This window comes from Hyperoodon ampullatus (assembly GCF_949752795.1).
Source record: "Hyperoodon ampullatus genome assembly, chromosome: 2".
Taxonomy (NCBI): domain Eukaryota; kingdom Metazoa; phylum Chordata; class Mammalia; order Artiodactyla; family Ziphiidae; genus Hyperoodon; species Hyperoodon ampullatus.
Window position 1 is genome coordinate 148,499,598 of NC_136915.1, and position 117,079 is coordinate 148,616,676.

Below are 117,079 nucleotides of genomic sequence, written 5' to 3' on the forward strand. Positions count from 1 at the left end.
GCACCTCACGGTCAGCTAGCTATCTCTTAGCAAGTTGCAGCCTAGAGTTCTAAAACCTCCCTTGAATATGAATAAACTAAGGACGAAAGACATGGGTAATTTCTCAGGCTTCTCCACTGAGGGGCGTCCCTCCGGAGGGTAATGAGTTAACAAAGGAAACCAATAATAATAAACCCATTTTGTGACACCACCGGCGCCACGAATCTTTTCATTTAACCTCGGTAACCATACTAGATGACATCCCTCTTTTATCTAGATTTAAGTAGGATCCGGAATTTAAGCTGAGGTATGTCTGACTCCCCTGCAATGGGATGCCACGGATGGTAGGGCTGAGAGCCATTTTAAGGATGAGGAAAGTGAGGCCAGAGGAGATCTGTGGTTGGCAAAGCCTGAACTAAATGTCTCCAAATTCCCAGCCTTCGTCCTGCTGCACCAGACCCCCTGGAAAGAAGGCTCTTCCTGTCTTCTTCCTTGGAATGGGTGGGGGTTTTCCCTTTACTTTTCTGAAAAGTTAAGATGCCTCGGCAACACCAAGGGTAAGCGGATTTGGATAGTTGGAACGAAAGTGAAAGGGAAGGAGGTTAAAACAGAAGAACACAAGTGTTGTTTTCTTGAGTGTAACGGCCAGTCGGATTATCTAAACCTACAAAACTCGAGGCAGGCTGTCTGACCCTTGAGGAGAGAACTAAACGTTATGGAAATGCCGAACACGGGCGCCACCTGGTGGGGCTTGGGGACTCCTTGCCCCAAGCCTGCAGAGCATAGTCCAGAAACCTGAACATTTGCATCCAAGGCTCATTTCCGTGAGACTAAAAGTCAGAGTCCCTGTTCTCATGTCTTTAGTAAAAACGCCCTTAAAATCCAAAGGCTCTTCACTTTATAAATTACTAATGTGTCAGTTTGGGGAACTTTACAATCAATGTTTTCTTTAGCCTATGATAAAAATATAAATTCAAAGATTTTCTTCCATGATGATTTAAAATTTTTTTCTAATCTTATGAATAAGCTTTTTTTTCCTAACCTCGCCCAGCCCCTCCCCCACCCTTCCCCAACCAGAACAATCCTGCTTTCATGTGGGTTTGTATTTAGACTCCTATGGAAGATTTTGTTTGAAGGAAGAGTTCCATGGCAGCGAAAGGTTTGGACTAGATTGTTGCTGAGGTCCTTTCCAGCTCTAAGGTTGCAAAATTGTATGAAATAATCATTGTTCTTAGTACTTATGTGGACCCCTCAGACCACTTTACTGCACTAAACGTTTCGATAGGACTTGCCCCCCCAAGTTTTCTTACCTCCTTCTGAATCACTGCTCTCTCCAAGTCTGCTTTAAGACATAGCTATGTAAGCCACCTTGAAGCATTCTGCTCCCCTTCCTGCCCCTGAGATAGGAAGCACAGAGGCCTCCTTTGTCTTTAGGCTATTGATCCCAAGGTCACGGGAGGGAGGATTACACGAGGATGCTGGCACTTCATGAGTCTCCGACCTTAGTGACCCAAGTAATTTCTTCAAAGAGCCCCTGTTTCCTAACAGTGTGGCTGGATTAAAGCCCAATGAGGGATCTAGCAGGAGCCCCCACACCCCAGCTGAACCGCTGCCCTGTGCGCTCCAGCTCCTGAGCAGCTTCTACATCATTTACGCCCTTTCTTCCCTTCCCGTTACCAAAAAACTGGGTTTGCCTCTTGGTGGGTGTTGAGCCAAAAGATGCAATGAAATCAAAGAGCGAGAGAAGGAAGGATTTATTACTTGCAGCAAGTAAGGAGAACCCTGAGGATCTTGCCCAAAACAGTGTCTCCCAGAACTGTCAAACTGGAGAAGTTTTAAGCATAGTCATGATTGACAGAGCTCAAGCTTCAGTTGATTGAAGTCATGAAGTTCATAAAACGTCAACATCATTATCCCTTAGGTTCCAGTTGATCTGGTAGCTGAGCACTTGAGGCTAATCTTTGCCATTGAAAGAGAACTGGGACTCTTTAGAACTTCTCTTGCCTAATAACAGGTAATGTTTCTGCATTCTTTTCTTCCCTTAAGATCATTAATTACTGAGACCTGTGCAAGGGCAAGCATTGTGGCCAGGCTTAGATAACAAAATGGCTTCTGTCAAGAAAGCCATGCCTGGTTCTTTTTCTCCAAGGCTCCCCTACCCTATCTGCTTATGCTCCCTAGCCCCACTCAAGAGTAGTTCAAAATTTCCATTGTCTCTCTCAGTGCAGCTAAAGCCAGATTTACCTATCGTGGATTAGCCAAATATCCTGTAAGATACCTGCTTGCTTGTTGAAGCCAGTTCTAATAGATCTGCAAAATAAGGAACCCCTAAAAAATAAACAAGAAAAGTGGAACTATTCCAGCCTCTTCAAAAATCATCAGAACATTCAGAATGTGATTATAACAGTTTCAAATGTAAAGGTGAAGAAAATATTCCTATGGCCACATGCACCTGGAATTTTGTGATGAAACACCTGTTGGTGGGTTAAGTTTCAATTCTTTTCAATAACTATAAATTATTCTCTGCAGCATGATGTGCCATAATGCATAGTATACCATATTAATCACAAAATTGGAATGCACTTTAAAAAATCATTTATAGAGAACCTATGAAACTCACCATTTTCCCCAAGCTATGTCGACCTCAAGTTCACCTGAGCTCCAGAAACATGTATAGCTATTTTCAGAAACAGAGATTTAACTCACTGAAACACTAAAACCAGGTCATTTTTCTGAGGTTTCAGAAAGCTGTCTCTCTTCTGAACCTCATGGACTTCTGTTACCAAACTCAGGTTCAGCTGTTCACCACTCAAAAACCCATAGTTGAGAGGCAAGTGTTGCTTGGAAAGGAAAGGTTGCTTTATTCAGGAGGCTGGCAACCTGGGGAGAAGGCAGACTTGTGTCCAAAAACCAACTCCAGAGATTCTGCTGGACCATGAAAGTTTTCAAAAGGAGAATCATTTGGGGAGGGGGTCAGAGTCTTCATTATCTTCTACCTTGTACAGACTTCTGATTGGTTGGTGGTGAGGTAAGAGGGTGGTGTTCCCAGAATCTAGTGCTTAGCCTGAAGTTACCATCCTCCACCTGGGAGGGGGCCTTAGTTCCTGCAGAAGAACTCAAACATATATTGCTATGTATATTCCTTGAAGAGGAACCAGGAACCTGCCCCATGCTGCACTACTGTTTCTTGATTGCTCCTCCTTTCTTTCTGCAATCCCTCCCTTCCCTGATAAGCAACTGTTTGAATCTGCCCTTTGGAACTCAGGAAAGGTCAAGGAGGCTGAATGAAGACTATTTCCTACAGAGAAGAAACAGGGGACATGGAAAGCATTTATACCTTGGAGGGCCCCACAGGGTCCTGCAAGGTTTCACTTCCTGTACTTCTTCCCTCTCTCTCTCTTCCCCAAGCTTTGAAAGTTGCCCCATTAATGCTTCAGAATCTTGAAAACAACAACAACAGCAACAAATATTATCCCTATGCTTCTTCCAACACTGTAGCCACTTGGTTCTGTGTCTCCTAAATCGGGAAGTTTGACCTTATTAATCCCTAACCCCAGAAAGAGTTATCTTTTCCCAAAATATCTGTCACCTCTTCTCACTCTTCCCAAGTCAACATGACCAGTTCCACCGACAGACCTGAGGGGCCATGTGAAACTATGTTTCTGAAGTTTGAAAACCTAACCAGGACTCTTTCTAATAGAATTACCGTTTTTAAAAAATATATCCATTTATTTATTTTGGCCGCACTGGGTCTTAGCTGCGGCACGCAGGATCTTCATTGAGGCATGTGGGATCTTTAGTTACGGCATGCAGACTTTTAGTTGCAGCATGCATGCAGGGTCTAGTTCCCTGACCAGGGATAGAAGCCGGCCCCCTGCATTTGGAGCGCAGAGTCTTACCCACTGGACCACTAGGGAAATCCCTAATTACCATTTATTAAGTCTATTATGTTCCAGGTACCATCAGAAGTGCTTTACATATATTTTCTCATTTAAAACTTATAACAGTCCTGTGAGATAGGTATTATCCCTATTTTACAATTCAGAAAACATTCTCAAAGATTACCAACTTGTCCAAGTTCACCCAGCTGGTGTGTGGTTCCAACTAAAAATGGTCACTTGCCATCTGGCACTACAAAAATGAAGTCTCAAGCCACTGCAGTTGTTGACCTTCAACACACCCTGAAAGGAGTTTAGGGTAGAGATCAGGAATGAGGCCTTCTGTGCTCTGGGAAACATTGGCAGAACAGACCTTCAGATAGTTGGATATTTTCAGAAAGTTTTATGAGCCCAGTTTCTTGCATCTTCTCATATCTAGAGAATCACTAAAATCATAAATGGAGACATCTGCTCCTCATGAGTAGCAACAAGCTTCTGCCAAAATGTGTGCTTGACTGCATGTATCCCTCTTCACCAAAATCACATATATACTGACTTCCGCCCTTACCTCTTCAGAGCAGTTTATCAGAGTTATCTGAGAGGCTGTCTTCTGGGCTATAGTCCTCATTCGCCCCAAATAAAACTTAACTCACAACTCTCATGTTGTGCATATTTTTCCAGTCGACAGTTTTGGCGACCATGAAGGGATGCAGAGCAGACTTGTCTCCTTTACCCGAACTCTGGGAGAAACTGGAACATTGATACCAGCAGAGACCTCTTGTGCCCATCCACCTCCTTGGAGAGTCCAGACGAATTTGGGTGAATCTCTCCTGGTTCTTGGATCTCCTGTATTGGTTGATGATCCTGAGTTTTATTTGGCAGTGTATAACAGGTACCTGGCCCCCGGTTGAAAGATTCCGGGGTGTGCGGGGGTGGGCTGGCTGACAATCAATGGGGTTTGCTCAGTTTAAAGACACTGAGCGGTCTGGGCTGAGTAGTTTGGTAAGAAGCTGATCTGACTCTTTTCCTCAGTTTGGCTGCCTTCATAGAATTTGTCAGGATAAAAGTGAAGATGTTACATGAGAGCTTTGCTCCAAAGAAGAGGGACAAGACTCCTCCTGGTCAGTTAGAGCTTTCTCAGGCAACTGAGATATGTATGGGCGTGGTGGAGGCAGAGTCCTCATACCATGCAATGGTCCCACAGGGCAATCCACACATTAATTAAAAGACTTGCTCATCCAGGAATCATGTATAAGAATTGGCCATTCAGTGATCCGAGCACTCACAGTGGTCTTAGACCACTGAAGGGTGAAACTGAGCCACATAAGAGGGCTGAAACGACTCTAGGGTGATGCCTGGAGGAGTTAAGCTCACAAGCCGCACACTGGCCCATCACACAATTTCATTAGTAAGTTTTACCCCTGACAAATTCAACTTGAAAATGGGAAATAGAGCCTCTCAAACAGAGGAATGAGGAGCATCAGAAAGCCAGCCTCTGACTAACACCCCTGCCAGGTTTATGTATTTACAAAACTTATATTTACAAGTACTAACTTATTTGGAATTAAAGGGAAACTTTGCCCTGAAAATAGCCAATATGGGCTCTTTTATTTTGTATGCAGTTGTTAGAGAAAGCTGGCTTAATAAAACATCTTTTCAGAATTCTGACCCTTGAGGGAACAGGTCCTTCTAAGAGAACACGCTTTTCTCTCCCTGTGCCTTGAGACCAGGGCTCTCAGCAACAGTTATCTAGACCATCTCTAATTCCAGAGACTGAGGAGAAAAACAGGGAGGAAAGAGGCCTTTTGAAATTTGACTTATTCTCACTGTTACAAAGTAGTGAGTTTTATATTGTAACACCTGATTCATGACTAAGTTTTAAAATAAAACTATGAGATCTCTGATTGTGTCGGTCTATATGTCCATGTGTGCACATATGTCTTTACCTTTGGATGGTATTATCAAAATTAATTTGTAAATGAGCTCTACTTAATTGGCTTAAAGTAAATTAAGCATTTATAAAAATTCTCAGAAATAAAAAAGGAAACTATCCAGAATGAATTTCAAGTTCATGTCAACTGGGAAATATTCAGCATTAAATTAATACCTGGTATTAAGGTTTGTCTGTAGATTTAATTAATACAGACATGTCTTAGAGTCATCAACATTAAGTATACTTTTATTGTACCTAGGTTTAATAAAAGTCAAATAAGATCTTATTATATCTGTTGCAAATTTGTCCACAAGAAAAATAACTTGGTATAATGAAATTTTTTATTAGTAAATTAAATGTAAATGAGAAAAGAGGTTTTGGGTGAACTCTTTAGGAAAATTGTTTTAGGAATATCTACTTAAAAATATTCTCTCCAGATACTTGGCAACTTTAAAATTTAGAGTTGTACTAAATTAAGCTAAATGATGGAAGTTTATTGAATGACTAGGTCATTCCCAAATAAAATAAGATAATGAAACCTTAGGTACTGAACACTGGCCTCCTTTTACAGGGAAACAAAAGGCATTAAGTACTATTAATAAACATGCCTGGGGCCACACTGAGATATTTTCTATTAAAAAACAAGTTTTTTAGAAATTATTACTGCTATTTATGTTTGCCAATCTACAGAATGAAAATGTAAACAACAGTTCATAATTGCATACTTCTTAGTCTTCACTAGAAAGTAAGGTTTTAAGAGTTGTGAATTCTAATTTAAATATGTAATTAAAGCTACTAGAAATAATAAAGGAAACATTTCAGCATATAGTAGCAAAGTAGGATGTGTGTCTTCAGTAAAAGAAGGTATGAGGAATGGAATTGCATTTCGTTAAGGGAAAAAAAGTAATTTTGTTCTAGAGCTGGTTGTTTATGGATGGTAAGAAATAAGGGACAAACTAGTATGGATACAGAAAGTTACAGAAGGTTTATGGAAAAGGAATCCTGAGAAAAGAGTTCTGTGCATGGTCAGGATTGGCAAAGTATAGAATAAATTTAATTGAGTAAATGAATTTTAGAAATAAGCTGGTGCAAAACCTGAATTTGGTTTTTCTCTCTGTTAAGATGACACAGTTTTCTTAGAATATTGATCCACTTTTGATAACAGATTATAAAGTTTCTTTTCCCTTTAACTGGTAACATGTTATAACTGTGTGTAATTGCCTTTGAAATCTTTTTGTCACTTTGGTTAAGTGGATAAGCATTGTTTCACAGTGACCTATGATCCTATTTGACCAAGAGTTTTAAAAACTTTTCGATGTTTTTTGACAAAGTTCCCAAATCAAATTCTAAAGAAGTTCCTTTGACCTCTAGCTAACTTTGACCTCTAGCTAGCTTCAAAGGGCTCCCTGAAACATCCCAAAGAGAGGTATTAAACTAATTAGGTTCATTTGGTATGTTAAATTACATGGGAACTATTGTCAAATGGGTAATAAATCTTCCTAGGTTGTATTGCATGGGTAAATATCATTAATATACATAGCCTAGAAATTATCTAAAATTCCTAAATATCTGGTATGTCCTGGTAAAATTTATCCGTCATAATTCTGGTTATTATCCTAAAATGTCACAGCAGTAACCAAGTTTCTTTGTCAATAACATTGTAATCAGGTCTTTAACTGTGCCTTCTTAAGTCTTTTGTCATTCATAGACAGTTATTGTCTTACACTTATGCCTTTGCAAAAATGCTTCCTCTTCAAGAAGATTCATAGCAAGGACTTTTGGACAAGTACAGATTTCTGATAACTTTTAGATCATTTTTCTGAACTGGGTAAGAAATTTAAAAATTCTAGTGGAAAACCGGATGGCTTCATGAAACTATTAACAGAAACGATTAGTTACATAGGACTGAGTGAACTGATGAATGTGGTTATAATTTTTATGGTTTCTGTCTAAAACATTACTGGCTTTTAATCTGTGTTTTCCAGACATAAGCAGACCCTTCCCTCAAGCTAGTTATGACTTACAGCAATTTGGTAAGTTATACCTCTGTAAACAGAATTGAAACATTTATCTTTTCTGTCTACCTGATTCCTTCAGAAATTGGAAACTCATAGGTTCCCAGTAGCCTTATCAGGTAAATAAGGAAGGCAACCTCCTGGCTGGTGATATTGTGGGGATGTTGAAAAGGGAGTAATTCACCCAAATCTGTAAGGCAAAATCTGTGACAAGCCGTTGGCATTGCTTTCCTTGACCTTGAGGCCTTTTTTTTTTTTTTAATATTCATTTACTTTATTTTATTTATTCATTTTCTTCATTTTTTTGGCTGTGCTGGGTCTTCGTTGCAGCACGCAGGCTTCTCTCTAGTTGTGGTGCGTGGGCTTTCTCTCTCTAGTTGTGGCGCTCAGGCTCAGTAGTTGTGGTGCACAGGCTTAGTTGCCCTGTGGCATGTGGGATCTTAGTTCCCCAACCAGGGATCAAACCCGTGTCCCCTGCATTGGAAGGCAGATTTCGTACCACTGCACCACCAGGGAAGTCCCTGAGAGGGCTTTTTTAAAGAAAACTGCAGTCCGAGACTCCTAATGAAAAGTTCCCCACGGCCAATATAAAAGAGCCTATATGATCAATTACACTTACCTAAGGAATCAGGCCAAGGTTATTGAAATTAGACTTAATATGCAAGCAAATTAATCTTAATTTGTCTATATTTGGTAAAAATGAGGGTACTTTTAGGGAGAAAAATGTATGTTTTAGTGGATATCAAATTCTAGTTTTGTTAATTGAGGTCTGTATTTACTGCTTAAGCCTCACTTCTGATTCAGCTCCTTGCTATTATGTTATATTATTGTAAAGTTTAATTGAATTATTAAAAGGACACTCTAATTTGTTTCTGAAGATTATCTCAGTAATCTATCTTTGGATGAAGATCAGATGCCTCATGACCTGTAGCCAGGGATTATGCATACTGGAAAAAACATCATTTAAAGGACTATCTCCAAGCTAGATGGAAAGACCCTTATCAGGTACTCTTAACTAGCTCATGCACAGCGAAACTGAAAGGAATTGACTCTTGGATTAATGTTTCCAAAAGGGTCCCTGCACTGGACTGGCCTAGAGAGAGGATTGCTGACCTTAAAATCACCTTAAAACAAGACTCAAACAGAGGAGAAACTTCCAGACTAGGATGAGAAGATGACATCTGAAATAGACATCTGACCCAAGATGCTGGACCAGGCCTGTCTACCAACTACTTTGATAATTGCTCACAACTTTGCTTATGAACCGAATGTATTTCACAATCTTATACTGCGTTTAAAGTTAATCCAATTGTTGGCATTATGGCTATTTACCTATATCCAGTTCTTCTGGACTACTTTGGTGGAGTTCTCCACTCCAAGGCTCTAATTGGATAGCCCTTAGGAAATTTATTCTAGAAGAAAGAAATTATAGTTCTCTTTAGGCCACTATTGATATTACTAGGTGATATCCCTCACCTGGCCAATTAATAATACCTGCTCCGACTCTGACCATAAATATGAATTTTCTTTTAGGGTCACTCAAGCTCAATCAGAGCACCAAGCTGAATCTCAGTCAAAAACCATAACCTCCTGTTTATGACAAGGAAACCTCACACAGTTCTGGTATGTATCTATGTGGCTAACACCAGGCTATGCTCAAGTTTAAAGGCTCCTTTAGTATATTAAATCATACGAAGGATAACCAGCTAATAACAGTAGGAAATTGGGTCGGGTGCCTTATAAACAATACCAATATATAATTTCCTTTAAAGATAAGAACTGGTATAGAACAGGCTAAGTCAGATGACCTGGGGATATACTGGGCTGCACCTAATAGAAGTTCTAGGCTTCAATTCTTATTTATAACCTTACTAATACTACTAGCTATATCATTTGTATTTTGCCTGTTTTACAAAATCTTTTTTTTAATAAATTTATTTATTTTTGGCTGTGTTGGGTCTTCGTCACTGCTCGCACGTTTTCTCTAGTTGCGGCGAGCGGGCGCTACTCTTCGTTGCGGTGCACAGGCTTCTCATTGCAGTGGCTTCTCTTGTTGAGGTGCACAGGCTTTAGTAGCTGTGGCACGTGGGCTCAGTAGTTGTGGCTAGCGGGCTCTAGAGTGCAGGCTCAGTAGTTGTGGTGCACAGGCTTAGGTGCTCCGTGGCATGGGGGATCTTCCCAGACCCGGGCTCAAACCCATGTCCCCTGCATTGGCAGGCGGATTCTTAACCACTGTGCCACTAGGGAAGACCTAAAATTGTTGTTTTTTGCATTATCAAATGTGTGACTGAGACTTTGATAAAATGATGACTAGGTGAACTTGAAACAGTTGACCAGATACATAGTTCTATATCACATCAATGACCATAATAGTGTAACTCTAGATATGGGAAAAGGCAACAAGAGGGAATCATTTCCTGTACCATAACAGACTAGTGAGACCGTCTTGTGGTCCAGAGACTTTGGCTACTGTTAATAGGGCCTAGTCCAGTAACAGCACATTGAGTTGCCTATCGAGGAAATCCTCACCTGGCGCAGGAATGTCTTAGCACTCTGGGACAAAATGGTCATGAGGTGCCTCCCAAACCATGGTCGAATTTATGACCATGATCGGGCACTGCCAACTAAAAATTGTCACTTGCCATCTGGCACCACAAGAATGAAGTCACTGGCCACTGCAGTGGCTGACCTTCAACACACCCTGAAAGGAGTTCGGGGCAGAGATCAGGGATGAGGCATTCTGTGCTCTGGGAAAAACTGGCAGAACAGGCCTTCAGAAAGATCTGTTTGGGGTAAGATTTTACGAGCCCCATTTCTTGCATCTTCTCCTATCTAGAAAAACACTAAAATCATTAATGGAGACATTTGTTCCTTGTGACTAGCAGCAACCCTCTACCAAAATGTATGCTTGATTGCACATATCCTCCTTCACCAAAATCACATATATACTGACCTCCCCCCTTACTTCTTCAGAGCAGTTCCTCAGAGTTATCTCAGAGGCTGTCTCTTGGGATATAGTCTTCATTTTGCCCCAAATAAAACTTAATCACAACTCTCACGTTGTGTACTTTTCTTCAGTTGACAGTGGTGAACTGGAATTCAAACCTTGGTCTGCTTGAATCTAAAGCCCAGTCCTGGGGCTTCCCTGGTGGTCCAGTGGTTAAGACTCCATGCTCCCAATGCAGGGGCCTGGGTTCAATCCCTGGTCAGGGAACTAGATCCCACATGCTGCAACTAAAAGATCCTGCACACCACAATGAAGATCCTGCATGCGGCAACGAAGATCCCACGTGTCACAACAAGGACCTGGTGCAGCCAAATAAACAAATAAATATTAAAAAAAAAAAATAGAGCCCAGTCCTTTGACTGCCTGTATGCTGCCTGAGCATGCAGAGCCTGTCAGGGTAACCCAGACTAGATCACCGGATCCTTTGAATTATGTGACAGTTTCCCTTGATCTAAGATTCCCAAATGTGGTAACAGAATAATCATCCTCCAAAGATGTCCGTGTCCTAATCTCCAGAACCTGTCAGTATGTCACCTTAAATGGCGAAAGGGACTTTGCAGTGTGATTAAGGATCTTAAATTTGGGAGATTATCTTAAATTATCAGGATGGGCCCAGTGTAACCATAAGCGTCTTTATAAAATGGAAGAGGGAGGCAGGAGGGTCAGAGAAGAAGATGTGACAATGGAAGCAGAAGTCGGGGAGGTGGGGAGATCTGATGCTTGGTTTTGGTCTTAAAGCTTGAGGAGGGGGCTGCAAAACAAGGAATGAAGGTGGCTTCTAGAAGCTGAAAAAAGTAAGGAAACAGATTCTCCCCTAGCGCCTCCAGAAAGAACACAGCTCTGCCAACAAATTGATTTTAGGACTTCTGACTTCCAGAATTGTAAGATATTAAATCTGTGTTGTTTTAATCCATTAAGTTTGTGGTATTTGTTACATTAAAGCTTAAGAAGCTTGGGTACTATGGTAGATTAGACACGGCCACATATTCTTTGCAGCTACTCCTATTAGGTGGTGGAGATTAGTTTCCCAGTTCCTGACTTTGGCTAGCCATGTGACTTGCTTTGACCAATAGAATGGGATGGAATAGGTCTTGTGTGATCATGAGTTTAGGCGTCAGAGACCTTACAGTTTCTCTCTCTCTCTCTCTTATCTGCTGCCACCATATGGACAAGTTGCAGCTAGATTGGTGGAGAATCCTCAGCCAACATCAACTGCTAGCACTTGAGACAGGAGATGAGTTGCCACATGACAGCAGCCACATGAGGATCCCAAGCAAATCTAACAGAAGAACCAAGTCAGCAGCCCCTTGAGAACTGTGAGCAAATAGGTATTGTTATTTTAAGCCATTAAGTTTTGGGGTGCTGCAATAGATAAATGATATGGGTGCTTTTGAAAAATATCAATTTCTGCCTATCCTCCATTTCACCAGATATAGTGATCAAGAATTTCTTGGTAAGGAGCTCCACTGATATTTTTGTTGTGTCTGTTGGTCATCAATAAGGTTTGGAACTCACTAGTGTGGACCTTGGAGACTAAGTTCTACTGGGTCACCTGTACTTTGGAAGCCTACTAAGTCTGCTCTACTCATGGCACGTGGGCCAAGGAAACCAATTCTCTATCACCTAGTGTACAGGTCAGGACTTTTTCTATTGCAAGTATCAAAAAACCCAACTAAAACTGCTTAAAGAAGATGTATTATAAACTTTTTTCTTTTTTTTTACAATTTTAAAAAGCAGTAGGGCTTAATTCAGGTATGGTGTATGTTCTGTTCTCTCCCCATTGCTTGTCTCACACTGGCTTCACTCTCAGGCTTCTTCTGTGCAAACAAGATGCGTACCAGCGGTTCCAGGATCAACTCCGTGGAAAAGCTCTCTCAGTGGTTTCCACAAAGTCTCGCTATATATTGTGGGCTTTGATTGGGTCCATCCTTGAAACACATCTCTGGCCAGGAAAATGCAGTACTCTGATTGGTCAGGCTAGAGCCACCTGGAGCAAAAAGCAGTGTCATCTGAAGTACATTAGACAAGGAGTTAGGGAGACAGCAATTCTCCAGAGAAAAATTGCTATAGTAGATTCCAGAAAAGGGATGAATGGATGTTGGGCAGCAAAACTCGCTGATATTTACTAGCTGGACGTTGGAGATTAGCTTTACTGGTGTCACTTAAATCCTGATAATCCACATTGAGTCACCTGGCTACTGGAAATCTTCACCTTCCCAATCTCAAATGCCTGGACACCAGGCTTTGAAATGCATCTCACCTGTCACCTGAATGAGGGAAGCAGGTTGCCCTCTCCATCAAAAATGCCCCCTATGCTCTGTAAAACAACTCGTGAAGTACTTCTCATGTGAGATAATTTAATCCCAACTCTAAGGGCCCTACCAATATGTCTCAATGTTCATAACCCTCTAATTTCATGTACCTCTTTGTATTACAGTAAAAGCTGCATTAAGGGATATTGTAGTCAAACATTTTCCCAGGGAGTTAGTCCATTAGGAGGGTTAAAATTAACCAGAAATGTACAAAGATGGAGAATATTGTTTTTATCTGGATTTCTCTTATGGAGACAACCATACGTGCCTGGAAGAGATTCTTGGATAAGTGTCTTGTGGGGACAGTTGGGGGACAAAGGTAGGACTCCCAAGAGACCTTCAGAAAAACATGATGTCGAAACTGCCTTCTGTGGAGGGTGGGTTCAGTTGTCTGCAGGGATTTTAGGTCTGAAAGCTGTTCTTCTCTGCCCTTTTCCCTGACCAGCTCAGTCCCTCTCTCCTCTAAACAAATAAGCACATATGTGGGTTTGAGGAAATTCCGGGTATTTCCACTGGCCCCGATTATAATGATGTGTGCATGGGTCTGTCTCACTCCCTGAGACGGGAACTTTGTTTTATTGATAATCTTCATATTCCCCACATCAAGTACAGTGCCTGGCATATAGCAGGCTCTCAGCAAAGATGTCAATGTCACCAGAATTTTAGAAACCACTCCCTGAAAGATGGAAATCTGTCTTAATATCCACTACTCCCTTCAAAATAGTACTTGCTGGTCACCCTGATGCTGGGGAGTCTTCACTTTTGTTTGTTTGCTTGCTTTTTTAAAAAAATTTATTTATTTATTTTTGGCTGTGTTGGGTCTTCGAATCTGTGCAAGGGCTTTCTCAAGTTGCAGCAGGCGGGGGCCACTCTTCATCGCGGTGCGCAGGCCTCTCACTGTCGCGGTCTGTCTTGTTGCGGAGCACAGGCTCCAGACGCACAGGCTCAGTAGTTGTGGCTCACGGGACCAGTTGTACCACGACATGTGGGATCTTCACAGACCAGGGCTCAAACCCGTGTCCCCTGCATCAGCAGGCAGTCTCTCAACCACTGCGCCACCAGGGAAGCCCCTGTGTTCAGATCTTTTTGTGAGCTTATGCTTTTACTCCTCTTGTATTAGTTTCACAGGGCTTGTGTTAGTTTCTCTTGTATTTGTTTGCCGTTAACAAATTACCACAAATTGGGTGGCTGAAAACAACAGAAATTTATTCTCTCACAGTTCAGGAGGCCAGAAGTGTAAAATCAAAGTGTCAGCAGGGTTGGTTCCTTCTGGAGGCTCTGAGGGAGGCTATGTTCCATGTCTCTCTCCTAGCTTCTGGTGGCTGCTGGCAACCCTTGACATTCCTTGGCTGGTGGCTGCATTCCTCCAGTCTCTGCCTCCATTGTCACACGGTGTTCTTCCCTGTCATTAATCCTGTGTAGCCTGAGGGACAGTGGAGTTGGTAGATAAGCAGGGCAATGGGGCATTGTGACTAGTTGTAACGGATACTTTTGGGTCAAATCCTGTCCCCACCCTTAATTTACAGGCTCTCTGAAGGCTGGACCTGAACCCTAGGCTGGGCTGACATCACTGACCCGAGCAAAGATGTTCATCTGCTTCTTTCCAAAGCAAAGGAAGCAGACATCAGCGCTTGCAGACGTGAAGCCCATGTTCCTGCCCTTCTTCCCCAGAGTTTCCCCTCTCTGGATATCCACCCCTAAACATCCAGCCTTCCCATACTCCAGAAGTGTTGCCCAATCCCAGATTCTAGAAATTCTCTTGCCTTCAAGTCCTCTAGAAATGAAATGATAGACAAAACCCAGCCTGTCTGGGCTTGGCTTTGCTGTGGACAGCACAAAACCAGAGGAACTGTGACATTCAGCAATATACCTGCAGCACTTGTCCCCTGAGCCTCTTTCATCTACAGCCTCTGCTGTGTGATCTGGGCAGTTCTAGCTCTAGGTTTGATCACAGGATCCAGAAGTACATTAGGCATCGGTTACAAAGGAACATTTCTCTAAGGGTCTGGTACTATGTGAAATCCTGACTTTGAAGTTAAGGAAGCATCTTGACTCAGCCCCAGGGCTTTGCATCTAGACTTTGCCTGTGCCCTGCCTGGTCTTCCCTCCTACAGCCACAATAAGAAGCCCACAGCTGGCTGCAGGGCTTGCATTCCTCCTCAGTCACCCCATGCCCTTGGCTTTTCCTTCCTCCTCACCACAGACATCCAGCTCCGAGCTCAAAGGTCCCTGGGAATGCAGGTCATCTGTGGTGTTTTCCCAGAGTCTATTAGGTTCTGAGAGTTTCCAACGACAGGTTTCTGCAACAGAAACCTTAGATCAGTCCCTTCCAGATCTATCCCAGGCAAGGAAATAACTGTAACTTTCTGAGATGTAAAAGATTTTACTTCTGAACAGCTATACAACTCTTGTTTTTGCCCAATTGCCAGTGTCTGAGGGTTCCTACAGGCCTCACCTGGGATCGCGCAGGTTCATTAGCTTTTGGGTGTGTGAGTTTGGGGGAGGCAATGAAGAGGAAAGGGGATTTTCAAAAGCCCAGCTGAATATCTAGTTTGAGCAGTCCCAAGCAAAGAGCAAGGACAGGTGGGCATCAAACTCACAAAGAAAGTCCTCACCCTGCTGAAGCAGGGGGCAGCTCAGGACTCCCAGGGCATGTGTGGCAGGCTGGCTGGGAAGTGGATGCAGCTGTTCTCAGACTGGGTGCTCTGGTCTTGGCTGGCACCCACCTATCCTGAATACCAGGCAACATATCAGTGCTGAGCTGGGCATAGTGGAACTCTGCCTTCTTCAAATTTGCCTTGTGGTTTTATTTTGCAAGTGCAAGCATCCGATGCGCGTACCTTTGCCTCCTGTGTCCCCCTTTTATATTGTGAGTTCAACATCTTAGGCTTTTAGGTTTTCAATTTCCACATCGTAAGCAAAAGAGCCAGTGGAGGATGATTTCCTGGGAGAACAGCTGGACTGTACACAGTTGTGGCCTCAATCACAGTGACATGGACCAACTGGCTATCTCAGGATGCACTGGGAGTGAGAAATGCTTGGGTTCCTGTATTAGTTATCCAGTGCATCATAACAAACCATCCCCAAGCTTCATAACTTAAAACAATAATTATTTACCACCTCGTGACTTCTGTGGATCAGGACTTGAGACAGGGCATAGTGGAATGGCTAGTCTCTGATCCCTGGTGGCTGGGGCCTCAGCTGGGAGGCTTGAAAGCATGTGGGATGGGACGACTTGCCCAGGGCTGGAGGCTGTGCTTCCAAGGTGGCTCAATCACATGGCTGGCAAGTTGGTGCTAGGAGATGGGTTCCTGTCCACACGGACCTTTTGACAGGGCTTCCTGAGTGTCCTTTCAAGATGGTGGGGGGTTTCCCCCAGAGCAAGAAATCTAGGAGACCAAGGTAGAAATGGCAATGACTTAGCCATAAGGAGTCACACAATATCACTTTGGCCATATGCTAATGGTCACAGAAGTCAGCCCTGGTCTCATGTGGGAGGGGACCACATAAGCACATGAAGACCACTGAGAGCCCTCTTGGAGTCTGGCTACCAACATCTACCCTCTGCCCTTCAATGACACATGTGCCTCTGAAATGCAAAACATATTAACTTCTTCCCCAGGTCCCCTCAAATTTCACTCCTTTATCTGTTCAAAATTAAGGATCTCATCATCTAAATCAGGCCCAGCTGTGGATAATGAGCCTCAGGTGTATTTCCTTGAGTATAGCTGCTTGAGTACAGTTCTTGATCTGAAGATCTGTGGACAAAAGACACAAGCTTTCTGCCCCAAACAAATTCGACATACAGTGTTGGGACAGGCATATTATAACCACCTATAACCATTGTAGACACTCCTCAAAGGGGAGAAAAATGGGAGGCACACAGGAGTCACTGATTATAGCTAATACGAAATGCATCAAGGCATGTGTTGCCAGTTCCTTGATTATGGCTGAAGTCTTGTGAATGACAGTTCTTGGCTCTACCCTCTGGACTCTTAACTTCTACCTTTCCTTTTATACAAATCATAAATCAAAGAGAGCCTGTGTTTGCAGCTTACCCAAGAGTGGGCAGCAGGTTGGTAGCCCTGTGGGGCTGTACTGGAGCCACAAAGGGAAAGTTAAAGAATCTAGGCTTGCTGGACTCAGGGTTCAGCCAGCTTGCCTAGCAACAGGGCCACCGGCAGGGAGCACACAGGTCCCTGATGCAGGCAGAGAAGTTGGGATGGCACCCTCCTGGGGAAAGGGAGATCTTGCTCTGCCAATAGGGAGGCAGGATGCTGTGTACAGAATCCCCTTGGGTCTTGGCTCCTACTTGTCAACCATGAATTAGTTTTTAGGCTGCTAATCTGTGCCTTCTTAGCCAGGACATATGGTGTGTACAATAGTTTTCACAGCTTGAAATTTCTAGTATGCCCTTGAATAACCTTCCTCGGCTCCTTGGTCAGAGACTGCTTCCATGGCTGTACTGCAATAGGCCTGGTCAACAGCACAGAGTCTGGCATCACACCCCCCCGAGTGTGGCTGGGTGGGGGCCCAAGCGGAGAAGGATCTGTGGCACTCTCCTCCTCTGGGCTCCTCTGACGTTGGCTTTATGGCTGGGATGGTTCAGAATAAAGGCATGGTGGGTCAGAAGTGCAGGAGGAGATGGAGCTGTGGCTGACCCCAGATTAAGGGCAGAGATGGTGGTGGACAGAGACTGTGCAAGGCCTCATCTTTGTTATAGCCCAGATGGACTTCTCCTGTGTGTGACTGTATCACCAAATTAAAGCAATTAGGATTTTTTTTCTTGGTGGATGGACACTCTGCTCTGAAATTTTCATTAGCAAAATTAAGTTTAGTAGGGGCCAGGACCCCAGGTGATTAAATCCTTGTCTCCAGGGTACACAGCAGTCCCTTTCAGGGAAACCCAATCCCTCACCCCTGCCTGAGACTGTTTTTTGTTTGTTTGTTTTGGACTAATATCTACCATTTATGGGAAAATTTCAAAGCACCCTGCAATATATCACATGCGTTATCTCAGTGGTTTCTCACAGAAGCCCAGTGAAGTAGGTATTACCTCCACATCTTACAGAGAATGTAAGAGTTTCAGAAAGGATAAGCCATTGGCCCAAGATCAAACTGCTAGGGAGAAGCCAAACCATAATTTGATTTTACTATGCCTCAAAATTATTTTTTTATAAGCACTCTGAGTTTTTAAAATTGCTTTGGAAACAAAATCCCCCCAAATAATGCCTGCATGCAAAAGGTACCTAAAAAGGTCCAAAAATGTGGGGGTTTTTAACCAAAAATGTTCTAGGGCTTCCCTGGTGGCGCAGTGGTTCAGCGTCTGCTTGCCGATGCAGAGGACACAGGTTCGCGCCCCGGTCCGGGGAGATCCCACATGCCGCGGAGCGGCTGGGCCGCTGAGCCTGAGTCATGGCCCCGGCGCCTGCACGTCCGTAGCCTGTGCTCCGCAACGGGAGAGGCCACAGCAGTGAGAGGCCCGCATACCGCAAAAACAAAACAAAAAAAAAAAGTTTTAAATAACAGATTTGAAGATCATTTGTATAGTTTTTTCCTCTTAACAGGAGGTCAAACCTCGGACTAAAGTGGATTCCCTGTTATTGTTATTATCACCTCATGTAAATTAAAAAACAGGAAGGAGAAAATCTCGGAAAGAATTCTAGCTGAGGCCCCAAGTGTGCAATAAAATGTAAAGATCTTAATAAACAAAAGCCCTGAAGAAAAGCATTCAAGAGGCCTGCAAGTTTAATAAAACACGAGTTCAATTAATTTTGTGCAGCTGAACTAAACTGAATGGAATGAGAGCTGGCAGAGCTCCTACTCAACACACTAGAACGCTGATGGAGTAAAAATGAACGGAATCGCTGTTGGCCCCAGAGATACTACAGACGCGCACGCTCAAGCCACTCGCCTAGGCGCAGAGCCGGGCAGAAGGGGTGAGGCGAAAGGGTGCACCGCTCCGCGCAGGGATCCGCCCCGCCTTCTCCGGCCCCGCCTTCTCCGGCCCCGCCCCCCATGCTTCAGTTCCCAGCCTTGCCACTAGGGCCGGCCGCGAAGCTGCGCGGCCCCGGTTTCCAGCCGCGCCCTTTTCCCAGCCGGGCCCAAGCATGGCTGCCTCCAGTACTGCGGGTTGGGAAGCTGCCGTGCTCGCGCTTTCCTGACAGTCCCTGGCTGCTGTGGTCTCCTTCTCTTCCCCAGGCCACTCCAGCAGACATGTTTGCCAAGGCCTTTCGGGTCAAGTCCAACACGGCCATCAAGGGGTCGGACAGGTGAGGGAAAGAAGAGCCTGCTCTGCCCACCAGGGCACCCAGACATCTCTGAAGCTCGGCTGGCTCACAGCCTTTTCTGGGCTGGGTCATCCGACTTGGGGTGGAGGCCGAGGGGTACAGCCGGAGAAGGGACCCCGGGGGGCGGGCAAGGGTGAGTTAGACGTGTTTTGAGAGTGAAGATGGAGAGGAGGCCTGATTTATCTCCCAGGCTGTCTTTTGGATATTTTAGTGAGTTTACGAGAAAGCGTATAATTCAATCAGCGCGTATTGACTGCAGTCTGTTTAAGGTGTCGTGGAGGATGCCAAAATGAAGGAAAACGGGGTCCCTGCCCTACCAAGAGCTTTGAGTCCCTTGGGAGAGATTAGATGGGGCACAGAGAACTACAAGTATACGAGAAGAAGTGTGTAGTGATTACCACTGGCAGGAGAGACAGGTGGAGGGTGAGGTGAGAGAGGATAAGGCATATGTGGTAAGAACTGTATCTGTTCAGTTTTGCAAATGAAGGTGTCACCTTGGGAATTTTGGAGGCAGTGTTGTATAGTTGTCATTCTTGGTGCCCTAGCAGAGCTGTTTAATCATAAGTTGACAGATTTGGCAAGCATAGATGAGAAAGGAGTGGGTCCAGGAGCTCTGTGTAGAGTCAGGAAGGCAGGGCTTAGTTTCTAGTGGTAGGCTAACTTGGGTTGCTTACCGGATCTCAGTTTTTTCCTCTCTTTGTAAAATGGAAAGACATGCCCCAGGAACATGTGAAAATAGATGAGACATTGGATGAGAAAGAGAATGGGATGTTTTGGAAGAGTGAGAATAAGGCATCATCAACCAGTCTTTTTCTTGGGCCTCGTGATTTTATAGTAAGTCTTGAGTCCTCAATATTTATTAAAATCCATCGAGGCAGCATACATACCAGGTATGTGTGCTCTCTGCAGGAGAAAGCTTCGGGCCGATGTGACAGCTGTTTTCCCCACTCTTGGAACGGATCAGACCTCTGAGTTAGTACCTGGAAAGGAAGAACTCAACATTGTGAAGTTGTATGCTCACAGAGGGGATGCAGTGACTGTGTACGTGAGTGGTGGTAACCCCATCCTATTTGAACTGGAGAAAAATCTATATCCGACAGGTATGGCAATGGGATGGAGATGGCCATTACTATGGTCCTTGCCTAACATCTGTTTCCTCCATTAATCTGTCTTCCTTAAAACCAATAAATGCAAAATCTCCCTAAGAATCTTTTTGGATTTAGTGTCCCTAGAATTGGGCCTTTCAAGATCAGAAACTGTTATAGAAGTGAGGGAAAACAAGGGTTAACACAAAAAGAGGGTGGTTGCCAAGGGAAATTCTGAGGTGCAGAAACACTGGTTTCTAGTGGGTTAAGTAGGGATTGGAGCCGAGGTCGTGAAAAGGGTGGAGTTTCAGGGCATGTAAAAAATGCTTCTTAAAACTTTCACTAGTGGAATTTTCTTAAGATACTGAAGAGATACTGTGATGGGAAAGAAGCTGGGTTAGTTAAACTCCATACCCAGCTGTCTTAGTGGTGGACTTTGGTTGAGATGTCTCACAGGGATTCTTTCTTAGGCTCTTGTCTGGCTCTCAGGATACTTTGCTTGCTTTCTTTGTCACAGATCTCAGGGAGGCAGTGTCCTTTTCTCTTTTCCATGGCTGCCGACACCTACTTTGTCATTTGGGGGCTTTTCTTCCTCCCAGCTTGGCTGCAGCAGTGCAGTGCAGTCTCCTACCCCAGGCCACCCCTACCCCCACCCTGCTTTGCTGCTGTACACATACAAGCCCTTTTTGATCTAAGGGTTTTACTGCTAATCCCTGTGGAAACAGAGAGAATAAAAATAATACACATGGGACAGTTTCAGAATTTCTTACAGGCCGGTGCCCTGGTTTCGAATTACTTGCTTCTGAGGACATAAAAGGAATCCTCTTTGGGGCTCTGTCCCTACTTTTATCCACTGTGGCCATTTTTGGCTGCTGCAGTGCAGGTGGAACAATAGGTGCCTCCAAGTCTCAAGTGACACCCAGTTTCTTAAGTCTCCGCCTTCTTCAAGACTGCAGCCTCTTTGAGAAGGGAGTCAGCCTGATGTAAACTATATGGAATGTGTTTCCCACAGGAAAAGGGGCACTCAGTTCCCAGAGAGGGGAAAAGGGATACTGGACAGGAAGAGCAGATGTTCACTTCATCACTAGTTTTAGCCTTACAGATAAATATCCAACTTTGGCAACTAAACAGACTCTTAGAGCTGTAGCTCACTTCATGTGTCTTCCGACCAGTAAAAGTGATAACTTCTCAAGATCATAGATTGAGAGAAACTACTGCAAAGAGCTCAGTATAAATATGTAAAGAATGCAGGTCTCTAAGGCTAAAGGAAGCAAGGATTCTCATGTAAATAGCATATAACATATAAACCGCTTCACAAACTTGGGGTAACCTAATAGAAAAAAAAAGAATGCAACTTCTTTGGGCATCCCCTTACAACCTTCTCTCTAGCTTTGACTTGAGTTTCTTTTCTACATCCTGATTAATGTGGCCTTAGTGTTTGGCTTTGCCATTCCCCAGGGGGTTGACTTTTGGGCAGTAAGTGTTTTCTGGCTCTCTTCTTGGACAGTGTACACCCTGTGGTCTTATCCTGATCTTCTAGCAACATTTACAACATGGCCCCTGGTGCTTGAAAAACTGGTGGGGGGAGCAGGTAAGAGTATTTTCCTATATTCTGGATAGTGGCTGAAACCTACTTAGTAAAGGCCAACTACTTTAATAAATGTACCCATTTTGTGCATTCATATGATTGAAAAATAGAATTTTTCCCTCATGTCTGTTGCATCTCTTACTTGGCTGCTTCCATAAGCTCTCTGACCCTGCTGTAAGGCTTAAATAAGATAAGTGACATGAAAGTGCTTTGTGAACTGCCATATGCTATACTTTAGATTAATAAACTGAATTTAGGAAACCAGAACAAGATAGATCATGGAACTGGACCCTCAGCTTGGTGCTTCAGTTTGACCACTAGTCTCCCAGAAGGAAAAGGTCTGATCCTCAGTTTGCCACTTTTTATTTTCATTATGAATAATGTAGTTGATGCTTAACAAATGTATGTTTGTTGAGCAAATGAATAAATGATGAAGTAAACTGTGGAGTTAGTTGCCATGCTTTTGTTTCCTACAGATTTGATGCTGCCAGGGCTAGTGGTGCCCCCTGCTGGTCTGCCTCAGGTACAGAAGGGTGACCTCTGTGCCATTGCCTTGGTGGGGAACAGGTACTGTGCCAGTCAGCTGTGCCTATGGGGAAAAAACTTAGGGAAAACTTGGGAGGGGTGGGAATGACAACTTCACAGCATATGGATAAAGGATTAAAAGAAAAAACATATTCTTCCTGAGCAATCAGAGAGTGGGGAATGGCAGTGAGCCTGTGGGGTGTCCATACATCTGGGCCAAGTGTATTTGCTCCTGCTGCTGCTTCTTCTTTTTTAAATTTTATTTGTTTTTTTCTCCTTTAACAATTTTTTTCTTAGATTTACAGAAGAGTTGCAAGTATAGTACAGAGTCCTGAAATACTTCTTACCCAGCTTCCTGTAATATAACATCTTGTATAACCACAGTACAGTTATCAACACTAAGGAATTAACATTGGTACAGTCCTTTTGACACTATTACAGACTTTATGCATATTTCCCCAGTTTTCCCACGATGTCTTTTTTTTCTTTTTTTGTGTTCAAGAATCCAGTCCAGGGTACCACATTGCATTTAGTTGTCGTGTCTTCTTAGTCTCCTGTCTGTGACATTTTCTTGGTCTTTCCTGCCTTGCATGACTTCAACATTATTTTTGTCGAACATCCACATCATCATCCTCATCTTTTAATTATTTTTAATAGATTTATTGAGATATAGTTTTCATACTATAAAATTCACCTGTTTCAAATGTACGATTCAGTGATTTTTTTAAGTATATTTACAGGGTTGTTCAGCCATCACCACAGTGTCTCTTTTTTAAAATAAATTAGGAAGTAATGGTATGAACAGTTCTGAAAAATCAAAACCCTCTCACCCCATAATCCTTTTGTCCTAGAAGTAACCATTATCATTCTGATGCATGTCCTTGTCAGCCTTCTTCAATGCATATATAAACGTGCATATAAAATGTATGGTTTGGGGTGTGTAGGTTTAAAAATACAAATAAACAAACTTTATCCCTATTACTTTTTCACTTCAGGTAGTGGGGACATTTTCCATGTCAGCAAGCACAGATAAGCTGAATCTTTTTACCCACTGTGGGGTGATGGGAAAAGTCCTCTTCTAGTGGACATTGTGGTTGCCTCTACTTCGTCTCTCTCACAAACAAGATCTTCCTGATGCCTCTAGGGACACTAGTGCCAATATTTTTCTAAAGTAGATACTAGGAAGCAGAACTGTTTGGCTGAAGATCGTGCATATTTTCTGTTGCCCTATAAAAATGCTGTGTCAGTTTTCCCTCCTACCTACAGGGTATATGGAGCCTGTTTCCTTACATGCTCACCGACACTGGATATGATGGGTCATTTTCATTTGTATCATCCTGAATGAAAAATGACATCTTATTATTTTACTCATTGGTTCTTTGCGAGGGAAACATGGTAGGCATGGGAGGGGTCAGTGTTTAAAGATCTTATTTTTGTTGCTCATATTCTCCCATTTTCCTTGAACCTTTGGGAACCAAGCACCTAGAAATGTTTCCTTCCTTGTTTACCTGTAGCAAAACTTGAAGTTGAAAAGAATGGTGAAATTATTGTTTTTTCCCCCCAGTATTCTATGCAAGATAGGAGAAAACTACATAAATGTGTATTTGGCCTCTCAGTTTGGCATTTAGAATGTATGTGGGAATGAATCCTAGGTGGTTTATGGAAGGAGGTGAGGGTACAAGGGAGTTTACTAAAACTACAAGACAGGTTCGAGACCGAAGTTCTTGAGCCATTGACGATTCCAAGGGTGGAAGACAAAGACCTGTCTTTTAGGAACTGGGAAAGAAGCCAAATTCAAAGATTCTGTGGCAGGAACTGACCCATGGGCACAGGAAGTGGAGCCACCAGATTAGCAAACGTTCTTTTTGAAGTTCAGGTGTTGGGAAATCTGCCCTTGAATCGTCTCCCTTGGGTCCAGGCAACGTTGCCAGGCTTGTATATTCCCCTCCTGTTAGCCAGCTGACACCGATCCTTACAGGCAATGTGTGAGCATTGCTGAGTAACAGTGGGCTGACAGAGATTTCCCATTTGGGCTTTGGAAGTTTTTTGTAGTTATTGTAAATGTGGTTGTTTCTGATATTTTGGACACATCCATTTCTTAGATAGATGTTATACAGAGCAAGCCCTGTTATAAAGAACCAACTCAGAAGGAACCTTTCGTTGGTACCACTGTATCTCTCTTCTCTCTTCCCTCTGGCATCCCTCAGCCTAATTTATGGCATATGAATGGCCTCCCTTCTGAATTTCCATATAGGATGGCTATGCCTTTTTTAAGATAGGGGAGATAATTTATGTTTTGAAATTAAAGAAAGGGAACTTTAAATATCCTTCTGAGTCCTGCCTGGGTTTGGTTCCTAATAAGAATATAACAATGATAACATCAGTAGAGGAGTTACTTACACAGAAGGGAATATTTGGTCCAGGAATTTTTGAAAGTCGTATGTGTAGGTAATTTGAATAAGATTGAGACTGCACCGAGTTTTAGCTCTGTGATACAAGTGGATGCTTCAGATTTGCAACCGTGGTGCTTTGAACACACGTGTGGAAACCTGGTCCTGACATGTGCCCTCCTGGAAGACTTTCCCTGACCCTCGTCTCTGACCTCCTCCTTCTCAGAGCCCCCGTTGCCATCGGAGTTGCTGCCATGTCCACAGCCGAGATGCTGACCTCAGGTCTGAAGGGAAGGGGCTTCTCTGTGCTCCACACCTACCAGGACCACTTGTGGTGGGTTCCATGCTTTTTCTGTTTTATAGGGAGCTGGGCGGAGGGAGCCCAGGGCCTGGATTGAGAAGCGAGAGTTTTGATCCCTGCTGTGTCCTTAGTCAAGTTGCTGACCCTAGACATTAATTTCCTTGCAAAATGTGGAGAAAAGATTTTTTTTTGGCCTGTTAAGAAAAGAAATTACAGAGAACTTTATTTCCTAGGTGAATTATATAATCCTAGGGCTGGAAGAAGGCCTTGGGGATCGTCTTCTCTGCCTCTCAGTACAGTGATGTTCTTTATTTTTATGGCACTGGTCGATCTGGCCTTTTCTGCCGTGTACATTTAGGCATTTTCTGACCCCATGATGAGTGCTCGGGAATTCTCACCTCTGAATCCAAATCAAAGCAGAGTAGATCCTCAGGCACCAGGGTGACAACCTGATGACTTTCATGTTCAAGTTCCACATTTCGGATCTCCTCCTCATTACGGAACTGGCACTTTCTCACTGTGACGGTTGCTCTCTGGAGCTGTATGTGAGTTTATTTTCTAGTTATTTTCGTGTCATTTAACCAAAATAGTAAGTAGTGCTTTTCTCGAAAGCAGTATACCTGGTCTTCTGGCCAAGTGTTGTGTGGCCTGTTGGTATAGATTTACCCTTACGTTTTTAGTCAGTCTTGGAGTTACTTATTTTACAAGTATTGGCCAAGCCCTGCTTTGCTGGAGGTACAGCCTCATCAGTGTGGATTTCAGCAGGCATTTGAGGGCTGCTTACTCACGTACTCCCAGCACCTTGTTGTCTGACTGTTAGTCTGGGCAGTTAAGGTCCTGTTGTCTAAATTGTTTTATCAGTGGCTGCCTCAGTCTCCCCTCCTCCCGCCCTTTGAAAACACTTATGGTATTTACCTGATCAGAATAGCCTAAACATACGCTCTGGCCTCACTAGTAGCCATACTTAATAAGCCTTGCTGCGGCTGTTAGTAAAACTTTGTTGGACTTGCATAATGTTAGTTAACATAAAGCTTTTTGTTTTTCCCGCTCTGCTATGTGGCATCCCTTTTTTTCCTGTCTTCATAAGGCTTAGTGGCATAAAGCCATTGTAATCTCTACTCTGCAGGTTAGATTGCATTCTTTTTTTTCAGTTGAGGTATAGTTGATGTACAATGTTGTGTTAGTTTCAGGTGAACAGCCAAGTGATTCTAGTGACCATTACTATATCTAGTGATTCTAGATATAGATATATACATATATGTTCTTTCTCGGATTCTTTTCCATTAAAGGTTATTACAAGGTATTGAATATAGTTCCCTGTGCTATACAGTTGGTCCTTGTCATTTATCTATTTTAGATTGCATTCTGATTTAACACAGAAGCAGTCTTGAGCAGTCTTGAGCAGTCCAGGTGTTTGTAATTTGTTCCATACGCTCAACCTTGGGTTTGTATTTCACCAAACTGGCACTACAGATGCGTTTGCAATCTTCATTTGGTTATTTAATTCAAAATGGTTTTATTTTTAATTTATATGAAGGGAATATTTTGGAAGGGGAGCTCCACTTTAACTATATTGTCTTTAATTTTTCTCTGTCCCTGAATTTCTGTTTGAGTTAAGGAGGAGGCAAGAATTACTCTCCCCATTTCAAAGATGAGGAAACTGAGGCATGGGACTTCTCTGGGCCCAGAATTGGAAACAGAGTTGAGAGGCACACCCAGGTTCTCTGGCCTCTCCTGGACACCCCTGCCTGTGGGTCTTACTCTCTCTGGACCCCTGCTGACCCCCTGACCGGGGCTGGAGAGTGTTGTGGCTGCTGCTCAGTGTTTCTGACATGAGGTTTTTGCAGGCGATCTGGAGACAAGTCCTCTCCACCATCCATTGCTCCACTGGCCCTGGATCCCCCAGATCTCAGTGAAGAGAAGGGGTCTGTCCAGGCAGACACCACCTTGCAGGGAGACATGAGGCGCCTGACCCTGGAGGGAGAGGAGGAGGAGGAGGGGGAGGTTCAGCAGAGGTGTGGGGAGAAGTCCCCGTCGGAAGCTACGGAAGACCCCAGTGTCGGGGACCTGAGCCCAGGCCCCACGGACAGCTAGACCCTTCAAGGTACAGCTCTGGCAGGAGCAGGGCGCTCGCCTCTCAGTGTAGGGACTGAAGCGCTCTGCTCTGCTTCCGACCAGAGCGGCGCCAGGGCTCCGGGAGGGGCGGGGAAAGGCCTTAGTTTTGGTGAGGGTGGTGCCACAGCCCTTTGCCATCTTACCTGGGAGTCTTGCGCATATGTCGCGTTTCCCTGGATACCCGTTGACTCTGCTATTTGGACTGTTCCCAGCTACACGGCCCTCTTAGTTTTCTTCTGGCTCTGACTTCTCTATCAGAGAAGCATCTGCGCCTGGCTGGGCGGGACTTTGTGGCCTGACCCCTTCTGTGGGGTCAGACCTCGGTGAAGGCTCAGTGTTCTAGAGAGTCTGGGAGCTTTGGTGCCTGGGAATGGGCTCCTTCAGAGCTGAGGGGTGAGGTACGGATGTCACCGTGCGGGGAGTTATCTTGTGCTGCGCGGGCCTTCTGCGGCCTTCAGGAAGGATGTGGTTCTTGTCTTCTCCTTGCAGAGCAAATGGATGAACTGTTGCAGAGATGCTTCTTGCGTGCTTTGAAGTACCGCGTCAAAAAGGCTGACCTCCCTTTACTCACCAGCACTCTCCTGGGCAGCCGCATGTTCTCCTGCTGGTATGGAAGGCATGGTGTGGGCTGGGGGCCGGGCGGTGGGTCTGTTTCCTGCTCTTTGGTGGTAGGATGGGACAAGGCTGATGGGGGAATTGTTTTAGGGACATGATGTGGAAAGAGCGAAGTGGAGGGTTGATCTAGCAAATACTGAGTTTTAAAGACTTAAGTTTTAGCCAGTGAAAGGATGTCGAGGAAATGAAGGTTAAAATGCGCAAGGCGCTTTGAGCACTACCTCTGCTGTGGTGATTCTGGGCTCTTTTACGGATTGGGCAGCATGTCCGGCCCCGGAAGGGCCCTGGGGCAGCCTGTTTGTTCTGGAGGCTTCAGTCCCCTCACACCTTTCTGAAGAGTAGGTGGGCCAGATTAGGTTGTGTCAGCAGGAAGAATCGGTGTGAACCCCCCCACCCGACCCGCACACACAGCCACCAGCAGAGGGAGTGTTACATGTGGGTTGAACCTGGACTTTGAAGACTGAGCCATCTGGGCTCAAAAGCCAGCTCCCCAGGGTGTTGGAGCAAAGGTGTATTTGAGCCCATTACCAGGCTTCTCTGAGCCCTGATTTCTAACACTTGTAAGATTGCTGTCAAGATCGAATAACCTGACATTTAATAAGCACCCAGTAAATATTATCATGTCAGGAGATTTGCTTATTGATTTTCACCTCAAGTCTGAACTTCTTTCTTTTTGAGAATTTTGCTCTGTTGTTTAAAAAAGTGGTTTTAATGTAATTCTCTTCCTCTACATGTGAGCTTCTTTAAGGCATTCTATACACATGTGGGGTCTGGAGTGCGCGGCAGATCTAGTTTTCAGTCTCATCTATAACTACGGCCATGTCCCAAACTAAGCCTCTGGAACAGATGCCGAGGGAGACTAGAAGTGAATGTTCAGGATATACTTTGTGGTATATTGTCTACCTTGAGAGAAAAGGATTTAAACCCACAGAATAATACACAGGTTGGTGAACACCTGACAATAATAACAAAAGATGCACTGACTTATAAAAAGTCTTTTACTGTGTATCCCAGGATGGCCAATACAAGCTGGTTAGGTAATTAGCCCTTCAAGAGTTCTTTTACAGTCATATAAAAATGCTTTGCCTTGTTAAAAAAAGATATCTAGTCTACCAAAAACATATCCATGAATGGGCTTGGTGTTGTTTCTTTTTTTCCATTTTCAGGTTTGCAAGATAATTAAAAATACCTACATATCATCTCTGAGCACACCAGCTGTCCATTAGTTAATCAGTTTTGGCAATACAGTGCACAGAGGTATACCACCACTGGTTTCTGACGTTAAGTTAGCTTTAAGCTTATTGGCTATTCGTACAATTGGAGGCAGCTTGCAACCCAGGCCCTGGAAAGCATTTGCAGGGTTTACTACCCTTTTGCCTGACACCTTTTCAATGGTGAGAGGTCTGGGCACAGACTTGCTAATCCAAGGGTGTCTTAGTGCTTGAGCTGCGGTCAGGCGGGCAGAGGGGTCCCAGGTAAGACACCTTTTCAAAAAGTCTATGAAGAGGTAATCATCACACCCCTTCAGTGCTGTCCGCCAGTCTTTGCTGCCTGGGGGACCCCGCTTCTTACCCCTCCGTGAACGACCTCCCACAAACACAACCCTCCCATCTGCCTGACTGGTCGCAAAACAGTAGCGAGGTAGGCCCCTGGAGTTAATAAAGTACTTGGCACGTTTGGATTGCTCCAGGAGTTTTGGTGGTGGCATCCCTAGAAGCTCCATCATACAGGCCAGCTGGTCTCCTTCATCCTCTCCAGGGAAGAGAGGATGTCCTGTTAAAAGTTCTGCAAGGATGCAGCCAAAACTCCACATGTCAATGGACGTGCTGTAGCGGCTTCCTAAGATGATCTCTGGAGCTCTGTAGAACCGAGACTGGATATAGGTGTAAAGCTTCCGGTACTCAAAACAGCTGGACCCAAAGTCAATGACCTTAGTCGCACTGTGCCCATAGTGTTTCAGGAGAATGTTTTCTGGCTTCAGGTCACAGTGAATGATCTTGTTTCTGTGGAGAGCATCCAAGGATTGCAAGATGGATTGAGCAAACTTGCGAACCAACTGGATACTAAAACCCTGGAACTTGTTTTTTTTCATGAGCTCATAAAGGTCTACGCTCAGTAACTCAAAGGCCATGCAAACATGGTTCCGGAACGTGAAACTTTCCAGCATATGAATAACGTTCATGCTACCGGTTTTATCCAGCTTTTTAAGATGCTCCAAAATCCGGATCTCCTTGGCTGCTTGGCGATGGAAGTGCTTTTCATTGCGTACCATCTTCAGGGCCACGTACTGTCGAAGTTTGTGATCATAGACCCGGGCTACCTGCCCAAAACTGCCCTTGCCAATAATTTTCAGCACCTCATATCGATAAGCTAGATGGTCTCGAGGCACATAAATGTAGGCCCCATCTGCATCATCATAACCCCCATTATTGGGACCACCGATAACTCCATGTCTTTTTTTGGCATTTGGACCCACAAAGTAAATTTCTGGATAATTGATGATTTCCAGCTTCTCATAAGCAGTGAGGTGGTGTTTATACTGCTTCAGTGCTTGTTCTGGGGTCAGAGGCAACACTTTGGATGCTTTGGATGAACTGCTGGATTTTACTGTATTCAAACGATCTGAACTTTTACCCTGAGAAACTGTAGGAGAGCATTTTTCAGAGTCGTTGATGCCATCTGACTGAAAAGTATCAGATCTCCTGTTGCCAGATTCTTGAAATAGTTGTTCTACCTTCATCTCACCTCCATTCAGGAAGCACTGAGTAGGATCTCTTGTTAAATGCTCAGTGGTGATCTACGGCAAAGAGAAGTGAATCTATGTTAAAGTCACTAAAAACGGTGGAAGAATGAAAGAATCGTCCCCCTGACTGAACAAAACAACAAAACATGCCAGTTGTGTAGTTAAACGGCCCAAAAGTGAGATAAGAAAAGCAGGAGTCTCTAGAAACTCGTGTTATGTTAAACCTTGGGTTCCCTGACTGCTGTGGCCACCCCAGCCCCACTACATAGGCCTCCCTTTGTTCAAACCAAGACGGTCATCTTACCATACCCGAAACATGCTAGATTCCTTCTAACTGGTATGTCTTCCTACCGAGAAGCTTTTCACCCCATCCACTCAAATCCTACGCTCTTTCAAAGCCCAATGCTAGTCCTCCCTCTTCCACTTAGAAGTACTCCAAGCCCATACTAACTATGGCTCCACTCACATCTTAAGTGCAGCTTTTCGAGTCTACCACGTAATCTGGCCCTTGTTATATATATACTGTCCTATATTGTTCACAAACTGTTTCAAGTATCTTCCCAAATCTTAAGGGCATGTACCAGGAGCAAATGAATACACATTAAAGTGTTCTGTAAATGATAAAGGGACAGAGGCAGGATGTGATCCCCAGGTCTTCTGAATCTTGGTCCAGAACATTAACATAACCTGGTACCAGCTTCTCCTAGTGCCTGTACTATTCTCCAGTAGGGCTGAATGTTGACCTTGGCCTGGAATCAACCAAGGCCTCATCATCTACTCCTGGGTCCCCAAATAAATGATCACATCTTTCTATCTCTGTTCATTGAATCACAAAATTTCTAATCCAGAGAGAACTCTTGAGATCACCAAGGCCAATTCTTTATGTATCTGATGAATAGCAGTGAGAATCTAAGGCCCCAGGGTGCTTCTTGTAAAACTCTCCTAAAGACAAAGAATCTCCTTTCTCTCTCCTTCCCTTGCTCATAGACACATACACTAGTCTCCCTCAGCAAACGCCTACGTGATAAAGGCATACAACTCTTTTGACTTGATTTGGCATCACCTTTTCCTGCAAGGAACAATAACCTACAGAAGAAAACTCTACTTATTAAATACCTCTGAAATGAAATAAGATTCTTTGAAACTCGATGGAGGGAAAGACAATGAAAAAGCCAAACGCTAAAAAAAATACTAAGAAGAATATAAGAATGTGCTAGAAGGAAAGAAGAAAAAAAGTGCTAAATCTGTTGTTTAAAAAAAAAGTTTGGGATACTTCAAAGAACAACTATTTTTCTTAACAGACCCTGAAGAACTTTACCCCCGATCTGTATGATTGAGAGCCTCTATGATCAGGGGTAGATAATTCCAGAGAAGCTCTGAGCTATATTTGTGATCTCTTAAAATATAACGCAAATTATAAGGTAATGATCCAAAGTGGCCAACCATTTAAAAAAGAGAATTTTAATATAACCTAAGCAAACAACACCTGACCCATCACCTATATAAATAAAAATATAAAAGATGTAAATATAAAAAACAAAAAAGGGATGAAAAAAAAATTAAGTGTTGGCATACTTTAGACAGCCCCTAATTTAGTTATAAAAGCACATTAGTTCCTGCCTGCTTCTTTTAGGTCATTTAATCAATTTAAACATTTATATAGTACTACAGTTACAAAAATGAGGCACTGCACCATCTTACATATAAGCAAAGCAGCCAGTACAACGGTAGCCATACTTTGGCATTGAGTTTCTACATAAAGAGGCAAGATACGGACCAGGAGAGATCTCTGATACCAAAATAGAGAACTATCACTAGTCAAGAAAATAAAACAGGCTGGCAGACAGAACCTAAATACCTTGCTAAGATGTACATATAATGCAACATTTTGTTTATCAGCAATTAAGTCAAATAACCATTCCTGTTTTTAGGGATGGAAAAAAAAGGTCTCATCCATCCATCTAACATTCACATGAGCACTAATTGTTCACAATTATAAAAGTGCCAAAAACCAGGTTACCTCAAGGCACTACAATCTATTAGGAGATAGGTTTGGCTGAACTAGGGAATTATAATTATTTGGTTTTAGGTAGATTTACATAACAAAACCAAATATTTGCATGCATCTAAACCAGTTTTCCTTAAATTTTTACTACCTAACCTAAATGCATCTAAATATTTACTGCTAAAATCTTGGGGACACATTCTGAAGAAATGTGAAGTCAGAAGGCCTAGGTTGGGGTCCTGGCTACACTGCTCAAAAACTGTAGGTCCCAGGGTAGGCTTAACCTTTAGCCCAGTTTCTTAGCCTCAATTTCTTTATCTTTAAAATGTGGATAATAATACCTCCTTGCAGGATGTTGTGTGAATCAAATTATAATTAATAATATATGTGAAAGACCCTCAGAAACTATAAAACATGTTAAAAACACTGGTAACAATTAGGCAAAATTCTCAATATATTGTTTAAACTCCAATACACCCTCCCTTTCCCCTTTCAGCTTATCTTTTCTCTCTGTGGTGCCTTCCTCTGCAGTTCCAGACTCCCTCCACCAGACATCTGGCATTAACTATGTCTTCTGCTCCGTGAAGGCCTGCACAATCAGCCTTCCCTTAGGATGCATGGAAACACCTCACCCACTTTCTCCCCCACATAAGACCTCCTTTCAACTTGCCATGCAATTTAATGGGTTATCTCTCCAGACATATTTGACCTTTAAAAAGATCAATGCTTTATCCCAAGGGAATGACTCTCTAGGACCCGCGGTCATCAATGACAAGCTGGTAGGAAAGGTATTTGTGGTCCAGGGTCCACCCCTGGGCATTTCACCTACTCTACCTACATGTAAGGCTGTGCTGGCTCTGGAGGTATTCATTTCTGTTTGTGGTAAAGAGAGGGTCTCAGGTACAGAATGTTAATAAGAACAGAAATTTAACTTCCACAGAACTATTACAATAAGATTAAGGATGTCATTTGGATTTCCTGACTCATGGTTTTTCCTTAAAGTGAGCCTAAATCTCTCTCTCTGCAAATTAAGTCTTATTTTGCCCTCCGGAACTACACAGGAGTGTCCAAATTTCCATGTTAAAGCCCTTCAGATACCTAAAAGGGGCTGTCCTGCCTTCACCATTTTTTCTCGAGGCTCATCATCCCCATCACATCCTCCACCTCACACAGCCTGGGTCAGGCTGCCTTACTATATCCTATTCACGTTCTCAACACGTTATGGGCTGCACGGTATATCTCTCTGCAAGTGTGGCTTCCAGAACAGAACAAGACACTTCAGGTCTAGTCCCCTGTGGACTGTCAAGGTTTGAACCTCCAATGAATCTGAAGAATTCCAGAAAGAAATTTTTCCACACAGGGAGGGGTTCTCGCCTTAGCTTTCTTTCCTTTCCTGTAATAACTCAAATACTGGTCTGAATCAATTATGTATCAAGTCTGCTGTGCTATAAATAAAACCTTCCTTCCGTTGTTCTAGGAGAATCTAGAATTTTCACACATGTTAAAGTAGTTACAAAACACTATATATTTCTAGTCTAGGGTTATAATCACAATAACTGACCAATGTCTGCTATCGACTTCAAATATTTTAACTATGTAATTATATCCAGAGAGACAAATAATGCCAGATTAATCATGTTTTATTTAAGAATGCTTCATGTACATTGTTAATTTGGAGCGCTCTTTTTTTTTTTAACACCCCTGTATTGGAGTACAATTGCTTTACAATGGCGTGTTAGTTTCTGCTTTATAACAAAGCGAATCAGCCATACATATACATATGTCCCCATATCTCCTCCCTCTTGCGTCTCCCATCCTCCCTATCCCACCCCTCTAGGTGGTCACAAAGCACCGAGCTGATCAATTTGGAGCACTCTTGACATTTCAAATAGAATCTTCAACTGCGTTAATCAAGTCTTAAAGATCTTGTTGAGAAATTCAGAAAAGGAATATCCTTCTCGTCCAGATATAAAACACCACCCCCTCCCTCGTTCTCGACCCTAAATCTCTGCAACACAAAGCTAACCCAATAAAAGCCTATGAGCAGATGATTTATAGTTTACAACAAGAATGTAAGGGCATCTTGGATAAACAATGAAGCCAAAGCACTCTGTGAAATGAGCAATAGCGTCTCGCAATGGAGTCATGGCATAATGAACTATAAGTGTTACTAAGAGGTCAAAAGCACTTTTTTCAGCAAAATTTGCAAAGACAGCATTGTTTTAGAATCTAAAATCTTGTGTTTTGCAAGCTGTGTTACTCTGAATACCACACAGTAAAAAAATTCATTTTGATCCTGAAACATACAATTTAATTGCCCTACTATATGGTGATTAGCACTGGCCAACTCTGAAGTAAAGTTAAAATGGACTTTAAGTCACATGATGACGGACTGTAAAAGTTTCCCAGAGAGATGTGCTAATTGTCAGCAAGTAACCACGAAATCTGATAGTCAACACACGAGTATATAGGTGGTTCTGGAGCTCTTAGAGGTTTTTACATATTAAAAACTATAAGCTTGTGGAGAATGGAAACTTACTGCACTTTAGAAAGGAGATTAAAAATAGGGTGACCAGCCTTCCAAATATATGTAGCCCGTATTTTGTAATATTATTAGCCTTGAAAGTAGTGAAGGGGTTGATTTTTAATGGCAAAAGCTGACAAACCGTTGGGAAGGACTATGAAAAATGCAAGCAGTGTTTTACATAGAAATAATTTTAGGTCTTAAACAGAAATATGAAGGAGAATTATTGATAAATTAGTCTACTCAGTTATTCAGTTTGTTCGTTGATGATATATGCAGCAAATTTTAAAGTCACAGGATAGATTCTCCCTGTCATGGAACTTGTCCAAAACCCTGCTCTCCCTACCACTCTGTGAGTGCCGAGGGAATGGGAATTAATTTATTCTCTTAAACATAAAACGGTGTCAAAAGCTAAATGTCTGCAAGCTCCAAAATGATTAAATGCATCGAAACCAAAATGTATTGCTAAGTTTCATTTATGATCTATAAAATGGTTCTCTTAAGCATACTAATAAGCTAGGACTGCATTTCTACCATGCAGGAAAAATCTGCAGATCTGTAAGTTCAGAGGTATTTTCTGTTTCTTGTTCTTGTTAAAATGAGCCATCATAATATACTGTACATACCATTCTATCAAAAAAAAAAATAACCACTATCTAGGGCTTCCCTGGTGGCGCAGTGGTTGAGAGTCCGCCTGCCGATGCAGGGGACACTGGTTCGTGTCCCGGTCCGGGAAGATCCCACATGCCGCGGAGTGGCTGGGCCCGTCAGCCATGGCCACTGAGCCTGTGCGTCTGGAGCCTGTGCTCCGCAACGGGAGAGGCCACAACGGTGAGAGGCCCGCGTACCGCAAAAAAACAAACAAATAAACACTATCTAGATAAAAGTAGCATGTCGTTTTTTTCCCTATTTACCCCAGTGATTGAAAGGAAGAGGTGGGCTCCAAATCAAAATCATTCTGAAAAGCTGAACTTGGACCACAGAAATTGTTATTTCAAAGTCAAGAGAAACCAAAAGTGAATAAAAAAGAGCCTGGGTTACCAGTGACATGTAACTGTACCTTGACCATTTAAAGTAGCACTTCCTCCTTTCCAGGCCCATTAGAGCTCAAAGAATTACTTCATTTACTTACATTTAGTCTTCTGGGTAGAGGTGGTTCAGAAGGATTGCGGAGTGCATTTGAACAGGGTGAGCCTTTGGTTTCATCTCTTATCACGACGGTATCATTGACAAAATCATCCAATCTAGTTGAAAGGATTACAGATAAAATCTGTCAGTAACTGAAGTATATAAATTTGTATTTCCAAAACACCCTTTAACTGCTTCATATCTGCTACAAAGAATAATTAATACAAACAAATGTCCACACTGCATTTTGGCACTGAATACACACCACAGGGGTATTTGGCAGAGGAAGGGAGGAAACCCAACTTTTCCTCCTTTTTTTATTTTTAAAGAAAGGACAGCATTTCTAGGTTTATAGTTTGAAATTGTTAAAATAAGTCGTACTTTCTGAATGTTGTTAACAATAGGGACCATCAAAAGAATCTCATTTAACTTACTACTTGAAAACGAAGGCTAGTTGAAATCTGAAGCCTAAAAGCTAACCAGAACAAACAAACAAGACAGAGAACTGTATTTTCAAGTCGGAGACTTGGATTCTAATCTCAGCTCTACCACTGGCTACTCTACCTTCCTCTCTGAGCCGTTGGCCACATGTTGTAAAGGGAAGAATAGTTCCAGTCTACGCACTTCTGGGTCTCACAAGCAAGAAATAAAAGGCCTTCTTAGGGCTTTCTCTTTATTTATTTATTTACTTTCCTACTTAACATCTATCTAACTTGTAGAAAAATACAGTGAATTCTACAGCAAATACTATGGGGATTCTCTAAATTACAAAACGTACTGGATTTCACATCTTTACCCACTTAATTTTCGGGTGGATGGTGGAAGCTAAATGCCAAATGATAATTTCTCTGCTCTTTAACACTGTGCCTCCCTCCACCGCTGTAAGGGAACACAAAAGACGGAGAGGATTTATTTAATCCACAGGATGGCGCTGAATAATGTATTTCATCTGCCACCAAGAACATGGATTTCCCAGTAACACACATCAGCATTTCATTGTATCATTTTTACATGATATACTATGAATACAATGATAATGAGCCAGCTGCAAGGGAAGAATTTTTTTTAATCTTTAAAACTATGCTGGAATATTTTAGTGGCTTATGAAAACTGTTTTGTAAAATTCTAGAGCTTTCTTAATCGATGTGTTATAGGAATACAAAGAGAAAAAAAACCGAAAAACAAAAACCAAACAGAAAACCCACTACAAATTATTTTTGGAATGTTCTCTTTTTAAAAAACATGCTTACATTCTGATAAAATTATACCTTTAACGGGAACTGCTTCATTGACAAGAACCAAAAATTCTGGATGTGACTGATTCTTTGCCAACAGTACGAATAAAACAAACAAAATGGGACAGACGTCCACATTTACAAAGAAAAAGACAGACTGAGGACCTACAAGATTTCCTAGAAATAGCCAAAGGAAATTACCCAAAGGTAGTCTCCATACAAATGAAGTGGGCAGGTGGTCCCTACTCTCCATTAAGGTGTAAAATCCTATGAAAGGTGGAGAATCTCTCAAAACACGATCCACAAAAAGTCCTACTCGGCAGAGCCCCTCACCTACACCCCTCACGGCAAAGCCCTTGGTTATCTGCTCTGAGCAACAGGGCTTATTTGAAAAGGTATTGCTCCCTGTCTCCCCCAGCTTGCTAAAAAGCCCCACCAAAAAAATCCCAGCTTCTCAGAGTTCCTACCATATACCCGCGATGTAGGACTTCAGAAATAATCCCCAGGGTGGGAATTCTTCTTTCCCTAACTCCTTTCTAGCCCACTCCCGCGCTGGGCTGGGGGCAGGGGAGCTGATGGAGAGGAAGAGGGTGGGCCAGTCCCGGAGAGGGAGTCAGACCCCTTCCCTCGTCCTTACTGCTTGGGGGCTCGCTCAACCTCCAGCCCAGTCCATCCACGCCCCCCGGCCTCGCCTGCCAGCTGCAGCGGCTCCTTCGGGAGCCCCAGCGCGTTATCCCCCGGCGCCGTTACCTCCGCGGCTGGGTCGGCAGTCCGTCTCCTGGCGGCCCCGCATCTTTCCGCCCGGACCCGCGAGCTGTGCCTCCCATCCGTTAGCTCCGGACCCCCCGGAGGGAGGGGCGGCGTTTGGACGGTCAGGCGAGCAGCGTCCACCTGAGCTGGGGCGGCTGCCTCCCGGGCCGCGACGTTTCCTCGGTAACTCTCTTCCACACAGTGCAGCTCCCAGCGCGTCCGCTCGGGACTGGCTGGGGTCGACAACTGCCAGAGGAGCAGCAGGGGCGGGAAGGGGAGTGGTGTGGTCGCCTAGCAACCGCGGCACGCCCCTTGAAACGCCTCGGCGCAACAATGTGGCCACGCACAGGGGCGGGGCCGCGGCCACTCCCCACTGAGCGGCGCGTGTCTCGGAAGCTCTCGCTGGCCCCGGAAGGTGGGAGGCGGGAGGCTGGGAACCCGCCGCCTGAGGTTGTCTGGTCGCTGGCTGAGGCCTGAGGGCCGCGGCTGGGGAGGTAGAAGGGCCCTGACGGAGGGTTTGTGAAATAGCAGCCCCCGATTTCTGCCTCAGAAGTGGCAGCCGGCACCTCACGGTCAGCTAGCTATCTCTTAGCAAGTTGCAGCCTAGAGTTCTAAAACCTCCCTTGAATATGAATAAACTAAGGACGAAAGACATGGGTAATTTCTCAGGCTTCTCCACTGAGGGGCGTCCCTCCGGAGGGTAATGAGTTAACAAAGGAAACCAATAATAATAAACCCATTTTGTGACACCACCGGCGCCACGAATCTTTTCATTTAACCTCGGTAACCATACTAGATGACATCCCTCTTTTATCTAGATTTAAGTAGGATCCGGAATTTAAGCTGAGGTATGTCTGACTCCCCTGCAATGGGATGCCACGGATGGTAGGGCTGAGAGCCATTTTAAGGATGAGGAAAGTGAGGCCAGAGGAGATCTGTGGTTGGCAAAGCCTGAACTAAATGTCTCCAAATTCCCAGCCTTCGTCCTGCTGCACCAGACCCCCTGGAAAGAAGGCTCTTCCTGTCTTCTTCCTTGGAATGGGTGGGGGTTTTCCCTTTACTTTTCTGAAAAGTTAAGATGCCTCGGCAACACCAAGGGTAAGCGGATTTGGATAGTTGGAACGAAAGTGAAAGGGAAGGAGGTTAAAACAGAAGAACACAAGTGTTGTTTTCTTGAGCGTAACGGCCAGTCGGATTATCTAAACCTACAAAACTCGAGGCAGGCTGTCTGACCCTTGAGGAGAGAACTAAACGTTATGGAAATGCCGAACACGGGCGCCACCTGGTGGGGCTTGGGGACTCCTTGCCCCAAGCCTGCAGAGCATAGTCCAGAAACCTGAACATTTGCATCCAAGGCTCATTTCCGTGAGACTAAAAGTCAGAGTCCCTGTTCTCATGTCTTTAGTAAAAACGCCCTTAAAATCCAAAGGCTCTTCACTTTATAAATTACTAATGTGTCAGTTTGGGGAACTTTACAATCAATGTTTTCTTTAGCCTATGATAAAAATATAAATTCAAAGATTTTCTTCCATGATGATTTAAAATTTTTTTCTAATCTTATGAATAAGCTTTTTTTTCCTAACCTCGCCCAGCCCCTCCCCCACCCTTCCCCAACCAGAACAATCCTGCTTTCATGTGGGTTTGTATTTAGACTCCTATGGAAGATTTTGTTTGAAGGAAGAGTTCCATGGCAGCGAAAGGTTTGGACTAGATTGTTGCTGAGGTCCTTTCCAGCTCTAAGGTTGCAAAATTGTATGAAATAATCATTGTTCTTAGTACTTATGTGGACCCCTCAGACCACTTTACTGCACTAAACGTTTCGATAGGACTTGCCCCCCCAAGTTTTCTTACCTCCTTCTGAATCACTGCTCTCTCCAAGTCTGCTTTAAGACATAGCTATGTAAGCCACCTTGAAGCATTCTGCTCCCCTTCCTGCCCCTGAGATAGGAAGCACAGAGGCCTCCTTTGTCTTTAGGCTATTGATCCCAAGGTCACGGGAGGGAGGATTACACGAGGATGCTGGCACTTCATGAGTCTCCGACCTTAGTGACCCAAGTAATTTGTTCAATGAGCCCCTGTTTCCTAACAGTGTGGCTGGATTAAAGCCCAATGAGGGATCTAGCAGGAGCCCCCACACCCCAGCTGAACCGCTGCCCTGTGCGCTCCAGCTCCTGAGCAGCTTCTACATCATTTACGCCCTTTCTTCCCTTCCCGTTACCAAAAAACTGGGTTTGCCTCTTGGTGGGTGTTGAGCCAAAAGATGCAATGAAATCAAAGAGTGAGAGAAGGAAGGATTTATTACTTGCAGCAAGTAAGGAGAACCCTGAGGATCTTGCCCAAAACAGTGTCTCCCAGAACTGTCAAACTGGAGAAGTTTTAAGCATAGTCATGATTGACAGAGCTCAAGCTTCAGTTGATTGAAGTCATGAAGTTCATAAAACGTCAACATCATTATCCCTTAGGTTCCAGTTGATCTGGTAGCTGAGCACTTGAGGCTAATCTTTGCCATTGAAAGAGAACTGGGACTCTTTAGAACTTCTCTTGCCTAATAACAGGTAATGTTTCTGCATTCTTTTCTTCCCTTAAGATCATTAATTACTGAGACCTGTGCAAGGGCAAGCATTGTGGCCAGGCTTAGATAACAAAATGGCTTCTGTCAAGAAAGCCATGCCTGGTTCTTTTTCTCCAAGGCTCCCCTACCCTATCTGCTTATGCTCCCTAGCCCCACTCAAGAGTAGTTCAAAATTTCCATTGTCTCTCTCAGTGCAGCTAAAGCCAGATTTACCTATCGTGGATTAGCCAAATATCCTGTAAGATACCTGCTTGCTTGTTGAAGCCAGTTCTAATAGATCTGCAAAATAAGGAACCCCTAAAAAATAAACAAGAAAAGTGGAACTATTCCAGCCTCTTCAAAAATCATCAGAACATTCAGAATGTGATTATAACAGTTTCAAATGTAAAGGTGAAGAAAATATTCCTATGGCCACATGCACCTGGAATTTTGTGATGAAACACCTGTTGGTGGGTTAAGTTTCAATTCTTTTCAATAACTATAAATTATTCTCTGCAGCATGATGTGCCATAATGCATAGTATACCATATTAATCACAAAATTGGAATGCACTTTAAAAAATCATTTATAGAGAACCTATGAAACTCACCATTTTCCCCAAGCTATGTCGACCTCAAGTTCACCTGAGCTCCAGAAACATGTATAGCTATTTTCAGAAACAGAGATTTAACTCACTGAAACACTAAAACCAGGTCATTTTTCTGAGGTTTCAGAAAGCTGTCTCTCTTCTGAACCTCATGGACTTCTGTTACCAAACTCAGGTTCAGCTGTTCACCACTCAAAAACCCATAGTTGAGAGGCAAGTGTTGCTTGGAAAGGAAAGGTTGCTTTATTCAGGAGGCTGGCAACCTGGGGAGAAGGCAGACTTGTGTCCAAAAACCAACTCCAGAGATTCTGCTGGACCATGAAAGTTTTCAAAAGGAGAATCATTTGGGGAGGGGGTCAGAGTCTTCATTATCTTCTACCTTGTACAGACTTCTGATTGGTTGGTGGTGAGGTAAGAGGGTGGTGTTCCCAGAATCTAGTGCTTAGCCTGAAGTTACCATCCTCCACCTGGGAGGGGGCCTTAGTTCCTGCAGAAGAACTCAAACATATATTGCTATGTATATTCCTTGAAGAGGAACCAGGAACCTGCCCCATGCTGCACTACTGTTTCTTGATTGCTCCTCCTTTCTTTCTGCAATCCCTCCCTTCCCTGATAAGCAACTGTTTGAATCTGCCCTTTGGAACTCAGGAAAGGTCAAGGAGGCTGAATGAAGACTATTTCCTACAGAGAAGAAACAGGGGACATGGAAAGCATTTATACCTTGGAGGGCCCCACAGGGTCCTGCAAGGTTTCACTTCCTGTACTTCTTCCCTCTCTCTCTCTTCCCCAAGCTTTGAAAGTTGCCCCATTAATGCTTCAGAATCTTGAAAACAACAACAACAGCAACAAATATTATCCCTATGCTTCTTCCAACACTGTAGCCACTTGGTTCTGTGTCTCCTAAATCGGGAAGTTTGACCTTATTAATCCCTAACCCCAGAAAGAGTTATCTTTTCCCAAAATATCTGTCACCTCTTCTCACTCTTCCCAAGTCAACATGACCAGTTCCACCGACAGACCTGAGGGGCCATGTGAAACTATGTTTCTGAAGTTTGAAAACCTAACCAGGACTCTTTCTAATAGAATTACCGTTTATAAAAAATATATCCATTTATTTATTTTGGCCGCACTGGGTCTTAGCTGCGGCACGCAGGATCTTCATTGAGGCATGTGGGATCTTTAGTTACGGCATGCAGACTTTTAGTTGCAGCATGCATGCAGGGTCTAGTTCCCTGACCAGGGATAGAAGCCGGCCCCCTGCATTTGGAGCGCAGAGTCTTACCCACTGGACCACTAGGGAAATCCCTAATTACCATTTATTAAGTCTATTATGTTCCAGGTACCATCAGAAGTGCTTTACATATATTTTCTCATTTAAAACTTATAACAGTCCTGTGAGATAGGTATTATCCCTATTTTACAATTCAGAAAACATTCTCAAAGATTACCAACTTGTCCAAGTTCACCCAGCTGGTGTGTGGTTCCAACTAAAAATGGTCACTTGCCATCTGGCACTACAAAAATGAAGTCTCAAGCCACTGCAGTTGTTGACCTTCAACACACCCTGAAAGGAGTTTAGGGTAGAGATCAGGAATGAGGCCTTCTGTGCTCTGGGAAACATTGGCAGAACAGACCTTCAGATAGTTGGATATTTTCAGAAAGTTTTATGAGCCCAGTTTCTTGCATCTTCTCATATCTAGAGAATCACTAAAATCATAAATGGAGACATCTGCTCCTCATGAGTAGCAACAAACTTCTGCCAAAATGTGTGCATGACTGCATGTATCCCTCTTCACCAAAATCACATATATACTGACTTCCGCCCTTACCTCTTCAGAGCAGTTTATCAGAGTTATCTGAGAGGCTGTCTTCTGGGCTATAGTCCTCATTCGCCCCAAATAAAACTTAACTCACAACTCTCATGTTGTGCATATTTTTCCAGTCGACAGTTTTGGCGACCATGAAGGGATGCAGAGCAGACTTGTCTCCTTTACCCGAACTCTGGGAGAAACTGGAACATTGATACCAGCAGAGACCTCTTGTGCCCATCCACCTCCTTGGAGAGTCCAGACGAATTTGGGTGAATCTCTCCTGGTTCTTGGATCTCCTGTATTGGTTGATGATCCTGAGTTTTATTTGGCAGTGTATAACAGGTACCTGGCCCCCGGTTGAAAGATTCCGGGGTGTGCGGGGGTGGGCTGGCTGACAATCAATGGGGTTTGCTCAGTTTAAAGACACTGAGCGGTCTGGGCTGAGTAGTTTGGTAAGAAGCTGATCTGACTCTTTTCCTCAGTTTGGCTGCCTTCATAGAATTTGTCAGGATAAAAGTGAAGATGTTACATGAGAGCTTTGCTCCAAAGAAGAGGGACAAGACTCCTCCTGGTCAGTTAGAGCTTTCTCAGGCAACTGAGATATGTATGGGCGTGGTGGAGGCAGAGTCCTCATACCATGCAATGGTCCCACAGGGCAATCCACACATTAATTAAAAGACTTGCTCATCCAGGAATCATGTATAAGAATTGGCCATTCAGTGATCCGAGCACTCACAGTGGTCTTAGACCACTGAAGGGTGAAACTGAGCCACATAAGAGGGCTGAAACGACTCTAGGGTGATGCCTGGAGGAGTTAAGCTCACAAGCCGCACACTGGCCCATCACACAATTTCATTAGTAAGTTTTACCCCTGACAAATTCAACTTGAAAATGGGAAATAGAGCCTCTCAAACAGAGGAATGAGGAGCATCAGAAAGCCAGCCTCTGACTAACACCCCTGCCAGGTTTATGTATTTACAAAACTTATATTTACAAGTACTAACTTATTTGGAATTAAAGGGAATCTTTGCCCTGAAAATAGCCAATATGGGCTCTTTTATTTTGTATGCAGTTGTTAGAGAAAGCTGGCTTAATAAAACATCTTTTCAGAATTCTGACCCTTGAGGGAACAGGTCCTTCTAAGAGAACACGCTTTTCTCTCCCTGTGCCTTGAGACCAGGGCTCTCAGCAACAGTTATCTAGACCATCTCTAATTCCAGAGACTGAGGAGAAAAACAGGGAGGAAAGAGGCCTTTTGAAATTTGACTTATTCTCACTGTTACAAAGTAGTGAGTTTTATATTGTAACACCTGATTCATGACTAAGTTTTAAAATAAAACTATGAGATCTCTGATTGTGTCGGTCTATATGTCCATGTGTGCACATATGTCTTTACCTTTGGATGGTATTATCAAAATTAATTTGTAAATGAGCTCTACTTAATTGGCTTAAAGTAAATTAAGCATTTATAAAAATTCTCAGAAATAAAAAAGGAAACTATCCAGAATGAATTTCAAGTTCATGTCAACTGGGAAATATTCAGCATTAAATTAATACCTGGTATTAAGGTTTGTCTGTAGATTTAATTAATACAGACATGTCTTAGAGTCATCAACATTAAGTATACTTTTATTGTACCTAGGTTTAATAAAAGTCAAATAAGATCTTATTATATCTGTTGCAAATTTGTCCACAAGAAAAATAACTTGGTATAATGAAATTTTTTATTAGTAAATTAAATGTAAATGAGAAAAGAGGTTTTGGGTGAACTCTTTAGGAAAATTGTTTTAGGAATATCTACTTAAAAATATTCTCTCCAGATACTTGGCAACTTTAAAATTTAGAGTTGTACTAAATTAAGCTAAATGATGGAAGTTTATTGAATGACTAGGTCATTCCCAAATAAAATAAGATAATGAAACCTTAGGTACTGAACACTGGCCTCCTTTTACAGGGAAACAAAAGGCATTAAGTACTATTAATAAACATGTCTGGGGCCACACTGAGATATTTTCTATAAAAAAACAAGTTTTTTAGAAATTATTACTGGTATTTATGTTTGCCAATCTACAGAATGAAAATGTAAACAACAGTTCATAATTGCATACTTCTTAGTCTTCACTAGAAAGTAAGGTTTTAAGAGTTGTGAATTCTAATTTAAATATGTAATTAAAGCTACTAGAAATAATAAAGGAAACATTTCAGCATATAGTAGCAAAGTAGGATGTGTGTCTTCAGTAAAAGAAGGTATGAGGAATGGAATTGCATTTCGTTAAGGGAAAAAAAGTAATTTTGTTCTAGAGCTGGTTGTTTATGGATGGTAAGAAATAAGGGACAAACTAGTATGGATACAGAAAGTTACAGAAGGTTTATGGAAAAGGAATCCTGAGAAAAGAGTTCTGTGCATGGTCAGGATTGGCAAAGTATAGAATAAATTTAATTGAGTAAATGAATTTTAGAAATAAGCTGGTGCAAAACCTGAATTTGGTTTTTCTCTCTGTTAAGATGACACAGTTTTCTTAGAATATTGATCCACTTTTGATAACAGATTATAAAGTTTCTTTTCCCTTTAACTGGTAACATGTTATAACTGTGTGTAATTGCCTTTGAAATCTTTTTGTCACTTTGGTTAAGTGGATAAGCATTGTTTCACAGTGACCTATGATCCTATTTGACCAAGAGTTTTAAAAACTTTTCGATATTTTTTGACAAAGTTCCCAAATCAAATTCTAAAGAAGTTCCTTTGACCTCTAGCTAACTTTGACCTCTAGCTAGCTTCAAAGGGCTCCCTGAAACATCCCAAAGAGAGGTATTAAACTAATTAGGTTCATTTGGTATGTTAAATTACATGGGAACTATTGTCAAATGGGTAATAAATCTTCCTAGGTTGTATTGCATGGGTAAATATCATTAATATACATAGCCTAGAAATTATCTAAAATTCCTAAATATCTGGTATGTCCTGGTAAAATTTATCCGTCATAATTCTGGTTATTATCCTAAAATGTCACAGCAGTAACCAAGTTTCTTTGTCAATAACATTGTAATCAGGTCTTTAACTGTGCCTTCTTAAGTCTTTTGTCATTCATAGACAGTTATTGTCTTACACTTATGCCTTTGCAAAAATGCTTCCTCTTCAAGAAGATTCATAGCAAGGACTTTTGGACAAGTACAGATTTCTGATAACTTTTAGATCATTTTTCTGAACTGGGTAAGAAATTTAAAAATTCTAGAGGAAAACCGGATGGCTTCATGAAACTATTAACAGAAACGATTAGTTACATAGGACTGAGTGAACTGATGAATGTGGTTATAATTTTTATGGTTTCTGTCTAAAACATTACTGGCTTTTAATCTGTGTTTTCCAGACATAAGCAGACCCTTCCCTCAAGCTAGTTATGACTTACAGCAATTTGGTAAGTTATACCTCTGTAAACAGAATTGAAACATTTATCTTTTCTGTCTACCTGATTCCTTCAGAAATTGGAAACTCATAGGTTCCCAGTAGCCTTATCAGGTAAATAAGGAAGGCAACCTCCTGGCTGGTGATATTGTGGGGATGTTGAAAAGGGAGTAATTCACCCAAATCTGTAAGGCAAAATCTGTGACAAGCCGTTGGCATTGCTTTCCTTGACCTTGAGGCCTTTTTTTTTTTTTTAATATTCATTTACTTTATTTTATTTATTCATTTTCTTCATTTTTTTGGCTGTGCTGGGTCTTCGTTGCAGCACGCAGGCTTCTCTCTAGTTGTGGTGCGTGGGCTTTCTCTCTCTAGTTGTGGCGCTCAGGCTCAGTAGTTGTGGTGCACAGGCTTAGTTGCCCTGTGGCATGTGGGATCTTAGTTCCCCAACCAGGGATCAAACCCGTGTCCCCTGCATTGGAAGGCAGATTTCGTACCACTGCACCACCAGGGAAGTCCCTGAGAGGGCTTTTTTAAAGAAAACTGCAGTCCGAGACTCCTAATGAAAAGTTCCCCACGGCCAATATAAAAGAGCCTATATGATCAATTACACTTACCTAAGGAATCAGGCCAAGGTTATTGAAATTAGACTTAATATGCAAGCAAATTAATCTTAATTTGTCTATATTTGGTAAAAATGAGGGTACTTTTAGGGAGAAAAATGTATGTTTTAGTGGATATCAAATTCTAGTTTTGTTAATTGAGGTCTGTATTTACTGCTTAAGCCTCACTTCTGATTCAGCTCCTTGCTATTATGTTATATTATTGTAAAGTTTAATTGAATTATTAAAAGGACACTCTAATTTGTTTCTGAAGATTATCTCAGTAATCTATCTTTGGATGAAGATCAGATGCCTCATGACCTGTAGCCAGGGATTATGCATACTGGAAAAAACATCATTTAAAGGACTATCTCCAAGCTAGATGGAAAGACCCTTATCAGGTACTCTTAACTAGCTCATGCACAGCGAAACTGAAAGGAATTGACTCTTGGATTAATGTTTCCAAAAGGGTCCCTGCACTGGACTGGCCTAGAGAGAGGATTGCTGACCTTAAAATCACCTTAAAACAAGACTCAAACAGAGGAGAAACTTCCAGACTAGGATGAGAAGATGACATCTGAAATAGACATCTGACCCAAGATGCTGGACCAGGCCTGTCTACCAACTACTTTGATAATTGCTCACAACTTTGCTTATGAACCGAATGTATTTCACAATCTTATACTGCGTTTAAAGTTAATCCAATTGTTGGCATTATGGCTATTTACCTATATCCAGTTCTTCTGGACTACTTTGGTGGAGTTCTCCACTCCAAGGCTCTAATTGGATAGCCCTTAGGAAATTTATTCTAGAAGAAAGAAATTATAGTTCTCTTTAGGCCACTATTGATATTACTAGGTGATATCCCTCACCTGGCCAATTAATAATACCTGCTCCGACTCTGACCATAAATATGAATTTTCTTTTAGGGTCACTCAAGCTCAATCAGAGCACCAAGCTGAATCTCAGTCAAAAACCATAACCTCCTGTTTATGACAAGGAAACCTCACACAGTTCTGGTATGTATCTATGTGGCTAACACCAGGCTATGCTCAAGTTTAAAGGCTCCTTTAGTATATTAAATCATACGAAGGATAACCAGCTAATAACAGTAGGAAATTGGGTCGGGTGCCTTATAAACAATACCAATATATAATTTCCTTTAAAGATAAGAACTGGTATAGAACAGGCTAAGTCAGATGACCTGGGGATATACTGGGCTGCACCTAATAGAAGTTCTAGGCTTCAATTCTTATTTATAACCTTACTAATACTACTAGCTATATCATTTGTATTTTGCCTGTTTTACAAAATCTTTTTTTTAATAAATTTATTTATTTTTGGCTGTGTTGGGTCTTCGTCACTGCTCGCACGTTTTCTCTAGTTGCGGCGAGCGGGCGCTACTCTTCGTTGCGGTGCACAGGCTTCTCATTGCAGTGGCTTCTCTTGTTGAGGTGCACAGGCTTTAGTAGCTGTGGCACGTGGGCTCAGTAGTTGTGGCTAGCGGGCTCTAGAGTGCAGGCTCAGTAGTTGTGGTGCACAGGCTTAGGTGCTCCGTGGCATGGGGGATCTTCCCAGACCCGGGCTCAAACCCATGTCCCCTGCATTGGCAGGCGGATTCTTAACCACTGTGCCACTAGGGAAGACCTAAAATTGTTGTTTTTTGCATTATCAAATGTGTGACTGAGACTTTGATAAAATGATGACTAGGTGAACTTGAAACAGTTGACCAGATACATAGTTCTATATCACATCAATGACCATAATAGTGTAACTCTAGATATGGGAAAAGGCAACAAGAGGGAATCATTTCCTGTACCATAACAGACTAGTGAGACCGTCTTGTGGTCCAGAGACTTTGGCTACTGTTAATAGGGCCTAGTCCAGTAACAGCACATTGAGTTGCCTATCGAGGAAATCCTCACCTGGCGCAGGAATGTCTTAGCACTCTGGGACAAAATGGTCATGAGGTGCCTCCCAAACCATGGTCGAATTTATGACCATGATCGGGCACTGCCAACTAAAAATTGTCACTTGCCATCTGGCACCACAAGAATGAAGTCACTGGCCACTGCAGTGGCTGACCTTCAACACACCCTGAAAGGAGTTCGGGGCAGAGATCAGGGATGAGGCATTCTGTGCTCTGGGAAAAACTGGCAGAACAGGCCTTCAGAAAGATCTGTTTGGGGTAAGATTTTACGAGCCCCATTTCTTGCATCTTCTCCTATCTAGAAAAACACTAAAATCATTAATGGAGACATTTGTTCCTTGTGACTAGCAGCAACCCTCTACCAAAATGTATGCTTGATTGCACATATCCTCCTTCACCAAAATCACATATATACTGACCTCCCCCCTTACTTCTTCAGAGCAGTTCCTCAGAGTTATCTCAGAGGCTGTCTCTTGGGATATAGTCTTCATTTTGCCCCAAATAAAACTTAATCACAACTCTCACGTTGTGTACTTTTCTTCAGTTGACAGTGGTGAACTGGAATTCAAACCTTGGTCTGCTTGAATCTAAAGCCCAGTCCTGGGGCTTCCCTGGTGGTCCAGTGGTTAAGACTCCATGCTCCCAATGCAGGGGCCTGGGTTCAATCCCTGGTCAGGGAACTAGATCCCACATGCTGCAACTAAAAGATCCTGCACACCACAATGAAGATCCTGCATGCGGCAACGAAGATCCCACGTGTCACAACAAGGACCTGGTGCAGCCAAATAAACAAATAAATATTAAAAAAAAAAAATAGAGCCCAGTCCTTTGACTGCCTGTATGCTGCCTGAGCATGCAGAGCCTGTCAGGGTAACCCAGACTAGATCACCGGATCCTTTGAATTATGTGACAGTTTCCCTTGATCTAAGATTCCCAAATGTGGTAACAGAATAATCATCCTCCAAAGATGTCCGTGTCCTAATCTCCAGAACCTGTCAGTATGTCACCTTAAATGGCGAAAGGGACTTTGCAGTGTGATTAAGGATCTTAAATTTGGGAGATTATCTTAAATTATCAGGATGGGCCCAGTGTAACCATAAGCGTCTTTATAAAATGGAAGAGGGAGGCAGGAGGGTCAGAGAAGAAGATGTGACAATGGAAGCAGAAGTCGGGGAGGTGGGGAGATCTGATGCTTGGTTTTGGTCTTAAAGCTTGAGGAGGGGGCTGCAAAACAAGGAATGAAGGTGGCTTCTAGAAGCTGAAAAAAGTAAGGAAACAGATTCTCCCCTAGCGCCTCCAGAAAGAACACAGCTCTGCCAACAAATTGATTTTAGGACTTCTGACTTCCAGAATTGTAAGATATTAAATCTGTGTTGTTTTAATCCATTAAGTTTGTGGTATTTGTTACATTAAAGCTTAAGAAGCTTGGGTACTATGGTAGATTAGACACGGCCACATATTCTTTGCAGCTACTCCTATTAGGTGGTGGAGATTAGTTTCCCAGTTCCTGACTTTGGCTAGCCATGTGACTTGCTTTGACCAATAGAATGGGATGGAATAGGTCTTGTGTGATCATGAGTTTAGGCGTCAGAGACCTTACAGTTTCTCTCTCTCTCTCTCTTATCTGCTGCCACCATATGGACAAGTTGCAGCTAGATTGGTGGAGAATCCTCAGCCAACATCAACTGCTAGCACTTGAGACAGGAGATGAGTTGCCACATGACAGCAGCCACATGAGGATCCCAAGCAAATCTAACAGAAGAACCAAGTCAGCAGCCCCTTGAGAACTGTGAGCAAATAGGTATTGTTATTTTAAGCCATTAAGTTTTGGGGTGCTGCAATAGATAAATGATATGGGTGCTTTTGAAAAATATCAATTTCTGCCTATCCTCCATTTCACCAGATATAGTGATCAAGAATTTCTTGGTAAGGAGCTCCACTGATATTTTTGTTGTGTCTGTTGGTCATCAATAAGGTTTGGAACTCACTAGTGTGGACCTTGGAGACTAAGTTCTACTGGGTCACCTGTACTTTGGAAGCCTACTAAGTCTGCTCTACTCATGGCACGTGGGCCAAGGAAACCAATTCTCTATCACCTAGTGTACAGGTCAGGACTTTTTCTATTGCAAGTATCAAAAAACCCAACTAAAACTGCTTAAAGAAGATGTATTATAAACTTTTTTCTTTTTTTTTACAATTTTAAAAAGCAGTAGGGCTTAATTCAGGTATGGTGTATGTTCTGTTCTCTCCCCATTGCTTGTCTCACACTGGCTTCACTCTCAGGCTTCTTCTGTGCAAACAAGATGCGTACCAGCGGTTCCAGGATCAACTCCGTGGAAAAGCTCTCTCAGTGGTTTCCACAAAGTCTCGCTATATATTGTGGGCTTTGATTGGGTCCATCCTTGAAACACATCTCTGGCCAGGAAAATGCAGTACTCTGATTGGTCAGGCTAGAGCCACCTGGAGCAAAAAGCAGTGTCATCTGAAGTACATTAGACAAGGAGTTAGGGAGACAGCAATTCTCCAGAGAAAAATTGCTATAGTAGATTCCAGAAAAGGGATGAATGGATGTTGGGCAGCAAAACTCGCTGATATTTACTAGCTGGACGTTGGAGATTAGCTTTACTGGTGTCACTTAAATCCTGATAATCCATATTGAGTCACCTGGCTACTGGAAATCTTCACCTTCCCAATCTCAAATGCCTGGACACCAGGCTTTGAAATGCATCTCACCTGTCACCTGAATGAGGGAAGCAGGTTGCCCTCTCCATCAAAAATGCCCCCTATGCTCTGTAAAACAACTCGTGAAGTACTTCTCATGTGAGATAATTTAATCCCAACTCTAAGGGCCCTACCAATATGTCTCAATGTTCATAACCCTCTAATTTCATGTACCTCTTTGTATTACAGTAAAAGCTGCATTAAGGGATATTGTAGTCAAACATTTTCCCAGGGAGTTAGTCCATTAGGAGGGTTAAAATTAACCAGAAATGTACAAAGATGGAGAATATTGTTTTTATCTGGATTTCTCTTATGGAGACAACCATACGTGCCTGGAAGAGATTCTTGGATAAGTGTCTTGTGGGGACAGTTGGGGGACAAAGGTAGGACTCCCAAGAGACCTTCAGAAAAACATGATGTCGAAACTGCCTTCTGTGGAGGGTGGGTTCAGTTGTCTGCAGGGATTTTAGGTCTGAAAGCTGTTCTTCTCTGCCCTTTTCCCTGACCAGCTCAGTCCCTCTCTCCTCTAAACAAATAAGCACATATGTGGGTTTGAGGAAATTCCGGGTATTTCCACTGGCCCCGATTATAATGATGTGTGCATGGGTCTGTCTCACTCCCTGAGACGGGAACTTTGTTTTATTGATAATCTTCATATTCCCCACATCAAGTACAGTGCCTGGCATATAGCAGGCTCTCAGCAAAGATGTCAATGTCACCAGAATTTTAGAAACCACTCCCTGAAAGATGGAAATCTGTCTTAATATCCACTACTCCCTTCAAAATAGTACTTGCTGGTCACCCTGATGCTGGGGAGTCTTCACTTTTGTTTGTTTGCTTGCTTTTTTTAAAAAATTTATTTATTTATTTTTGGCTGTGTTGGGTCTTCGAATCTGTGCAAGGGCTTTCTCAAGTTGCAGCAGGCGGGGGCCACTCTTCATCGCGGTGCGCAGGCCTCTCACTGTCGCGGTCTGTCTTGTTGCGGAGCACAGGCTCCAGACGCACAGGCTCAGTAGTTGTGGCTCACGGGACCAGTTGTACCACGACATGTGGGATCTTCACAGACCAGGGCTCAAACCCGTGTCCCCTGCATCAGCAGGCAGTCTCTCAACCACTGCGCCACCAGGGAAGCCCCTGTGTTCGGATCTTTTTGTGAGCTTATGCTTTTACTCCTCTTGTATTAGTTTCACAGGGCTTGTATTAGTTTCTCTTGTATTTGTTTGCCGTTAACAAATTACCACAAATTGGGTGGCTGAAAACAACAGAAATTTATTCTCTCACAGTTCAGGAGGCCAGAAGTGTAAAATCAAAGTGTCAGCAGGGTTGGTTCCTTCTGGAGGCTCTGAGGGAGGCTATGTTCCATGTCTCTCTCCTAGCTTCTGGTGGCTGCTGGCAACCCTTGACATTCCTTGGCTGGTGGCTGCATTCCTCCAGTCTCTGCCTCCATTGTCACACGGTGTTCTTCCCTGTCATTAATCCTGTGTAGCCTGAGGGACAGTGGAGTTGGTAGATAAGCAGGGCAATGGGGCATTGTGACTAGTTGTAACGGATACTTTTGGGTCAAATCCTGTCCCCACCCTTAATTTACAGGCTCTCTGAAGGCTGGACCTGAACCCTAGGCTGGGCTGACATCACTGACCCGAGCAAAGATGTTCATCTGCTTCTTTCCAAAGCAAAGGAAGCAGACATCAGCGCTTGCAGACGTGAAGCCCATGTTCCTGCCCTTCTTCCCCAGAGTTTCCCCTCTCTGGATATCCACCCCTAAACATCCAGCCTTCCCATACTCCAGAAGTGTTGCCCAATCCCAGATTCTAGAAATTCTCTTGCCTTCAAGTCCTCTAGAAATGAAATGATAGACAAAACCCAGCCTGTCTGGGCTTGGCTTTGCTGTGGACAGCACAAAACCAGAGGAACTGTGACATTCAGCAATATACCTGCAGCACTTGTCCCCTGAGCCTCTTTCATCTACAGCCTCTGCTGTGTGATCTGGGCAGTTCTAGCTCTAGGTTTGATCACAGGATCCAGAAGTACATTAGGCATCGGTTACAAAGGAACATTTCTCTAAGGGTCTGGTACTATGTGAAATCCTGACTTTGAAGTTAAGGAAGCATCTTGACTCAGCCCCAGGGCTTTGCATCTAGACTTTGCCTGTGCCCTGCCTGGTCTTCCCTCCTACAGCCACAATAAGAAGCCCACAGCTGGCTGCAGGGCTTGCATTCCTCCTCAGTCACCCCATGCCCTTGGCTTTTCCTTCCTCCTCACCACAGACATCCAGCTCCGAGCTCAAAGGTCCCTGGGAATGCAGGTCATCTGTGGTGTTTTCCCAGAGTCTATTAGGTTCTGAGAGTTTCCAACGACAGGTTTCTGCAACAGAAACCTTAGATCAGTCCCTTCCAGATCTATCCCAGGCAAGGAAATAACTGTAACTTTCTGAGATGTAAAAGATTTTACTTCTGAACAGCTATACAACTCTTGTTTTTGCCCAATTGCCAGTGTCTGAGGGTTCCTACAGGCCTCACCTGGGATCGCGCAGGTTCATTAGCTTTTGGGTGTGTGAGTTTGGGGGAGGCAATGAAGAGGAAAGGGGATTTTCAAAAGCCCAGCTGAATATCTAGTTTGAGCAGTCCCAAGCAAAGAGCAAGGACAGGTGGGCATCAAACTCACAAAGAAAGTCCTCACCCTGCTGAAGCAGGGGGCAGCTCAGGACTCCCAGGGCATGTGTGGCAGGCTGGCTGGGAAGTGGATGCAGCTGTTCTCAGACTGGGTGCTCTGGTCTTGGCTGGCACCCACCTATCCTGAATACCAGGCAACATATCAGTGCTGAGCTGGGCATAGTGGAACTCTGCCTTCTTCAAATTTGCCTTGTGGTTTTATTTTGCAAGTGCAAGCATCCGATGCGCGTACCTTTGCCTCCTGTGTCCCCCTTTTATATTGTGAGTTCAACATCTTAGGCTTTTAGGTTTTCAATTTCCACATCGTAAGCAAAAGAGCCAGTGGAGGATGATTTCCTGGGAGAACAGCTGGACTGTACACAGTTGTGGCTTCAATCACAGTGACATGGACCAACTGGCTATCTCAGGATGCACTGGGAGTGAGAAATGCTTGGGTTCCTGTATTAGTTATCCAGTGCATCATAACAAACCATCCCCAAGCTTAATAACTTAAAACAATAATTATTTACCACCTCGTGACTTCTGTGGATCAGGACTTGAGACAGGGCATAGTGGAATGGCTAGTCTCTGATCCCTGGTGGCTGGGGCCTCAGCTGGGAGGCTTGAAAGCATGTGGGATGGGACGACTTGCCCAGGGCTGGAGGCTGTGCTTCCAAGGTGGCTCAATCACATGGCTGGCAAGTTGGTGCTAGGAGATGGGTTCCTGTCCACACGGACCTTTTGACAGGGCTTCCTGAGTGTCCTTTCAAGATGGTGGGGGGTTTCCCCCAGAGCAAGAAATCTAGGAGACCAAGGTAGAAATGGCAATGACTTAGCCATAAGGAGTCACACAATATCACTTTGGCCATATGCTAATGGTCACAGAAGTCAGCCCTGGTCTCATGTGGGAGGGGACCACATAAGCACATGAAGACCACTGAGAGCCCTCTTGGAGTCTGGCTACCAACATCTACCCTCTGCCCTTCAATGACACATGTGCCTCTGAAATGCAAAACATATTAACTTCTTCCCCAGGTCCCCTCAAATTTCACTCCTTTATCTGTTCAAAATTAAGGATCTCATCATCTAAATCAGGCCCAGCTGTGGATAATGAGCCTCAGGTGTATTTCCTTGAGTATAGCTGCTTGAGTACAGTTCTTGATCTGAAGATCTGTGGACAAAAGACACAAGCTTTCTGCCCCAAACAAATTCGACATACAGTGTTGGGACAGGCATATTATAACCACCTATAACCATTGTAGACACTCCTCAAAGGGGAGAAAAATGGGAGGCACACAGGAGTCACTGATTATAGCTAATACGAAATGCATCAAGGCATGTGTTGCCAGTTCCTTGATTGTGGCTGAAGTCTTGTGAATGACAGTTCTTGGCGCTACCCTCTGGACTCTAACTTCTACCTTTCCTTTTATACAAATCATAAATCAAAGAGAGCCTGTGTTTGCAGCTTACCCAAGAGTGGGCAGCAGGTTGGTAGCCCTGTGGGGCTGTACTGGAGCCACAAAGGGAAAGTTAAAGAATCTAGGCTTGCTGGACTCAGGGTTCAGCCAGCTTGCCTAGCAACAGGGCCACCGGCAGGGAGCACACAGGTCCCTGATGCAGGCAGAGAAGTTGGGATGGCACCCTCCTGGGGAAAGGGAGATCTTGCTCTGCCAATAGGGAGGCAGGATGCTGTGTACAGAATCCCCTTGGGTCTTGGCTCCTACTTGTCAACCATGAATTAATTTTTAGGCTGCTAATCTGTGCCTTCTTAGCCAGGACATATGGTGTGTACAATAGTTTTCACAGCTTGAAATTTCTAGTATGCCCTTGAATAACCTTCCTCGGCTCCTTGGTCAGAGACTGCTTCCATGGCTGTACTGCAATAGGCCTGGTCAACAGCACAGAGTCTGGCATCACACCCCCCCCGAGTGTGGCTGGGTGGGGGCCCAAGCGGACAAGGATCTGTGGCACTCTCCTCCTCTGGGCTCCTCTGACGTTGGCTTTATGGCTGGGGTGGTTCAGAATAAAGGCATGGTGGGTCAGAAGTGCAGGAGGAGATGGAGCTGTGGCTGACCCCAGATTAAGGGCAGAGATGGTTGTGGACAGAGACTGTGCAAGGCCTCATCTTTGTTATAGCCCAGATGGACTTCTCCTCTGTGTGACTGTATCACCCAATTAAAGCAATTAGGATTTTTTTTTTCTGGGTGGATGGACAGTCTGCTCTGAAATTTTCATTAGCAAAATTAAGTTTAGTAGGGGCCAGGACCCCAGGTGATTAAATCCTTGTCTCCAGGTTACACAGCAGTCCCTTTCAGGGAAACCCAATCCCTCACCCCTGCCTGAGACTGTTTTTTGTTTGTTTGTTTGTTTTGGACTAATATCTACCATTTATGGGAAAATTTCAAAGCACCCTGCAATATATCACATGCGTTATCTCAGTGGTTTCTCACAGAAGCCCAGTGAAGTAGGTATTACCTCCACATCTTACAGAGAATGTAAGAGTTTCAGAAAGGATAAGCCATTGGCCCAAGATCAAACTGCTAGGGAGAAGCCAAACCATAATTTGATTTTACTATGCCTCAAAATTATTTTTTTATAAGCGCTCTGAGTTTTTAAAATTGCTTTGGAAACAAAATCCCCCCAAATAATGCCTGAATGCAAAAGGTACCTAAAAAGGTCCAAAAATGTGGGGTTTTTTAACCAAAAGTGTTTGAGGGCTTCCCTGGTGGCGCAGTGGTTGAGCGTCTGCTTGCCGATGCAGAGGACACAGGTTCGCGCCCCGGTCCGGGGAGATCCCACATGCCGCGGAGCGGCTGGGCCGCTGAGCCTGAGTCATGGCCCCTGAGCCTGCACGTCCGGAGCCTGTGGTCCGCAACGGGAGAGGCCACAGCAGTGAGAGGCCCGCATACCGGAAAAAAAAAAAAAAAAAAAAAAAAAAAAAGTTTTAAATAACAGATTTGAAGATCATTTGTATAGTTTTTTCCTCTTAACAGGAGGTCAAAACTCGGACTAAAGTGGATTCCCTGTTATTGTTATTATCACCTCATGTAAATTAAAAAACAGGAAGGAGAAAATCTCGGAAAGAATTCTAGCTGAGGCCCCAAGTGTGCAATAAAATGTAAAGATCTTAATAAACAAAAGCCCTGAAGAAAAGCATTCAAGAGGCCTGCAAGTTTAATAAAACACGAGTTCAATTAATTTTGTGCAGCTGAACTAAACTGAATGGAATGAGAGCTGGCAGAGCTCCTACTCAACACACTAGAACGCTGATGGAGTAAAAATGAACGGAATCGCTGTTGGCCCCAGAGATACTACAGACACGCCCGCTCAAGCCACTCGCCTAGGCGCAGAGCCGGGCAGAAGGGGTGAGGCGAAAGGGTGCACCGCTCCGCGCAGGGATCCGCCCCGCCTTCTCCGGCCCCGCCTTCTCCGGCCCCGCCCCCCATGCTTCAGTTCCCAGCCTTGCCACTAGGGCCGGCCGCGAAGCTGCGCGGCCCCGGTTTCCAGCCGGGCCCTTTTCCCAGCCGGGCCCAAGCATGGCTGCCCCCAGGACTGCGGGTTGGGAAGCTGCCGTGCTCGCGCTTTCCTGACAGTCCCTGGCTGCTGTGGTCTCCTTCTCTTCCCCAGGCCACTCCAGCAGACATGTTTGCCAAGGCCTTTCGGGTCAAGTCCAACACGGCCATCAAGGGGTCGGACAGGTGAGGGAAAGAAGAGCCTGCTCTGCCCACCAGGGCACCCAGACATCTCTGAAGCTCGGCTGGCTCACAGCCTTTTCTGGGCTGGGTCATCCGACTTGGGGTGGAGGCCGAGGGGTACAGCCGGAGAAGGGACCCCGGGGGGCGGGCAAGGGTGAGTTAGACGTGTTTTGAGAGTGAAGATGGAGAGGAGGCCTGATTTATCTCCCAGGCTGTCTTTTGGATATTTTAGTGAGTTTACGAGAAAGCGTATAATTCAATCAGCGCGTATTGACTGCAGTCTGTTTAAGGTGTCGTGGAGGATGCCAAAATGAAGGAAAACGGGGTCCCTGCCCTACCAAGAGCTTTGAGTCCCTTGGGAGAGATTAGATGGGGCACAGAGAACTACAAGTATACGAGAAGAAGTGTCTAGTGATTACCACTGGCAGGAGAGAAAGGTGGAGGGTGAGGCGAGAGAGGATAAGGCATATGTGGTAAGAACTGTATCTGTTCAGTTTTGCAAATGAAGGTGTCACCTTGGGAATTTTGGAGGCAGTGTTGTATAGTTGTCATTCTTGGTGCCCTAGCAGAGCTGTTTAATCATAAGTTGACAGATTTGGCAAGCATAGATGAGAAAGGAGTGGGTCCAGGAGCTCTGTGTGGAGTCAGGAAGGCAGGGCTTAGTTTCTAGTGGTAGGCTAACTTGGGTTGCTTACCGGATCTCAGTTTTTTCCTCTCTTTGTAAAATGGAAAGACATGCCCCAGGAACATGTGAAAATAGATGAGACATTGGATGAGAAAGAGAATGGGATGTTTTGGAAGAGTGAGAATAAGGCATCATCAACCAGTCTTTTTCTTGGGCCTCGTGATTTTATAGTAAGTCTTGAGTCCTCAATATTTATTAAAATCCATCGAGGCAGCATACATACCAGGTATGTGTGCTCTCTGCAGGAGAAAGCTTCGGGCCGATGTGACAGCTGTTTTCCCCACTCTTGGAACGGATCAGATCTCTGAGTTAGTACCTGGAAAGGAAGAACTCAACATTGTGAAGTTGTATGCTCACAGAGGGGATGCAGTGACTGTGTACGTGAGTGGTGGTAACCCCATCCTATTTGAACTAGAGAAAAATCTATATCCGACAGGTATGGCAATGGGATGGAGATGGCCATTACTATGGTCCTTGCCTAACATCTGTTTCTTCCATTAATCTGTCTTCCTTAAAACCAATAAATGCAAAATCTCCCTAAGAATCTTTTTGGATTTAGTGTCCCTAGAATTGGGCCTTTCAAGATCAGAAACTGCTATAGAAGTGAGGGAAAACAAGGGTTAACACAAAAAGAGGGTGGTTGCCAAGGGAAATTCTGAGGTGCAGAAACACTGGTTTCTAGTGGGTTAAGTAGGGATTGGAGCCGAGGTCGTGAAAAGGGTGGAGTTTCAGGGCATGTAAAAAATGCTTCTTAAAACTTTCACTAGTGGAATTTTCTTAAGATACTGAAGAGATACTGTGATGGGAAAGAAGCTGGGTTAGTTAAACTCCATACCCAGCTGTCTTAGTGGTGGACTTTGGTTGAGATGTCTCACAGGGATTTTTTCTTAGGCTCTTGTCTGGCTCTCAGGATACTTTGCTTGCTTTCTTTGTCACAGATCTCAGAGAGGCAGTGTCCTTTTCTCTTTTCCATGGCTGCTGACACCTACTTTGTCATTTGGGGGCTTTTCTTCCAGCTTGGCTGCAGCAGTGCAGTGCAGTCTCCTACCCCAGGCCACCCCTACCCCCACCCTGCTTTGCTGCTGTACACATACAAGCCCTTTTTGATCTAAGGGTTTTACTGCTAATCCCTGTGGAAACAGAGAGAATAAAAATAATAAACATGGGAAAGTTTCAGAATTTCTTACAGGCTGGTGCCCTGGTTTCGGATTACTTGCTTCTGAGGACATAAAAGGAATCCTCGTTGGGGCTCTGTCCCTACTTTTATCCACTGTGGCCATTTTTGGCTGCTGCAGTGCAGGTGGAACAATAGGTGCCTCCAAGTCTCAAGTGACACCCAGTTTCTTAAGTCTCCGCCTTCTTCAAGACTGCAGCCTCTTTGAGAAGGGAGTCAGCCTGATGTAAACTATATGGAATGTGTTTCCCACAGGAAAAGGGGCACTCAGTTCCCAGAGAGGGGAAAAGGGATACTGGACAGGAAGAGCAGATGTTCACTTCATCACTAGTTTTAGCCTTACAGATAAATATCCAACTTTGGCAACTAAACAGACTCTTAGAGCTGTAGCTCACTTCATGTGTCTTCCGACCAGTAAAAGTGATAACTTCTCAAGATCATAGATTGAGAGAAACTACTGCAAAGAGCTCAGTATAAATATGTAAAGAATGCAGGTCTCTAAGGCTAAAGGAAGCAAGGATTCTCATGTAAATAGCATATAACATATAAACCGCTTCACAAACTTGGGGTAACCTAATAAAAAAAAAAAGAATGCAACTTCTTTGGGCATCCCCTTACAACCTTCTCTCTAGCTTTGACTTGAGTTTCTTTTCTACATCCTGATTAATGTGGCCTTAGTGTTTGGCTTTGCCATTCCCCAGGGGGTTGACTTTTGGGCAGTAAGTGTTTTCTGGCTCTCTTCTTGGACAGTGTACACCCTGTGGTCTTATCCTGATCTTCTAGCAACATTTACAACATGGCCCCTGGTGCTTGAAAAACTGGTGGGGGGAGCAGGTAAGAGTATTTTCCTATATTCTGGATAGTGGCTGAAACCTACTTAGTAAAGGCCAACTACTTTAATAAATGTACCCATTTTGTGCATTCATATGATTGAAAAATAGAATTTTTCCCTCATGTCTGTTGCATCTCTTACTTGGCTGCTTCCATAAGCTCTCTGACCCTGCTGTAAGGCTTAAATAAGATAAGTGACATGAAAGTGCTTTGTGAACTGCCATATGCTATACTTTAGATTAATAAACTGAATTTAGGAAACCAGAACAAGATAGATCATGGAACTGGACCCTCAGCTTGGTGCTTCAGTTTGACCACTAGTCTCCCAGAAGGAAAAGGTCTGATCCTCAGTTTGCCACTTTTTATTTTCATTATGAATAATGTAGTTGATGCTTAACAAATGTATGTTTGTTGAGCAAATGAATAAATGATGAAGTAAACTGTGGAGTTAGTTGCCATGCTTTTGTTTCCTACAGATTTGATGCTGCCAGGGCTAGTGGTGCCCCCTGCTGGTCTGCCTCAGGTACAGAAGGGTGACCTCTGTGCCATTGCCTTGGTGGGGAACAGGTACTGTGCCAGTCAGCTGTGCCTATGGGGAAAAAACTTAGGGAAAACTTGGGAGGGGTGGGAATGACAACTTCACAGCATATGGATAAAGGATTAAAAGAAAAAACATATTCTTCCTGAGCAATCAGAGAGTGGGGAATGGCAGTGAGCCTGTGGGGTGTCCATACATCTGGGCCAAGTGTATTTGCTCCTGCTGCTGCTTCTTCTTTTTTAAATTTTATTTGTTTTTTTCTCCTTTAACAATTTTTTTCTTAGATTTACAGAAGAGTTGCAAGTATAGTACAGAGTCCTGAAATACTTCTTACCCAGCTTCCTGTAATATAACATCTTGTATAACCACAGTACAGTTATCAACACTAAGGAATTAACATTGGTACAGTCCTTTTGACACTATTACAGACTTTATGCATATTTCCCCAGTTTTCCCACGATGTCTTTTTTTTCTTTTTTTGTGTTCAAGAATCCAGTCCAGGGTACCACATTGCATTTAGTTGTCGTGTCTTCTTAGTCTCCTGTCTGTGACATTTTCTTGGTCTTTCCTGCCTTGCATGACTTCAACATTATTTTTGTCGAACATCCACATCATCATCCTCATCTTTTAATTATTTTTAATAGATTTATTGAGATATAGTTTTCATACTATAAAATTCACCTGTTTCAAATGTACGATTCAGTGATTTTTTTAAGTATATTTACAGGGTTGTTCAGCCATCACCACAGTGTCTCTTTTTTAAAATAAATTAGGAAGTAATGGTATGAACAGTTCTGAAAAATCAAAACCCTCTCACCCCATAATCCTTTTGTCCTAGAAGTAACCATTATCATTCTGATGCATGTCCTTGTCAGCCTTCTTCAATGCATATATAAACGTGCATATAAAATGTATGGTTTGGGGTGTGTAGGTTTAAAAATACAAATAAACAAACTTTATCCCTATTACTTTTTCACTTCAGGTAGTGGGGACATTTTCCATGTCAGCAAGCACAGATAAGCTGAATCTTTTTACCCACTGTGGGGTGATGGGAAAAGTCCTCTTCTAGTGGACATTGTGGTTGCCTCTACTTCGTCTCTCTCACAAACAAGATCTTCCTGATGCCTCTAGGGACACTAGTGCCAATATTTTTCTAAAGTAGATACTAGGAAGCAGAACTGTTTGGCTGAAGATCGTGCATATTTTCTGTTGCCCTATAAAAATGCTGTGTCAGTTTTCCCTCCTACCTACAGGGTATATGGAGCCTGTTTCCTTACATGCTCACCGACACTGGATATGATGGGTCATTTTCATTTGTATCATCCTGAATGAAAAATGACATCTTATTATTTTACTCATTGGTTCTTTGCGAGGGAAACATGGTAGGCATGGGAGGGGTCAGTGTTTAAAGATCTTATTTTTGTTGCTCATATTCTCCCATTTTCCTTGAACCTTTGGGAACCAAGCACCTAGAAATGTTTCCTTCCTTGTTTACCTGTAGCAAAACTTGAAGTTGAAAAGAATGGTGAAATTATTGTTTTTTCCCCCCAGTATTCTATCCAAGATAGGAGAAAACTACATAAATGTGTATTTGGCCTCTCAGTTTGGCATTTAGAATGTATGTGGGAATGAATCCTAGGTGGTTTATGGAAGGGGGTGAGGGTACAAGGGAGTTTACTAAAACTACAAGACAGGTTCGAGACCGAAGTTCTTGAGCCATTGACGATTCCAAGGGTGGAAGACAAAGATCTGTCTTTTAGGAACTGGGAAAGAAGCCAAATTCAAAGATTCTGTGGCAGGAACTGACCCATGGGCACAGGAAGTGGAGCCACCAGATTAGCAAACGTTCTTTTTGAAGTTCAGGTGTTGGGAAATCTGCCCTTGAATCGTCTCCCTTGGGTCCAGGCAACGTTGCCAGGCTTGTATATTCCCCTCCTGTTAGCCAGCTGGACACCGATCCTTACAGGCAATGTGTGAGCATTGCTGAGTAACAGTGGGCTGACAGAGATTTCCCATTTGGGCTTTGGAAGTTTTTTGTAGTTATTGTAAATGTGGTTGTTTCTGATATTTTGGACACATCCATTTCTTAGATAGATGTTATACAGAGCAAGCCCTGTTATAAAGAACCAACTCAGAAGGAACCTTTCGTTGGTACCACTGTATCTCTCTTCTCTCTTCCCTCTGGCATCCCTCAGCCTAATTTATGGCATATGAATGGCCTCCCTTCTGAATTTCCATATAGGATGGCTATGCCTTTTTTAAGATAGGGGAGATAATTTATTTTTTGAAATTAAAGAAAGGGAACTTTAAATATCCTTCTGAGTCCTGCCTGGGTTTGGTTCCTAATAAGAATATAACAATGATAACATCAGTAGAGGAGTTACTTACACAGAAGGGAATATTTGGTCCAGGAATTTTTGAAAGTCGTATGTGTAGGTAATTTGAATAAGATTGAGACTGCACCGAGTTTTAGCTCTGTGATACAAGTGGATGCTTCAGATTTGCAACCGTGGTGCTTTGAACACACGTGTGGAAACCTGGTCCTGACATGTGCCCTCCTGGAAGACTTTCCCTGACCCTCGTCTCTGACCTCCTCCTTCTCAGAGCCCCCGTTGCCATCGGAGTTGCTGCCATGTCCACAGCCGAGATGCTGACCTCAGGTCTGAAGGGAAGGGGCTTCTCTGTGCTCCACACCTACCAGGACCACTTGTGGTGGGTTCCATGCTTTTTCTGTTTTATAGGGAGCTGGGTGGGCGGAGGGAGCCCAGGGCCTGGATTGAGAAGCGAGAGTTTTGATCCCTGCTGTGTCCTTAGTCAAGTTGCTGACCCTAGACATTAATTTCCTTGCAAAATGTGGAGAAAAGATTTTTTTTTGGCCTGTTAAGAAAAGAAATTACAGAGAACTTTATTTCCTAGGTGAATTATAGAATCCTAGGGCTGGAAGAAGGCCTTGGGGATCGTCTTCTCTGCCTCTCAGTACAGTGATGTTCTTTATTTTTATGGCACTGGTCGATCTGGCCTTTTCTGCCGTGTACATTTAGGCATTTTCTGACCCCATGATGAGTGCTCGGGAATTCTCACCTCTGAATCCAAATCAAAGCAGAGTAGATCCTCAGGCACCAGGGTGACAACCTGATGACTTTCATGTTCAAGTTCCACATTTCGGATCTCCTCCTCATTACGGAACTGGCACTTTCTCACTGTGACGGTTGCTCTCTGGAGCTGTATGTGAGTTTATTTTCTAGTTATTTTCGTGTCATTTAACCAAAATAGTAAGTAGTGCTTTTCTCGAAAGCAGTATACCTGGTCTTCTGGCCAAGTGTTGTGTGGCCTGTTGGTATAGATTTACCCTTACGTTTTTAGTCAGTCTTGGAGTTACTTATTTTACAAGTATTGGCCAAGCCCTGCTTTGCTGGAGGTACAGCCTCATCAGTGTGGATTTCAGCAGGCATTTGAGGGCTGCTTACTCACGTACTCCCAGCACCTTGTTGTCTGACTGTTAGTCTGGGCAGTTAAGGTCCTGTTGTCTAAATTGTTTTATCAGTGGCTGCCTCAGTCTCCCCTCCTCCCGCCCTTTGAAAACACTTATGGTATTTACCTGATCAGAATAGCCTAAACATACGCTCTGGCCTCACTAGTAGCCATACTTAATAAGCCTTGCTGCGGCTGTTAGTAAAACTTTGTTGGACTTGCATAATGTTAGTTAACATAAAGCTTTTTGTTTTTCCCGCTCTGCTATGTGGCATCCCTTTTTTTCCTGTCTTCATAAGGCTTAGTGGCATAAAGCCATTGTAATCTCTACTCTGCAGGTTAGATTGCATTCTTTTTTTTCAGTTGAGGTATAGTTGATGTACAATGTTGTGTTAGTTTCAGGTGAACAGCCAAGTGATTCTAGTGACCATTACTATATCTAGTGATTCTAGATATAGATATATACATATATGTTCTTTCTCGGATTCTTTTCCATTAAAGGTTATTACAAGGTATTGAATATAGTTCCCTGTGCTATACAGTTGGTCCTTGTCATTTATCTATTTTAGATTGCATTCTGATTTAACACAGAAGCAGTCTTGAGCAGTCCAGGTGTTTGTAATTTGTTCCATACGCTCAACCTTGGGTTTGTATTTCACCAAACTGGCACTACAGATGCGTTTGCAATCTTCATTTGGTTATTTAATTCAAAATGGTTTTGTTTTTAATTTATATGAAGGGAATGCTTTGGAAGGGGAGCTCCACTTTAACTGTGTTGTCTTTAATTTTTCTCTGTCCCTGAATTTCTGTTAATAATATTATTATTCCTTCGGTTAAGGAGGAGGCAAGAATTACTCTCCCCATTTCAAAGATGAGGAAACTGAGGCATGGGACTTCTCTGGGCCCAGAATTGGAAACAGAGTTGAGAGGCACACCCAGGTTCTCTGGCCTCTCCTGGACACCCCTGCCTGTGGGTCTTACTCTCTCTGGACCCCTGCTGACCCCCTGACCGGGGCTGGAGAATGTTGTGGCTGCTGTTCAGTATTTCTGACATGAGGTTTTTGCAGGCGATCTGGAGACAAGTCCTCTCCACCATCCATTGCTCCACTGGCCCTGGATCCCCCAGATCTCAGTGAAGAGAAGGGGTCTGTCCAGGCAGACACCACCTTGCAGGGAGACATGAGGCGCCTGACCCTGGAGGGAGAGGAGGAGGAGGAGGGGGAGGTTCAGCAGAGGTGTGGGGAGAAGTCCCCGTCGGAAGCTACGGAAGACCCCAGTGTCGGGGACCTGAGCCCAGGCCCCACGGACAGCTAGACCCTTCAAGGTACAGCTCTGGCAGGAGCAGGGCGCTCGCCTCTCAGTGTAGGGACTGAAGCGCTCTGCTCTGCTTCCGACCAGAGCGGCGCCAGGGCTCCGGGAGGGGCGGGGAAAGGCCTTAGTTTTGGTGAGGGTGGTGCCACAGCCCTTTGCCATCTTACCTGGGAGTCTTGCGCATATGTCGCGTTTCCCTGGATACCCGTTGACTCTGCTATTTGGACTGTTCCCAGCTACACGGCCCTCTTAGTTTTCTTCTGGCTCTGACTTCTCTATCAGAGAAGCATCTGCGCCTGGCTGGGCGGGACTTTGTGGCCTGACCCCTTCTGTGGGGTCAGACCTCGGTGAAGGCTCAGTGTTCTAGAGAGTCTGGGAGCTTTGGTGCCTGGGAATGGGCTCCTTCAGAGCTGAGGGGTGAGGTACGGATGTCACCGTGCGGGGAGTTATCTTGTGCTGCGCGGGCCTTCTGCGGCCTTCAGGAAGGATGTGGTTCTTGTCTTCTCCTTGCAGAGCAAATGGACGAACTGTTGCAGAGATGCTTCTTGCGTGCTTTGAAGTACCGCGTCAAAAAGGCTGACCTCCCTTTACTCACCAGCACTCTCCTGGGCAGCCGCATGTTCTCCTGCTGGTATGGAAGGCATGGTGTGGGCTGGGGGCCGGGCGGTGGGTCTGTTTCCTGCTCTTTGGTGGTAGGATGGGACAAGGCTGATGGGGGAATTGTTTTAGGGACATGATGTGGAAAGAGCGAAGTGGAGGGTTGATCTAGCAAATACTGAGTTTTAAAGACTTAAGTTTTAGCCAGTGAAAGGATGTCGAGGAAATGAAGGTTAAAATGCGCAAGGCGCTTTGAGCACTACCTCTGCTGTGGTGATTCTGGGCTCTTTTACGGATTGGGCAGCATGTCCGGCCCCGGAAGGGCCCTGGGGCAGCCTGTTTGTTCTGGAGGCTTCAGTCCCCTCACACCTTTCTGAAGAGTAGGTGGGCCAGATTAGGTTGTGTCAGCAGGAAGAATCGGTGTGAACCCCCCCACCCGACCCGCACACACAGCCACCAGCAGAGGGAGTGTTACATGTGGGTTGAACCTGGACTTTGAAGACAGCCATCTGGGCTCAAAAGCCAGCTCCCCAGGGTGTTGGAGCAAAGGTGTATTTGAGCCCATTACCAGGCTTCTCTGAGCCCTGATTTCTAACACTTGTAAGATTGCTGTCAAGATCGAATAACCTGACATTTAATAAGCACCCAGTAAATATTATCATGTCAGGAGATTTGCTTATTGATTTTCACCTCAAGTCTGAACTTCTTTCTTTTTGAGAATTTTGCTCTGTTGTTTAAAAAAGTGGTTTTAATGTAATTCTCTTCCTCTACATGTGAGCTTCTTTAAGGCATTCTATACACATGTGGGGTCTGGAGTGCGCGGCAGATCTAGTTTTCAGTCTCATCTATAACTACGGCCATGTCCCAAATTAAGCCTCTGGAACAGATGCCAAGGGAGACTAGAAGTGAATGTTCAGGATATACTTTCTGGTATATCGTCTACCTTGAGAGAAAAGGATTTAAACCCACAGAATAATACACAGGTTGGTGAACACCTGACAATAATAACAAAAGATGCACTGACTTATAAAAAGTCTTTTACTATGTATCCCAGGATGGCCAATACAAGCTGGTTAGGTAATTAGCCCTTCAAGAGTTCTTTTACAGTCATATAAAAATGCTTTGCCTTGTTAAAAAAAGATATCTAGTCTACCAAAAACATATCCATGAATGGGCTTGGTGTTGTTTCTTTTTTTCCATTTTCAGGTTTGCAAGATAATTAAAAATACCTACATATCATCTCTGAGCACACCAGCTGTCCATTAGTTAATCAGTTTTGGCAATACAGTGCACAGAGGTATACCACCACTGGTTTCTGACGTTAAGTTAGCTTTAAGCTTATTGGCTATTCGTACAATTGGAGGCAGCTTGCAACCCAGGCCCTGGAAAGCATTTGCAGGATTTACTGCCCTTTTGCCTGACACCTTTTCAATGGTGAGAGGTCTGGCCACAGACTTGCTAATCCAAGGGTGTCTTAGTGCTTGAGCTGCGGTCAGGCGGGCAGAGGGGTCCCAGGTAAGACACCTTTTCAAAAAGTCTATGAAGAGGTAATCATCACACCCCTTCAGTGCTGTCCGCCAGTCTTTGCTGCCTGGGGCACCCCGCTTCTTACCCCTCCGTGAACGACCTCCCACAAACACAACCCTCCCATCTGCCTGACTGGTCGCAAAACAGTAGCGAGGTAGGCCCCTGGAGTTAATAAAGTACTTGGCACGTTTGGATTGCTCCAGGAGTTTTGGTGGTGGCATCCCTAGAAGCTCCATCATACAGGCCAGCTGGTCTCCTTCATCCTCTCCAGGGAAGAGAGGATGTCCTGTTAAAAGTTCTGCAAGGATGCAGCCAAAACTCCACATGTCAATGGACGTGCTGTAGCGGCTTCCTAAGATGATCTCTGGAGCTCTGTAGAACCGAGACTGGATATAGGTGTAAAGCTTCCGGTACTCAAAACAGCTGGACCCAAAGTCAATGACCTTAGTCGCACTGTGCCCATAGTGTTTCAGGAGAATGTTTTCTGGCTTCAGGTCACAGTGAATGATCTTGTTTCTGTGGAGAGCATCCAAGGATTGCAAGATGGATTGAGCAAACTTGCGAACCAACTGGATACTAAAACCCTGGAACTTGTTTTTTTTCATGAGCTCATAAAGGTCTACGCTCAGTAACTCAAAGGCCATGCAAACATGGTTCCGGAACGTGAAACTTTCCAGCATATGAATAACGTTCATGCTACCGGTTTTATCCAGCTTTTTAAGATGCTCCAAAATCCGGATCTCCTTGGCTGCTTGGCGATGGAAGTGCTTTTCATTGCGTACCATCTTCAGGGCCACGTACTGTCGAAGTTTGTGATCATAGACCCGGGCTACCTGCCCAAAACTGCCCTTGCCAATAATTTTCAGCACCTCATATCGATAAGCTAGATGGTCTCGAGGCACATAAATGTAGGCCCCATCTGCATCATCATAACCCCCATTATTGGGACCACCGATAACTCCATGTCTTTTTTTGGCATTTGGACCCACAAAGTAAATTTCTGGATAATTGATGATTTCCAGCTTCTCATAAGCAGTGAGGTGGTGTTTATACTGCTTCAGTGCTTGTTCTGGGGTCAGAGGCAACACTTTGGATGCTTTGGATGAACTGCTGGATTTTACTGTATTCAAACGATCTGAACTTTTACCCTGAGAAACTGTAGGAGAGCATTTTTCAGAGTCGTTGATGCCATCTGACTGAAAAGTATCAGATCTCCTGTTGCCAGATTCTTGAAATAGTTGTTCTACCTTCATCTCACCTCCATTCAGGAAGCACTGAGTAGGATCTCTTGTTAAATGCTCAGTGGTGATCTACGGCAAAGAGAAGTGAATCTATGTTAAAGTCACTAAAAACGGTGGAAGAATGAAAGAATCGTCCCCCTGACTGAACAAAACAACAAAACATGCCAGTTGTGTAGTTAAACGGCCCAAAAGTGAGATAAGAAAAGCAGGAGTCTCTAGAAACTCGTGTTATGTTAAACCTTGGGTTCCCTGACTGCTGTGGCCACCCCAGCCCCACATCTTACCATACCCGAAACATGCTAGATTCCTTCTAACTGGTATGTCTTCCTACCGAGAATCGTTTCACTCCATCCACTCAAATCCTACGCTCTTTCAAAGCCCAATGCTAGTCCTCCCTCTTCCACTTCGAACTACTCCAAGCCCATACTAACTATGGCTCCACTCACATCTTAACTGCAGCTTTTCGAGTCTACCACGTAATCTGGCCCTTGTTATATATATACTGTCCTATATTGTTCACAAACTGTTTCAAGTATCTTCCCAAATCTTAAGGGCATGTACCAGGAGCAAATGAATAGACATTAAAGTGTTCTGTAAATGATAAAGGGACAGAGGCAGGATGTGATCCCCAGGTCTTCTGAATCTTGGTCCAGAACATTAACATAACCTGGTACCAGCTTCTCCTAGTGCCTGTACTATTCTCCAGTAGGGCTGAATGTTGACCTTGGCCTGGAATCAACCAAGGCCTCATCATCTACTCCTGGGTCCCCAAATAAATGATCGCATCTTTCTATCTCAGTTCATTGAATCACAAAATTTCTAATCCAGAGAGAACTCTTGAGATCACCAAGGCCAATTCTTTATGTATCTGATGAATAGCAGTGAGAATCTAAGGCCCCAGGGTGCTTTTTGTAAAACTCTCCTGAAGACAAAGAGTCTCCTTTCTCTCTCCTTCCCTTGCTCATAGACACATACACTAGTCTCCCTCAGCAAACGCCTACGTGACAAAGGCATACAACTCTTTTGACTTGATTTGGCATCACCTTTTCCTGCAAGGAACAATAACCTACAGAAGAAAACTCTACTTATTAAATACCTCTGAAATGAAATAAGATTCTTTGAAACTCGATGGAGGGAAAGACAATGAAAAAGCCAAACGCTAAAAAAAATACTAAGAAGAATATAAGAATGTGCTAGAAGGAAAGAAGAAAAAAAGTGCTAAATCTGTTGTTTAAAAAAAAAGTTTGGGATACTTCAAAGAACAACTATTTTTCTTAACAGACCCTGAAGAACTTTACCCCCGATCTGTATGATTGAGAGCCTCTATGATCAGGGGTAGATAATTCCAGAGAAGCTCTGAGCTATATTTGTGATCTCTTAAAATATAACGCAAATTATAAGGTAATGATCCAAAGTGGCCAACCATTTAAAAAAGAGAATTTTAATATAACCTAAGCAAACAACACCTGACCCATCACCTATATAAATAAAAATATAAAAGATGTAAATATAAAAAACAAAAAAGGGATGACAAAAAAATTAAGTGTTGGCATACTTTAGACAGCCCCTAATTTAGTTATAAAAGCACGACATTAGTTCCTGCCTGCTTCTTTTAGGTCATTTAATCAATTTAAACATTTATATAGTACTACAGTTACAAAAATGAGGCACTGCACCATCTTACATATAAGCAAAGCAGCCAGTACAACGGTAGCCATACTTTGGCATTGGGTTTCTACATAAAGAGGCAAGATACGGACCAGGAGAGATCTCTGATACCAAAATAGAGAACTATCACTAGTCAAGAAAATAAAACAGGCTGGCAGACAGAACCTAAATACCTTGCTAAGATGTAAATATAATGCAACATTTTGTTTATCAGCAATTAAGTCAAATAACCATTCCTGTTTTTAGGGATGGAAAAAAAAGGTCTCATCCATCCATCTAACATTCACATGAGCACTAATTGTTCACAATTATAAAAGTGCCAAAAACCAGGTTACCTCAAGGCACTACAATCTATTAGGAGATAGGTTTGGCTGAACTAGGGAATTATAATTATTTGGTTTTAGGTAGATTTACATAACAAAACCAAATATTTGCATGCATCTAAACCAGTTTTCCTTAAATTTTTACTACCTAACCTAAATGCATCTAAATATTTACTGCTAAAATCTTGGGGACACATTCTGAAGAAATGTGAAGTCAGAAGGCCTAGGTTGGGGTCCTGGCTACACTGCTCAAAAACTGTAGGTCCCAGGGTAGGCTTAACCTTTAGCCCAGTTTCTTAGCCTCAATTTCTTTATCTTTAAAATGTGGATAATAATACCTCCTTGCAGGATGTTGTGTGAATCAAATTATAATTAATAATATATGTGAAAGACCCTCAGAAACTATAAAACATGTTAAAAACACTGGTAACAATTAGGCAAAATTCTCAATATATTGTTTAAACTCCAATACACCCTCCCTTTCCCCTTTCAGCTTATCTTTTCTCTCTGTGGTGCCTTCCTCTGCAGTTCCAGACTCCCTCCACCAGACATCTGGCATTAACTATGTCTTCTGCTCCGTGAAGGCCTGCACAATCAGCCTTCCCTTAGGATGCATGGAAACACCTCACCCACTTTCTCCCCCCATAAGACCTCCTTTCAACTTGCCATGCAATTTAATGGGTTATCTCTCCAGACATATTTGACCTTTAAAAAGATCAATGCTTTAACCCAAGGGAATGACTCTCTAGGACCCGCGGTCATCAATGACAAGCTGGTAGGAAAAGTATTTGTGGTCCAGGGTCCACCCCTGGGCATTTCACCTACTCTACCTACATGTAAGGCTGTGCTGGCTCTGGAGGTATTCATTTCTGTTTGTGGTAAAGAGAGGGTCTCAGGTACAGAATGTTAATAAGAACAGAAATTTAACTTCCACAGAACTATTACAATAAGATTAAGGATGTCATTTGGATTTCCTGACTCATGGTTTTTCCTTAAAGTGAGCCTAAATCTCTCTCTGCAAATTAAGTCTTATTTTGCCCTCCGGAACTACACAGGAGTGTCCAAATTTCCATGTTAAAGCCCTTCAGATACCTAAAAGGGGCTGTCCTGCCTTCACCATTTTTTCTCGAGGCTCATCATCCCCATCACATCCTCCACCTCACACAGCCTGGGTCAGGCTGCCTTACTATATCCTATTCACGTTCTCAACACATTATGGGCTGCATGGTATATCTCTCTGCAAGTGTGGCTTCCAGAACAGAACAAGACACTTCAGGTCTAGTCCCCTGTGGACTGTCAAGGTTTGAACCTCCAATGAATCTGAAGAATTCCAGAAAGAAATTTTTCCACACAGGGAGGGGTTCTCGCCTTAGCTTTCTTTCCTTTCCTGTAATAACTCAAATACTGGTCTGAATCAATTATGTATCAAGTCTGCTGTGCTATAAATAAAACCTTCCTTCCGTTGTTCTAGGAGAATCTAGAATTTTCACACATGTTAAAGTAGTTACAAAACACTATATATTTCTAGTCTAGGGTTATAATCACAATAACTGACCAATGTCTGCTATCGACTTCAAATATTTTAACTATGTAATTATATCCAGAGAGACAAATAATGCCAGATTAATCATGTTTTATTTAAGAATGCTTCATGTACATTGTTAATTTGGAGCGCTCTTTTTTTTTTAACACCCCTGTATTGGAGTACAATTGCTTTACAATGGCGTGTTAGTTTCTGCTTTATAACAAAGCGAATCAGCCATACATATACATATGTCCCCATATCTCCTCCCTCTTGCGTCTCCCATCCTCCCTATCCCACCCCTCTAGGTGGTCACAAAGCACCGAGCTGATCAATTTGGAGCACTCTTGACATTTCAAATAGAATCTTCAACTGCGTTAATCAAGTCTTAAAGATCTTGTTGAGAAATTCAGAAAAGGAATATCCTTCTCGTCCAGATATAAAACACCACCCCCTCCCTCGTTCTCGACCCTAAATCTCTGCAACACAAAGCTAACCCAATAAAAGCCTATGAGCAGATGATTTATAGTTTACAACAAGAATGTAAGGGCATCTTGGATAAACAGTGAAGCCAAAGCACTTTGTGAAATGAGCAATAGCGTCTCGCAATGGAGTCATGGCATAATGAACTATAAGTGTTACTAAGAGGTCAAAAGCACTTTTTTCAGCAAAATTTGCAAAGACAGCATTGTTTTAGAATCTAAAATCTTGTGTTTTGCAAGCTGTGTTACTCTGAATACCACACAGTAAAAAAATTCATTTTGATCCTGAAACATACAATTTAATTGCCCTACTATATGGTGATTAGCACTGGCCAACTCTGAAGTAAAGTTAAAATGGACTTTAAGTCACATGATGACGGACTGTAAAAGTTTCCCAGAGAGATGTGCTAATTGTCAGCAAGTAACCACGGAATCTGATAGTCAACACACGAGTATATAGGTGGTTCTGGAGCTCTTAGAGGTTGTTACATATTAAAAACTATAAGCTTGTGGAGAATGGAAACTTACTGCACTTTAGAAAGGAGATTAAAAATAGGGTGACCAGCCTTCCAAATATATGTAGCCCGTATTTTGTAATATTATTAGCCTTGAAAGTAGTGAAGGGGTTGATTTTTAATGGCAAAAGCTGACAAACCGTTGGGAAGGACTATGAAAAATGCAAGCAGTGTTTTACATAGAAATAATTTTAGGTCTTAAACAGAAATATGAAGGAGAATTATTGATAAATTAGTCTACTCAATTATTCAGTTTGTTCGTTGATGATATATGCAGCAAATTTTAAAGTCACAGGATAGATTCTCCCTGTCATGGAACTTGTCCAAAACCCTGCTCTCCCTACCACTCTATGAGTGCCGAGGGAATGGGAATTAATTTATTCTCTTAAACATAAACCGGTGTCAAAAGCTAAATATCTGCAAGCTCCAAAATGATTAAATGCATCGAAACCAAAATGTATTGCTAAGTTTCATTTATGATCTATAAAATGGTTCTCTTAAGCATACTAATAAGCTAGGACTGCATTTCTACCGTGCAGGAAAAATCTGCAGATCTGTAAGTTCAGAGGTATTTTCTGTTTCTTGTTCTTGTTAAAATGAGCCATCATAATATACTGTACATACCATTCTATCAAAAAAAAAAATAACCACTATCTAGGGCTTCCCTGGTGGCGCAGTGGTTGAGAGTCCGCCTGCCGATGCAGGGGACACTGGTTCGTGTCCCGGTCCGGGAAGATCCCACATGCCGCGGAGTGGCTGGGCCCGTCAGCCATGGCCACTGAGCCTGTGCGTCTGGAGCCTGTGCTCCGCAACGGGAGAGGCCACAACGGTGAGAGGCCCGCGTACCGCAAAAAAACAAACAAATAAACACTATCTAGATAAAAGTAGCATGTCGTTTTTTTCCCTATTTACCCCAGTGATTGAAAGGAAGAGGTGGGCTCCAAATCAAAATCATTCTGAAAAGCTGAACTTGGACCACAGAAATTGTTATTTCAAAGTCAAGAGAAACCAAAAGTGAATAAAAAAGAGCCTGGGTTACCAGTGACATGTAACTGTACCTTGACCATTTAAAGTAGCACTTCCTCCTTTCCAGGCCCATTAGAGCTCAAAGAATTACTTCATCTACTTACATTTAGTCTTCTGGGTAGAGGTGGTTCAGAAGGATTGCGGAGTGCATTTGAACAGGGTGAGCCTTTGGTTTCATCTCTTATCACGACGGTATCATTGACAAAATCATCCAATCTAGTTGAAAGGATTACAGATAAAATCTGTCAGTAACTGAAGTATATAAATTTGTATTTCCAAAACACCCTTTAACTGCTTCATATCTGCTACAAAGAATAATTAATACAAACAAATGTCCACACTGCATTTTGGCACTGAATACACACCACAGGGGTATTTGGCAGAGGAAGGGAGGAAACCCAACTTTTCCTCCGTTTTTTATTTTTAAAGAAAGGACAGCATTTCTAGGTTTATAGTTTGAAATTGTTAAAATAAGTCGTACTTTCTGAATGTTGTTAACAATAGGGACCATCAAAAGAATCTCATTTAACTTACTACTTGAAAACGAAGGCTAGTTGAAATCTGAAGCCTAAAAGCTAACCAGAACAAACAAACAAGACAGAGAACTGTATTTTCAAGTCGGAGACTTGGATTCTAATCTCAGCTCTACCACTGGCTACTCTACCTTCCTCTCTGAGCCGTTGGCCACATGTTGTAAAGGGAAGAATAGTTCCAGTCTACGCACTTCTGGGTCTCACAAGCAAGAAATAAAAGGCCTTCTTAGGGCTTTCTCTTTATTTATTTATTTACTTTCCTACTTAACATCTATCTAACTTGTAGAAAAATACAGTGAATTCTACAGCAAATACTATGGGGATTCTCTAAATTACAAAACGTACTGGATTTCACATCTTTACCCACTTAATTTTCGGGTGGATGGTGGAAGCTAAATGCCAAATGATAATTTCTCTGCTCTTTAACACTGTGCCTCCCTCCACCGCTGTAAGGGAACACAAAAGACGGAGAGGATTTATTTAATCCACAGGATGGCGCTGAATAATGTATTTCATCTGCCACCAAGAACATGGATTTCCCAGTAACACACATCAGCATTTCATTGTATCATTTTTACATGATATACTATGAATACAATGATAATGAGCCAGCTGCAAGGGAAGAATTTTTTTTAATCTTTAAAACTATGCTGGAATATTTTAGTGGCTTATGAAAACTGTTTTGTAAAATTCTAGAGCTTTCTTAATCGATGTGTTATAGGAATACAAAGAGAAAAAAAACCGAAAAACAAAAACCAAACAGAAAACCCACTACAAATTATTTTTGGAATGTTCTCTTTTTAAAAAACATGCTTACATTCTGATAAAATTATACCTTTAACGGGAACTGCTTCATTGACAAGAACCAAAAATTCTGGATGTGACTGATTCTTTGCCAACAGCACGAATAAAACAAACAAAATGGGACAGACGTCCACATTTACAAAGAAAAAGACAGACTGAGGACCTACAAGATTTCCTAGAAATAGCCAAAGGAAATTACCCAAAGGTAGTCTCCATACAAATGAAGTGGGCAGGTGGTCCCTACTCTCCATTAAGGTGTAAAATCCTATGAAAGGTGGAGAATCTCTCAAAACACGATCCACAAAAAGTCCTACTCGGCAGAGCCCCTCACCTACACCCCTCACGGCAAAGCCCTTGGTTATCTGCTCTGAGCAACAGGGCTTATTTGAAAAGGTATTGCTCCCTGTCTCCCCCAGCTTGCTAAAAAGCCCCACCAAAAAAATCCCAGCTTCTCAGAGTTCCTACCATATACCCGCGATGTAGGACTTCAGAAATAATCCCCAGGGTGGGAATTCTTCTTTCCCTAACTCCTTTCTAGCCCACTCCCGCGCTGGGCTGGGGGCAGGGGAGCTGATGGAGAGGAAGAGGGTGGGCCAGTCCCGGAGAGGGAGTCAGACCCCTTCCCTCGTCCTTACTGCTTGGGGGCTCGCTCAACCTCCAGCCCAGTCCATCCACGCCCCCCGACCTCGCCTGCCAGCTGCAGCGGCTCCTTCGGGAGCCCCAGCGCGTTATCCCCCGGCGCCGTTACCTCCGCGGCTGGGGCGGCAGTCCGTCTCCTGGCGGCCCCGCATCTTTCCGCCCGGACCCGCGAGCTGTGCCTCCCATCCGTTAGCTCCGGACCCCCCGGAGGGAGGGGCGGCGTTTGGACGGTCAGGCGAGCAGCGTCCACCTGAGCTGGGGCGGCTGCCTCCCGGGCCGCGACGTTTCCTCGGTAACTCTCTTCCACACAGTGCAGCTCCCAGCGCGTCCGCTCGGGACTGGCTGGGGTCGACAACTGCCAGAGGAGCAGCAGGGGCGGGAAGGGGAGTGGTGTGGTCGCCTAGCAACCGCGGCACGCCCCTTGAAACGCCTCGGCGCAACAATGTGGCCACGCACAGGGGCGGGGCCGCGGCCACTCCCCACTGAGCGGCGCGTGTCTCGGAAGCTCTCGCTGGCCCCGGAAGGTGGGAGGCGGGAGGCTGGGAACCCGCCGCCTGAGGTTGTCTGGTCGCTGGCTGAGGCCTGAGGGCCGCGGCTGGGGAGGTAGAAGGGCCCTGACGGAGGGTTTGTGAAATAGCAGCCCCCGATTTCTGCCTCAGAAGTGGCAGCCGGCACCTCACGGTCAGCTAGCTATCTCTTAGCAAGTTGCAGCCTAGAGTTCTAAAACCTCCCTTGAATATGAATAAACTAAGGACGAAAGACATGGGTAATTTCTCAGGCTTCTCCACTGAGGGGCGTCCCTCCGGAGGGTAATGAGTTAACAAAGGAAACCAATAATAATAAACCCATTTTGTGACACCACCGGCGCCACGAATCTTTTCATTTAACCTCGGTAACCATACTAGATGACATCCCTCTTTTATCTAGATTTAAGTAGGATCCGGAATTTAAGCTGAGGTATGTCTGACTCCCCTGCAATGGGATGCCACGGATGGTAGGGCTGAGAGCCATTTTAAGGATGAGGAAAGTGAGGCCAGAGGAGATCTGTGGTTGGCAAAGCCTGAACTAAATGTCTCCAAATTCCCAGCCTTCGTCCTGCTGCACCAGACCCCCTGGAAAGAAGGCTCTTCCTGTCTTCTTCCTTGGAATGGGTGGGGGTTTTCCCTTTACTTTTCTGAAAAGTTAAGATGCCTCGGCAACACCAAGGGTAAGCGGATTTGGATAGTTGGAACGAAAGTGAAAGGGAAGGAGGTTAAAACAGAAGAACACAAGTGTTGTTTTCTTGAGCGTAACGGCCAGTCGGATTATCTAAACCTACAAAACTCGAGGCAGGCTGTCTGACCCTTGAGGAGAGAACTAAACGTTATGGAAATGCCGAACACGGGCGCCACCTGGTGGGGCTTGGGGACTCCTTGCCCCAAGCCTGCAGAGCATAGTCCAGAAACCTGAACATTTGCATCCAAGGCTCATTTCCGTGAGACTAAAAGTCAGAGTCCCTGTTCTCATGTCTTTAGTAAAAACGCCCTTAAAATCCAAAGGCTCTTCACTTTATAAATTACTAATGTGTCAGTTTGGGGAACTTTACAATCAATGTTTTCTTTAGCCTATGATAAAAATATAAATTCAAAGATTTTCTCCCATGATGATTTAAAATTTTTTTGTAATCTTATGAATAAGCTTTTTTTTCCTAACCTCGCCCAGCCCCTCCCCCACCCTTCCCCAACCAGAACAATCCTGCTTTCATGTGGGTTTGTATTTAGACTCCTATGGAAGATTTTGTTTGAAGGAAGAGTTCCATGGCAGCGAAAGGTTTGGACTAGATTGTTGCTGAGGTCCTTTCCAGCTCTAAGGTTGCAAAATTGTATGAAATAATCATTGTTCTTAGTACTTATGTGGACCCCTCAGACCACTTTACTGTACTAAACGTTTCGACAGGACTTGCCCCCACAAGTTTTCTTACCTCCTTCTGAATCACTGCTCTCTCCAAGTCTGCTTTAAGACATAGCTATGTAAGCCACCTTGAAGCATTCTGCTCCCCTTCCTGCCCCTGAGATAGGAAGCACAGAGGCCTCCTTTGTCTTTAGGCTATTGATCCCAAGGTCACGGGAGGGAGGATTACACGAGGATGCTGGCACTTCATGAGTCTCCGACCTTAGTGACCCAAGTAATTTGTTCAATGAGCCCCTGTTTCCTAACAGTGTGGCTGGATTAAAGCCCAATGAGGGATCTAGCAGGAGCCCCCACACCCCAGCTGAACTGCTGCCCTGTGCGCTCCAGCTCCTGAGCAGCTTCTACATCATTTACGCCCTTTCTTCCCTTCCCGTTACCAAAAAACTGGGTTTGCCTCTTGGTGGGTGTTGAGCCAAAAGATGCAATGAAATCAAAGAGTGAGAGAAGGAAGGATTTATTACTTGCAGCAAGTAAGGAGAACCCTGAGGATCTTGCCCAAAACAGTGTCTCCCAGAACTGTCAAACTGGAGAAGTTTTAAGCATAGTCATGATTGACAGAGCTCAAGCTTCAGTTGATTGAAGTCATGAAGTTCATAAAACGTCAACATCATTATCCCTTAGGTTCCAGTTGATCTGGTAGCTGAGCACTTGAGGCTAATCTTTGCCATTGAAAGAGAACTGGGACTCTTTAGAACTTCTCTTGCCTAATAACAGGTAATGTTTCTGCATTCTTTTCTTCCCTTAAGATCATTAATTACTGAGACCTGTGCAAGGGCAAGCATTGTGGCCAGGCTTAGATAACAAAATGGCTTCTGTCAAGGAAGCCATGCCTGGTTCTTTTTCTCCAAGGCTCCCCTACCCTATCTGCTCATGCTCCCTAGCCCCACTCAAGAGTAGTTCAAAATTTCCATTGTCTCTCTCAGTGCAGCTAAAGCCAGATTTACCTATCGTGGATTAGCCAAATATCCTGTAAGATACCTGCTTGCTTGTTGAAGCCAGTTCTAATAGATCTGCAAAATAAGGAACCCCTAAAAAATAAACAAGAAAAATGGAACTATTCCAGCCTCTTCAAAAATCATCAGAACATTCAGAATGTGATTATAACAGTTTCAAATGTAAAGATGAAGAAAATATTCCTATGGCCACATGCACCTGGAATTTTGTGATGAAACACCTGTTGGTGGGTTAAGTTTCAATTCTTTTCAATAACTATAAATTATTCTTTGCAGCATGATGTGCCATAATGCATAGTATACCATATTAATCACAAAATTGGAATGCACTTTAAAAAATCATTTATAGAGAACCTATGAAACTCACCATTTTCCCCAAGCTATGTCGACCTCAAGTTCACCTGAGCTCCAGAAACATGTATAGCTATTTTCAGAAACAGAGATTTAACTCACTGAAACACTAAAACCAGGTCATTTTTCTGAAGTTTCAGAAAGCTGTCTCTCTTCTGAACCTCATGGACTTCTGTTACCAAACTCAGGTTCAGCTGTTCACCACTCAAAAACCCATAGTTGAGAGGCAAGTGTTGCTTGGAAAGGAAAGGTTGCTTTATTCAGGAGGCTGGCAACCTGGGGAGAAGGCAGACTTGTGTCCAAAAACCAACTCCAGAGATTCTGCTGGACCATGAAAGTTTTCAAAAGGAGAATCATTTGGGGAGGGAGTCAGAGTCTTCATTATCTTCTACCTTGTACAGACTTCTGATTGGTTGGTGGTGAGGTAAGAGGGTGGTGTTCCCAGAATCTAGTGCTTAGCCTGAAGTTACCATCCTCCACCTGGGAGTGGGCCTTAGTTCCTGCAGAAGAACTCAAACATATATTGCTATGTATATTCCTTGAAGAGGAACCAGGAACCTGCCCCATGCTGCACTACTGTTTCTTGATTGCTCCTCCTTTCTTTCTGCAATCCCTCCCTTCCCTGATAAGCAACTGTTTGAATCTGCCCTTTGGAACTCAGGAAAGGTCAAGGAGGCTGAATGAAGACCATTTCCTACAGAGAAGAAACAGGGGACATGGAAAGCATTTATACCTTGGAGGGCCCCACAGGGTCCTGCAAGGTTTCACTTCCTGTACTTCTTCCCTCTCTCTCTCTTCCCCAAGCTTTGAAAGTTGCCCCATTAATGCTTCAGAATCTTGAAAACAACAACAACAGCAACAAATAAAATCCCTATGCTTCTTCCAATACTGTAGACACTTGGTTCTATGTCTCCTAAATCGGGAAGTTTGACCTTATTAATCCCTAACCCCAGAAAGATTTATCTTTTCCCAAAATATCTGTCACCTCTTCTCACTCTTCCCAAGTCAACATGACCAGTTCCACCGACAGACCTGAGGGGCCATGTGAAACTATGTTTCTGAAGTTTGAAAACCTAACCAGGACTCTTTCTAATAGAATTACCGTTTTTAAAAAATATATCCATTTATTTATTTTGGCCGCACTGGGTCTTAGCTGCGGCACGCAGGATCTTCGTTGAGGCATGTGGGATCTTTAGTTACGGCATGCAGACTTTTAGTTGCAGCATGCATGCAGGGTCTAGTTCCCTGACCAGGGATAGAAGCCGGCCCCCTGAATTGGGAGCACAGAGTCTTACCCACTGGACCACTAGGGAAATTCCTAATTACCATTTATTAAGTCTATTATGTTCCAGGTACCATCAGAAGTGCTTTACATATATTTTCTCATTTAAAACTTATAACAGTCCTGTGAGATAGGTATTATCCCTATTTTACAATTCAGAAAACATTCTCAAAGATTACCAACTTGTCCAACTTCTCCCAGCTGGTGTGTGGTTCCAACTAAAAATGGTCACTTGCCATCTGGCACGACAAAAATGAAGTCTCAAGCCACTGCAGTTGCTGACCTTCAACACACCCTGAAAGGAGTTTAGGGTAGAGATCAGGAATGAGGCCTTCTGTGCTCTGGGAAACATTGGCAGAACAGGCCTTCAGATAGTTGGATATTTTCAGAAGGTTTTATGAGCCCAGTTTCTTGCATCTTCTCATATCTAGAGAATCACTAAAATCATAAATGGAGACATCTGCTCCTCATGAGTAGCAACAAGCTTCTGCCAAAATGTGTGCTTGACTGCATGTATCCCTCTTCACCAAAATCACATATATACTGACTTCCGCCCTTACCTCTTCAGAGCAGTTTATCAGAGTTATCTGAGAGGCTGTCTTCTGGGCTATAGTCCTCATTCGCCCCAAATAAAACTTAACTCACAACTCTCATGTTGTGCATATTTTTCCAGTCGACAGTTTTGGCGACCATGAAGGGACGCAGAGCAGACTTCTCTCCTTTACCCAAACTCTAGGAGAAACTGGAACATTGATATCAGCAGAGACCTCTTGTGCCCATCCACCTCCTTGGAGAGTCCAGACGAATTTGGGTGAATCTCTCCTGGTTCTTGGATCTCCTGTATTGGTTGATGATCCTGAGTTTTATTTGGCAGTGTATAACAGGTACCTGGCCCCCAGTTGAAACATTCCTGGGTGTGCAGGGGTGGGCTGGCTGAAAATCAATGGGGTTTGCTCAGTTTAAAGACACTGAGCGGTCTGGGCTGAGTAGTTTGGTAAGAAGCTGCTCTGACTCTTTTCCTCAATTTGGCTGCCTTCATAGAATTTGTCAGGATAAAAGTGAAGATGTTACATGAGAGCTTTGCTCCAAAGAAGAGGGACAAGACTCCTCCTGGTCAGTTAGAGCTTTCTCAGGCAACTGAGATATGTATGGGAGTGGTGGAGGCAGAGTCCTCATACCGTGCAATGGTCCCACAGGGCAATCCACACATTAATTAAAAGACTTGCTCATCCAGGAATCATGTATAAGAATTGGCCATTCAGTGATCCGAGCACTCACAGTGGTCTTAGACCACTGAAGGGTGAAACTGAGCCACATAAGAGGGCTGAAACGACTCTAGGGTGATGCCTGGAGGAGTTAAGCTCACAAGCCGCACACTGGCCCATCACACAATTTCATTAGTAAGTTTTACCCCTGACAAATTCAACTTTAAAATGGGAAATAGAGCCTCTCAAACAGAGGAATGAGGAGCATCAGAAAGCCAGCCTCTGACTAACACCCCTGCCAGGTTTATGTATGTACAAAACTTATATTTACAAGTACTTACTTATTTGGAATTAAAGGGAAACTTTGCCCTGAAAATAGCCAATATGGGCTCTTTTATTTTGTATGCAGTTGTTAGAGAAAGCTGGCTTAATAAAACATCTTTTCAGAATTCTGACCCTTGAGGGAACAGGTCCTTCTAAGAGAACACGCTTTTCTCTCCCTGTGCCTTGAGACCAGGGCTCTCAGCAACAGTTATCTAGACCATCTCTAATTCCAGAGACTGAGGAGAAAAACAGGGAGGAAAGAGGCCTTTTGAAATTTGACTTATTCTCACTGTTACAAAGTAGTGAGTTTTATATTGTAACACCTGATTCATGACTAAGTTTTAAAATAAAACTATGAGATCTCTGATTGTGTCTGTCTATATGTCCATGTGTGCACATATGTCTTTACCTTTGGATGGTATTATCAAAATTAATTTGTAAATGAGCTCTACTTAATTGGCTTAAAGTAAATTAAGCATTTATAAAAATTCTCAGAAATAAAAAAGGAAACTATCCAGAATGAATTTCAAGTTCATGTCAACTGGGAAATATTCAGCATTAAATTAATACCTGGTATTAAGGTTTGTCTGTAGATTTAATTAATACAGACATGTCTTAGAGTCATCAACATTAAGTATACTTTTATTGTACCTAGGTTTAATAAAAGTCAAATAAGATCTTATTATATCTGTTGCAAATTTGTCCACAAGAAAAATAACTTGGTATAATGAAATTTTTTATTAGTAAATTAAATGTAAATGAGAAAAGAGGTTTTGGGTGAACTCTTTAGGAAAATTGTTTTAGGAATATCTACTTAAAAATATTCTCTCCAGATACTTGGCAACTTTAAAATTTAGAGTTGTACTAAATTAAGCTAAATGATGGAAGTTTATTGAATGACTAGGTCATTCCCAAATAAAATAAGATAATGAAACCTTAGGTACTGAACACTGGCCTCCTTTTACAGGGAAACAAAAGGCATTAAGTACTATTAATAAACATGTCTGGGGCCACACTGAGATATTTTCTATAAAAAAACAAGTTTTTTAGAAATTATTACTGGTATTTATGTTTGCCAATCTACAGAATGAAAATGTAAACAACAGTTCATAATTGCATACTTCTTAGTCTTCACTAGAAAGTAAGGTTTTAAGAGTTGTGAATTCTAATTTAAATATGTAATTAAAGCTACTAGAAATAATAAAGGAAACATTTCAGCATATAGTAGCAAAGTAGGATGTGTGTCTTCAGTAAAAGAAGGTATGAGGAATGGAATTGCATTTCGTTAAGGGAAAAAAAGTAATTTTGTTCTAGAGCTGGTTGTTTATGGATGGTAAGAAATAAGGGACAAACTAGTATGGATACAGAAAGTTACAGAAGGTTTATGGAAAAGGAATCCTGAGAAAAGAGTTCTGTGCATGGTCAGGATTGGCAAAGTATAGAATAAATTTAATTGAGTAAATGAATTTTAGAAATAAGCTGGTGCAAAACCTGAATTTGGTTTTTCTCTCTGTTAAGATGACACAGTTTTCTTAGAATATTGATCCACCTTTAATAACAGATTATAAAGTTTCTTTTCCCTTTACCTGGTAACATGTTATAACTGTGTGTAATTGCCTTTGAAATCTTTTTGTCACTTTGGTTAAGTGGATAAGCATTGTTTCACAGTGACCTATGATCCTATTTGACCAAGAGTTTTAAAAACTTTTCGATATTTTTTGACAAAGTTCCCAAATCAAATTCTAAAGAAGTTCCTTTGACCTCTAGCTAACTTTGACCTCTAGCTAGCTTCAAAGGGCTCCCTGAAACATCCCAAAGAGAGGTATTAAACTAATTAGGTTCATTTGGTATGTTAAATTACATGGGAACTATTGTCAAATGGGTAATAAATCTTCCTAGGTTGTATTGCATGGGTAAATATCATTAATATACATAGCCTAGAAATTATCTAAAATTCCTAAATACCTGGTATGTCCTGGTAAAATTTATCCGTCATAATTCTGGTTATTATCCTAAAATGTCACAGCAGTAACCAAGTTTCTTTGTCAATAACATTGTAATCAGGTCTTTAACTGTGCCTTCTTAAGTCTTTTGTCATTCATAGACAGTTATTGTCTTACACTTATGCCTTTGCAAAAATGCTTCCTCTTCAAGAAGATTCATAGCAAGGACTTTTGGACAAGTACAGATTTCTGATAACTTTTAGATCATTTTTCTGAACTGGGTAAGAAATTTAAAAATTCTAGAGGAAAACCGGATGGCTTCATGAAACTATTAACAGAAACGATTAGTTACATAGGACTGAGTGAACTGATGAATGTGGTTATAATTTTTATGGTTTCTGTCTAAAACATTACTGGCTTTTAATCTGTGTTTTCCAGACATAAGCAGACCCTTCCCTCAAGCTAGTTATGACTTACAGCAATTTGGTAAGTTATACCTCTGTAAACAGAATTGAAACATTTATCTTTTCTGTCTACCTGATTCCTTCAGAAATTGGAAACTCATAGGTTCCCAGTAGCCTTATCAGGTAAATAAGGAAGGCAACCTCCTGGCTGGTGATATTGTGGGGATGTTGAAAAGGGAGTAATTCACCCAAGTCTGTAAGGCAAAATCTGTGACAAGCCTTTGGCATTGCTTTCCTTGACCTTGAGGCCCTTTTTTTTTAAAATATTCATTTACTTTATTTTATTTACTTATTTTCTTCATTTTTTTGGCTGTGCTGGGTCTTCGTTGCAGCACGCAGGCTTCTCTCTAGTTGTGGTGCGTGGGCTTTCTCTCTCTAGTTGTGGCGCTCAGGCTCAGTAGTTGTGGTGCACAGGCTTAGTTGCCCTGTGGCATGTGGGATCTTAGTTCCCCAACCAGGGATCAAACCCGTGTCCCCTGCATTGGAAGGCAGATTTCGTACCACTGCACCACCAGGGAAGTCCCTGAGAGGGCTTTTTTAAAGAAAACTGCAGTCCGAGACTCCTAATGAAAAGTTCCCCACGGCCAATATAAAAGAGCCTATATGATCAATTACACTTACCTAAGGAATCAGGCCAAGGTTATTGAAATGCAAACAAATTAATCTTAATTTGTCTATATTTGGTAAAAATGAGGGTAATTTTAGAGAGAAAAATGTATGTTTTAGTGGATATCAAATTCTAGTTTTGTTAATTGAGGTCTGTATTTACTGCTTAAGCCTCACTTCCGATTCAGCTCCTTCCTATTATGTTATATTATTGTAAACTTTAACTGAATTATTAAAAGGACACTCTAATTTGTTTCTGAAGATTATCTCATTAATCTATCTTTGGATGAAGATCAGATGCCTCATGACCTGTAGCCAGGGATTATGCATACTGGAAAAAACATCATTTAAAGGACTATCTCCAAGCTAGATGGAAAGACCCTTATCAGGTACTCTTAACTAGCTCATGCACAGCGAAACTGAAAGGAATTGACTCTTGGATTAATGTTTCCAAAAGGGTCCCTGCACTGGACTGGCCTAGAGAGAGGATTGCTGACCTTAAAATCACCTTAAAACAAGACTCAAACAGAGGAGAAACTTCCAGACTAGGATGAGAAGATGACATCTGAAATAGACATCTGACCCAAGATGCTGGACCAGGCCTGTCTACCAATTACTTTGATAATTGCTCACAACTTTGCTTATGAACCGAATGTATTTCACAATCTTATACTGCGTTTAAAGTTAATCCAATTGTTGGCATTATGGCTATTTACCTATATCCAGTTCTTCTGGACTACTTTGGTGGAGTTCTCCACTCCAAGGCTCTAATTGGATAGCCCTTAGGAAATTTATTCTAGAAGAAAGAAATTATAGTTCTCTTTAGGCCACTATTGATATTACTAGGTGATATCCCTCACCTGGCCAATTAATAATACCTGCTCCGACTCTGACCATAAATATGAATTTTCTTTTAGGGTCACTCAAGCTCAATCAGAGCACCAAGCTGAATCTCAGTCAAAAACCATAACCTCCTGTTTATGACAAGGAAACCTCACACAGTTCTGGTATGTATCTATGTGGCTAACACCAGGCTATGCTCAAGTTTAAAGGCTCCTTTAGTATATTAAATCATACGAAGGATAACCAGCTAATAACAGTAGGAAATTGGGTCGGGTGCCTTATAAACAATACCAATATATAATTTCCTTTAAAGATAAGAACTGGTATAGAACAGGCTAAGTCAGATGACCTGGGGATATACTGGGCTGCACCTAATAGAAGTTCTAGGCTTCAATTCTTATTTATAACCTTACTAATACTACTAGCTATATCATTTGTATTTTGCCTGTTTTACAAAATCTTTTTTTTAATAAATTTATTTATTTTTGGCTGTGTTGGGTCTTCGTCACTGCTCGCACGTTTTCTCTAGTTGCGGCGAGCGGGCGCTACTCTTCGTTGCGGTGCACAGGCTTCTCATTGCAGTGGCTTCTCTTGTTGAGGTGCACAGGCTTTAGTAGCTGTGGCACGTGGGCTCAGTAGTTGTGGCTAGCGGGCTCTAGAGTGCAGGCTCAGTAGTTGTGGTGCACAGGCTTAGGTGCTCCGTGGCATGGGGGATCTTCCCAGACCCGGGCTCAAACCCATGTCCCCTGCATTGGCAGGCGGATTCTTAACCACTGTGCCACTAGGGAAGACCTAAAATTGTTGTTTTTTGCATTATCAAATGTGTGACTGAGACTTTGATAAAATGATGACCAGGTGAACTTGAAACAGTTGACCAGATACATAGTTCTATATCACATCAATGACCATAATAGTGTAACTCTAGATATGGGAAAAGGCAACAAGAGGGAATCATTTCCTGTACCATAACAGACTAGTGAGACTGTCTTGTGGTCCAGAGACTTTGGCTACTGTTAATAGGGCCTAGTCCAGTAACAGCACATTGAGTTGCCTATCGAGGAAATCCTCACCTGGCGCAGGAATGTCTTAGCACTCTGGGACAAAATGGTCATGAAGTGCCTCCCAAACCATGGTCGAATTTATGACCATGATCGGGCACTGCCAACTAAAAATTGTCACTTGCCATCTGGCACCACAAGAATGAAGTCACTGGCCACTGCAGTGGCTGACCTTCAACACACCCTGAAAGGAGTTCGGGGCAGAGATCAGGGATGAGGCATTCTGTGCTCTGGGAAAAACTGGCAGAACAGGCCTTCAGAAAGATATTTTTAGGGTAAGATTTTACGAGCCCCATTTCTTGCATCTTCTCCTATCTAGAAAAACACTAAAATCATTAATGGAGACATTTGTTCCTTGTGACTAGCAGCAACCCTCTACCAAAATGTGTGCTTGATTGCACATATCCTCCTTCACCAAAATCACATATATACTGACCTCCCCCCTTACTTCTTCAGAGCAGTTCCTCAGAGTTATCTCAGAGGCTGTCTCTTGGGATATAGTCTTCATTTTGCCCCCAATAAAACTTAATCACAACTCTCACGTTGTGTACTTTTCTTCAGTTGACAGTGGTGAACTGGAATTCAAACCTTGGTCTGCTTGAATCTAAAGCCCAGTCCTGGGGCTTCCCTGGTGGTCCAGTGGTTAAGACTCCATGCTCCCAATGCAGGGGCCTGGGTTCAATCCCTGGTCAGGGAACTAGATCCCACATGCTGCAACTAAAAGATCCTGCACACCACAATGAAGATCCTGCATGCGGCAACGAAGATCCCACGTGTCACAACAAGGACCTGGTGCAGCCAAATAAACAAATAAATATTTAAAAAAAAAAATAGAGCCCAGTCCTTTGACTGCCTGTATGCTGCCTGAGCATGCAGAGCCTGTCAGGGTAACCCAGACTAGATCACCGGATCCTTTGAATTATGTGACAGTTTCCCTTGATCTAAGATTCCCAAATGTGGTAACAGAATAATCATCCTCCAAAGATGTCCGTGTCCTAATCTCCAGAACCTGTCAGTATGTCACCTTAAATGGCGAAAGGGACTTTGCAGTGTGATTAAGGATCTTAAATTCGGGAGATTATCTTAAATTATCAGGATGGGCCCAGTGTAACCATAAGCGTCTTTATAAAATGGAAGAGGGAGGCAGGAGGGTCAGAGAAGAAGATGTGACAATGGAAGCAGAAGTCGGGGAGGTGGGGAGATCTGATGCTTGGTTTTGGTCTTAAAGCTTGAGGAGGGGGCTGCAAAACAAGGAATGAAGGTGGCTTCTAGAAGCTGAAAAAAGTAAGGAAACAGATTCTCCCCTAGCGCCTCCAGAAAGAACACAGCTCTGCCAACAAATTGATTTTAGGACTTCTGACTTCCAGAATTGTAAGATATTAAATCTGTGTTGTTTTAATCCATTAAGTTTGTGGTATTTGTTACATTAAAGCTTAAGAAGCTTGGGTACTATGGTAGATTAGACACGGCCACATATTCTTTGCAGCTACTCCTATTAGGTGGTGGAGATTAGTTTCCCAGTTCCTGACTTTGGCTAGCCATGTGACTTGCTTTGACCAATAGAATGGGATGGAATAGGTCTTGTGTGATCATGAGTTTAGGCGTCAGAGACCTTACAGTTTCTCTCTCTCTCTCTCTTATCTGCTGCCACCATATGGACAAGTTGCAGCTAGATTGGTGGAGAATCCTCAGCCAACATCAACTGCTAGCACTTGAGACAGGAGATGAGTTGCCACATGACAGCAGCCACATGAGGATCCCAAGCAAATCTAACAGAAGAACCAAGTCAGCAGCCCCTTGAGAACTGTGAGCAAATAGGTATTGTTATTTTAAGCCATTAAGTTTTGGGGTGCTGCAATAGATAAATGATATGGGTGCTTTTGAAAAATATCAATTTCTGCCTATCCTCCATTTCACCAGATATAGTGATCAAGAATTTCTTGGTAAGGAGCTCCACTGATATTTTTGTTGTGTCTGTTGGTCATCAATAAGGTTTGGAACTCACTAGTGTGGACCTTGGAGACTAAGTTCTACTGGGTCACCTGTACTTTGGAAGCCTACTAAGTCTGCTCTACTCATGGCACGTGGGCCAAGGAAACCAATTCTCTATCACCTAGTGTACAGGTCAGGACTTTTTCTATTGCAAGTATCAAAAAACCCAACTAAAACTGCTTAAAGAAGATGTATTATAAACTTTTTTCTTTTTTTTTACAATTTTTAAAAGCAGTAGGGCTTAATTCAGGTATGGTGTATGTTCTGTTCTCTCCCCATTGCTTGTCTCACACTGGCTTCATTCTCAGGCTTCTTCTGTGCAAACAAGATGCGTACCAGCGGTTCCAGGATCAACTCCGTGGAAAAGCTCTCTCAGTGGTTTCCACAAAGTCTCGCTATATATTGTGGGCTTTGATTGGGTCCATCCTTGAAACAAATCTCTGGCCAGGAAAATGCAGTACTCTGATTGGTCAGGCTAGAGCCACCTGGAGCAAAAAGCAGTGTCATCTGAAGTACATTAGACAAGGAGTTAGGGAGACAGCAATTCTCCAGAGAAAAATTGCTATAGTAGATTCCAGAAAAGGGATGAATGGATGTTGGGCAGCAAAACTCGCTGATATTTACTAGCTGGACGTTGGAGATTAGCTTTACTGGTGTCACTTAAATCCTGATAATCCACATTGAGTCACCTGGCTACTGGAAATCTTCACCTTCCCAATCTCAAATGCCTGGACACCAGGCTTTGAAATGCATCTCACCTGTCACCTGAATGAGGGAAGCAGGTTGCCCTCTCCATCAAAAATGCCCCCTATGCTCTGTAAAACAACTCGTGAAGTACTTCTCATGTGAGATAATTTAATCCCAACTCTAAGGGCCCTACCAATATGTCTCAATGTTCATAACCCTCTAATTTCATGTACCTCTTTGTATTACAGTAAAAGCTGCATTAAGGGATATTGTAGTCAAACATTTTCCCAGGGAGTTAGTCCATTAGGAGGGTTAAAATTAACCAGAAATGTACAAAGATGGAGAATATTGTTTTTATCTGGATTTCTCTTATGGAGACAACCATACGTTCCTGGAAGAGATTCTTGGATAAGTGCCTTGTGGGGACAGTTGGGGGACAAAGGTAGGACTCCCAAGAGACCTTCAGAAAAACATGATGTCGAAACTGCCTTCTGTGGAGGGTGGGTTCAGTTGTCTGCAGGGATTTTAGGCCTGAAAGCTGTTCTTCTCTGCCCTTTTCCCTGACCAGCTCAGTCCCTCTCTCCTCTAAACAAATAAGCACATATGTGGGTTTGAGGAAAATCCGGGTATTTCCACTGGCCCTGATTATAATGATGTGTGCATGGGTCTGTCTCACTCCCTGAGACGGGAACTTTGTTTTATTGATAATCTTCATATTCCCCACATCAAGTACAGTGCCTGGCATATAGCAGGCTCTCAGCAAAGATGTCAATGTCACCAGAATTTTAGAAACCACTCCCTGAAAGATGGAAATCTGTCTTAATATCCACTACTCCCTTCAAAATAGTACTTGCTGGTCACCCTGATGCTGGGGAGTCTTCACTTTTGTTTGTTTGCTTGCTTTTTTTTTTTTTAAATTAATTAATTTATTTTTGGCTGTGTTGGGTCTTCGAATCTGTGCAAGGGCTTTCTCAAGTTGCAGCAGGCGGGGGCCACTCTTCATCGCGGTGCGCAGGCCTCTCACTGTCGCGGTCTGTCTTGTTGCGGAGCACAGGCTCCAGACGCACAGGCTCAGTAGTTGTGGCTCACGGGACCAGTTGTACCACGACATGTGGGATCTTCACAGACCAGGGCTCAAACCCGTGTCCCCTGCATCAGCAGGCAGTCTCTCAACCACTGCGCCACCAGGGAAGCCCCTGTGTTCGGATCTTTTTGTGAGCTTATGCTTTTACTCCTCTTGTATTAGTTTCACAGGGCTTGTATTAGTTTCTCTTGTATTTGTTTGCCGTTAACAAATTACCACAAATTGGGTGGCTGAAAACAACAGAAATTTATTCTCTCACAGTTCAGGAGGCCAGAAGTGTAAAATCAAAGTGTCAGCAGGGTTGGTTCCTTCTGGAGGCTCTGAGGGAGGCTATGTTCCATGTCTCTCTCCTAGCTTCTGGTGGCTGCTGGCAACCCTTGACATTCCTTGGCTGGTGGCTGCATTCCTCCAGTCTCTGCCTCCATTGTCACACGGTGTTCTTCCCTGTCATTAATCCTGTGTAGCCTGAGGGACAGTGGAGTTGGTAGATAAGCAGGGCAATGGGGCATTGTGACTAGTTGTAACGGATACTTTTGGGTCAAATCCTGTCCCCACCCTTAATTTACAGGCTCTCTGAAGGCTGGACCTGAACCCTAGGCTGGGCTGACATCACTGACCCGAGCAAAGATGTTCATCTGCTTCTTTCCAAAGCAAAGGAAGCAGACATCAGCGCTTGCAGACGTGAAGCCCATGTTCCTGCCCTTCTTCCCCAGAGTTTCCCCTCTCTGGATATCCACCCCTAAACATCCAGCCTTCCCATACTCCAGAAGTGTTGCCCAATCCCAGATTCTAGAAATTCTCTTGCCTTCAAGTCCTCTAGAAATGAAATGATAGACAAAACCCAGCCTGTCTGGGCTTGGCTTTGCTGTGGACAGCACAAAACCAGAGGAACTGTGACATTCAGCAATATACCTGCAGCACTTGTCCCCTGAGCCTCTTTCATCTACAGCCTCTGCTGTGTGATCTGGGCAGTTCTAGCTCTAGGTTTGATCACAGGATCCAGAAGTACATTAGGCATCGGTTACAAAGGAACATTTCTCTAAGGGTCTGGTACTATGTGAAATCCTGACTTTGAAGTTAAGGAAGCATCTTGACTCAGCCCCAGGGCTTTGCATCTAGACTTTGCCTGTGCCCTGCCTGGTCTTCCCTCCTACAGCCACAATAAGAAGCCCACAGCTGGCTGCAGGGCTTGCATTCCTCCTCAGTCACCCCATGCCCTTGGCTTTTCCTTCCTCCTCACCACAGACATCCAGCTCCGAGCTCAAAGGTCCCTGGGAATGCAGGTCATCTGTGGTGTTTTCCCAGAGTCTATTAGGTTCTGAGAGTTTCCAACGACAGGTTTCTGCAACAGAAACCTTAGATCAGTCCCTTCCAGATCTATCCCAGGCAAGGAAATAACTGTAACTTTCTGAGATGTAAAAGATTTTACTTCTGAACAGCTATACAACTCTTGTTTTTGCCCAATTGCCAGTGTCTGAGGGTTCCTACAGGCCTCACCTGGGATCGCGCAGGTTCATTAGCTTTTGGGTGTGTGAGTTTGGGGGAGGCAATGAAGAGGAAAGGGGATTTTCAAAAGCCCAGCTGAATATCTAGTTTGAGCAGTCCCAAGCAAAGAGCAAGGACAGGTGGGCATCAAACTCACAAAGAAAGTCCTCACCCTGCTGAAGCAGGGGGCAGCTCAGGACTCCCAGGGCATGTGTGGCAGGCTGGCTGGGAAGTGGATGCAGCTGTTCTCAGACTGGGTGCTCTGGTCTTGGCTGGCACCCACCTATCCTGAATACCAGGCAACATATCAGTGCTGAGCTGGGCATAGTGGAACTCTGCCTTCTTCAAATTTGCCTTGTGGTTTTATTTTGCAAGTGCAAGCATCCGATGCGCGTACCTTTGCCTCCTGTGTCCCCCTTTTATATTGTGAGTTCAACATCTTAGGCTTTTAGGTTTTCAATTTCCACATCGTAAGCAAAAGAGCCAGTGGAGGATGATTTCCTGGGAGAACAGCTGGACTGTACACAGTTGTGGCCTCAATCACAGTGACATGGACCAACTGGCTATCTCAGGATGCACTGGGAGTGAGAAATGCTTGGGTTCCTGTATTAGTTATCCAGTGCATCATAACAAACCATCCCCAAGCTTAATAACTTAAAACAATAATTATTTACCACCTCGTGACTTCTGTGGATCAGGACTTGAGACAGGGCATAGTGGAATGGCTAGTCTCTGATCCCTGGTGGCTGGGGCCTCAGCTGGGAGGCTTGAAAGCATGTGGGATGGGACGACTTGCCCAGGGCTGGAGGCTGTGCTTCCAAGGTGGCTCAATCACATGGCTGGCAAGTTGGTGCTAGGAGATGGGTTCCTGTCCACACGGACCTTTTGACAGGGCTTCCTGAGTGTCCTTTCAAGATGGTGGGGGGTTTCCCCCAGAGCAAGAAATCTAGGAGACCAAGGTAGAAATGGCAATGACTTAGCCATAAGGAGTCACACAATATCACTTTGGCCATATGCTAATGGTCACAGAAGTCAGCCCTGGTCTCATGTGGGAGGGGACCACATAAGCACATGAAGACCACTGAGAGCCCTCTTGGAGTCTGGCTACCAACATCTACCCTCTGCCCTTCAATGACACATGTGCCTCTGAAATGCAAAACATATTAACTTCTTCCCCAGGTCCCCTCAAATTTCACTCCTTTATCTGTTCAAAATTAAGGATCTCATCATCTAAATCAGGCCCAGCTGTGGATAATGAGCCTCAGGTGTATTTCCTTGAGTATAGCTGCTTGAGTACAGTTCTTGATCTGAAGATCTGTGGACAAAAGACACAAGCTTTCTGCCCCAAACAAATTCGACATACAGTGTTGGGACAGGCATATTATAACCACCTATAACCATTGTAGACACTCCTCAAAGGGGAGAAAAATGGGAGGCACACAGGAGTCACTGATTATAGCTAATACGAAATGCATCAAGGCATGTGTTGCCAGTTCCTTGATTATGGCTGAAGTCTTGTGAATGACAGTTCTTGGCTCTACCCTCTGGACTCTTAACTTCTACCTTTCCTTTTATACAAATCATAAATCAAAGAGAGCCTGTGTTTGCAGCTTACCCAAGAGTGGGCAGCAGGTTGGTAGCCCTGTGGGGCTGTACTGGAGCCACAAAGGGAAAGTTAAAGAATCTAGGCTTGCTGGACTCAGGGTTCAGCCAGCTTGCCTAGCAACAGGGCCACCGGCAGGGAGCACACAGGTCCCTGATGCAGGCAGAGAAGTTGGGATGGCACCCTCCTGGGGAAAGGGAGATCTTGCTCTGCCAATAGGGAGGCAGGATGCTGTGTACAGAATCCCCTTGGGTCTTGGCTCCTACTTGTCAACCATGAATTAGTTTTTAGGCTGCTAATCTGTGCCTTCTTAGCCAGGACATATGGTGTGTACAATAGTTTTCACAGCTTGAAATTTCTAGTATGCCCTTGAATAACCTTCCTCGGCTCCTTGGTCAGAGACTGCTTCCATGGCTGTACTGCAATAGGCCTGGTCAACAGCACAGAGTCTGGCATCACACCCCCCCGAGTGTGGCTGGGTGGGGGCCCAAGCGGAGAAGGATCTGTGGCACTCTCCTCCTCTGGGCTCCTCTGACGTTGGCTTTATGGCTGGGATGGTTCAGAATAAAGGCATGGTGGGTCAGAAGTGCAGGAGGAGATGGAGCTGTGGCTGACCCCAGATTAAGGGCAGAGATGGTGGTGGACAGAGACTGTGCAAGGCCTCATCTTTGTTATAGCCCAGATGGACTTCTCCTGTGTGTGACTGTATCACCAAATTAAAGCAATTAGGATTTTTTTTCTTGGTGGATGGACACTCTGCTCTGAAATTTTCATTAGCAAAATTAAGTTTAGTAGGGGCCAGGACCCCAGGTGATTAAATCCTTGTCTCCAGGGTACACAGCAGTCCCTTTCAGGGAAACCCAATCCCTCACCCCTGCCTGAGACTGTTTTTTGTTTGTTTGTTTTGGACTAATATCTACCATTTATGGGAAAATTTCAAAGCACCCTGCAATATATCACATGCGTTATCTCAGTGGTTTCTCACAGAAGCCCAGTGAAGTAGGTATTACCTCCACATCTTACAGAGAATGTAAGAGTTTCAGAAAGGATAAGCCATTGGCCCAAGATCAAACTGCTAGGGAGAAGCCAAACCATAATTTGATTTTACTATGCCTCAAAATTATTTTTTTATAAGCACTCTGAGTTTTTAAAATTGCTTTGGAAACAAAATCCCCCCAAATAATGCCTGCATGCAAAAGGTACCTAAAAAGGTCCAAAAATGTGGGGGTTTTTAACCAAAAATGTTTTAGGGCTTCCCTGGTGGCGCAGTGGTTCAGCGTCTGCTTGCCGATGCAGAGGACACAGGTTCGCGCCCCGGTCCGGGAAGATCCCACATGCCGCGGAGCGGCTGGGCCGCTGAGCCTGAGTCATGGCCCCGGCGCCTGCACGTCCGGAGCCTGTGCTCCGCAACGGGAGAGGCCACAGCAGTGAGAGGCCCGCATACCGCAAAAACAAAACAAAACAAAAAAAGTTTTAAATAACAGATTTGAAGATCATTTGTATAGTTTTTTCCTCTTAACAGGAGGTCAAACCTCGGACTAAAGTGGATTCCCTGTTATTGTTATTATCACCTCATGTAAATTAAAAAACAGGAAGGAGAAAATCTCGGAAAGAATTCTAGCTGAGGCCCCAAGTGTGCAATAAAATGTAAAGATCTTAATAAACAAAAGCCCTGAAGAAAAGCATTCAAGAGGCCTGCAAGTTTAATAAAACACGAGTTCAATTAATTTTGTGCAGCTGAACTAAACTGCATGGAATGAGAGCTGGCAGAGCTCCTACTCAACACACTAGAACGCTGATGGAGTAAAAATGAACGGAATCGCTGTTGGCCCCAGAGATACTACAGACGCGCACGCTCAAGCCACTCGCCTAGGCGCAGAGCCGGGCAGAAGGGGTGAGGCGAAAGGGTGCACCGCTCCGCGCAGGGATCCGCCCCGCCTTCTCCGGCCCCGCCTTCTCCGGCCCCGCCCCCCATGCTTCAGTTCCCAGCCTTGCCACGAGGGCCGGCCGCGAAGCTGCGCGGCCCCGGTTTCCAGCCGGGCCCTTTTCCCAGCCGGGCCCAAGCATGGCTGCCCCCAGGACTGCGGGTTGGGAAGCTGCCGTGCTCGCGCTTTCCTGACAGTCCCTGGCTGCTGTGGTCTCCTTCTCTTCCCCAGGCCACTCCAGCAGACATGTTTGCCAAGGCCTTTCGGGTCAAGTCCAACACGGCCATCAAGGGGTCGGACAGGTGAGGGAAAGAAGAGCCTGCTCTGCCCACCAGGGCACCCAGACATCTCTGAAGCTCGGCTGGCTCACAGCCTTTTCTGGGCTGGGTCATCCGACTTGGGGTGGAGGCCGAGGGGTACAGCCGGAGAAGGGACCCCGGGGGGCGGGCAAGGGTGAGTTAGACGTGTTTTGAGAGTGAAGATGGAGAGGAGGCCTGATTTATCTCCCAGGCTGTCTTTTGGATATTTTAGTGAGTTTACGAGAAAGCGTATAATTCAATCAGCGCGTATTGACTGCAGTCTGTTTAAGGTGTCGTGGAGGATGCCAAAATGAAGGAAAACGGGGTCCCTGCCCTACCAAGAGCTTTGAGTCCCTTGGGAGAGATTAGATGGGGCACAGAGAACTACAAGTATACGAGAAGAAGTGTCTAGTGATTACCACTGGCAGGAGAGACAGGTGGAGGGTGAGGTGAGAGAGGATAAGGCATATGTGGTAAGAACTGTATCTGTTCAGTTTTGCAAATGAAGGTGTCACCTTGGGAATTTTGGAGGCAGTGTTGTATAGTTGTCATTCTTGGTGCCCTAGCAGAGCTGTTTAATCATAAGTTGACAGATTTGGCAAGCATAGATGAGAAAGGAGTGGGTCCAGGAGCTCTGTGTGGAGTCAGGAAGGCAGGGCTTAGTTTCTAGTGGTAGGCTAACTTGGGTTGCTTACCGGATCTCAGTTTTTTCCTCTCTTTGTAAAATGGAAAGACATGCCCCAGGAACATGTGAAAATAGATGAGACATTGGATGAGAAAGAGAATGGGATGTTTTGGAAGAGTGAGAATAAGGCATCATCAACCAGTCTTTTTCTTGGGCCTCGTGATTTTATAGTAAGTCTTGAGTCCTCAATATTTATTAAAATCCATCCAGGCAGCATACATACGAGGTATGTGTGCTCTCTGCAGGAGAAAGCTTCGGGCCGATGTGACAGCTGTTTTCCCCACTCTTGGAACGGATCAGACCTCTGAGTTAGTACCTGGAAAGGAAGAACTCAACATTGTGAAGTTGTATGCTCACAGAGGGGATGCAGTGACTGTGTACGTGAGTGGTGGTAACCCCATCCTATTTGAACTGGAGAAAAATCTATATCCGACAGGTATGGCAATGGGATGGAGATGGCCATTACTATGGTCCTTGCCTAACATCTGTTTCCTCCATTAATCTGTCTTCCTTAAAACCAATAAATGCAAAATCTCCCTAAGAATCTTTTTGGATTTAGTGTCCCTAGAATTGGGCCTTTCAAGATCAGAAACTGTTATAGAAGTGAGGGAAAACAAGGGTTAACACAAAAAGAGGGTGGTTGCCAAGGGAAATTCTGAGGTGCAGAAACACTGGTTTCTAGTGGGTTAAGTAGGGATTGGAGCCGAGGTCGTGAAAAGGGTGGAGTTTCAGGGCATGTAAAAAATGCTTCTTAAAACTTTCACTAGTGGAATTTTCTTAAGATACTGAAGAGATACTGTGATGGGAAAGAAGCTGGGTTAGTTAAACTCCATACCCAGCTGTCTTAGTGGTGGACTTTGGTTGAGATGTCTCACAGGGATTTTTTCTTAGTCTCTTGTCTGGCTCTCAGGATACTTTGCTTGCTTTCTTTGTCACAGATCTCAGGGAGGCAGTGTCCTTTTCTCTTTTCCATGGCTGCCGACACCTACTTTGTCATTTGGGGGCTTTTCTTCCTCCCAGCTTGGCTGCAGCAGTGCAGTGCAGTCTCCTACCCCAGGCCACCCCTACCCCCACCCTGCTTTGCTGCTGTACACATACAAGCCCTTTTTGATCTAAGGGTTTTACTGCTAATCCCTGTGGAAACAGAGAGAATAAAAATAATACACATGGGAAAGTTTCAGAATTTCTTACAGGCCGGTGCCCTGGTTTCGAATTACTTGCTTCTGAGGACATAAAAGGAATCCTCTTTGGGGCTCTGTCCCTACTTTTATCCACTGTGGCCATTTTTGGCTGCTGCAGTGCAGGTGGAACAATAGGTGCCTCCAAGTCTCAAGTGACACCCAGTTTCTTAAGTCTCCGCCTTCTTCAAGACTGCAGCCTCTTTGAGAAGGGAGTCAGCCTGATGTAAACTATATGGAATGTGTTTCCCACAGGAAAAGGGGCACTCAGTTCCCAGAGAGGGGAAAAGGGATACTGGACAGGAAGAGCAGATGTTCACTTCATCACTAGTTTTAGCCTTACAGATAAATATCCAACTTTGGCAACTAAACAGACTCTTAGAGCTGTAGCTCACTTCATGTGTCTTCCGACCAGTAAAAGTGATAACTTCTCAAGATCATAGATTGAGAGAAACTACTGCAAAGAGCTCAGTATAAATATGTAAAGAATGCAGGTCTCTAAGGCTAAAGGAAGCAAGGATTCTCATGTAAATAGCATATAACATATAAACCGCTTCACAAACTTGGGGTAACCTAATAGAAAAAAAAAGAATGCAACTTCTTTGGGCATCCCCTTACAACCTTCTCTCTAGCTTTGACTTGAGTTTCTTTTCTACATCCTGATTAATGTGGCCTTAGTGTTTGGCTTTGCCATTCCCCAGGGGGTTGACTTTTGGGCAGTAAGTGTTTTCTGGCTCTCTTCTTGGACAGTGTACACCCTGTGGTCTTATCCTGATCTTCTAGCAACATTTACAACATGGCCCCTGGTGCTTGAAAAACTGGTGGGGGGAGCAGGTAAGAGTATTTTCCTATATTCTGGATAGTGGCTGAAACCTACTTAGTAAAGGCCAACTACTTTAATAAATGTACCCATTTTGTGCATTCATATGATTGAAAAATAGAATTTTTCCCTCATGTCTGTTGCATCTCTTACTTGGCTGCTTCCATAAGCTCTCTGACCCTGCTGTAAGGCTTAAATAAGATAAGTGACATGAAAGTGCTTTGTGAACTGCCATATGCTATACTTTAGATTAATAAACTGAATTTAGGAAACCAGAACAAGATAGATCATGGAACTGGACCCTCAGCTTGGTGCTTCAGTTTGACCACTAGTCTCCCAGAAGGAAAAGGTCTGATCCTCAGTTTGCCACTTTTTATTTTCATTATGAATAATGTAGTTGATGCTTAACAAACGTATGTTTGTTGAGCACATGAATAAATGATGAAGTAAACTGTGGAGTTAGTTGCCATGCTTTTGTTTCCTACAGATTTGATGCTGCCAGGGCTAGTGGTGCCCCCTGCTGGTCTGCCTCAGGTACAGAAGGGTGACCTCTGTGCCATTGCCTTGGTGGGGAACAGGTACTGTGCCAGTCAGCTGTGCCTATGGGGAAAAAACTTAGGGAAAACTTGGGAGGGGTGGGAATGACAACTTCACAGCATATGGATAAAGGATTAAAAGAAAAAACATATTCTTCCTGAGCAATCAGAGAGTGGGGAATGGCAGTGAGCCTGTGGGGTGTCCATACATCTGGGCCAAGTGTATTTGCTCCTGCTGCTGCTTCTTCTTTTTTAAATTTTATTTGTTTTTTTCTCCTTTAACAATTTTTTTCTTAGATTTACAGAAGAGTTGCAAGTATAGTACAGAGTCCTGAAATACTTCTTACCCAGCTTCCTGTAATATAACATCTTGTATAACCACAGTACAGTTATCAACACTAAGGAATTAACATTGGTACAGTCCTTTTGACACTATTACAGACTTTATGCATATTTCCCCAGTTTTCCCACGATGTCTTTTTTTTCTTTTTTTGTGTTCAAGAATCCAGTCCAGGGTACCACATTGCATTTAGTTGTCGTGTCTTCTTAGTCTCCTGTCTGTGACATTTTCTTGGTCTTTCCTGCCTTGCATGACTTCAGCATTATTTTTGTCGAACATCCACATCATCATCCTCATCTTTTAATTATTTTTAATAGATTTATTGAGATATAGTTTTCATACTATAAAATTCACCTGTTTCAAATGTACGATTCAGTGATTTTTTTAAGTATATTTACAGGGTTGTTCAGCCATCACCACAGTGTCTCTTTTTTAAAATAAATTAGGAAGTAATGGTATGAACAGTTCTGAAAAATCAAAACCCTCTCACCCCATAATCCTTTTGTCCTAGAAGTAACCATTATCATTCTGATGCATGTCCTTGTCAGCCTTCTTCAATGCATATATAAACGTGCATATAAAATGTATGGTTTGGGGTGTGTAGGTTTAAAAATACAAATAAACAAACTTTATCCCTATTACTTTTTCACTTCAGGTAGTGGGGACATTTTCCATGTCAGCAAGCACAGATAAGCTGAATCTTTTTACCCACTGTGGGGTGATGGGAAAAGTCCTCTTCTAGTGGACATTGTGGTTGCCTCTACTTCGTCTCTCTCACAAACAAGATCTTCCTGATGCCTCTAGGGACACTAGTGCCAATATTTTTCTAAAGTAGATACTAGGAAGCAGAACTGTTTGGCTGAAGATCGTGCATATTTTCTGTTGCCCTATAAAAATGCTGTGTCAGTTTTCCCTCCTACCTACAGGGTATATGGAGCCTGTTTCCTTACATGCTCACCGACACTGGATATGATGGGTCATTTTCATTTGTATCATCCTGAATGAAAAATGACATCTTATTATTTTACTCATTGGTTCTTTGCGAGGGAAACATGGTAGGCATGGGAGGGGTCAGTGTTTAAAGATCTTATTTTTGTTGCTCATATTCTCCCATTTTCCTTGAACCTTTGGGAACCAAGCACCTAGAAATGTTTCCTTCCTTGTTTACCTGTAGCAAAACTTGAAGTTGAAAAGAATGGTGAAATTATTGTTTTTTCCCCCCAGTATTCTATGCAAGATAGGAGAAAACTACATAAATGTGTATTTGGCCTCTCAGTTTGGCATTTAGAATGTATGTGGGAATGAATCCTAGGTGGTTTATGGAAGGGGGTGAGGGTACAAGGGAGTTTACTAAAACTACAAGACAGCTTCGAGACCGAAGTTCTTGAGCCATTGACGATTCCAAGGGTGGAAGACAAAGACCTGTCTTTTAGGAACTGGGAAAGAAGCCAAATTCAAAGATTCTGTGGCAGGAACTGACCCATGGGCACAGGAAGTGGAGCCACCAGATTAGCAAACGTTCTTTTTGAAGTTCAGGTGTTGGGAAATCTGCCCTTGAATCGTCTCCCTTGGGTCCAGGCAACGTTGCCAGGCTTGTATATTCCCCTCCTGTTAGCCAGCTGGACACCGATCCTTACAGGCAATGTGTGAGCATTGCTGAGTAACAGTGGGCTGACAGAGATTTCCCATTTGGGCTTTGGAAGTTTTTTGTAGTTATTGTAAATGTGGTTGTTTCTGATATTTTGGACACATCCATTTCTTAGATAGATGTTATACAGAGCAAGCCCTGTTATAAAGAACCAACTCAGAAGGAACCTTTCGTTGGTACCACTGTATCTCTCTTCTCTCTTCCCTCTGGCATCCCTCAGCCTAATTTATGGCATATGAATGGCCTCCCTTCTGAATTTCCATATAGGATGGCTATGCCTTTTTTAAGATAGGGGAGATAATTTATGTTTTGAAATTAAAGAAAGGGAACTTTAAATATCCTTCTGAGTCCTGCCTGGGTTTGGTTCCTAATAAGAATATAACAATGATAACATCAGTAGAGGAGTTACTTACACAGAAGGGAATATTTGGTCCAGGAATTTTTGAAAGTCGTATGTGTAGGTAATTTGAATAAGATTGAGACTGCACCGAGTTTTAGCTCTGTGATACAAGTGGATGCTTCAGATTTGCAACCGTGGTGCTTTGAACACACGTGTGGAAACCTGGTCCTGACATGTGCCCTCCTGGAAGACTTTCCCTGACCCTCGTCTCTGACCTCCTCCTTCTCAGAGCCCCCGTTGCCATCGGAGTTGCTGCCATGTCCACAGCCGAGATGCTGACCTCAGGTCTGAAGGGAAGGGGCTTCTCTGTGCTCCACACCTACCAGGACCACTTGTGGTGGGTTCCATGCTTTTTCTGTTTTATAGGGAGCTGGGTGGGCGGAGGGAGCCCAGGGCCTGGATTGAGAAGCGAGAGTTTTGATCCCTGCTGTGTCCTTAGTCAAGTTGCTGACCCTAGACATTAATTTCCTTGCAAAATGTGGAGAAAAGATTTTTTTTTGGCCTGTTAAGAAAAGAAATTACAGAGAACTTTATTTCCTAGGTGAATTATAGAATCCTAGGGCTGGAAGAAGGCCTTGGGGATCGTCTTCTCTGCCTCTCAGTACAGTGATGTTCTTTATTTTTATGGCACTGGTCGATCTGGCCTTTTCTGCCGTGTACATTTAGGCATTTTCTGACCCCATGATGAGTGCTCGGGAATTCTCACCTCTGAATCCAAATCAAAGCAGAGTAGATCCTCAGGCACCAGGGTGACAACCTGATGACTTTCATGTTCAAGTTCCACATTTCGGATCTCCTCCTCATTACGGAACTGGCACTTTCTCACTGTGACGGTTGCTCTCTGGAGCTGTATGTGAGTTTATTTTCTAGTTATTTTCGTGTCATTTAACCAAAATAGTAAGTAGTGCTTTTCTCGAAAGCAGTATACCTGGTCTTCTGGCCAAGTGTTGTGTGGCCTGTTGGTATAGATTTACCCTTACGTTTTTAGTCAGTCTTGGAGTTACTTATTTTACAAGTATTGGCCAAGCCCTGCTTTGCTGGAGGTACAGCCTCATCAGTGTGGATTTCAGCAGGCATTTGAGGGCTGCTTACTCACGTACTCCCAGCACCTTGTTGTCTGACTGTTAGTCTGGGCAGTTAAGGTCCTGTTGTCTAAATTGTTTTATCAGTGGCTGCCTCAGTCTCCCCTCCTCCCGCCCTTTGAAAACACTTATGGTATTTACCTGATCAGAATAGCCTAAACATACGCTCTGGCCTCACTAGTAGCCATACTTAATAAGCCTTGCTGCGGCTGTTAGTAAAACTTTGTTGGACTTGCATAATGTTAGTTAACATAAAGCTTTTTGTTTTTCCCGCTCTGCTATGTGGCATCCCTTTTTTTCCTGTCTTCATAAGGCTTAGTGGCATAAAGCCATTGTAATCTCTACTCTGCAGGTTAGATTGCATTCTTTTTTTTCAGTTGAGGTATAGTTGATGTACAATGTTGTGTTAGTTTCAGGTGAACAGCCAAGTGATTCTAGTGACCATTACTATATCTAGTGATTCTAGATATAGATATATACATATATGTTCTTTCTCGGATTCTTTTCCATTAAAGGTTATTACAAGGTATTGAATATAGTTCCCTGTGCTATACAGTTGGTCCTTGTCATTTATCTATTTTAGATTGCATTCTGATTTAACACAGAAGCAGTCTTGAGCAGTCCAGGTGTTTGTAATTTGTTCCATACGCTCAACCTTGGGTTTGTATTTCACCAAACTGGCACTACAGATGCGTTTGCAATCTTCATTTGGTTATTTAATTCAAAATGGTTTTGTTTTTAATTTATATGAAGGGAATGCTTTGGAAGGGGAGCTCCACTTTAACTGTGTTGTCTTTAATTTTTCTCTGTCCCTGAATTTCTGTTAATAATATTATTATTCCTTCGGTTAAGGAGGAGGCAAGAATTACTCTCCCCATTTCAAAGATGAGGAAACTGAGGCATGGGACTTCTCTGGGCCCAGAATTGGAAACAGAGTTGAGAGGCACACCCAGGTTCTCTGGCCTCTCCTGGACACCCCTGCCTGTGGGTCTTACTCTCTCTGGACCCCTGCTGACCCCCTGACCGGGGCTGGAGAATGTTGTGGCTGCTGTTCAGTATTTCTGACATGAGGTTTTTGCAGGCGATCTGGAGACAAGTCCTCTCCACCATCCATTGCTCCACTGGCCCTGGATCCCCCAGATCTCAGTGAAGAGAAGGGGTCTGTCCAGGCAGACACCACCTTGCAGGGAGACATGAGGCGCCTGACCCTGGAGGGAGAGGAGGAGGAGGAGGGGGAGGTTCAGCAGAGGTGTGGGGAGAAGTCCCCGTCGGAAGCTACGGAAGACCCCAGTGTCGGGGACCTGAGCCCAGGCCCCACGGACAGCTAGACCCTTCAAGGTACAGCTCTGGCAGGAGCAGGGCGCTCGCCTCTCAGTGTAGGGACTGAAGCGCTCTGCTCTGCTTCCGACCAGAGCGGCGCCAGGGCTCCGGGAGGGGCGGGGAAAGGCCTTAGTTTTGGTGAGGGTGGTGCCACAGCCCTTTGCCATCTTACCTGGGAGTCTTGCGCATATGTCGCGTTTCCCTGGATACCCGTTGACTCTGCTATTTGGACTGTTCCCAGCTACACGGCCCTCTTAGTTTTCTTCTGGCTCTGACTTCTCTATCAGAGAAGCATCTGCGCCTGGCTGGGCGGGACTTTGTGGCCTGACCCCTTCTGTGGGGTCAGACCTCGGTGAAGGCTCAGTGTTCTAGAGAGTCTGGGAGCTTTGGTGCCTGGGAATGGGCTCCTTCAGAGCTGAGGGGTGAGGTACGGATGTCACCGTGCGGGGAGTTATCTTGTGCTGCGCGGGCCTTCTGCGGCCTTCAGGAAGGATGTGGTTCTTGTCTTCTCCTTGCAGAGCAAATGGACGAACTGTTGCAGAGATGCTTCTTGCGTGCTTTGAAGTACCGCGTCAAAAAGGCTGACCTCCCTTTACTCACCAGCACTCTCCTGGGCAGCCGCATGTTCTCCTGCTGGTATGGAAGGCATGGTGTGGGCTGGGGGCCGGGCGGTGGGTCTGTTTCCTGCTCTTTGGTGGTAGGATGGGACAAGGCTGATGGGGGAATTGTTTTAGGGACATGATGTGGAAAGAGCGAAGTGGAGGGTTGATCTAGCAAATACTGAGTTTTAAAGACTTAAGTTTTAGCCAGTGAAAGGATGTCGAGGAAATGAAGGTTAAAATGCGCAAGGCGCTTTGAGCACTACCTCTGCTGTGGTGATTCTGGGCTCTTTTACGGATTGGGCAGCATGTCCGGCCCCGGAAGGGCCCTGGGGCAGCCTGTTTGTTCTGGAGGCTTCAGTCCCCTCACACCTTTCTGAAGAGTAGGTGGGCCAGATTAGGTTGTGTCAGCAGGAAGAATCGGTGTGAACCCCCCCACCCGACCCGCACACACAGCCACCAGCAGAGGGAGTGTTACATGTGGGTTGAACCTGGACTTTGAAGACTGAGCCATCTGGGCTCAAAAGCCAGCTCCCCAGGGTGTTGGAGCAAAGGTGTATTTGAGCCCATTACCAGGCTTCTCTGAGCCCTGATTTCTAACACTTGTAAGATTGCTGTCAAGATCGAATAACCTGACATTTAATAAGCACCCAGTAAATATTATCATGTCAGGAGATTTGCTTATTGATTTTCACCTCAAGTCTGAACTTCTTTCTTTTTGAGAATTTTGCTCTGTTGTTTAAAAAAGTGGTTTTAATGTAATTCTCTTCCTCTACATGTGAGCTTCTTTAAGGCATTCTATACACATGTGGGGTCTGGAGTGCGCGGCAGATCTAGTTTTCAGTCTCATCTATAACTACGGCCATGTCCCAAATTAAGCCTCTGGAACAGATGCCGAGGGAGACTAGAAGTGAATGTTCAGGATATACTTTGTGGTATATTGTCTACCTTGAGAGAAAAGGATTTAAACCCACAGAATAATACACAGGTTGGTGAACACCTGACAATAATAACAAAAGATGCACTGACTTATAAAAAGTCTTTTACTGTGTATCCCAGGATGGCCAATACAAGCTGGTTAGGTAATTAGCCCTTCAAGAGTTCTTTTACAGTCATATAAAAATGCTTTGCCTTGTTAAAAAAAGATATCTAGTCTACCAAAAACATATCCATGAATGGGCTTGGTGTTGTTTCTTTTTTTCCATTTTCAGGTTTGCAAGATAATTAAAAATACCTACATATCATCTCTGAGCACACCAGCTGTCCATTAGTTAATCAGTTTTGGCAATACAGTGCACAGAGGTATACCACCACTGGTTTCTGACGTTAAGTTAGCTTTAAGCTTATTGGCTATTCGTACAATTGGAGGCAGCTTGCAACCCAGGCCCTGGAAAGCATTTGCAGGGTTTACTACCCTTTTGCCTGACACCTTTTCAATGGTGAGAGGTCTGGGCACAGACTTGCTAATCCAAGGGTGTCTTAGTGCTTGAGCTGCGGTCAGGCGGGCAGAGGGGTCCCAGGTAAGACACCTTTTCAAAAAGTCTATGAAGAGGTAATCATCACACCCCTTCAGTGCTGTCCGCCAGTCTTTGCGGCCTGGGGGACCCCGCTTCTTACCCCTCCGTGAACGACCTCCCACAAACACAACCCTCCCATCTGCCTGACTGGTCGCAAAACAGTAGCGAGGTAGGCCCCTGGAGTTAATAAAGTACTTGGCACGTTTGGATTGCTCCAGGAGTTTTGGTGGTGGCATCCCTAGAAGCTCCATCATACAGGCCAGCTGGTCTCCTTCATCCTCTCCAGGGAAGAGAGGATGTCCTGTTAAAAGTTCTGCAAGGATGCAGCCAAAACTCCACATGTCAATGGACGTGCTGTAGCGGCTTCCTAAGATGATCTCTGGAGCTCTGTAGAACCGAGACTGGATATAGGTGTAAAGCTTCCGGTACTCAAAACAGCTGGACCCAAAGTCAATGACCTTAGTCGCACTGTGCCCATAGTGTTTCAGGAGAATGTTTTCTGGCTTCAGGTCACAGTGAATGATCTTGTTTCTGTGGAGAGCATCCAAGGATTGCAAGATGGATTGAGCAAACTTGCGAACCAACTGGATACTAAAACCCTGGAACTTGTTTTTTTTCATGAGCTCATAAAGGTCTACGCTCAGTAACTCAAAGGCCATGCAAACATGGTTCCGGAACGTGAAACTTTCCAGCATATGAATAACGTTCATGCTACCGGTTTTATCCAGCTTTTTAAGATGCTCCAAAATCCGGATCTCCTTGGCTGCTTGGCGATGGAAGTGCTTTTCATTGCGTACCATCTTCAGGGCCACGTACTGTCGAAGTTTGTGATCATAGACCCGGGCTACCTGCCCAAAACTGCCCTTGCCAATAATTTTCAGCACCTCATATCGATAAGCTAGATGGTCTCGAGGCACATAAATGTAGGCCCCATCTGCATCATCATAACCCCCATTATTGGGACCACCGATAACTCCATGTCTTTTTTTGGCATTTGGACCCACAAAGTAAATTTCTGGATAATTGATGATTTCCAGCTTCTCATAAGCAGTGAGGTGGTGTTTATACTGCTTCAGTGCTTGTTCTGGGGTCAGAGGCAACACTTTGGATGCTTTGGATGAACTGCTGGATTTTACTGTATTCAAACGATCTGAACTTTTACCCTGAGAAACTGTAGGAGAGCATTTTTCAGAGTCGTTGATGCCATCTGACTGAAAAGTATCAGATCTCCTGTTGCCAGATTCTTGAAATAGTTGTTCTACCTTCATCTCACCTCCATTCAGGAAGCACTGAGTAGGATCTCTTGTTAAATGCTCAGTGGTGATCTACGGCAAAGAGAAGTGAATCTATGTTAAAGTCACTAAAAACGGTGGAAGAATGAAAGAATCGTCCCCCTGACTGAACAAAACAACAAAACATGCCAGTTGTGTAGTTAAACGGCCCAAAAGTGAGATAAGAAAAGCAGGAGTCTCTAGAAACTCGTGTTATGTTAAACCTTGGGTTCCCTGACTGCTGTGGCCACCCCAGCCCCACTACATAGGCCTCCCTTTGTTCAAAACAAGACGGTCATCTTACCATACCCGAAACATGCTAGATTCCTTCTAACTGGTATGTCTTCCTACCGAGAAGCTTTTCACCCCATCCACTCAAATCCTACGCTCTTTCAAAGCCCAATGCTAGTCCTCCCTCTTCCACTTAGAAGTACTCCAAGCCCATACTAACTATGGCCCCACTCACATCTTAAGTGCAGCTTTTCGAGTCTACCACGTAATCTGGCCCTTGTTATATATATACTGTCCTATATTGTTCACAAACTGTTTCAAGTATCTTCCCAAATCTTAAGGGCATGTACCAGGAACAAATGAATACACATTAAAGTGTTCTGTAAATGATAAAGGGACAGAGGCAGGATGTGATCCCCAGGTCTTCTGAATCTTGGTCCAGAACATTAACATAACCTGGTACCAGCTTCTCCTAGTGCCTGTACTATTCTCCAGTAGGGCTGAATGTTGACCTTGGCCTGGAATCAACCAAGGCCTCATCATCTACTCCTGGGTCCCCAAATAAATGATCACATCTTTCTATCTCTGTTCATTGAATCACAAAATTTCTAATCCAGAGAGAACTCTTGAGATCACCAAGGCCAATTCTTTATGTATCTGATGAATAGCAGTGAGAATCTAAGGCCCCAGGGTGCTTCTTGTAAAACTCTCCTAAAGACAAAGAATCTCCTTTCTCTCTCCTTCCCTTGCTCATAGACACATACACTAGTCTCCCTCAGCAAACGCCTACGTGATAAAGGCATACAACTCTTTGACTTGATTTGGCATCACCTTTTCCTGCAAGGAACAATAACCTACAGAAGAAAACTCTACTTATTAAATACCTCTGAAATGAAATAAGATTCTTTGAAACTCGATGGAGGGAAAGACAATGAAAAAGCCAAACGCTAAAAAAAATACTAAGAAGAATATAAGAATGTGCTAGAAGGAAAGAAGAAAAAAAGTGCTAAATCTGTTGTTTAAAAAAAAAGTTTGGGATACTTCAAAGAACAACTATTTTTCTTAACAGACCCTGAAGAACTTTACCCCCGATCTGTATGATTGAGAGCCTCTATGATCAGGGGTAGATAATTCCAGAGAAGCTCTGAGCTATATTTGTGATCTCTTAAAATATAACGCAAATTATAAGGTAATGATCCAAAGTGGCCAACCATTTAAAAAAGAGAATTTTAATATAACCTAAGCAAACAACACCTGACCCATCACCTATATAAATAAAAATATAAAAGATGTAAATATAAAAAACAAAAAAGGGATGAAAAAAAAATTAAGTGTTGGCATACTTTAGACAGCCCCTAATTTAGTTATAAAAGCACATTAGTTCCTGCCTGCTTCTTTTAGGTCATTTAATCAATTTAAACATTTATATAGTACTACAGTTACAAAAATGAGGCACTGCACCATCTTACATATAAGCAAAGCAGCCAGTACAACGGTAGCCATACTTTGGCATTGAGTTTCTACATAAAGAGGCAAGATACGGACCAGGAGAGATCTCTGATACCAAAATAGAGAACTATCACTAGTCAAGAAAATAAAACAGGCTGGCAGACAGAACCTAAATACCTTGCTAAGATGTAAATATAATGCAACATTTTGTTTATCAGCAATTAAGTCAAATAACCATTCCTGTTTTTAGGGATGGAAAAAAAAGGTCTCATCCATCCATCTAACATTCACATGAGCACTAATTGTTCACAATTATAAAAGTGCCAAAAACCAGGTTACCTCAAGGCACTACAATCTATTAGGAGATAGGTTTGGCTGAACTAGGGAATTATAATTATTTGGTTTTAGGTAGATTTACATAACAAAACCAAATATTTGCATGCATCTAAACCAGTTTTCCTTAAATTTTTACTACCTAACCTAAATGCATCTAAATATTTACTGCTAAAATCTTGGGGACACATTCTGAAGAAATGTGAAGTCAGAAGGCCTAGGTTGGGGTCCTGGCTACACTGCTCAAAAACTGTAGGTCCCAGGGTAGGCTTAACCTTTAGCCCAGTTTCTTAGCCTCAATTTCTTTATCTTTAAAATGTGGATAATAATACCTCCTTGCAGGATGTTGTGTGAATCAAATTATAATTAATAATATATGTGAAAGACCCTCAGAAACTATAAAACATGTTAAAAACACTGGTAACAATTAGGCAAAATTCTCAATATATTGTTTAAACTCCAATACACCCTCCCTTTCCCCTTTCAGCTTATCTTTTCTCTCTGTGGTGCCTTCCTCTGCAGTTCCAGACTCCCTCCACCAGACATCTGGCATTAACTATGCCTTCTGTTCCGTGAAGGCCTGCACAATCAGCCTTCCCTTAGGATGCATGGAAACACCTCACCCACTTTCTCCCCCACATAAGACCTCCTTTCAACTTGCCATGCAATTTAATGGGTTATCTCTCCAGACATATTTGACCTTTAAAAAGATCAATGCTTTATCCCAAGGGAATGACTCTCTAGGACCCGCGATCATCAATGACAAGCTGGTAGGAAAGGTATTTGTGGTCCAGGGTCCACCCCTGGGCATTTCACCTACTCTACCTACATGTAAGGCTGTGCTGGCTCTGGAGGTATTCATTTCTGTTTGTGGTAAAGAGAGGGTCTCAGGTACAGAATGTTAATAAGAACAGAAATTTAACTTCCACAGAACTATTACAATAAGATTAAGGATGTCATTTGGATTTCCTGACTCATGGTTTTTCCTTAAAGTGAGCCTAAATCTCTCTCTCTGCAAATTAAGTCTTATTTTGCCCTCCGGAACTACACAGGAGTGTCCAAATTTCCATGTTAAAGCCCTTCAGATACCTAAAAGGGGCTGTCCTGCCTTCACCATTTTTTCTCGAGGCTCATCATCCCCATCACATCCTCCACCTCACACAGCCTGGGTCAGGCTGCCTTACTATATCCTATTCACGTTCTCAACACGTTATGGGCTGCACGGTATATCTCTCTGCAAGTGTGGCTTCCAGAACAGAACAAGACACTTCAGGTCTAGTCCCCTGTGGACTGTCAAGGTTTGAACCTCCAATGAATCTGAAGAATTCCAGAAAGAAATTTTTCCACACAGGGAGGGGTTCTCGCCTTAGCTTTCTTTCCTTTCCTGTAATAACTCAAATACTGGTCTGAATCAATTATGTATCAAGTCTGCTGTGCTATAAATAAAACCTTCCTTCCGTTGTTCTAGGAGAATCTAGAATTTTCACACATGTTAAAGTAGTTACAAAACACTATATATTTCTAGTCTAGGGTTATAATCACAATAACTGACCAATGTCTGCTATCGACTTCAAATATTTTAACTATGTAATTATATCCAGAGAGACAAATAATGCCAGATTAATCATGTTTTATTTAAGAATGCTTCATGTACATTGTTAATTTGGAGCGCTCTTTTTTTTTTTAACACCCCTGTATTGGAGTACAATTGCTTTACAATGGCGTGTTAGTTTCTGCTTTATAACAAAGCGAATCAGCCATACATATACATATGTCCCCATATCTCCTCCCTCTTGCGTCTCCCATCCTCCCTATCCCACCCCTCTAGGTGGTCACAAAGCACCGAGCTGATCAATTTGGAGCACTCTTGACATTTCAAATAGAATCTTCAACTGCGTTAATCAAGTCTTAAAGATCTTGTTGAGAAATTCAGAAAAGGAATATCCTTCTCGTCCAGATATAAAACACCACCCCCTCCCTCGTTCTCGACCCTAAATCTCTGCAACACAAAGCTAACCCAATAAAAGCCTATGAGCAGATGATTTATAGTTTACAACAAGAATGTAAGGGCATCTTGGATAAACAATGAAGCCAAAGCACTCTGTGAAATGAGCAATAGCGTCTCGCAATGGAGTCATGGCATAATGAACTATAAGTGTTACTAAGAGGTCAAAAGCACTTTTTTCAGCAAAATTTGCAAAGACAGCATTGTTTTAGAATCTAAAATCTTGTGTTTTGCAAGCTGTGTTACTCTGAATACCACACAGTAAAAAAATTCATTTTGATCCTGAAACATACAATTTAATTGCCCTACTATATGGTGATTAGCACTGGCCAACTCTGAAGTAAAGTTAAAATGGACTTTAAGTCACATGATGACGGACTGTAAAAGTTTCCCAGAGAGATGTGCTAATTGTCAGCAAGTAACCACGAAATCTGATAGTCAACACACGAGTATATAGGTGGTTCTGGAGCTCTTAGAGGTTTTTACATATTAAAAACTATAAGCTTGTGGAGAATGGAAACTTACTGCACTTTAGAAAGGAGATTAAAAATAGGGTGACCAGCCTTCCAAATATATGTAGCCCGTATTTTGTAATATTATTAGCCTTGAAAGTAGTGAAGGGGTTGATTTTTAATGGCAAAAGCTGACAAACCGTTGGGAAGGACTATGAAAAATGCAAGCAGTGTTTTACATAGAAATAATTTTAGGTCTTAAACAGAAATATGAAGGAGAATTATTGATAAATTAGTCTACTCAATTATTCAGTTTGTTCGTTGATGATATATGCAGCAAATTTTAAAGTCACAGGATAGATTCTCCCTGTCATGGAACTTGTCCAAAACCCTGCTCTCCCTACCACTCTGTGAGTGCCGAGGGAATGGGAATTAATTTATTCTCTTAAACATAAAACGGTGTCAAAAGCTAAATATCTGCAAGCTCCAAAATGATTAAATGCATCGAAACCAAAATGTATTGCTAAGTTTCATTTATGATCTATAAAATGGTTCTCTTAAGCATACTAATAAGCTAGGACTGCATTTCTACCGTGCAGGAAAAATCTGCAGATCTGTAAGTTCAGAGGTATTTTCTGTTTCTTGTTCTTGTTAAAATGAGCCATCATAATATACTGTACATACCATTCTATCAAAAAAAAAAATAACCACTATCTAGGGCTTCCCTGGTGGCGCAGTGGTTGAGAGTCCGCCTGCCGATGCAGGGGACACTGGTTCGTGTCCCGGTCCGGGAAGATCCCACATGCCGCGGAGTGGCTGGGCCCGTCAGCCATGGCCACTGAGCCTGTGCGTCTGGAGCCTGTGCTCCGCAACGGGAGAGGCCACAACGGTGAGAGGCCCGCGTACCGCAAAAAAACAAACAAATAAACACTATCTAGATAAAAGTAGCATGTCGTTTTTTTCCCTATTTACCCCAGTGATTGAAAGGAAGAGGTGGGCTCCAAATCAAAATCATTCTGAAAAGCTGAACTTGGACCACAGAAATTGTTATTTCAAAGTCAAGAGAAACCAAAAGTGAATAAAAAAGAGCCTGGGTTACCAGTGACATGTAACTGTACCTTGACCATTTAAAGTAGCACTTCCTCCTTTCCAGGCCCATTAGAGCTCAAAGAATTACTTCATCTACTTACATTTAGTCTTCTGGGTAGAGGTGGTTCAGAAGGATTGCGGAGTGCATTTGAACAGGGTGAGCCTTTGGTTTCATCTCTTATCACGACGGTATCATTGACAAAATCATCCAATCTAGTTGAAAGGATTACAGATAAAATCTGTCAGTAACTGAAGTATATAAATTTGTATTTCCAAAACACCCTTTAACTGCTTCATATCTGCTACAAAGAATAATTAATACAAACAAATGTCCACACTGCATTTTGGCACTGAATACACACCACAGGGGTATTTGGCAGAGGAAGGGAGGAAACCCAACTTTTCCTCCGTTTTTTATTTTTAAAGAAAGGACAGCATTTCTAGGTTTATAGTTTGAAATTGTTAAAATAAGTCGTACTTTCTGAATGTTGTTAACAATAGGGACCATCAAAAGAATCTCATTTAACTTACTACTTGAAAACGAAGGCTAGTTGAAATCTGAAGCCTAAAAGCTAACCAGAACAAACAAACAAGACAGAGAACTGTATTTTCGAGTCGGAGACTTGGATTCTAATCTCAGCTCTACCACTGGCTACTCTACCTTCCTCTCTGAGCCGTTGGCCACATGTTGTAAAGGGAAGAATAGTTCCAGTCTACGCACTTCTGGGTCTCACAAGCAAGAAATAAAAGGCCTTCTTAGGGCTTTCTCTTTATTTATTTATTTACTTTCCTACTTAACATCTATCTAACTTGTAGAAAAATACAGTGAATTCTACAGCAAATACTATGGGGATTCTCTAAATTACAAAACGTACTGGATTTCACATCTTTACCCACTTAATTTTCGGGTGGATGGTGGAAGCTAAATGCCAAATGATAATTTCTCTGCTCTTTAACACTGTGCCTCCCTCCACCGCTGTAAGGGAACACAAAAGACGGAGAGGATTTATTTAATCCACAGGATGGCGCTGAATAATGTATTTCATCTGCCACCAAGAACATGGATTTCCCAGTAACACACATCAGCATTTCATTGTATCATTTTTACATGATATACTATGAATACAATGATAATGAGCCAGCTGCAAGGGAAGAATTTTTTTAATCTTTAAAACTATGCTGGAATATTTTAGTGGCTTATGAAAACTGTTTTGTAAAATTCTAGAGCTTTCTTAATCGATGTGTTATAGGAATACAAAGAGAAAAAAAACCGAAAAACAAAAACCAAACAAAACCCACTACAAATTATTTTTGGAATGTTCTCTTTTTAAAAAACATGCTTACATTCTGATAAAATTATACCTTTAACGGGAACTGCTTCATTGACAAGAACCAAAAATTCTGGATGTGACTGATTCTTTGCCAACAGTACGAATAAAACAAACAAAATGGGACAGACGTCCACATTTACAAAGAAAAAGACAGACTGAGGACCTACAAGATTTCCTAGAAATAGCCAAAGGAAATTACCCAAAGGTAGTCTCCATACAAATGAAGTGGGCAGGTGGTCCCTACTCTCCATTAAGGTGTAAAATCCTATGAAAGGTGGAGAATCTCTCAAAACACGATCCACAAAAAGTCCTACTCGGCAGAGCCCCTCACCTACACCCCTCACGGCAAAGCCCTTGGTTATCTGCTCTGAGCAACAGGGCTTATTTGAAAAGGTATTGCTCCCTGTCTCCCCCAGCTTGCTAAAAAGCCCCACCAAAAAAATCCCAGCTTCTCAGAGTTCCTACCATATACCCGCGATGTAGGACTTCAGAAATAATCCCCAGGGTGGGAATTCTTCTTTCCCTAACTCCTTTCTAGCCCACTCCCGCGCTGGGCTGGGGGCAGGGGAGCTGATGGAGAGGAAGAGGGTGGGCCAGTCCCGGAGAGGGAGTCAGACCCCTTCCCTCGTCCTTACTGCTTGGGGGCTCGCTCAACCTCCAGCCCAGTCCATCCACGCCCCCCGGCCTCGCCTGCCAGCTGCAGCGGCTCCTTCGGGAGCCCCAGCGCGTTATCCCCCGGCGCCGTTACCTCCGCGGCTGGGTCGGCAGTCCGTCTCCTGGCGGCCCCGCATCTTTCCGCCCGGACCCGCGAGCTGTGCCTCCCATCCGTTAGCTCCGGACCCCCCGGAGGGAGGGGCGGCGTTTGGACGGTCAGGCGAGCAGCGTCCACCTGAGCTGGGGCGGCTGCCTCCCGGGCCGCGACGTTTCCTCGGTAACTCTCTTCCACACAGTGCAGCTCCCAGCGCGTCCGCTCCGGACTGGCTGGGGTCGACAACTGCCAGAGGAGCAGCAGGGGCGGGAAGGGGAGTGGTGTGGTCGCCTAGCAACCGCGGCACGCCCCTTGAAACGCCTCGGCGCAACAATGTGGCCACGCACAGGGGCGGGGCCGCGGCCACTCCCCACTGAGCGGCGCGTGTCTCGGAAGCTCTCGCTGGCCCCGGAAGGTGGGAGGCGGGAGGCTGGGAACCCGCCGCCTGAGGTTGTCTGGTCGCTGGCTGAGGCCTGAGGGCCGCGGCTGGGGAGGTAGAAGGGCCCTGACGGAGGGTTTGTGAAATAGCAGCCCCCGATTTCTGCCTCAGAAGTGGCAGCCGGCACCTCACGGTCAGCTAGCTATCTCTTAGCAAGTTGCAGCCTAGAGTTCTAAAACCTCCCTTGAATATGAATAAACTAAGGACGAAAGACATGGGTAATTTCTCAGGCTTCTCCACTGAGGGGCGTCCCTCCGGAGGGTAATGAGTTAACAAAGG

The 117,079-nt window shown here is 43.5% G+C and overlaps 3 protein-coding genes and 3 pseudogenes across 6 annotated transcripts; 3 read left to right on the top strand and 3 right to left on the bottom strand.

The window, feature by feature from the left end:
* Positions 1–19,340: 19,340 nt before the first annotated feature.
* On the top strand, positions 19,341–29,274 carry LOC307048605 (eukaryotic translation initiation factor 2D-like; annotated as a pseudogene). Its single transcript has 8 exons — positions 19,341–19,396; positions 20,324–20,514; positions 22,007–22,090; positions 22,564–22,654; positions 25,229–25,336; positions 27,151–27,407; positions 27,908–28,025; positions 29,200–29,274. The product of its transcript is annotated as a eukaryotic translation initiation factor 2D-like (transcript).
* On the bottom strand, positions 28,815–38,495 carry LOC307048602 (dual specificity tyrosine-phosphorylation-regulated kinase 3-like; the record flags this gene model as incomplete). The annotated part of the gene is made up of 3 exons (XM_079697703.1): positions 28,815–30,830; positions 36,438–36,549; positions 38,419–38,495. The coding sequence occupies 3 exons, from the start codon at positions 38,493–38,495 to the stop codon at positions 29,256–29,258; spliced, it is 1,764 nt and encodes a 587-aa protein (XP_079553829.1). The 3' UTR covers positions 28,815–29,255.
* Positions 38,496–58,333: 19,838 nt separating this feature from the next.
* On the top strand, positions 58,334–68,274 carry LOC307047987 (eukaryotic translation initiation factor 2D-like; annotated as a pseudogene). The gene is made up of 8 exons: positions 58,334–58,389; positions 59,317–59,507; positions 60,996–61,079; positions 61,553–61,643; positions 64,219–64,326; positions 66,153–66,409; positions 66,910–67,027; positions 68,200–68,274. The product of its transcript is annotated as a eukaryotic translation initiation factor 2D-like (transcript).
* LOC307047986 (dual specificity tyrosine-phosphorylation-regulated kinase 3-like) lies at positions 68,256–77,459 on the bottom strand (the record flags this gene model as incomplete). Its single annotated transcript, XM_079696809.1, has 3 exons — positions 68,256–69,830; positions 75,402–75,513; positions 77,383–77,459. 3 exons carry the CDS (start codon positions 77,457–77,459, stop codon positions 68,256–68,258), a joined length of 1,764 nt encoding a protein of 587 aa, XP_079552935.1.
* A 19,815-nt stretch (positions 77,460–97,274) lies between these two features.
* On the top strand, positions 97,275–107,221 carry LOC307048999 (eukaryotic translation initiation factor 2D-like; annotated as a pseudogene). The gene is made up of 8 exons: positions 97,275–97,330; positions 98,258–98,448; positions 99,941–100,024; positions 100,498–100,588; positions 103,164–103,271; positions 105,098–105,354; positions 105,855–105,972; positions 107,147–107,221. The product of its transcript is annotated as a eukaryotic translation initiation factor 2D-like (transcript).
* LOC307048998 (dual specificity tyrosine-phosphorylation-regulated kinase 3-like) lies at positions 106,988–116,438 on the bottom strand (the record flags this gene model as incomplete). Its single annotated transcript, XM_079698308.1, has 3 exons — positions 106,988–108,777; positions 114,384–114,495; positions 116,362–116,438. The coding sequence occupies 3 exons, from the start codon at positions 116,436–116,438 to the stop codon at positions 107,203–107,205; spliced, it is 1,764 nt and encodes a 587-aa protein (XP_079554434.1). The 3' UTR covers positions 106,988–107,202.
* Positions 116,439–117,079: the final 641 nt, after the last annotated feature.